Source organism: Hevea brasiliensis, chromosome 17 (assembly GCF_030052815.1).
Source record: "Hevea brasiliensis isolate MT/VB/25A 57/8 chromosome 17, ASM3005281v1, whole genome shotgun sequence".
In the NCBI taxonomy this organism is placed as follows: Eukaryota; Viridiplantae; Streptophyta; class Magnoliopsida; order Malpighiales; family Euphorbiaceae; genus Hevea; species Hevea brasiliensis.
The window spans coordinates 38,878,593-39,022,771 of NC_079509.1; the positions used below are offsets into that span (position 1 = coordinate 38,878,593).

The 144,179-nt window shown below is 37.3% G+C and overlaps 1 non-coding gene across 1 annotated transcript; it reads right to left on the bottom strand.

Annotated features, from left to right (window-relative positions):
- Window positions 1-103,659: 103,659 nt before the first annotated feature.
- Window positions 103,660-103,766, bottom strand: LOC131175644 (small nucleolar RNA R71). Its single transcript, XR_009145837.1, has one exon. It is a non-coding gene; the product is annotated as a small nucleolar RNA R71 (small nucleolar RNA).
- Between the last annotated feature and the right edge of the window lie 40,413 nt (window positions 103,767-144,179).

The following is a 144,179-nucleotide window of genomic DNA, read 5'->3' on the forward strand; positions in this document are numbered from 1 at the left end:
ATAAAGGATCCGAAAATGTAGTAGCTAACCATCTTTCCAGACTAAAATTGGAGTACACAGGGGACTTTGAAGATTTTCCAATTGATGATTCATTTCCTGATGAGCAATTACTTGCATTCTCCAAGGCTTCATGGTACGCTGACTTTGTTAATTTTCTTGTATGTAGGGTACTGCCTCCAAACATGACTTCTCAGCAAAGAAAGAAATTCCTACATGATGTGAGATATTACATATGGGAGGAACCTCTACTGTACAAGAGATGTAATGATGGGCTAATAAGAAGATGCATACCAGAGGAAGATACGGAAAGTATCATTCATCACTATATGGAGGACACTTTGGCACCTCAAAAACCGCAGTGAAGATTTTGCAAGCAGGGTTTTACTGGCCACATTTATTTAAGGATGTAAGATCCTTTATGCTAGCTTGTGATCAATGCCAAAGAACAGGTAACAATTCAAAAAGGAATGAAATGCCATTGTATGGTATACTTGAGATAGAATTGTTTGATGTATGGGGAATAGACTTCATGGGCCCATTTTCCTCTTCCCGTGGAAACAAGTATATTCTGGTTGGAGTTGATTATCTGTTAAAATGGGTAGAAGTAATTGCAACACCAACCAACGATGCTAGAGTGGTCACAAGGTTCTTTAGAAAGAACATCTTCACAAGATTTGGCACACCACGAGCAATAATCAGCAATGGAGGAAGTCGCTTCTGCAACCAATAATTTGAAACACTACTGAAAAAGTATGGAGTGACTCACAAGGTGGCCACACCTTATCATCCTCAAACCAGTGGTCAAGTAGAAATCTCAAACAGGGAACTAAAGCAGATTCTAGAGAAAATTGTAAACAGATCCGGGAAGGACTGGTGCATGAAGTTAGATGTACTATGAGCATACCGCACTGCATATAAAACCCCATTTGGCATAACTCTCCCTGTTGAACTTGAGCATAAAGCTTACTGGGCAATTCAGATCCTAAACTTTGACCTCAAAGCTACTGGTGAGAAAAGACTCCCACAACTAAATAAGTTGGAAGAAATCTGACAGGATGCATACGAAAACGCTAAAATTTTCAAGGATAAAACCAAAAGATGGCATGACAGGCTCATAGTAAGGAAAGAAATAAAAGAAGGAGATCTTGTCCTCTTATTCAACTCTAGATTGAAACTCTTTCCAAGGAAGTTAAAATCAAGATGGTCCAGACCTTTCAAGGTCACCCAAGTCTTCCCACATGGAGCAGTAGAAGTGTGGAGCGAAACCTCAGGTGCATTTAAGGTCAATGGGCAGAGGCTGAAGCCTTACTTTCACGGAGAACCCATAGAAATGGGAGTCAATTGCACCCTTGACCATCCTACCGACAGACCATAAACAAGCAAAGTCCAGCTAAAGACTATAAACAAGCGCTTTTTGTGAGGCAACCCAAAAAAATTTTTCTGAACTTTTCTTTTTTTCCCCTTTTTCATATTAATTTTTGTTTTGTACTCATTAGCATTTCTTTTTGTAGGATTTTTTGCAAAGGGGAGTAGAGAACAAGAGAGGAAAGGAATCACCAAGTCAAAACCACAAAAGGGAAAATTGGACAAAACTAGTGAAGCAGCTCTATTGCTAAATTTTACATCCATTTCATGTGTTGTGATGATAAAAATTTTTCATTTGATAAAAATTTGGAAAATTAGAAAATTACACGGGTCGTGTACTGGTTTTACATGCCCCATGTAACTTTCTGAAAGTCTGTAAATTTCTTGAATTTTTAACTCTGAGGGAGACAGAAAGTTACACGGGTCCATAGCCCAATTTACACAGATCATGTAATGTCTTTAGCAGAATAACTTAAAGCCAAGGAGTTACATGGGCCTCCTTGTATCTGACACGGCCAGTGTAACATATCCAGTAAAGCAACTCGGGAGACAGAAAGTTACATAGGTCCCAGAGCTCATTTAAACAGGCGATGTACTACGACAGAATTTGAACTTTTCAGGTAGAAATTTACACGGCCCTGGGACCTGTGTAGTGATACACGACTCGTGTATCATGTCGTAGACGCAACTCCTGGGGCACAAAACGCACGAAAGGAAGAGTCCTAACGGCTCTTTAAATGTATCCCTCGCATTAAAACCATTCATAAAGGCAAAACCCTTCATCTTCATCCCTCCTAGCCTATAAAAACCCCTAAAATCTCATATCCCTTCTCCAAACCCTACTCTTCTCCTTCCCAAAAACTCATTAATGGCTCCTGCAAAGCGATCTGCAAGAAGAATCAGCTCTTCCTCGAGGCAAAGAGGAGAATCCTCATCTTCTCCACCTCAGTCGCCACCCCAATGGCCAAGAATAAGGGTAGCCTCTCCTCAACCATCTCAACCAGCCCATCCTCCACCGTAACCCCAACCACAAGCTGCTCCACAACCCGAAATCTTCATTCCTTGGGGATTCCGTGATGATGCCCATAAGGCAATCTGCACCTGGCTTCACACCCGAAAAATAAGCTCCACCAAATACATGGATTTTCCGCTATTGGAGCAAATCGGGCTGCAGAATGAAATAAATGGGCTACTCTATCACACCCTACCCCTCAATAAGATGTAACATGATCCCGTACTTTGCTTACCGCTAACCCATTAAATATACTACAAGGGATTTTAAAACAATTTTCTTACTTTTTGAAGGTGGCGAGCACTTTTGGTAGGAATTAAAAACTTTTATTCAAAGATAAACCACATATCAAATTTTCAATCAACTTAAAGTTTCTGCAAATTTTATAAAAATTTTGACAGAGTGTCGTCTATAATTGGAAAAACCATTTCTTCAAAATCTGTGAAAACACTCCTAATAATTTCATTTCTCAACCCCAACCGCAAATATATCTTCAAATCAATACAATTCAACCAAATTTCAATTCAAAATTCACAACTCAAAAATTTTTCAAAATAATTCGATAAACTCATAAACATTGCATTAAATTAAATTTACATACACAAGTCTTAATTTACAAAAAAAAAAAATCAAAAATAATATTATTACAACTTTAATGTACAACTGCTCATCTACTACTTAGATACATATGAACAAAAGATTATTTACATCAAGTCAAATTTACGAAGGTATAAATAAATACACGTACAAAAAGTCAGTGTAGTCTTAACAATCAGCAGCTCACTATGCTGCTTTTTCCTTATTTCTATCTACGACAACAAAGAAAGCTATCGCTGAGTATAAAAATACTCAGTGGTGCACAATAAAATATAAAATGCAAAATATAAAATATTTATTATTAATTCATAGTTCAAATATTTCACACACATTTCAATTTTCAAATCACATTTATCACAAATCACAATTTAAATATTTCATAATTTTCAAAGCTTAATATAACACAAATTTGATCAAACAATTTAATAAACACAGTGTTGCCAATCAATAACACAACTTAGACCATGACACAAAATTTTCAAACATACCGTGTTGTACACCACGACAAGGCAAACTCACTCCACTAATCGAAATCAATGAGAGAGGTGACTAGCTAGCTAATGAGTACTCATCCAAACTCACCTCAGACTGGGAAGTCAAAGAGGGAGGAATATAGTCAAACTCACCTCATAAATAGAGGAGGAACATAGTAATATTGCCATGCCAAGTGTGAATCAAAAACAATTTAAATCAAGTTATTCAAACATTTCATACAATTCACAAATCATATTTCATTCCAAACTTTTCATTCACAAAGTAGGCAACACACTATTTTTCAAATAAGATTTTCAAAGCCATAATAATCAAAATTATTCACAATATTTATTTCAAGAATTGTCAAGTAGAAACAAAGAATTTTAAGTTTGTTGTGCACAAACCTGATGTGAGTCGCCTCTAGGCCTTGACTCAGTTTGCCCTATCCTTTTTCCAGGTCTTGTTCAGCTGAAACACGCAATTTATAGTGTTTCAGTATCTTATCTCACAATAAATCCAATAATTAATTGATATATACTTAATTCTAGCCCCAATATGCTTAAACTAACGGTCTTGGAAATTTTCATTCTGGGGTTACTATTCACGATACTATTCAAGTCAATTTGTTGACTTTCTTATGCTTAATAGGTATAGGGATTTCAATTTCACCTACATACCATATTTTGGTTACCAATTTTGTTGGTTTTAGTTGCTCCTTAGATTTTTAGGTTTCCTAAGCACAATTTCAAATTTTCCAGATTTGGTGTCCTGTTTTGTATTGTTCTATTGGTCATGTTGCTGTCAAAATTTGGCAATGTTTTCTTCATAAAAGTTGTTTCTTATTGTCTTAAATTTATTTTCCTTTTTGAGCCACTCCATTTGGAGTTTTGTAGCCCAAGTTGTGGCCATTTAAACATGGCTGGCCGGATTTGGTGTTACCCAGAATTCTGGGCATTTTCTGGATATTAGCAATTTTCTACAGGTGACTTTTTGGACAGGTTATGGTCAAAATTTGGGTTTGTTTTCTCCATGAAAGTTGTAGGGCTATGTCTCAGCTTTCTATTGGTGAAAAATTCAGGTCATTTGGACCTTCCTAGACCAAGTTATGGTCATTTACGTAACTACTGTTCAATTGGTCATTTTTGTACAGGGCAGTGTGCCCAATTGCGGATTTAGCCTAATTGTTCACTAAGTTATGATCATTTTCTAGGCATGATTCCTGAATAAAAAATGGTCCATTTTGTGTCTAGTTTCATTCACAATTGGCCTCATACCAATTGGGTTGGTAAAGTTTCAGTTTTGGTCCTTGAAAGGGACTTAGGTCAAGCTGTCTGTAAATTGACCCTAACCTATCTGAATTGGAACTTGTTTCCAACAATTCATACCCACGACAAATGGTCATAATTGACCATTTCTCAACTCAAATAAGGTCAACTACATCAATTGACCAATTCTCAACTTTTTCTCTAATTTTTCACAAGCTCCAAACCCTAGTTACATTCATTTCAACTCTAATGAAATTTAAAGTGTATATTCATGATCTATACACCTAATTCACTTCAAATAACAATTCAAACACCTCAAACTCATTCATTTCAAACCCTAACCCTAGCTGGCTGAAATTTCTATTTGGTCCCTCAACAATTGTTTTTGTTTGATTTCACACAATTTCTAAGTTAATTAAACTAGAACATAATCATTTAACTACAAATTTACAAGTTTAGATTACTAACCTTGTTGAGACAAAATTTCCTCTTCTCAACTCTTTGATTCCTTTCTTTTTTTTGCTCCTAAGTTGCTTAGCAAGGTCCAAAGACAAGATTTAATGGAGGAGTTTATGGATTTAGGTGCTTGGATGTAGGCTTTCTCAAGCTCAAAGTGGGCTTCAATGGAGTTTTTGAGAGAGAGAAGTGCGAGAGGTGGGGCGGCAACTAGGGAAGAAGACCAAAATGATTTTTCTTTTCTTTTTTTTAGGTATTTTATGTCTTTAAAAATGCTTTTGACTTGGTCAATTTAGGCAGGAAAATTAAAATGAGTTTTGACATCATGATGATGTCATCCAATAAGGTAAGCATGATGTAATAAACTTTTTCCTTTTTCTTTTTCTTTTGCATTTATTTTTTCATTAGTTCTTTAATTTAATTATCAATTCCAAAAAATTCGTTTCTTCGATTTTATTGGACAGATAGGTCAGGAGTCAGCTCTAGGGGTGAATTGACCAAATCACCCCTCGCCGGTTCAATCCAGTTTGCAAGTTATTCGGTATTTCTTCCGGATCCCTGACCTAATTATTTGACCTGCTTAACAACTCGTTTTCATGATTTTCTCTTTTCCACTATGTTCGCAATAGTCCTAAGGACCGCGGCATCACATTTTTCGATTTGAAATTGGAGTTTAGACTGACCTCGCAGTAATTTTCCGAAAAGGTCACCCATCGCTGTGACTCCCGGCTCATTTAACTTTTTATACTTTGCTTTTCTTCTTTATACTTAACTATTTAGCAATTACTAATTATTTGCGTTCAGAGCTTAACTAGGTGTCTTAGATGTGGTTCTAATTCTCTTACTTGTCCAAACCGACACCGATCAGTGGAACAGTAACATATACCGGGCTATGCAAATAGGGATGTTACATACTCGATAGCATCGGGTGGCCTACTGATAGGGAGTTTCCAGCATACCGGGACATCACATTGGAGTTTTTGGGCAGTTTTAAAGCCACCTTATGGCCTACTAATAGGGAGGATAGGGGCAGGATTGAATGTGTATAGATTATAGGAAATTGAACAGCGCTACCAGAAAAGACCATTTTCCTCTCCCTTTCATCGACCAAATGTAATACCCCTATATTCGGTAGTGCGTTCTATTGTTTCGGTGATCAGTGTTTGTCCAGACAGCTAGAATGCCTGGAACTACACTTCAGTGATAGTGAGAAGGCATAAAATGATGAAATAAATAAAAAGAAAAAACAAGAAAAATTAAAAAAAAGAGAAGAAATGAAAGTAAGTTAAACGAGCCAAACTCGTAGCGATGGGTGACCGCACTAGGAAGTTACGGCAAGGACCGTTGACTAGCCCTAGACTGCGGCGAACCCTGGAAAATATTTTTGAGACTTAAATAAACATCTATTGAGGTATAATTGACTTAGAAAATGTCAAAAAAAATTTAATTAATTAGTACAAAGAAAAGTGAAAAATCAAGAAACTAACGAAAATTGATGTTATCGAAAAATCGGGAATGCAACCCGAATAGGGGCATTTTGGTCATTTGACACCTAGAATTGCCTTTTGACCTTAATTTCCATTAAAAATGAGGATAACACATTTTGAAAATGTAACACCCCTATGTTCGGTAGTGCATTCTACTGTTCCGATAACAGTGTCTGTTCGGACAGCTAGGATGCTTGGAATTATATTTAAATATTAGTGTGGAGATATAAGATAGTGAAATACAATAGAGAAAAATACAAGAAAAAAAATAAAGAAAAAAAATAAAAAGAGAAAATGGAACTAAGCTAAACGGACAAAATCGTACCGATGGGTGACCGCAATGGGAAAGCTGTTGCCAATCCCAGGACCGCGGGAACCCTTGGAATTAAATTTCAGGACATAAGTAAATGTTTATTGAAACGTAATTGACACTAGAAATATCAAAGGAAAAATAATAAATTAGTACAAAGAAAAATGAAAAATCGAGAAATAGACCAAAATCGGTGTTACCGAAAAATCGGGAATATAACCCCAAGTGGGGCATTTTGGTCATTTGACACCTAGAGTTGACTTTTGACCTCAATGTCCATTAAAAATAAGTGGTATTACACTTTGAAAATGTCATGAAAAATAAAAATGTGGTACATTATTTAAATAGTGAAAGAAATGAGGCAAATGTGCAAATTATGGAATTTTAACTAATTCAATCATTAATTTATGGTTAGTGCTCCACTAAGTGGGATTAGTGGACATATAAAACCAAGTGGATAGCATGCAAATTCACATTCTTCCTCATTTTTTTCACTTTGCCGAATTGCTTTCTCAAGTTCTTCCATGGCCAAATGTTCTTCCAAGCTTCCTCCATGGCCATTCATGCATAAGCTCAAATCTACCATGATTCAAGCCATATTTCTTCAAACTCCCTTCATTAAAAGTGGTCTTCACACCATGGGCAGTATGTGGGCAGCAAAAAAGAGAGGAAATTCCAGGACTTTTGAAGCTCAAATTAAGGTTAGTGCTTAATCTTTCCATTTACCTTCACTAATCCTTGTGTTGAGCTTTGGGTAAGTTGAATTACTAAGAAAAATTGAGGAAATTATGAGTATTGGTGAACCTTAGTTTTGGCAGCCATGAAAATGCATGGTTAGTGACTTATTCTTATATGTATTTGATGGGAATTAAGGTTAATTAACTCAAATAGAAGTGGTAGTAGTTTAATGTCCAAGTATGTGCATGTTAGTTTAATGGGACCTTGATGCTTTGGCAAACGGCCATGTTTGGCAGCCTATAATATCATGAATTTGTGTGTGTGAATATGAAGTTTATTAATGAAATATGATGGTGTTGAATTATGGGTAGTTTGTATAATTGCCATGGAAGTGTATGTGTAAAATAAGTGTTGATGTACATTGAATTTGGGTGGATGTGAATGTTGGACTTTAATGGTGAATTGTGAGTATTGAGCACTTGAGTGTTTTGCCCAATATGCTTGCTGGAATTGTGTTTAGTATTTATAGAAGTGCTATGAATAAATGATGAATTCATGAGGAGGAGGAAAAATGTCAAATTGGAAGTGTAATTAAATTATCTTGTGCAAGTTGTGTATGTTGGCAGCACATAAATTAGGTCATAAGTGAAAAATTGTGAACCCAATTGGTATGAGGCCAATGGGGGGTGAAACTAGACACCAAATAGGCCAACTTTCATGTAGAAATGTTGCCAAAATTCTGCCTAGAAACTTACCTTAAAAATGACCAAATCCGGATTAGTGACTTGAAAGCCTGAAAATTGACTATTTGGGCAGCAGTTAGTGTTTTGACCATAACTTACTCAAAACAGGTCCAAATGACCTGATATTTTTACCATGAATAGTTTAGACATAGATCTACAATTATTATGAAGACACCAAAGCCCAGAAATGGCCAAAACCAAGCCAAATAGCTTGCACAAGTTTAGGTATCAAAACTGGCCGAAACAAAAGTGACCTAAAAATGACCTAAGCCTACCATTTTAGTGCATTCTGTCCAGCATTGGTAAATTGACCATATCTTGGTCTACACAACTCAGAATGACCTGAAAATTTTCCCCACATGCAATAAGACATAGACTTACAAGTTTGTAGTTTGGATCGAAACCTGAAAACCAAGGGAACTAGGTCGTCCGGCTAGGTCAAAATAGTACACCGAAATCTGGTAAATTGCAATAAAATGCAATACACTTGGAAATGAAATTGGTAACATATACCAACACTAAAGGGCTATAAAATGTGACATATTGGTAACATTGGAATTAACTCACTTAGAGTGCATCAAGGATCAACATTATAAGTTGACTAATGAAATGAATTGAAGGGAATAGTACGAAGAAAATTTAGATATTGGATTCTATAGTTGAAAACAAAATTATTGAGTACTAAAACACTTTAAATTGTGTGTTTCAGTTAAAAAGGATATTGAGAGGCATAAGGAACATTGAATCAAGGCCTAGGGGTGACTCAAATCAGGTTTGTGCACAAATAGTTTTTAACTGATTTTGTTTTGAATATTTCATATGATTGAATGACACATTTTTCTTATGTATTATGTTTAACAAGTATTGGATTTAATTCAATGATTATTGAAATTGTTATAGTATGTATGAATTTAGCTTTGTGAAATGGTATTTCCACAAGTATTAAGCATTGTTGTGGATTGAATAAATTATGTTTTGGAAAATTGTGATAGAACATGTTTTGAATTGTGATGGGCAATTTGCATGGAAAAATGCAAATTTATGATTTGAATTGTGATGAGCATAAAAATTATTGGATATTGGAATTGACTTTGAATCAAATTTTATTGTGATTTATGCTCACTAAAAGGATTATGATATTGTTTTATATCTCACTATAGATGCTTGACTAGGTTATTACCCGTCTCTCTCATTTGTTGAGAAGACAATGGAGTTAGTTGTATTTTGATTACCATGGTACGTGCACAGGCTTAGATTCTCCTCTTATTAGAGGTTAGATCTAAGTTTTATGTTATTTCCCTTTCGAAAGATTCATTATTGTGATGTGTACTGTGCACGATGATTCGACCTCCCTGACCATAGGGAGTTAGAATCTAATTCGACCTCCCCGACCATAGGGAGTTAGAATCACCCCGAAGATGGCCCTTTCAGATTAGTCTTGCATAGTTAGTGAGTTAAAGAATGGTTTTTGAGATAAAGAATGGTTTTTGAGATAAAGAATGGTTTTTGAGATAAAGAATGTCTTTTGAGATAAAGAATGGTTTTTGAGATAAAGAATGGTTTTTGAGATTGTCACACCCTACTCCTCTGTAAGATGTAACATGATCCCATATTACACCTAATGAATTATCGTACTTCGCCTACCGATAACCCATTAGATATACTACAAGGGATTTTAAAACAATTTTCGTGAAATTTAAATCCTCGATTAAAATCTGTTGTTATAAATTTTTTTTCAAAATTTCAGCAAAGTGCCAGCTGTGTTTTGAGAAAACAGTTCTTCAAACCTGAAAAGGAAAACACTCCCAATATGTTTTCTCAAATACAACTCCAATAACTTCATTTCAACTCACAATTCAAATCTCAATAATTAAATCAATTCATTTTCAAACCAATCTCATCATAAAGATTATTTCATTGATTACAAGACTCAACATTTACATCACAATAATTTACATTTAATTACATACCAAAATATTTTATAAGAGTTTTTATACAACTGCTCAAATAATTTACATACATATTATTACATGCATACATCAAAACCTGTGTACATGTGTATACCTGGAGCTGATCTGAATGTCTCTTCAAAGAAGCTTACTCAACTGCTCTATGCTCTTTTCATATGCGACAACATACAAAGCTATCGTTGAGTGGTGAACTCAGTGGTGCACAACTATAATTTAAAACATAGTACAATATACATTGATAAAATTTACAACAAATAATTTAGAAATCTGAATACTCATCAAATTCCAAAAATCAAAATATGTTCATTGCCAATAATATAAATCATTTGTATAAAATGACTTTGATCACGAAATTCAATTTATCAAATCACAATCAAACATTTAAGGTAATTCCAACAAAATCAATTATACATAAATCATAATTGAAATCACAATTCTTCACTATTCAAAAACCATTCTTTATCTCAAAAGCTATTCTTTATCTCAAAAACCATTCTTTATCTCAAAAGCCATTCTTTATCTCAAAAACCATTCTTTATCTCACTAACTATGCAAGACTAATCCGAAAGGGCCATCTTCGGGGTGATTCTAACTCCCTATGGTCGGGGAGGTTGAATCAGATTCTAACTTCCTATGATCGGGGAGGTCGAATCACCGTGCACAGTACACATCACAATAATGAATCTTCCGAAAGGGCCATAACATAAAAACTTAGATCTAACCTCTAATAAGAGGAGAATCTAAGCCTGTGCACGTACCATGGTAATCAAAACACAACTAACTCCATTGTCTTCTCAACAAATGAGAGAGACGGGTAATAACCTAGTCAAGCATCTATAGTGAGATATAAAATAATATCACAATCCTTTTGGTGAGCATAAATCACAATAAAATTCGATTTAAAGTCAATTCCAATAGCCAATAATTTTTATGCTCATCACAATTCAAATCATAAATTTGCATTTTTCCATGCTAATTGCCCATCACAATTCAAAACATGTTCTATCACAATTTTCCAAAACATAATTTATTCAATTCACAACAATGCTTAATACTTGTGAAAATACCATTTCACAAAGCTAAATTCATACATACTATAACAATTTCAATAATCATTGAATTAAATCCAATGCTTGTTAAACATAATACGTAAGAAAAATATGTTATTAAATCATATGAAATATTTAGAACAAAATCAGTTAAAAACTAGTTGTGCACAAACCTGATTTGAGTCGCTCCTAGGCCTTGACTCAATGTTTTTTATGCTTCTCAATATCCTTATCAACTGAAACACACAATTTAAAGTGTTTCAGTACTCAATGAATTTGTTTCCAACCATAAAATCCAATATCTAAATTTTCTTAGTACTATTTCCTTCAATTTATTTCATTAGTCAACTTATAATGTTGACCCTTGATGCACTCTAAGTGAGTCAATTCCAATGTTACCAATATATCACATTTTAGAGCCCTTTAGTATTGCTATATGTTACCAATTTCATTTTCAAGTGTATTGCATTTTATTGCAATTTACTGGATTTCGGTGTACTATTTTCACCTAGATGGATGACCTAGTTTCCTCGGTTTTCGGGTTTCGGTCCAAACTACAAACTTGTAGTTCTATGTCTTATTGCACACGGGGCAAAATTTCATGTCATTCTGAGTTATGTAGACCAAGATATGGTCAATTTACCAATGCTGGACAGAATGCACTAAAATGGCAACTTTAGGTCATTTTTAGGTCACTTTTGGTTCGACCAGTTTTGGTACCTGAACTTATGCAAGCTATTTGGCTTGGTTCTGGCCATTTTTGGGCTTTGGTGTCTTCATAAAAATTGTAGATATATGTCTAATCTATTCATGGTAAAAATTCCAGGTCATTTGGACCTGTTTTGAGTGAGTTATGGCCAAAGAACTAACTACTACCCAAATGGTCAATTTTCAGACTTTCAAGTCACTAATCCAGATTTGGTCATTTTTCAAGTTACCTTCTAGGCAGAATTTAGGTAAGCTTCCTTCATGAAAGTTGGCACATTTTGTGCCTAGTTTCACCTCCAATTGGTTTCATATCAATTGGAGTCACACACTTAAGGTTCTAAGCCAAAACACACACTGCCCTACTACACACTTCTTCATCACATACCCATTACACATTTTATACTTACCAAACTACTTCATTCATGCCAATTCTTGTCACACCTTATCCCTCTGTAAGGCATAACATGATCCCGTAGAATACCTAATGAACTATCGAACTTCACCTACCAATAACTCATTAAGTACCCTACAAGGGATTTTAAAACAATTTTCTTACTTTTGATAAGTGGTGAACATTTTCTAATAGGTATTAAAACATTTAATTAAAGTTGGAAACTAGTTAAAATTTTTGGCCCATTTTATTTTTTCGCAAATTTTATAAAAATTTTGGCAGAGTTCCGTCTGTATTTTGAGAAAACAGTTCTTCAAATACCTGTGAAAAAGCACTTCCAATAATTTTTCTCAACAACTTCCTCAAATTCACAATCATCTCAATCAATTTCAACACATTTATCAACTTCCAAAATTCAAATCCACCATTTCCAATATCCAACAATCATCAAATATCATTAATGAATTTTATTCAATTCAGAATAAAATACTACCATTCATATTTCATTAATGACAAAGTAATTTATATACATCATTGCAAAAATTTACATTAAAAGAAATTAAAACTAAATTTTATTACAAACTTTATACAAACTTTGTACAAGCTGCTTAAGACCAACTTTACATGTCCATACATTTACGTGCAATACATACATCAAAATAAATATTTACAGTCAGGGTATAAATTATACCCGATAGCTTCAAAGTAGGAAGCTCCTCTGTCCTCAGCAGCTCAATCTGCTGCTCTTCTAGTCTCTATATCTGCGACAGCAATAACAGCTATCGCTGAGTACTAGGACTCAGTGGTGCACAACATACTAAAATAATCTTTATACAGAATTAAATACAAAACATGAATTATGAGATTTTCAATTCAAACAAGTTCATTTCGCAGTATCAAAACACATTTTATAAAACCCACAGTTATATCATGCCATTCGAAAAAAATATAATCTCAATAGCCAGAGGCTAAGGAGAAGTCACATCACAAGGCTAGCTAGCTCAAATATATGGATATCCATTCAATTTCTTCTTCTACTGGCACACACCTCAACACTTAAGCCAGAGAAGGTATCAAAATTCGAAACTGATTACCCCCACTAGTCATGCTAGTGAGGTGTTCAAATATATGGTCATGACACTATGGTTTCAAAACTTATCTTAACAATTTACTAAATATTGCCATTTCAAATATACACAATAACTTTCAACAATTTAAATCAAAGCATCATAAACAATGTTGCGATTCACTATTTCAAATTATTCAAAACAATATGCAGAAGATAATTTACAAAAATTATACATTGTGCACAAACCTTAAACGAGTCGCCTCTTAGCCTTGACTCGATTCCTCGGGTTCTTTCCCGGTGTTCTTTTTAACTGAAACACACAGTTTTACAGTGTTTCAGTATCATAACTTAGCATAAATCCAAAAATAAATTAAATTTCACTTTTACCTAGCTCTAATGTGCTAAACTTGACGTTCTTTAAATTTTGTATTTCGGGGTTACTATTTACTACACTATTTAAGTCAAATTGTTGACTTTCTAAGGCTTAATAAGTATGGGAATTCCAACTTCACCCACATACCACATTTTGGCCACTAAATTTGTTGGTTTTGGTTGTTTACTCAAATTCTAAGTCTTTTAGGCAAATTTGCAAATTTTCAGTTTTGGTGTCTTAAGTTGCACTGTTCCATTGGTCATTTTACTGTTAGAATTTGGCAAAAATTTCTTCATAGAAAATGTTCCCTATTGTCTTAAGTTTATTATCCTTTTTGAATCACTCCAATTGGAGTTTTGTAGCTCAAGTTATAGCCATTTGAACCATGGTTGCCGGATTAGACTTAACCCAGATTTTCTGGGCAATTTTTGGTTCTGACAGTTTTAGGTCACCAAATTTGGGTGGCCCAATGACTTGGTTAATGGAATAATTTGGGTTTGTGTTCTTCATGAAAGTTTTAGGTCTACACCTCAACTATCCACTGGTAAAATTTTAGGTCATTTAGACCTGCCTAGCTCAAGTTATGGCCAAATGAACAAACACTGTTCATTTGGTTAGTTTGTACATAGCGGACTGAGAATTTCCGGATTTGGTCAATTTGTTCACTAGGTTTTGTTCACTTTTTGGGCATGCTTCCTAAATGAAAATTGTGTCATTTAGTGTCTATTTTCATTCCCAATTGGTCTCATACCAATTGGACTTGTAAATTTTCCGTTTTGGTCCCTCAAAGGGACCTTGGTCATGCTGCCTGCAGCATGACCACATTGAATCCGAATTTGCTTTTGGTTCAAACACTTCTAACACACTTCATTTGGTCACAAATGACCATTTCTCACTTCAAACTAGGTCAAAGACATCATTTAACAATTTCTCACATTTTTGTCTCTAAACCCTAAGTGTCCAAAACCCTAGTTCACAAATTATTTGCATTTAGCTAATTCAAAGCCTTTAACTATAATCACTCAACTACTTGAGGTTCATATTCCCATCCAAATCAATCAAACCATGCAAATCACAATCCCCACCATGCTGGCCGAAATTTAGGTTTGGTCTTCACAATTGTTTTTGTTTCATTTCTTTAACTTCTAAGTTACTTTAAGCTACAAACAGAACTAATAAATCTCAAATTTTCAAATTACGGTGCTTACCTCCACTTGGATTTGAATTCTCTAATTTCCTTCTTCTTTTCTTCTTTTTTTGGTGATCAATCTTCTTCTCAAGTGACTAAAACAAGTTTTTATGGGAGAATTTGGGGCATGGTAGGGTCAAATGGGTGTTTACAAGCTTGAACTCAAGCTTTCATGGAGGACAAGAATGGTGAGCTTAGGGAGAGATGGCTGTCGATTTCCTTGAGGTAGGAGAAGGTCATTTTCTTTTTTAATTTTTATGTCTTTTATGGTTACTTTATGTAATTGAATTAGTCAAATATGGTGGGAAATTAAAAATCCATTTTGACATCATTTTGATGTCAAAAAAGTGATGTATTAACTTTTTAACTTGTTTTTTCTTTCTTTTTTTTTTATTTATTTTTCCTTAGTTCCTTTGTAATACCCCTATTTGTATAGCCTGGTATATTTCACTATTCCGGTGATCGGTGTCGGTCCGGACAATTAAGGGGATTAGAACCATACTTAAGACAACTAGAGAAACCATAAACACTAATAATTAGTGATTTCCAATTGGTTAAGTATAAATAAGAAAAACAGAACATAAGAAGTTAAATGAGCCGAGAGTCACGGTGATGGGTGACCTCCTCGGGAACGACTGCGAAGTTATTTTAAACTCAAATTTTGAACCGTAAAAAGTGACGCTGCGGTCCTTAGGACCCTTATGAACACAGTGGAAAAGAGAAAATCACGAAAAAGAACTGTTAAGTCAGTCAAATAATTAGGTCAGGGAGCCGAAAGAAATATGGAATTATTTGCAAACCGGGATGAACCGGCGAGGGGCAATTTGGTCAATTGACCTCGAGAGCTGACTGCTGACCTAACTGTCAAATAAAATCGGAGAAAAGGAAATTTCAGAATCGAGAATTAAATTAAAGAACTAATAAAGAAAAAAAAAAGAGAGGAAAATGAAAAAGTCAAAAGTGATGACATCATGCATGATCTCATGCATGATGCCAAAAATAAATTAATTAGTTGAATTATTTAATTGGACTTTTTGTGGTCTTCCATAAGCCTAAATAAATAAAGAAAAGAAAAGAAGAAAAAAAACAAAAATCCTTTCTTCTTCCTTCCCAATTGCCGCCCCACTTCCTTCCCAAAAACCCTCCATGAAAGCTTTTTCTTTAAGCTTACTTTTAAGCTTAATTTGCTTCACCCAATCAACATAACTTCCCTAAAAACTTCATTAAAGCTTGTTATTACAACTTGAGAAGAAGAATTAGAAGAAGAAAGAAGAGTTAAAGATAGGGTTTGAAGGATTTAAGAAAGGTTAGTGTGCTAACTTACCATTTTACTTCTTTAAATGCATAATTAGTTGTGAAAGAGAGCTTAGAACTTGATTAAATGAAACAAATATGGGGGAAGGACCATCGCTGAAATTTTGATCTGGTTGAAGGGGGTATGAATTGCATGAATTTAATGAGTTTGAATGAGTGTAGAAACCTTAATTAGTTGAATGATTAGCATTAAAACCATTAATGTAGTTAAATACAATGAATTAGTGAGATTAGGGTTTGAATGTTAGGGTTTGTGAACCAAATTTTTGAGAAATGCATAAATGATATCTTTGACCAATTGTGGACTGAAAAATGGTGTTATTATGAACTTTGATCATTATTGAAATGTGATTGAGAAACATTTGAATTGTGTTTGGCAATGAATGATTTATTTATTGCATTTTAAATTTTTATTGTGCACCACTGAGTATTTTTATACTCAGCGATGGCTTATTTTGCTGTTGCAGATAAGAGCAAGAAAAAAGCAGTAGAGTGAGCTGCGATTAAATCGAGGATTACATTGATATTTTGTACGGGTTTTATTTTATGCCCTTTAGATAAATTTTGATGTAAATATGGAAATGTTGTATGTATCAATATAAAGTCGAGCAGTTGTAAATAAATTGTAACAATATTATTTTGGATTCTCTTCTGTAAATTTAATATTTGTTCATATGGATTTTCTGCTTTATGCTTTATGAATGGAAATATTAAATATTTTGAGATGAGAAACCTTGATTTGTATTGTGAAATTAGTTGAAGTGCCTTGAATTGAATTGATTTGAGAATTATTGGTGGTTGGGAGTTGTGAAACATTTTGGGAGTGTTTTTCTCAGGTAATTGAAGAACGGTTTCCTCCAAAAACAAACAGAACTCTGTCAAAATTTTTATAAAAATTGCGGCAAAAGTAAAATGGATAAAAATTTTTACTAGTATTTAAACTTGAATAAATGATTTTTAATTCTCATCAAAATGCTCACCACTTCCAAAATGTAAGAAAATCGTTTTAAAATCCCTTGTAGGGTACTTAATGAGTTATCGGTAGGTGAAGTTCGGTAGTTCATTAAGTATTCTATGGGATCATGTTATGCCTTACGGAGGGGTAAGGTGTGACATGTTTTAGTGGTATCAGAGCATGGTTTTTCAATAAATTTTGACTATGCGTATGAATATTTTATTGACAAGTACAACTGCTCAAGTGTCTTTAATTGATACATATGACATATTTACATCATGAATATGCACTAACGGAGGTCAACCTCCTTGTGTTTGATCACAGGAAGTAGAAAATTTGAGAAAACGGAATGGAAGGAGGAGATCATTCCGAAGAACAATCTGTTGAGGCTGAGGTTCAAGGAAGCCCCAAAGACCTGCATGTGAGTGGGTCACCACTCCAGCCTCGCCCAAAGACCACGCTTTCTGCTCAATTTGTACAGCAGATGGCTGCATTCCTTCAGCAAATGGCGGGTAATGTGCCACCCCAAGCTCAAATACCAAGATTTGCAAGACAACCACAAAATTTCACGGCAATATGAAAAGTGGATGAAATTTGGGGCCACCGAGTTTAAAGGCACTGTGGATCCACTGGAGGCAGAACAGTGGTTGGAAAGAATGGAACGAGTTTTCAGAAAGCTGCAATGTACGGAAGAGCTGAAGTTTGAGTATTCTGTTTCTTTGTTGCAAGGGGATGCATTTGAATGGTGTAAGACCATCCCCCACAGCCTGGTTGAGCCACCTGTGCTGACATGGACAGACTTTTTGAGGGAGTTCCGATGGAAATGGGTTCCCGATGCATATGTGGACATGAAGTTGCAAGAATTCTTGAGTTTGAAACAAGGGAACCGAACTGTAGCAGAATATGAGAGAGATTTCTCAAGGCTAAGCCACTATGCTGGAAGCTTAGTCTCCACCCCCAGAGATAGATGCAAGAGGTTTAAGTCCGGATTAAGGCCAAGTCTGAGATGCAAGTAGTGGGTTTCAGACATCAGAATTTTGCTGAATTGATCTCACAGGCCCTGGAATTGGAAAGGATAGAATCTGAAGGGGCAGTGAAGAAGGGTACACAAGAGAAGACTGAAAAGACTACGAGGCAAGCATCTGAAAGTGGTTCTGGGAAGAGGAAACAGTTTGGGGGATCCAGCTTCCATAGAGGCAGAGGCAGATTTTCTGACCAAAGACCACCCCGGTCTGGTCAGCAGACCCAGCAGACACCCCGAGGAGCTCTATCAGTACGACAGTGTGAGACTTGTGGAAAAAATCATGGCGGGGTTTGTTTTAAAGCTACTGGCGCATGTTTTAACTGTGGAGGGAGCGGACATTTCGCGAAGGATTGCACTAGTCCGCGCCGGTCTGGATCTTTCACTACATCTGAAGGATCAGCCCAAGTCTCTACACCCAGAGGGTCACAGTCAGCGGCTAGAGGTAGAGGCAGAGGTAGGGGTCCTGGTAACACTCCTAGAAGTCAAAGCACTGTTAACCAGCCAGCACCCAGTGGTGCACCAGTCAGAGTGTATACCATGCGTCAGAGGGAAGAAGCTGAAACATAAGACGTTGTGGCTGGTAATTTCTCCATCCTTGACCAAGATGTGCATGTGTTATTTGATCCTGGCTCCACACATTCGTATGTTAGTGCCAGTGTGATGTATTCTACTGCTATTCAGTGTGTACCAATAGACTATGATGTGCTAGTAACTAGTCCATTAGGCCAGGAGGTCAGGGTAAATAGGCTATATAGAGATTGTCCTTTGGTGATCCAAGGACACACTTTTCTGTCTGATTTAATTGAAATGCCCTTCAGAGATTATGACATTATCTTGGGTATGGAATGGTTAGCCAGGCATCACGCCATGATTGACTGTAGACTGAAGACAGTCACTTTTGGTCTTCCTCAGTATGGTGATGTAGTAATACATGGGGAGAGACAGTTATTGCCTTCAAACATCATTTTAGCTGCACTGGCTAGGAAAATGATTAGAAAAAGGGTGTGAGGCGTACTTGGCACATGTGATAGACACCCAAGTGGGGAGTCCAGCACTGAAGGACATTCCTACTGTATGTGACTTTCCGGATGTGTTTCCTGATGAATTGCCAGGATTACATCCAGAAAGAGAAGTGCAGTTTGAAATTGATGTTATGCCTGGTGTGGACCCAATCTCCATAACACCATACAGAATAGCACCTGCAGAACTAAAAGAATTGAAAGTACAATTGCAAGAGTTGCTTGATAAGGGCTTCATCCACCCTAGTGTGTCACCTTGGGGAGCGCCAGTATTGTTTGTTAAGAAGAAGGATGGCACTCTCTGGTTATGCATTGACTATCGGCAGTTGAATAAGGTGACAATAAAGAACAGATACCCATTGCCCCGTATTGATGATTTGTTTGATCAGTTGAGGGGTGTAGCTGTGTTCTCCAAAATTGACCTGAGATCAGGTTATTATCAGCTGAAAGTACAAGAGCAGAGTATTACTAAAACTGCCTTCAGAACCCGTTATGGCCATTATGAGTTCTTGGTCATGCCATTCGGGTTAACTAATGCTCCGGCTGCTTTCATGGATCTGATGAACACTATCTTCAGACCATACCTCGACCAGTTTGTTGTGGTATTTATTGATGATATATTGGTCTATTCGAGGAATGCAGAAGAGCATGATAGACATCTGCGGATTGTACTGCAGACTTTGAGGGAGAAACAGCTATACGCTAAATTGTCGAAATGTGAATTTTGGTTGAAGGAGATATCCTTTTTGGGGCACATAGTATCAGCAGAGGGTATTAAGGTAGATCCTAGCAAGATTAAAGCTGTCCTTAATTGGAAGCCACCCAGAAATGTCACGGAGATTCGCAGTTTTCTGGGTTTAGCTGGATACTACCGTAGATTTGTGAAGGGATTCTCCATGTTGGCATCTCCATTGACCAAGCTACTTAGAAAGGATGTGAAATTTCAGTGGACGGACAAATGCCAGCAAAGTTTTGATGAATTGAAAAGATGTTTGACAAAGGCTCCAGTCCTGACTTTACCCACACTGGGTAAAGAATATACAGTTTACAGCGATGCTTCTCACAACGGGTTAGGTTGTGTGTTGATGCAAGATCGAAATGTCATTGCCTATGCATCACGCCAGCTAAAACCGCATGAGAGGAATTATCCGACGCATGATTTGGAGCTTGCAGCCATTGTGTTTGCTCTTAAGATCTGGAGACATTATTTGTATGGGGAGAAGTGTTACATCTATACAGATTATAAGAGTTTGAAGTATTTGGGCACCCAGAAAGAGCTTAATTTGAGATAGAGGAGATGGTTAGAGTTGATAAAAGACTATGATTGCCTGATAGACTATCAGCCAGGGAAAGCTAATGTTGTGGCTGACGCCCTAAGTCGCAAGACTATGGCAAGTCTACACTTTACTCCTTTGTCCTTGGTACATGAGTTGAGATCATTACATGCCAGTTTAGAGATTAATGATGAGGGGCAGACAGCAGTTGCATGGCATGTACAGCCAGTGTTAATTGATCAGATCAGAATGATTGCTCAGAATGATGAAAAGTATCAGAAACTGTTGGAGGAAGTTTGACAGGGCAAGAAACCAGAGTTCTTAATCAGAGATGATGGTCTATTACTACACCAGGGCAGAATGTGTATTCCTAATGATGTTGATTTGAGGCAGATCATTTTGAAGGAAGCACATGAGTCTCCTTTTGCTATGCACCCTGGTGGTACAAAAATGTATAGAGGGCTAAAGGAGCATTACTGGTGGATGGGTTTAAAAAGAGACGTGGCAGAGTTTGTATCCAAATGCCTAACTTGTCAGCAAGTAAAGGCAGAGCATCAAGTACCAACTGGGTTGTTACATCCACTACCAGTGCCAGAATGGAAATGGGAAAGAATAACAATGGATTTTGTAATGGGACTTCCGCGGACACAGAAGAGTCATGATGCAGTATGGGTCATTGTCGACAGACTGACTAAGTCTGCTCATTTTCTGCCAGTCTGAATGGACTACAGTTTGGACAGATTGGCCAGGTTGTACATTGATGAGATTGTGAGACTTCATGGAGTGCCAGTATCCATTGTATCAGACAGAGATCCTAGGTTCACTTCTAGATTCTAGGGTAGTCTTCAGAGAGCCCTAGGAACTAGATTGAACTTCAGTACTGCATTCCACCCAATGACAGATGGCCAGTCTGAGAGGGTAATTTAGATCTTGGAGGACATGCTACGGGCTTGTGTGATTGAGTTTGAGGGTAGTTGGGATACACACTTGCCTTTGATTGAGTTTGCTTACAACAACAGCTACCAATCAAGCATTGGGATGCCTCCATATGAAGCTTTGTATGGCAGAAAATGTAGAACCCCGTTGTGTTGGGATGACGTGGGTGAAAGAAAAATGATTGGACCCGAAATTGTTCAACAAACTGAAGAGAAAATTAGGGTAATCAGAGGTCGACTTAAAGCTGCATCAGACCGTCAAAAGTCCTATGTTGATTTGAAAAGAAGGGATATTGAGTATGCAGTGGGTGAGAAAGTGTTCCTCAAGGTTTCTCCTTGGAAGAGGATTATGAGATTCCGCAGGAAGGGGAAACTAAGTCCTCGTTTTATCGGGCCATATGAGGTATTGGAAAGAGTGGGTCCTTTAGCTTATCGTTTGGCAATACCTCCAGAGTTAGAGAAGATACATAATGTCTTCCATGTGTCTATGTTGAGGAGGTATCGATCAGACCCATCTCATGTACTACCAGTAGAAGAAATTAAAGTGAATCCAGACCTCACATATGAAGAAGAACCCATAAAGATTCTGGCTTATGAGGTGAAGCAGCTACGGAACAAGCAGATACTATAGGTGAAAGTGCTGTGGAACCATCATTCGGGCCAAGAGGCTACTTGGGAACGAGAGGAGGACATGAGGAGACAACACCCACAGCTGTTCAGAGATTGATACCAGGTAAAATTTCGAGACGAAATTTATTTAAGGGGGGGATAATTGTAACACCCCTATTTGTATAGCCTGGTATATTTCACTGTTCCGGTGACCGGTGTCGGTCCGGACAATTAAGGGGATTAGAACCATACTTAAGACAACTAGAGAAACCATAAACACTAATAATTAGTGATTTCCAATTGGTTAAGTATAAATAAGAAAAACAGAACATAAGAAGTTAAACGAGCCGAGAGTCACGGCGATGGGTGACCTCCTCGGGAACGACTGCGAAGTCATTTTAAACTCAAATTTTGAACCGTAAAAAGTGACGCTGTGGTCCTTAGGACCCTTATGAACACAGTGGAAAAGAGAAAATCATGAAAAAGAACTGTTAAGTCAGTCAAATAATTAGGTCAGGGAGCCGGAAGAAATATGGAATTATTTGCAAACCGGGATGAACCGGCGAGGGGCAATTTGATCAATTGACCCCGGGAGCTGACTCCTGACCTAACTGTCAAATAAAATCGGAGAAAAGGGAATTTCAGAATCGAGAATTAAATTAAAGAACTAATAAAGAAAAAAAAAAGAGAGGAAAATGAAAAAGTCAAAAGTGATGACATCATGCATGATCTCATGCATGATGCCAAAAATAAATTAATTAGTTGAATTATTTAATTGGACTTTTTGTGGTCTTCCATAAGCCTAAATAAATAAAGAAAAGAAAAGAAAGAAAAAAAACAAAAATCCTTTCTTCTTCCTTCCCAATTGCCGCCCCACTTCCTTCCCAAAACCCCTCCATGAAAGCTTTTTCTTTAAGCTTACTTTTAAGCTTAATTTTCTTCACCCAATCAACATAACTTCCCTAAAAACTTCATTAAAGCTTGTTATTACAACTTGAGAAGAAGAATTACAAGAAGAAAGAAGAGTTAAAGATAGGGTTTGAAGGATTTAAGAAAGGTTAGTGTGCTAACCTACCATTTTACTTCTTTAAATGCATAATTAGTTGTGAAAGAGAGCTTAGAACTTGATTAAATGAAACAAATATGGGGGAAGGACCATTGCTGAAATTTTGATCTAGTTGAAGGGAGTATGAATTGCATGAATTTAATGAGTTTGAATGAGTGTAGAAACCTTAATTAGTTGAATGATTAGCATTAAAACCATTAATGTAGTTAAATACAATGAATTAGTGAGATTAGGGTTTGAATGTTAGGGTTTGTGAACCAAATTTTTGAGAAATGCATAAATGATATCTTTGACCAATTGTGGACTGAAAAATGGTGTTATTATGAACTTTGATCATTATTGAAATGTGATTGAGAAACATTTGAATTGTGTTTGGCAATGAATGATTTATTTATTGCATTTTAAATTTTTATTGTGCACCACTGAGTATTTTTATACTCAACGATGGCTTATTTTGCTATCGCAGATAAGAGCAAGGAAAAAGCAGCAGAGTGAGCTGCGATTAAATCGAGGGTTACATTGATCTTTTGTACGGGTATTATTTTATGCCCTTGTAGATAAATTTTGATATAAATATGGAAATGTTGTATGTATCAATATAAAGTCGAGCAATTATAAATAAATTGTAACAATATTATTTTGGATTCTCTTCTGTAAATTTAATATTTGTTCATATGGATTTTCTGCTTTATGCTTTGTGAATGGAAATATTAAATATTTTGAGATGAGAAACATTGATTTGTATTGTGAAATTAGTTGAAGTGCCTTGAATTGAATTGATTTGAGAATTATTGGTGGTTGGGAGTTGTGAAACATTTTGGGAGTGTTTTTCTCAGGTAATTGAAGAACGGTTCCCTCCAAAAACAAACAGAACTCTGTCAAAATTTTTATAAAAATTGCGGCAAAAGTAAAATGGACAAAAATTTTTACTAGTATTTAAACTTGAATAAATGATTTTTAATTCTCATCAAAATGCTCACCACTTCCAAAATGTAAGAAAATCGTTTTAAAATCCCTTGTAGGGTACTTAATGAGTTATCGGTAGGTGAAGTTCGGTATTTCATTAAGTATTCTACGGGATCATGTTATACCTTACGGAGGGGTAAGGTGTGACATCTTTAATTTAATTTTCGATTCTTAAATTTTCTTTTCTCCAATTTTATTTGACAGCTAGGTCAGGAGTCAGCTCTCAAGGTCAATTGACCAAATTGTCCCTCGCCGGTTCAACCCGGTTTGCAAATAATCCAATATTTCTTCCGGCTTCCTGACCTAATTATTTAACCTATTTAACAATTCTTTTTCGTGATTTTCTCTTTTCCACTGTGTTTGTAATGGTCTTATGGACCGCAGCATCACATTTTACGATTCGAAATTTGAGTTTAAATTGACTTCGCGGTCCTTCCCGAGAAGGTTACACATCGCTGTGACTCTTGGCTCGTTTAACTTCTTATGTTCTGTTTTTCTTATTTTGTCACACCTTATCCCTGGTAAGGCATGACATGTTCCCATAGCATACCTAATGAATTACCGAACTACACCTACCGATAACCCATTAGTTATGCTATAAGGGATTTTAAAACAAATCATAGCTTTTTGTCTTATCAATTCTGTTGCGGAAAATTGCATGAGAATAGTTAAAATTCCATGTAAACATTCATTGGAAATAGTAATAGAATAAATATTGCAAAAGTTACATTTTCATAAGTCTCAAAGTGAAATTCAAAATAGTTACAAACTCAAAATGTGATAGCAATGCAGTGCTTTTAAATACAAACTGCTCAATGTCTGTACATCCATACATATAGGTACAAAATACATCAAAAGGAAATTACAGAGGTATACCTACTATATATACCCACAATCAAAACCAAAATGTTGCTTCCAAGTCTCTCACTCAGTAGCCTTCTCCTTTCCCTTTCCTGCGACAGCATAAAGAAGCTATCGCTGAGTATATCACTCAGTGGTGCAAAACTAAAATTTCAAAACTTAAGGTAAAAACACAATTTGTCAAAGCATAACAAATCACATCCTTCTTAAGCATGAAAACATCACAATAGTTCTAAGTATATAAGAACCATTCATTGGAATAACATTTCAATTGAGAAATCACATTTCATAAATCACAATTCACAAAGCATTAGTGTTGCTAACATCAACACACAATTTAGGCCATGACACAAAATTTCACGATCAGTGCTGTGTTGTACACTACGACAAAGCAATCTCAACCTCACTAACCGTTATTAATGAGGGAAGGGCTAGCTAGCTAATGAGTACTCATATAGTCATACCCCACTAACCGTTATTAATGGGAGACATAATCAATATCAATTCCCAACCCCAAGTAGCCGTTACTACTGGGGAGTTCCGAAAGGGATTGTCATGCTAACTGTGGTTTCAAAACAGTTTCCAAAAATTTTTCCATTCAACAATCACATTTATAAACCAATAAACACATTTAAATTCATCATAATATCCAAATAAAGGTAGCAACACCTAAATTTCTTAAATGCAAGAGAAAAACCATATTTCAGTCAAAGTAAACTTGTTCAAAGCAAACTCATTCAATTTAACACATTCCAAGCAATTTACAAATTTAAAAACGAAGAAAATGTTAGTTGTGCACAAACCTTCAATAATTCTCCTTCCTTGTTACCTACTTCTCCTTGTCCATTCCAACTTCTTTTTCTACTGAAAATACACAAATAGAATACCTCAATACCAATCTCAATTGTTGCCAAGAACTCATTACATGCATGTCTAATGCATCCCAAGTTAGCTTTGAAAATTTTAGAATATTTTGGTTTTGGGACAGCTTGGTGCCCCAATCTTTGAACCCAATTTTTACCTAGTTTCGATCATAATTTGGTGAGATGTTCTTCATGAAAATTGTTCATTTAGGTCTTAACTTTATTTTTCTTTTTGAATCGCCTAATTCGGAGCTGTGTAGCTCAAGTTATGCCAAAAAACCATTACTGTTCACGTCACTGTTCATGCTGCAGATTTTGTTCTGGCAGATTTATCATTCCAACTTTGTTCAGCAATTTGACCAAGTTAAGTCCATAATTTGGTCTAATGTTCTTCATATGAAATGTTCTACTATGTCTTAGGTTTCCATCGGTTTAAGAATCACCTAAATCGGAGTTTTCTAGAGAGAGTTATAGCCTTGAAAAATTTACTGTTTATTTGGTCAATTTTAGGTGCCCAGATTCTGGCAGATTCGGTGACCCGACTTCTTTTCGCAATTTGATTGAGTTAAGTTCATAATTTGGCCTAACATTCTTTATATGAAATATTCTACTATGTCTTAGGTTTCCATCGGTTTAAGAATCGCCAAAATCGGAGTTTTCTAGAGAGAGTTATAGTCTTGCAAAGTTTACTGTTCATTTGGCAATTCTGCAGTTTTGCAGATTCAGTAACTCAACTTTGCTCAATAATTTGATTGGGTTAATGGCATAATTTGGATTTGTGTTCTTCATAAAAGTTTTAGGTCTATATCTCATCTAACTACTGGTAAAATTTCAGGTCATTTTGACCTGCCTAGCTCGAGTTATGACCAAAACACGATTACTGTTCATGTGTACTGTTCATACTGCAATTTTTCAGGTTTGGTCAGTTTGTTCACTAGGTTTTGGTCACTTTTTGGGCATGCTTCCTAAATGAAAATATTGTCATTTAGTGCCTATTTTCAGTCCCAATTGGTCCCATACCAATTGCACTTGTAAAATTTCATTTTTGGTCCCACAAATTTGACTTTTGGTCATGCTTCATACCCAATCCGAATTTGGCTTTGATTTAAACACTTCTCACACACTTAATTAAGTCACAAATGACCATTTCTTTCCTTAAACAATGTCAAAGACATCATTTAGCACTTCTTCATATTTTTTATCTCTAAACCCTAATGTTCAAAACCCTAATTTTTCTCCCATTTGGCCAAAACCCTAGTTTAGGTTCCATATATGTTTTCTTTCATTTTCTTATGAAATTTCATCATAAATTAACTTCCTTCAAAGCTTATACAACTAATCTAACATGAAAAGAAAATTACCTCTTATTGATTTCTTTCCAACTTTACTTTTCTTCCAATTCTTGTTCTCCTTGCTTTTAATCTCTCAATCAAAGATCTCTTTGATATTTTCTTTTAGTGGGCTATGGAATTTATGAAGGGAATTTAAGGGAATTAAAACTTGGGAGGGGAAATCAATGAGGGCAAGAAGTGGAAGAAGAAGAGAAAAAGAGAGAGAGAGAGAGAAAGAGAGAGGAGAGGGTGGTGGCCTCTTATGAAAAAAAAGAAATGAAGAAGACATTTGTCTTCTTATATATATATATATATATATATATATATATATATATATCCCCAAAATTAGCTTATTAAAATTATAAATTTTAATTGTGTCATAAGGATAATTAAACTTAAATTTTTATTCCCTTTTTTTTATTACATTTACACTTAATTTTTCCTTTTAATTAAATAATTAAATTTAACTATCAAAAGCCCATAAGTCTTTCATTTTAATTTTTTCATAATGGAAATAAAATTTTAAGTTTTCATTTCTTAAATTTTCCCTTACATATTTTTACTTGAATTTTTCTTCAATTTTTATCCCATAATTCAATTCATTAATTTCATTTAATTTAATTGACATTTTGGTAAAAAGTCAACTCTTGAAGTGAATTGACCAAAATGCCCCTCATCGGGTCATAATCCTTCTTTTTATAATACCCGATGAGTCCTTAGATTTTTTTTTTTCACTAGAATTTTTATTGTGTCTATCTCAATTAATTTCTATTTATTTTTGGTCCTCAAGGTGTTTTCGAATAGTATTAGTCATGGACCAAAAATGGTACTATTCATAACTCGGAGGTTCGGGGTGTTACAATTCTCCCCTCCTTAAAAATAAATTTCGTCCTCGAAATTTACCTAGTCTCAGTCTCTGAATAGCTGTGGGTGCTGTCTCCTCATGTCCTCCTCACGCTCCCATGTAGCCTCTTGGCCTAAATGATGGTTCCACAACACTTTGACTAGAGGTATATGTTTGTTCCTCAGCTGCTTCACCTCATGTGCCAAGATCTTTATGGGCTCTTCATCATATGTCAGGTCTGGATTCACCTCAATCTCCTCTATTGGCAAAATGTGAGAGGGGTCTGATCTGTACCTCCTTAACATGGAGACGTGGAAGACATTATGAATCTTTTCTAACTCCGGAGGCAATGCAAGTCTAAATGCCAATGGACCCACTCTTTCTAGAACCTCATACGGCCCAATGAAGCGAGGACTTAGTTTCCCCTTCTACCAAACCTCATGATCCTCTTCCATGGGGAAACTTTCAGGAACACCTTGTCACCCACACTATATCGAATATCTCTTCTCTTTAGGTCAATGTAGGACTTCTGTCTATCCGTTGCAACTTTGAGTCTGTCTCTAATGAGCTTAACCTTTTCTTCTGTCTGCTGCACTAATTCTGGACCAATCAACTTCCTTTCGTCCACTTCATCCCAACACAAGGGAGTTCTACACTTCGTGCCATAAAGTGCTTCATATGGAGGCATTCCGATGCTTGACTGATAACTGTTGTTGTAGGCAAATTCAATTAAAGGCAAGTGTGTGTCCCAACTCCCTTCAAACTCAATCACACAAGCCCGAAGCATATCCTCCAAAATCTGAATGATTATTTCAGACTGGCCATCTGTCTGTGGATGGAATGCTGTACTGAAGTTCAATCTAGTCCCTAGGGCTTTTTGGAGACTACCCCAGAATCTAGAAGTGAACCTAGGATCTCTATCAGACGCAATAGACATTGGCACTCCATGCAACCTCACCACTTCATCCATGTATAGTTTGGCCAATCTTTCCAGGTTACAATCCATTCTCACTGGCAAAAAGTGTGCAGACTTGGTCAATCTATCAATAATAACCCAAACTGCATCATGATTCTTTTGTGTACATGGAAGTCCTGTCACGAAATCCATAGTGATTCTTTCCCATTTCCACTCGAGAATTGGTAATGGCTGTAGCAACCCTGCAGGCACTTGGTGTTCTGCCTTTACTTGCTGATAAGTTAGGCATTTGGCAACATATTCTGCAATGTCTTTCTTCATTCCTCTCCACCAATAGTGCTCTTTCACACTTCTATACATTTTGGTTCCACCAGGGTGCATTGCAAAAGGTGAATCATGTGCTTCCTTTAAAATGGTCTGCCTCAGTTCAACATTCTCAGGAATGCACATTCTGCCCTTATATAACAACAAGCCCTCATCATTTACTGATAATTCTGTTTTCTTGCCATCCCGAGCCTCTTCCATCAACTTCACATACTTATCATCCTTCTGTGCAACTACTTTAATTTGTTTTGCCAGCATTGGCTTCACTTGCCAAGTAGCTACCATCTGCCCATCTTCATTAATCTCCAAGTTAGCATGCAATGCCCTTAATTCATGCACCATGGACAAAGAAGAAACCCTCAAACCAGCCATAGTCTTGCGACTTAAAGCATCAGCTACAACATTAGCTTTTCCAGGCTGATAGTCTATCAAACAATCATAATCTTTTATCAGCTCTAACCATCTCCTTTGCCTCAAATTTAACTCTTTTTGTGTGCCCAAGTACTTCAAACTTTTATGATCTGTGTATATATAACATCTCTCCCCATACAAGTAATGTCTCTAGATCTTCAAGGCAAAGACAATGGCTGCTAGCTCCAAGTCATGTGTAGGATAATTCCTCTCATGCGGTTTAAGCTGGCATGAAGCATAAGCAATGATGTTTCTATCTTGCATCAACACACAGCCTAATCCGTTATGAGAAGCATCACTGTATATGGTATACTCCTTACCTAAAGTGGGCAAGGTTAAAACTGGAGCTTCAGTTAAATGCCTCTTTAACTCATCAAAACTTTCCTGGCATCGATCACCCACCAAATTTTACATCCTTCCTAAGTAGCTTGGTCAGTGGAGATGCTAGTATGGAGAATCCCTTCACAAACCTTCGATAATACCCAGCTAAACCAAGGAAACTCTGAACTTCCGTGACATTTCTAGGTGACTTCCAATTAAGAATGGCTTCTACTTTGCTAGGATCCACTTGGATACCCTCTGCAGATACAATATGCCCCAAAAATGAAATCTCCTTTAGCCAAAACTCACATTTCTACAGTTTGGCATACAACTGCTTCTCCCTCAAAGTCTGCAATACTATCCTTAAGTGCTTGTCGTGTTCCTTTGTATTCTTTGAGTACACCAAAATATCATCAATGAACACCACAACAAACTGGTCCAAATATGGCCTGAAGATAGTGTTCATTAGGCCCATAAAAGCAGCTGGAGCATTAGTTAACCCGAATGGCATTACTAAGAACTCATAGTGGCCATACCGAGTCCTAAAGGCAGTTTTAGGAATACTTTGCTCCTGCACCCTCAACTGGTAGTAGCCCGATCTCAAGTCAATTTTGGAGAATACAGCTGCATCCTTCAACTGGTCAAACAAATCATCAATCCGTGGCAGAGGATATCTATTCTTTATGGTCACCTTATTCAACTGTCTGTAGTCTATGCATAGGCGGAGAGTACCATCCTTTTTCTTCACAAATAATACTGGTGCTCCCCAAGGTGACACGCTAGGGCGGATGAAACCCTTATCTAACAATTCCTGCAATTGTACCTTCAGCTCTTTCAACTCAGCAGGTGCCATCCTATAAGGAGTGATAGAGATTGGCTCCACACCAGGCATAGTCTCAATTTCAAACTGCACCTCTCTTTCCGGAGGCAATCCCGGTAATTCTTCCGAAAAGACATCCAGAAAATCCCATACTGTAGGAATATCTTTAAGATCTAAACTCCCCACCTGGGTGTCTATCACATGAGCTAGATAAGCTTCACATCCCTTTCTAATAATCTTTCTAGCAAGTGCAGCTGAAATGATGTTGGATGGCAATAACTGCCTCTCCCCGTGTATCACTACATCTGCATACTTGGGAAGACCAAAAGTGACTGTCTTCAGTCTACAATCGATCATGGCATGATGCCTGGCTAACCAATCCATGCCCAAGATGATATCATAATTTTGGAAGGGCATGTCAATTAAGTCTGACAGGAATGTATGTCCTTGGATCACCAAAGGACAATCCTTATACAATTTGTTCACCCTAACCTCTTATCCTAAAGGACTAGTCACTAGCACATCATAATCCAATTTCACACAAGGAATAGCAATAGAGCATGCAATACTGGCACTAGCATAAGAATGTGTAGAACCAGGGTCAAACAGCACATATACATCTCTATCAAAAATGGAGAAAGTACCAGCCACAACATCTGATGTCTCAGCTTCATCCCTCTGGCGCATGGTGTACACCCTTACTAGTGCACCACTCTGCTCTGGTTAGCTCACTGTGCCCTGGCTGCCAGAAGTATTACCTCTACCCCTGCCTCTGCCTCTATTAGTTGTCTATTGTCCTCTGGAAGCAGAACCTTGAACAGATCTCTCAGTGGTAGTAGGAGGCCCAGATCTGCGGGCACTAGTGCAATCTCTAGCAAAATGCCCACTTCCACCACAGTTGTAACAGGCTCCTATGGCCTTATAACATACTCCTCCATGAGTCCTGCCACAAGTTTCACAAGCACGAGTAGGAAAGGAACCCCTAGATGTCTGCTGTCCGGATCTAGGTGGCCTCTGCCCTGAGAATCTTCCCCTACTAGATCCTCTGTTACTTGGTCCCCCAAAGCTCTTCCTCTTACCCGAATTGTTACTTGGACTTTGACCTGTAGGCTTACTGCTCTTCTCTTTTTCAATGATTACCTTCTCAAATGCCCCTTCTAGTTCTATCCTTTCCAATTCAAGGGCTTGTGATATCAACCCAGAGAAGTTGTTATGTCGAAACACCAACCACTTGCAATCTCAAACTAGGCCTCAAATCGTTTGCATCTATCTCTACTGGTAGTGAGTAGGCTTCCAGCATAGTGGCTGAGGCGAGAAAAGTCTCTGTCATACTCGGCTACAGTCTTGTTCCCTTGCTTCAAACTGAGAAACTCCAGTAGCTTCATATCCACATAGGCATCAGGAACATACTTCTGTCTAAACTCCCTTAGAAAGTCATCCCATGTCAGCACTGGCGGCTCAGCCAAACTGTGGGGAATGGTCTTCCACCACTCATATGCATCTCCATGCAGCAAGGAAATTGAATATTCAAACTTCAACTCATGCATGCGGTGTAATTTCTTGAAGACCCTCTCCATCCGTTTCTAACCATTGCTCGACTTCCAATGGTTCCACTGCACTTTGAACTCTGTTGCCCCATACTTCATTAACTTGTCATATTGTGCAGTTGGGGATGGTGGTTGCATGGAGGTGCTTGCAGGAGCTTGGTGGTATATTGCCGACCATTTGCTGAAATAGTGCGACCATCTGCTTGGCGAGCAGAAAGCGCATGGGTGGGATGGGTGCGGTGATCCATTGGCATTACGAGGAGTGGGCTTCCCCTTGTACCTCAGCTGCTACTGATTGCTCTACTGTGTGATCACCCTCTTCCATATTGAATCACAAGGAATTCTACTCCCTGAGCAACCAACACAAGGAGATTTCCTTCAATTAGTCCATATTTATGATGTAATGCACTATATGTATCAAAAATGACAATTGAGCAGTTGTACTTATCAAAAATTTTCAAACATGCAATTTCAAAACTTGTATAAAAACCAAAGCTCTGATACCACTAAAACATGTCACACCTTATCCACAGTAAGGCATGACATGTTCATTAACATACCTAATGAATTACCGAACTACACCTACCGATAATCCATTAGTTATGCTATAAGGGATTTTAAAACAAATCATAGCTTTTTGTCTTATCAATTCTGTTGCGGAAAATTGCATGAGAATAGTTAAAATTCCATGTAAACATTCATTGGAAATAGTAATAGAATAAATATTGCAAAAGTTACATTTTCATAAGTCTCAAAGTGAAATACAAAATAGTTACAAACTCAAAATGTGATAGCAATGCAGTGCTTTTAAATACAAACTGCTCAATGTCCGTACATCCGTACATATAGGTACAAAATACATCAAAAGGAAATTACAGAGGTATACCTACTATATATACCCACAATCAAAACCAAAATGTTGCTTCCAAGTCTCTCACTCAGCAGCCTTCTCCTTTCCCTTTCCTGCGACAGCATAAAGAAACTATCGCTGAGTATATCACTCAGTGGTGCAAAACTAAAATTTCAAAACTTAAGGTAAAAACACAATTTGTCAAAGCATAACAAATCACATCCTTCTTAAGCATGAAAACATCACAATAGTTCTAAGTACATAAGAACCATTCATTGGAATAACATTTCAATTGAGAAATCACATTTCATAAATTACAATTCACAAAGCATTAGTGTTGCTAACATCAACACACAGTTTAGGCCATGACACAAAATTTCACGATCAGTGCCGTGTTGTACACCACGACAAAGCAATCTCAAGCTCACTAACCGTTATTAATGAGGGAAGGGCTAGCTAGCTAATGAGTACTCATATAGTCTTACCCTAGTAACTGTTATTAATGGGAGACATAATCAATATCAATTACCAACCCCAAGTAGCCGTTACTACTGGGGAGTTCCGAAAGGGATTGTCATGCTAACTGTGGTTTCAAAACAGTTTCCAAAAATTTTTCCATTCAACAATCACATTTATAAACCAATAAACACATTTAAATTCATCATAATATCCAAATAAAGGTAACAACACCTAAATTTCTTAAATGCAAGAGAAAAACCATATTTTAGTCAAAGTAAACTTGTTCAAAGCAAACTCATTCAATTTAACACATTCCAAGCAATTTACAAATTTAAAAATGAAGAAAATGTTAGTTGTGCACAAACCTTCAATAATTCTCCTTCCTTGTTACCTACTTCTCCTTGTCCATTCCAACTTCTTTTTCTACTGAAAATACACAAATAGAATACCTCAATACCAATCTCAATTGCTGCCAAGAACTCATTACATGCATGTCTAATGCATCCTAAGTTAGCTTTAAAAATTTTAGAATATTTTGGTTTTGGGACAGCTTGGTGCCCCAATCTTTGAACCCAATTTTTACCTAGTTTCGATCATAATTTGGTAAGATGTTCTTCATGAAAATTGTTCATTTAGGTCTTAACTTTATTTTCCTTTTTGAATCTCCTAATTCGGAGCTGTGTAGCTCAAGTTATGCCAAAAACACCATTACTGTTCACGTCACTGTTCATGCTGCAGATTTTGTTCTGGCAGATTTATCGATCTAACTTTGTTCAGCAATTTGACCAAGTTAAGTCCATAATTTGGTCTAATATTCTGCATATGAAATGTTCTACTATGTCTTAGGTTTCCATCGGTTTAAGAATCGCCTAAATCGGAGTTTTCTAGAGAGAGTTATAGCCTTGAAAAGTTTACTGTTTATTTGGTCAATTTTAGGTGCCCAGATTCTGGCAGATTCGGTGACCCGACTTCTTTTCGCAATTTGATTGAGTTAAGTTCATAATTTGGCCTAACATTCTTTATATGAAATATTCTACTATGTCTTAGGTTTCCATCGGTTTAAGAATCGCCTAAATCGGAGTTTTCTAGAGAGAGTTATAGCCTTGCAAAGTTTACAGTTCATTTGGCAATTCTGCAGTTTTGCAGATTCAGTAACTCAACTTTGCTCAATAATTTGATTGGGTTAATGGCATAATTTGGATTTGTGTTCTTCATAAAAGTTTTATGTCTATATCTCATCTAACTACTGGTAAAATTTCAGGTCATTTTGACCTGCCTAGCTCGAGTTATGACCCAAACACGATTACTGTTCATGTGTACTGTTCATACTGCAATTTTTTAGGTTTGGTCAGTTTGTTCACTAGGTTTTGGTCACTTTTTGGGCATGCTTCCTAAATGAAAATATTGTCATTTAGTGCCTATTTTCAGTCCCAATTGGTCCCATACCAATTGCACTTGTAAAATTTCATTTTTGGTCCCTCAAATTTGACTTTTGGTCATGCTTCATACCCAATCCGAATTTGGCTTTGATTTAAACACTTCTCACACACTTAATTAGGTCACAAATGACCATTTCTTTCCTTAAACAATGTCAAAGATATCATTTCGAACTTCTTCATATTTTTTGTCTCTAAACCCTAATGTTCAAAACCCTAATTTTTCTCCCATTTGGCCAAAACCCTAGTTTAGGTTCCATATATGTTTTCTTTCATTGTCTTATGAAATTTCATCATAAATTAACTTCCTTCCAAGCTTATACAACTAATCTAACATGAAAAGAAAATTACCTCTTATTGATTTCTTTCCAACTTCACTTTTCTTCCAATTCTTGTTCTCCTTGCTTTTAATCTCTCAATCAAAGATCTCTTTGATGTTTTCTTTTAGTGGGCTATGGAATTTATGAAGGGAATTTAAGGGAATTAAAACTTGGGAGGGGAAATCAATGAGGGGAAGAAGTGGAAAAAGAAGAGAAAAAGAGAGAGAGAGAGAAAGAGAGAGGAGAGGGTAGTGGCCTCTTATGAAAAAAAAGAAATGAAGAAGACTAAATGTCTTCTTATATATATATATCCCCAAAATTAGCTTATTAAAATTATAAATTTTAATTGTGTCATAAGGATAATTAAACTTAAATTTTTATTCCCTTTTTTTTTATTACATTTACACTTAATTTTTCCTTTTAATTAAATAATTAAATTTAACTATCAAAAGTCCATAAGTCTTTCATTTTAATTTTGTCATAATGGAAATAAAATTTTAAGTTTTCATTTCTTAAATTTTCCCTTACACATTTTTACTTGAATTTTTCTTCAATTTTTATCCCATAATTCAATTTATTAATTTCATTTAATTTAATTGACATTTTGGTCAAAAGTCAACTCTTGAGGTGAATTGACCAAAATGCCCCTCATCGGGTCATAATCCTTCTTTTTATAATACCCGATGAGTCCTTGGTTTTTTTTTCACTAGAATTTTTATTGTGTCTATCTCAATTAATTTCTATTTATTTTTGGTCCTCAAGGTGTCTTCGAATCACGGACCAAAAATGGTACTATTCATAACTCGGAGGTTCGGGGTGTTACATATTTATACTTAACTAATTGACAATTACTAATTATTTGTGTTCAGGGCTTATCTAGCTGTCTTAAGTATGGTTCTAATCCCCTCAGTTGTCTGGACCGACACTGGTCACCGGAATAGTGAAATATACCAGGCTATACAAATAGGAGTGTTACAATTCTCCCCCCCTTAAAATAAATTTCGTCTCGAAATTTTACCTAGTATTAATCTCTGAACAGCTATGGGTGCTATCTCCTCATGTCCTCCTCTCGTTCCCAAGTAGCCTCCTGGCCCGAATGATGGTTCCACAGCACTTTTACCAACGGTATCTACTTATTCCGTAGCTGCTTCACCTCATAAGCCAGAATCTCTATGGGTTCTTCTTCATATGTGAAGTCTGGATTCACTTCAATTTCTTCTACTGGTAGTACATGAGATGGGTCTGATCGATACCTCCTTAACATAGACACATGGAAGACATTATGTATCTTCTCCAACTCTAGAGGTAGTGCCAAACGATATGCCAAAGGACCCACTCTTTCCAGAACCTCATATGGCCCAATGAAACGAGGACTCAGTTTTCCCTTTCTGCTGAATCTCATAATTCTCTTCTAAGGGGAAACCTTGAGGAATACTTTCTCACCCACTGCATACTCAATAACCCTTCTCTTCAGATCAATGTAGGACTTCTGACGGTCTGATGCAATCTTAAGTCGATCTCTGATCACCCTGATCTTCTCCTCAGTTTGCTGAACAATTTTGGGTCCAATCATCTTTCTTTCACCCACGTCATGCCAACACAACGACGTTCTACATTTTCTGCCATACAAAGCTTCATATGGAGGCATCCCAATGTTTGATTGGTAGCTATTATTGTAAGCAAACTCAATCAAAGGCAAGTGTGTGTCCCAACTGCCCTCAAATTCAATCACACAAGCCCATAGCATGTCCTCCAAGATCTGAATTACCCTCTCGGACTGGCCATCTGTCTGTGGGTGGAATGTAGTACTGTAGTTCAATCTAGTTTCTAGGGCTCTCTGAAGACTACCCCAGAATCTAGAAGTGAACCTAGGATCTCTGTCTGATACGATGGATACTGGCACTCCATGTAGTCTCACAATCTCATCAATGTATAACTTGGCCAATCTTTCTAAATTGTAGTCCATCCAGAATGGCAGAAAATGAGCAGACTTGCTCAGTCTGTCAACAATGGCCCATACTGCATCATGACTCTTTTGTGTCTTCAGAAGTCCCATCACAAAATCCATCGTTATTCTCTCCCATTTTCATTCCAGTACTGGTAGTTGATGTAACAACCCAGCGAGTACTTGATGCTCTACCTTCACTTGCTGACAAGTTAGGTATTTGGAAACAAACTCTGCCACATCTCTTTTCATACCCATCCACCAGTAATGCTCCTTTAGCCCTCTATATATTTTTGTGCCACCAGGGTGCATGGCAAAAGGAGACTCATGTGCTTCCTTCAATATGATCTGCCTCAAATCAACATCATTAAGAACACATATTCTGCCCTGGTGTAGCAGTAGACCATCATCTCTGATTGAGAATTCTAGTTTCTTGCCCTGCCGGACTTCTTCTAATAATTTCTTATACTTCTGGTCATTCTGAGCAGCCATTCTGATATGATCAATCAATACTGGCTGTACATGCCATGCAACTGCTGTCTACCCCTCATCATTAATCTCTAAGCTGACATGTAATGATTTCAACTCATGTACCATAGACAAAGGAGTAACCCATAGACTTGCCATAGTCTTGCGACTTAAGGCGTCAGCCACAACACTAGCTTTCCCTGACTAATAGTCTATTAGACAATCATAGTCTTTTATCAACTCTAACCATCTCCTCTGTCTCAAATTCAACTCCTTCTGAGTGCCCAAATACTTCAAACTCTTATGATCTGTATAAATGTAACACTTTTCCCCATACAAATAGTGTCTCCAGATCTTAAGAGCAAACACTATAGCTGCAAGCTCTAAATCATGTGTCGGATAGTTTCTCTCATGCGGTTTCAGTTGGCATGATGCATAGGCAATGACATTTCGATCTTGCATCAATACACAGCCTAACCCATTGTGAGAAGCATCACTATAAACTGTATATTCTTTACCCAGAGTAGGTAAAGTCAGGACTGGAGCTTCAGTCAAACATTTCTTCAATTCATCAAAACTCTATTGGCTTTTATCCGTCCACTGAAATTTCACATCTTTTCTAAGCAGCTTGGTCAATAGAGATGCCAACATGGAGAATCCCTTCATAAATCGACGGTAGTATCCAGCTAAACCCAGAAAACTACGAATCTCTATGATATTTCTGGGTGGCCTCTAATTAAGGACAGCTTCAATCTTACTTGGATCTACCTTGATACCCTCTACTGATACTACATGCCCTAAGAAAGATATTTCCTTCAGCCAAAATTCACACTTCGACAATTTGGCATATAGCTGTTTCTCCCTCAAAGTCTGTAGTACAATCCACAGATGTCTATCATGCTCTTCTGCACTCCTCGAATAGACCAATATATCATCTATAAATACCACAACAAACTGGTCAAGGTATGGTCTGAAGATAGTGTTCATCATCCATAAAAGCAGCCGGAGCATTAGTTAACCTGAATGGCATAACCAAGAACTCATAATGGCCATAGCGGGTTCTGAAGGCAGTTTTAGAAATACTCTGCTCTTGTACTTTTAGTTGATAATAACCTGATCTCAGGTCAATTTTGGAGAACACAGCTGTGAAGGAACGGAAGCGTGAAAAACACAAGATTATACCATTGAATTCAAAAATTTTCACCTAGGGTCACATGCACCATGCAAGATTTATTTTTATCTATTTGATTTCAATGATAAACAACATATTAAAACTCTTTTAATATGTTTTTGGATCTGTATTTGCCATTTAAGATTTTAAAATTAATCAGATTAATTTTAGAACCCTAGATTAAATCAAGAACGATTACACTAACCTCTTGATGTGCTGCAGCGTGTCTGCGCCTTTGAGATTCGTCTTCAGGACACCAGATGTTGTCCCTCTAGCTTGTCCACACCAAGAACACCTATGGCAGCCCTTGAACAGCTTCTAAAGCCTTTTCTATTAATTAGAAATTCAAGTTCTGCCTTTTAAGAGATTAGAGATGCAAACAGGACACTAGAAACAATTTCTAGTGTTCTTAATTCAAGAGATTGATGGCTAATCTCTTTGAATTGATGAGAGATGAAGAGAAATAGCTGGAGAGGCTCAAAGTGGCGTGACATATGAGAGGAGAGGCTGCTGGTTATGTTTTCTTTTCATAACCACACTTAAATAGCTAGGTTAACACATTAAACCCTAGCCACATGTCACCTTTTGATTAGCTCTAGGTTTAAGTGACCCAATCACATTGTGCCAAGTGTCAAACCTATATTTAATCTTGATTTTAATCATCTTACATGATTAAAAATATTTGCAAGCTTATGTGTTATGCCATGTGTCACCATCTCATGGTGCCACGTGTCACTGTACAAAATGACCAAAATGCCCCTGTGTCTTAATTTTGAGTTCTTAACCCAAAATAATTATTTTCTTCTTCTAATTAATTTATATCAAATATAAATTAATTAATTAATCTCTATTAATTAATTTCTCATCAATTAAATTCATATTTAAACACTTTAAATATAAATTTAATTTATACTACACATCCAATAATCTAGATTTGGTTTCAAGTCATGCTAGGGACTTTGCAATTTTATTGCAAACCAAATCTATTTAATTAATCAATTAAACTCTTTAATTAATTAATTAAATCATATTTAAATAGGTGATAACTTGTGTATGTGTGTGACTTACTAGGCTCATCACTAATTGGCAATGAGACATGATATCAACTCTTAATATCATCGAACTCTTTCTTACCATAAATGATTTCTCTAAATCATTTTATGAACCTCATAGACCATGGTTAACACCTAGCATAGCATGCCATGGCCACCCAATTAGTAATAAGATTTACCTTAAATGAACCTATAATCATATGTTACCATGCACTAGAATCTCTCTGTTACAAAATCCCAACTCAAGCTGGAGTCATGGTTTATGTCAAACTCCATTTGCTATGAATATTATGTTCTCTTTTAATTCCAGTTCTTGATTAAAAGATTTTCTCATCGAAACTCTTTTACGAATAAATCTATCTGTCTGGCAGAACTTGAAACATCAAGAACAATTAAATGAACATAGGATTTTATCTCTATTTACTTAGAGGAACAGATTCCATCTTGATCAACACCTACCTCCATATATAACTAGCAGGAGCCAACACATGCCCATATACCCATACATAGTACAAGTATGAAAGCGATCAAACTCAAACTACCTATATACAAGATAACTGTGCTATCTCGTGTCTAAAGATTATATGCACTGATATGATTTATGACAAAACATTGACAAGAGTAAACTCCATGTGCTTGTCATAAGTGTCACTGGTTCGCCTACTTATCATTTATAAGTGCCTATCAAGTTTGTTATATGGCATGAGACTCACCATTCCATCTTATTTATATCTCATATAAATAACTTGGGAACAAACATGAATACAATCTTTACGGATAAGTCATGTCCTTATTATGAAGTATCCTCGATTGTGAACCTATTTATGATACTTTGTGCTAGAAATATTGTCACTCATATTCTTAACAACTTAAGAATAATATTTCTAACAAAATATCAATGGACCTTTTCTATTACACATAAATATATTATGTAAACGGAAAAGTGGAAATGCCTTTTATTATTAAAAATATGTACAAGATACATACTAAATGATATGCTCTAGGGCATACTACTAACAATCTCCCACTAGCACTAGAGCCATTCATTACAATATCTTAGACCCATCTTCTCAAGATGCGGTCTAATCGAACTTGTGACAAAAGCTTAGTGAATGGATCACTGGATTTTTCAGCTGATGTTATTTTCTGCATGGCTATATCGCCTTGCCCAACTATATCTCTGATAATGTAGTAGTGCCTTTCTATGTGTTTGGATTTTGGTGAGACCTTAGTTCCTTAGCCTGTATGACTGCTCCATTGTTGTCACAGTGTAATGGAACTGCTGACTCAATGGAAGGAACTACTGTAAGTTCTGTCACGAACTTCTTTATCCAAAGCGACTTCCTTTGCGACATCGATGCAATAATATACTCAGCCTCTGTAGTGGAATCTGCAGTCGTGCTCTGTTTGGAACTCTTCCAACTGACTGCACCTCCATTACAAATGAACACATATCCAGAGGTAGACTTTCTATCATCAATATCTGATTGGAAATCAGAATCAGTATAACCATCCAATTGCAAGTCTCCACCTCCATAAATCAAGAATAAATCCTTAGTTCTTCTCAAGTACTTAAGGATATTCTTGTGACTATCCAGATGTTCCAAACCGGATTGGATTGATACCGCTAGTCAAACTAACGAGATATGCGATATCCGGCCTAGTACACAACATTGCATACATTAAACTTCCAATAGCCGAAGCATATGGAATCCTGGCCATCTTATCTCTTTCTTCAGGTGTCTTTGGAGACATCTCTTTAGAAAGATGAATACCATGTCTCACTGGTAACAATCCTCTCTTGGAATCAAGCATGTTAAACCTCTTTAACACCTTTTCCAAGTATAGACTTTGGGATAAACCAATTATTCTTTTCGCTCTATCTCTATAGATGCGAATCCCAAGAATATAGGTTGCCTCCCCTAAGTCTTTCATGGAGAATGTATTTGACAACCATACCTTTATAGTCGTCAACATACGTATCATTACCCATCAACGAAGATGTCATCCGCATATAAGACAAGGAAAGTGATAGCATCACTAACCTTCTTATATACACATGGCTCATCCTCATTTTTGATAAAACCAAATGACTTAATGGCTTCATCAAAGCGGATGTTCCAACTCCTCGAAGCTTGTTTCAACACATAAATGGATCGCTTTAGCTTGCAAACCTTGGAACCATCTTGGGATTCAAAACCCCTAGGTCGTTCCATGAAAATGTTTTCTTCAATGTATCCATTGAGAAAAGCATTTTGACATCCATCGCCAAATCTCATAATCATAGTATGCATTATTGCTAATAAAATCCTAATTGATTTAAGCATGGCAACAAAGAGAAAGTCTCCTCATAGTCTATTCCTTGCCTTTGGCGAAACCCTTTCGCTACTAGCCTTGCCTTATAGGTCTCTACCTTTCCATCGTAACCAATTTTATTCTTGAAAACCCATTTGTTCCCTATAGGTACAATACCTTGTGTGGGTCAACAAGATCCCAAACTTGATTCTTATACATGGAATCAATCTCGGATTTCATAGCATCAATCCATTTTGAAGAGTCTATATCTGATATAGCTTCTTCATAGGTAAGTGGATCATCTCCATGATCTACTTCTTCATGAGTAGACAACTCTTGTTCTTCTTCATGAAGAAAACCATATCTCACAGTGGGTGAGATACCACAGTTGTTCGACGAGGAACAGTGTAGATGTTTCATCAACGGGTATAGGTTGACTAGATGGATCTATATCCATCGATGCATTGGTTGGTCAGAATTCTCCAATTCTAACTCTATTTGCCTTCCTTTGCCTCCTTCTTGAACAAACTGTTGTTCAAGAAATGTGGCATCTCTACTTATCACAACCTTTTGTGAAGTAGGCAAATAAAAATAATATCCAAAACTATCTTTTGGATATCCAACAAATCGACCTTTTTCTGATCTGGTCTCCAATTTATCAGTGTTCAACTTTTTGATATAAGCTGGACAACCCCAAATCTTAACATGCTTAAGACTTGGTTTTCTTCCATGCCATATCTCATAAGGTGTGGAAGAAACTGATTTTGATGGAATCCTATTCAGAATATACAAAGCTGATTCTAATGCAAATCCCCAACAGGAGATTGGCATATCAGTATAGCTCATCATACTACGTACCATATCCAATAGGGTACGATTTCTCCTTTCAGATACACCATTCAGTTGTGGCGTTCCTGGAGGAGTCAGCTGAGAAACAATGCCTTTCTCTCTCAATTATTCATCAAATTCGAGACTCAAATATTCACCTCCACGATCCGATCGAAGAGCTTTAATACTTTTTCTGTTTGATTTTCTACTTGATTTAAATTCCTTAAACTTTTCAAAGGATTCATGTTTGTATTTCATCAAATACAAATACCCAAACCTTGATTTATCATCAGTCAAGGTAATAAAATAATGAAAGCCCCCTCTAGCCATTTCTTTAAATGGACCACATACATCACTATGGATTAGCTCCAAAATATTTTTGACTCTTAGCCCTTGTCCAACAAAGGGTGATCTAGTCATTTTGCCCTGAAGGCAAGATTCACAAGTTGGAGTAGGCTCAGAGCCCAATGAGGATAGAATCCCCATTTTCTCCAATTTTGCAATCCTATCTTCTGCAACATGACCTAACCTTAAGTGCCAAGTATATTTTGAACTTGAGTTGGTTTTCACCATGGCATTGCTTTCATTTAGATTGCTACACTCTGGCCAGTGGAAACACTTTCTTACTGGCAATGGAAACACTTTCCTGTTGGCAGTGGAAACACTTTCCTTTGCCTCCATCAGCTTTAGTCTTCCTTTTCTGTTTAGCTATTTTCTTAGAAGGACCAGAAATCTGAGGTTTCTTTTTCTTATTGCCCTTCTTCTTGTTGGACTTTCCAGTAGAAAAAGATGCAACCAAAGCTACCTCTTTTCCTTTATTGCCTGGCATATTCTTTTGGGCAATAACCAGCATGTTGAGTAAACCAGCTAAGGTGCATTCCTGTTGAGTCATATGGAAATTTGTCACAAAATTCCCAAAAGACTCAGGAAGGGACTGAAAGATCAAATCCGTCTGTAGTTGGAAATCCATGTTGAAGTCAAGATGTTCCAACTGCTCAATCAGCCGAATCATCTTGTGGACATGATCCCCAACATTCTGTCCCTCAGACATCCTCATGCGGAACAGCTGCCTAGATATCTCATACCTAGCATTGCTACTGTGCTCACCATACAACTCTTGTAGGTGAAGGAGGATCTCACTTGCACTCTGCAAGTTTTCATGCTGCTTCTGTAACTCATTACTCGTGGAAGCAAACATGTAACACTTAGCTCTCATATCATGCTCCTTCCACTTGTCCAAAGTTTCATGTTCCTCTTGTGTGGCCTCTGGAGGTAAGGGACCAGGAACATTTGAATCTAGAACATATCCTATATGTTCAAGGTTCAAGACAAGTTTCAAATTTCTTAGCCAATCAGACAGATTAGGTCCTGTCAACCTATTGCGATCAAGTATGCTTGCAAGGATATTGGATGGTGGTGGTTGTTCTGTGCTCATTATTATCAGAAAATTAATTGCAGAAAATAACCAGATTAATTAGTAAATGTATCATGTAATTAACCAAAATGATTATGGTCTTTTAATCAAATTGGTCCTCCCACTAACTTAGCGAATCCTACACTTCCAAAGTAGAAAACGGAAATCCTAGTTGGATGGATTTCTAGTGGGTGATTGAATTCTTATAATTCTATTGATCATCCTCAGGTACATCCATTATTGGAATTACAATAAACTATAAGTTAGCAACTCCTTGCCCATCACATCTCATGTGAGGTTCAATCCTTTTGCTAGCCCCTAATGCTCAAAATCTCAGGTACATCCAATATTGACTTATCTTGCATTAGTTAAGTTGATCCCATTGAGCCAGTAATTATGCAAATAATTTTAATGTCCTCAGGTACATCCAATATTGGCCACCAAACCATTTACATATTTACAACATCTCATGCTTAACAATTATTCTTAAGAAGATCTCTTAAATTAATTGCATCTGATGCAACTATTTAAAATTTCTTAAAATAATTGCCCCAATGGAGGGCTTATGTTATAATTACTTTAATTATAGCATTTCCAACTTAATCATTTGTTTGGAAGATTTTATAGCCATCCTAATTACTATTAAGGTCTCACTTTGCACATTATCCATTTAGCATGCATATATCATATAATTGCATACATTCCCATACATCTCATGCATTCATGGATAAGCGGTAAATATGGTATGATCATGGACTTTCTAAAGGGATTCAATTCGAGCCACCAAGAATTGAATCAGGGCATTCCTAGGTGCATTTCATTCATTCATTTTACAAGAGTTGCTGAAGGAGTACATAATCAACACTTGATATTGAATTCCTCCCACTGGTCCCACCAATGCTCTTGACCTCCTTGAACTTCTTGCAATCCAATATTACATAGTAATCCTTGGCATACCAAGGCGAATTTACAAGAACTTAAATAAATGAAATTACAATCCAAAAATATTACAAACTTAATAATACATGCCCAAAATAAATAAAAATAAATTAATTAATTTACAATCCCAAAGAAACATAAAAGAAATAAATCCAATCACATTGGTCTTTTATAGTCCATGATCATCCATCATGCATATCACTATTTAACAATTAAATAAAACATACATACTTATATTAAATTGAATATCTCATATTCAACTTAAAAATCACGATTTGAATATGATTCAAATAAATTTAAAAATTCAGATTTGAATCTCATTCAAACAAATTTAAAAATTCAGATTTGAATCACATTCAAACAACTTCAAAAATTCAGATTTGAATCACATTCAAATATTTTTTAAAAAATCATATTTGAATCACATTCAAATATTTTTTAAAAAATCAGATCTGAATTTTATTGAATCAATTTTAAAAAATCAGATTTAAATATGATTCAAACAACTTTAAAAATTCAGATTTGAATCACATTCAAACAACTTTTAAAATTCAGATTTGAATCACATTCAAACAATTTTTAAAATTCTGATTTGAATCATAATTTAATTGTGTGATTAAAACAACTAATTAAACTCTTTAATTAGTCAAAGAATAGGCCTTAGATCATACAACAATTGCAGAATTAAAAGCCAAACCTTGAACCACCCATGGAACCATTGTTGCCGCCACCAATGGTGGCTTCACCATGTGTGCGCCACACCTCATGATCCAACCAGCAATGACTCTCTTGAGCTCATGATCAAACACACAATGAAATTATATAATCAACAATCTAAATGGCAAATATAGTGGCTCGATACCAATTGAAGGAACAGGCGTGAAAAACACAAGATTATACCATTGAATTCAAAAATTTTCACCTAGGGTCACATGCACCATGCAAGATTTATTTTTATCTATTTGATTTCAATGATAAACAACATATTAAAACTCTTTTAATATGTTTTTGGATCTGTATTTGCCATTTAAGATTTTAAAATTAATCAGATTAATTTTAGAAACCTAGATTAAATCAAGAACGATTACACTAACCTCTTGATGTGCTGCAGCGTGTCTGCGCCTTTGAGATTCGTCTTCAGGACACCAGATGTTGTCCCTCTAGCTTGTCCACACCAAGAACACCTATGGCAGCCCTTGAACAGCTTCTAAAGCCTTTTCTATTAATTAGAAATTCAAGTTCTGCCTTTTAAGAGATTAGAGATGCAAAGGACACTAGAAACAATTTCTAGTGTTCTTAATTCAAGAGATTGATGGCTAATCTCTTTGAATTGATGAGAGATGAAGAGAAATAGCTGGAGAGGCTCAAAGTGGCGTGACATATGAGAGGAGAGGCTGCTGGTTATGTTTTCTTTTCATAACCACACTTAAATAGCTAGGTTAACACATTAAACCCTAGCCACATGTCACCTTTTGATTAGCTCTAGGTTTAAGTGACCCAATCACATTGTGCCAAGTGTCAAACCTATATTTAATCTTGATTTTAATCATCTTACATGATTAAAAATATTTGGCAAGCTTATGTGTTATGCCATGTGTCACCATCTCATGGTGCCACGTGTCACACTGCAAAATGACCAAAATGCCCCTGTGTCTTAATTTTGAGTTCTTAACCCAAAATAATTATTTTCTTCTTCTAATTAATTTATATCAAATATAAATTAATTAATTAATCTCTATTAATTAATTTCTCATCAATTAAATTCATATTTAAACACTTTAAATATAAATTTAATTTATACTACACATCCAATAATCTAGATTTGGTTTCAAGTCATGCTAGGGACTTTGCAATTTTATTGCAAACCAAATCTATTTAATTAATCAATTAAACTCTTTAATTAATTAATTAAATCATATTTAAATAGGTGATAACTTGTGTATGTGTGTGACTTACTAGGCTCATCACTAATTGGCAATGAGACATGATATCAACTCTTAATATCATCAGAACTCTTTCTTACCATAAATGATTTCTCTAAATCATTTTATGAACCTCATAGACCATGGTTAACACCTAGCATAGCATGCCATGGCCACCCAATTAGTAATAAGATTTACCTTAAATGAACCTATAATCATATGTTACCATGCACTAGAATCTCTCTGTTACTAATTCACATCTCAATCTTGAGTAATTGTTTATGTCATACTACATTTGCTATGATTATTATTTTCTCTTTTATTTCAAGTTATTGATTAAAAGATTTTCTCATCGAAACTCTTTTACGAATAAATCTATCTGTCTGGCCAGAACTTGAAACATCAAGAACAATTAAATGAACATAGGATTTTATCTCTATTTACTTAGAGAACAGATTCCATCTTGATCAACACCTACCTCCATATATAACTAGCAGAGCCAACACATGCCCATATACCCATACATAGTACAAGTATGAAAGCAGATCAAACTCAAACTACCTATATACAAGATAACTGTGCTATCTCGTGTCTAAAGATTATATGCACTGATATGATTTATGACAAAACATTGACAAGAGTAAACTCCATGTGCTTGTCATAAGTGTCACTAGTTCACCTACTTATCATTTATAAGTGCCTATCAAGTTTGTTATATGGCATGAGACTCACCATTCCATCTTATTTATATCTCATATAAATAACTTGGGAACAAACATGAATACAATCTTTCTGGATAAGTCATGTCCTTATTATGAAGTATCCTCGATTGTGAACCTATTTATGATACTTTGTGCTAGAAATATTGTCACTCATATTCTTAACAACTTAAGAATAATATTTCTAACAAAATATCAATGGACCTTTTCTATTACACATAAATATATTATGTAAACGGAAAAGTGGAATGCCTTTTATTATTAAAAATATGTACAAGATACATACTAAATGATATGCTCTAGGGCATACTACTAACAAGCTGCACCCCTCAACTGATCAAACAAGTCATCAATGCGGGGCAAAGGATATCTATTCTTTATTGTCACTTTATTCAACTGCCGATAATCAATACACAAGCGGAGAGTGCCATCCTTCTTATTTACAAACAACACCGGCACTCCCCAAGGTGACACACTAGGGCAGATAAAGCCCTTGTCAAGCAATTCTTGCAACTGCACTTTCGACTCTTTCAATTCTGCAGGTGCCATTCTATATGGTGTTATAGAGATTGGGTCCACACCAGGCATAACATCAATCTCAAACTGCACCTCTCTTTCTGGAGGTAATCCTGGCAATTCATCAGAAAATACATCCGGAAAGTCACATATAGTAGGGATGTCCCTCAATGCTGGACTCCCCACTTGGACAAATCACATGTGCCAAGTATGCTTCACACCCCTTTCTGATCATCTTTCTGGCTAGTGCAGCCGAAATGATGTTTGATGGTAGTAAATGCCTTTCCCCATGTATTACCACATCACCATGCAGAGGGAGACCAAAAGTGACTGTCTTCAATCTACAGTCAATCATGGAGTGATGCTTGGCTAACCAATCCATGCCCAAGATAATATCATAATCTCTGAAGGGCATTTCAATCAAATCTGACAGAAAAACATGTCCTTGGATCACCAAATGACAGTCTCTATAAATTCTGTTGACCCGAACCTCTAGTCCTAATGGACTAGTTACTAGCACTTCAAAACCCATTTGGACACATGGAACAGCAAGTGAACTGACTATGCTAGCACTAACATATGAGTGGGTTGAACTCGGATCAAACAACACAAATACATCTTGATCAGAGATAGAGAATGTACCGGCTACCACATTAGAAGTCTCAGCCTCTTCCCGCTGTCTCATAGTGTAGACTCTGGCTGAAGCACTTCCTTGTGCTGACTGACCAATAGTGCCCTGACTGCCAGAAGCAGTTCCTCTACCTCTGCCTCTTCCTCTGCCAACTGATTGTGAACCTCTGGGAGCAAGACTCTGAATAGATCCTTCGGCAGTAGTAGGAGCTGGACCATATCTCGGAGCACTAGTGCAGTCTTTAGCTAAATGGCCCTTGCCTCCACAGTTAAAACAGGCTCCAATGGCCCAATAGCATTCCCCCCCATGAATCTTGCCACAAGTCTCACAGGGGCGGGCAGGATTTGAACCCCTGTTCGACTGCTGACCAGACCTAGGGGACCTCTGTCCGGAAAATCTGCCCCTTCCAAATCTTCCACCTTAACCCCTGCTGGGTCCACTAAATTTCTTTTTCTTTCTAGAGGTACCACCAGAACTTTGTTCAACTGATTTTTCCCCCTTATCTGTCTCTGATTTTTTAACTTTTTCTGATTTTTCTTTTGTTGGGGTCGCTTCTGATTCAATCCTTTCTAACTCGAGTGCTTGAGACATGAGTTCTGAAAAATTGCTGTGTCTGAATCCCACTACTTGCATTCTCAAACTGGGCTTCAAACCAGTCTCAAATCTCTTGCATCTTGCCTTGCTGGTAGAAAGGAGACTCCCAGCATAATGACTTAAGTGGGAGAACTCCCTCTCATACTCTGCTACTGATCGGTTTCCTTGTTTCAAACTTAGAACAATTTCTGATCAACATATGCATTTGGGATGTATTTTTGTTTGAATTCTCTGATGAAGTCATCCCAGGTCAGTACTGGTGGTTCAGCTAAGCTGTGGAGGATGGTCTTCCACCAATCATACACATCCCCTTGCAGTAGCGACACAGAGTATTCAAACTTCAGTTCATCTTGGCAGTGCAGCTTCTTAAACACTCTATCTATCCTTTCAAGCCATTGCTCTGCCTCTAAAGGGTCCACTGTACCCTTAAATTCTGTAGCCCCATACTTTAATAACTTATCATACTGTCTGGCTGGAGTCAGTGGTTGTGCCACAGGTGTCTAGGGTGGAGCTTGAGCAGGCATACCCCCAGCCATTTGTTGAAACATCGTAGCCATCTACTGTGCAAACTGTGTAGGAAACTGCAGCATTTGTGGGGCTGGTGCTACTGATCCAATGACATTTTGTAAAGCTGAGGCTTCCCCTTGTGCCTCAGCTTCAATAGATTGCTCGACTGAGTGATCCCCTTTGTAACACCCTCCCTGTACCAACTCCGTACATTATACTGTTCCGGTGACCGGTGTCGGTCCGGACAGTTAGAACGTCCGGAAAAATATTTAAACTAAAGTCGGGAATCATAATTAACTCAAATATTAATAAGAAAAATTTAGTAAAAAATTTTTAAATAAAATACAACCAAGTTAAACGAGCCGGTGCCCTAGCGATGGGTAACCAGAGGGAAGTTGCGGTTCTCGCAACGAGGAGCCCTAGACCAGGGGGAAAAATTATAAAATAATTTTTGGGACTCCAGAGAAGGGTTATTGAGGTTCCCATAGCATTAGAATGCCAAGAAAATACCTAGAAAAATTTTTCAATCGGTATAGACAATTTTGACCCGTTAAGCCAAACGGAGGGCATTTTGGTCATTTCGCCTTCAGAGGTGATTTTTGGCCGACTTGTCCAGTTGAGTAAATAATTAATATGACATAAAATATGAATAAACATTACTAGAAATTAAATTGAAAATGAGTAGTGGAGGAAAGAAAAGAAAATGAGGAAAAAGGGTTATTTATGACATCATGGTGATGTCATTAAGAAAATTTTAACCAATCACAATTAAGTGCCATTTGACTAACTATTAAAAGACATGAAAGAAGACCAAAATAAGAAAAAAATTACAACAGCCATCCTTCCCTAAAAAGCCAGCCGAAACCCTCTCCCCATCTCCCTCCATTAATTTGCAACAAAAGCTTCATTTTCCTCTTCATTTCACCCTAAAACCCTAGAGACCTTTCACTAAAATTTGTCCTAGCACCTTGCTAAACCTTTTGGCAGCCAAGAGGGAGAAAGAAAGTGAAGTTTGGGGCTTGGGAAATTCTGCCACTTAAAGGTTAGTGCAACTATAAACATAAAACTCTTAAATTTCATGATTTTGGACTTGAAATTTAGTAAGACTTGTAATTTAAATGAACAAAAACCTATGTGTATGAGCTCTTGAATTTCGGCTGCCCTAGAAAAGGAATATGTAGGAGTGTTTTTGATGAGCTTGAAGTGAAATAGAAACCATGTTTGAAGTTATAAACATATGAGTAATGCATTAGTAGCTAACCAAGGTAAATGGCATAAATCATGAAATTGAATTAGGGTTTAGGAAAGGTGAAAATGTGACTTGGCTTAGGAAATTGTTAGAGAACTTTTTAATGGTCAATTAGTGACTATTTTAGGTAAGTTGAGCACAATTTGGACTGAAAAATAGGATTGCAAAGAGAAGGAGTAAGCTGCCCTAGGACAGCAGCAATGGACTGAGATTTCAGTCCAATTACACAGCCATAACTTTGGCTGTGTTGGTCCAATTGGTGTTTGGCCAATTGGACATGAAACTAGGCTTATAATGGCACATTTTTGCTGAAGAAACCATGCCCAAAAGACCAAAGCAAGAGGACTAAAACTTGGCCCCAATCCGGACACCCTGCAACTGATTCTATAGAATTGACCAAATGAACAGTAACTGTTCATTTGGCCATAACTCACTGTAGATTTGGTCAATTGATCTGAAATTTTTACAGCAACAATTTAAGACATAGACAAACAACTTTCATGAAGGAACCTACCCCAAATTATGGCCATAACCTAACCCAAATGGCAGTGGAAGTCACTATTCATGTTACTGTAGATATGGTAATTTCTGCAGAATGGGAATCCGACCAGCTGTGGTTTTTGGACCATATCTGGAGCTACAAAACTCCAAATGGAGTGATTCAAAAAAGGAAATTCAACTAGACAACATAAGGAACAACTTTAATGTTTTACATTTCTTCAAATTTCCACAGAAACAGTGTCCAATGGAACAGTGAAGTTGACTCACAAAAACTGAAAATTCTGCTTGTGTTGGTTTAAACTTTGAAATGGTATAAATGCTTAATGCCAACAAGTTTGGAATGCCAAATGTGGTATGTTGGGAGTGCCAAAGTCAATGTACATATTTTTATTCTAAAATTCAACATTTTTGTTGACCAATAAGATGAATAGTGACACTAAAAATTTGAAATTCACAAATTGAAGAATTTAAAAGTTTCAAATGCCCTAGTATACCTAACAAGATTGGTTTGGATAGTTTGGCATGCCATTAGGGTTGATTAGCGATCGCACATGGCAATATGCCATTCAGTGATTTCATGGCTTGTAGCCATTCGACTTTGTATTGAGATTTGGCCTTGTGCACGATATTATTCTGACTTGTTAGTTGTTATTTGCCTGGGAGATGCATATGTGACCGATGGTGTGACGGCGAGGTACTAGGTACCCAGTGCGGTTACCGTTATCGATCCGATGCGTCTAGTGTAGGTTTACTTGGGGCAACCAAATGAATAAAAGTGAACAACGTTAATGAAATAATGGATATACCAATACCAAACAAAGAAAGCATACATATTCTATACACATTCATTTTCTTGCTATTTTCTTCTATTATATTATTACACCACTAAGCATTATTGCTTAGCGCGTTGCTTTTGCCACGCGTAGGTACTGGAGATTCCGATCGTGAGCCCAGTAGACCACCAGGTAGGTGAGTCCATCCTGCGATTACGCACGGTGTCCTTGTCACCTCAACCTGCGATTGCATTGGTAGGACATTAGGTGTCATTTTGACATTTTGTAACTTAACTTTGTTTTTCTCCTATGTAATTAAACTTGTGTAATGTATATTGATGTTTATGTAAATTATGAAAATTGTACTTGTGAATGGAAAAGTAAATGTTTACTTGTGATTTATATGTGATCATCACATGTGATGGATGATTGAGAACTGGAATTGAAATGTTGTTGAGATCTTAATATTGAGATTTTGCTGATAAATTGAAGTTGGGATTGTTTGGTAATTATTTGGAAGTGTTTTTCACAGGTTCCGAAGAACTGTTTTCTCCATTTTTAGTCGGTACTCTGCCGGATTTTCTTTAAACTTTACGGAACCTCAAATAAATTATGATTTCAATAAATGACTTAAATGAGTTATATTTTACAAGTTATATTCAAAATTATGATGAAAATTAATTAGGGTATATTAGAGTGTGCCGGTACACCGTGTGACATTACTTACTCGGGTATACTGTACATGGGTACGGGGTGTCACACCCTTCTTCCATTTCAGTCTGAAATTAGGGTATCTCCTGATTAAGTAACACATGGAAATTTCCCTCCGTTAGTTCATATTTATAATGTAATGCACTGTATGTAACAAATATGGACATTGAGCAGTTGTACTTAACAAGGAAAGACACAAATTCTCAAGTTAAAACATACTTCAAAAATTTACTCTGATACCACTAAAACATGTCACACCTTACCCCTCTGTAAGGCATAACATGATCCCGTAGAATACCTAATGAACTACCGAACTTCACCTACCAATAACTCATTAAGTACCCTACAAGGGATTTTAAAACAATTTTCTTACTTTTGATGAGTGGTGAGCATTTTCTAATAGGTATTAAAACATTTAATTCAAGTTGGAAACTAGTTAAAATTTTTAGCTCATTTTATTTTTCCGCAAATTTTATAAAAATTTTGGCAGAGTTCCGTTTGTATTTTGAGAAAACAGTTCTTCAAATACCTGTAAAAAAGCACTTCTAATAATTTTTCTCAACAACTTCTTCAAATTCACAATCATCTCAATTAATTTCAACACATTTATCAACTTCCAAAATTCAAATCCACCATTTCCAATATCCAACAATCATCAAATACCATTAATGAATTTCATTCAATTCAGAATAAAATACTACCATTCATATTTCATTAATGACAAAGTAATTTATATACATCATTGCAAAAATTTACATTAAAAGAAATTCAAACTAAATTTTATTACAAACTTTGTACAAGCTGCTCAAGACCAACTTTACATGTCCATACATTTACGTGAAATACATACATCAAAATAAATATTTACAGTCAGGGTATAAATTATACCTGATAGCTTCAAAGCAGGAAGCTCCTCTGTCCTCAGCAGCTCAATCTGCTGCTCCTCTAGTCTCTATATCTGCGACAGCAATAACAGCTATCGCTGAGTACTAGGACTCAGTGGTGCACAACATACTAAAATAATCTTTATGCAGAATTAAATACAAAACATGAATCATGACATTTTCAATTCAAACAAGTTCATTTCGCAGTATCAAAATACATTTCATAAAACCCATAGTTATATCATGCCATTCGAAACAAATATAATCTCAATAGCCAAAGGCTAAGGAGAAGTCACATCACAAGGCTAGCTAGCTCAAATATATTGATATCCATTCAATTTCTTCTACTGGCACACACCTCAACACTTCAGCCAGAGAATGAATCAAAATTCAAAACTGATTATCCCCACTAGTCATGCTAGTGAGGTGTTCAAATATATGGTCATGACACTGTGGTTTTAAAACTTATCTTAACAATTTACTAAACATTGCCATTTCAAATATACATAAAAACTTTCAACAATTTAAATCAAAGCATCATAAACAATGTCGCGATTCACTATTTCAAATTATTCAAAACAATATGCAGAAGATAATTTACAAAAATTATACGTTGTACACAAACCTTAAACGAGTCGCCTCTTGGCCTTGACTCGATTCCTCGGGTTCTTTCCCAGTATTCTTTTTAACTGAAACACACAGTTTCACAGTGTTTCAGTATCATAACTTAGCATAAATCCAAAAATAAATTAAATTTCACTTTTACCTAGCTCTAATGTGCTAAACTTGACGTTCTTTAAATTTTGTGTTTCGGAGTTATATTCACTACACTATTCAAGTCAAATTGTTGACTTTCTAAGGCTTAATAGGTATAGGAATTCCAACTTCACCCACATACCACATTTTGGTCAGTAAATTTGTTGGTTTTGGTTGTTTACTCAAATTCTAAGTCTTTTAGGCAAATTTGCAAATTTTCAGTTTTGGTGTCTTAAGTTGCACTGTTCCATTGGTCATTTTACTGTTAGAATTTGACAAAACATTCTTCATAGAAAATGTTCCCTATTGTCTTAAGTTCATTCTTCTTTTTGAATCACTCCAATTGGAGTTTTTTAGCTCAAGTTATAGCCATTTGAACCATGGCTGCCAGATTAGACTTAACCAAGATTTTCTGGGCAATTTTTGATTATGGCAGTTTTAGGTCACCAACTTTGGGTGGCCCAATGACTTGGTTAATGGCATAATTTGGGTTTGTGTTCTTCACAAAAGTTTTAGGTCTACACCTCAACTGTCCACTGGTAAAATTTCAGGTCATTTCGACCTACCTGCCTAGCTCAAGTTATAGCCTATTCATTTGGTCAGTTTGTACAGGGCAGACTGAGAATTTCCAGATTTGGTCAATTTGTTCACTCAGTTTTGGTCACTTTTTGGGCATGCTTCCTAAATGAAAATTGTGTCATTTAGTGTCTATTTTCATTCCCAATTGGTCTCATACCAATTGGACTTGTAAATTTTCCGTTTTTGTCCCTCAAAAAGACCTTGGTCATGCTGCCTGCAGCATGACCACATTGAATCCGAATTTGCTTTTGGTTCAAACACTTCTAACACACTTCATTTGGTCACAAATGACCATTTCTCACTTCGAACTAGGTCAAAGACATCATTTACCAATTTCTCACATTTTTGTCTCTAAACCCTAAGTGTCCAAAACCCTAGTTCACAAATTCTTTGCATTTAGCTAATTCAAAGCCTTTAACTATGATCACTCAACTACTTGAGGTTCATATTCCCATCCAAATCAATCAAACCATGCAAATCACACTCCCCACCATGCTGGCCGAAATTTAGGTTTGGTCCTCACAATTGTTTTTGTTTCATTTCTTTAACTTCTAAGTTACTTTAAGCTACAAACACAACTAATAAATCTCAAATTTTCAAATTAGGGTGCTTACCTCCACTTGGATTTGAATTCTCTAATTTCCTTCTTCTTTTCTTCTTTCATTGGTGATCAATCTTCTTCTCAAGTGACTAAAACAAGTTTTTATGGGAGAATTTGGGCAAGGTAGGGTCAAATGGGTGTTTACAAGCTTGAACTCAAGCTTTCATGGAGGACAAGAATGGTGAGCTTAGGGAGAGATGGCTGCCGATTTCCTTGAGGTAGGAGAAGGACATTTTCTTTTTTAATTTTTATGTCTTTTATGGTTGCTTTATGTAATTGAATTAGTCAAATATGGTGGGAAATTAAAAATCCATTTTGACATCATTTTGATGTCATAAAAGTGATGTATTAACTTTTTAACTTTTTTTCTTTCTTTTTTTTTTTTTCATTTATTTTTCCTTAGTTTTTTAATTTAATTTTCAATTCCGAAATTTTCTTTTCTCCGATTTTATTTGACAGTTAGGTTAGGAGTCAGCTCTCAGGGTCAATTGACCAAATTGCCCCTCGCCGGTTCAACCCGGTTTACAAATAATTCAATATTTCTTCCAGCTTCCTAACCTAATTATTTAACCTGCTTAACAATTTTTTTTTGTGATTTTCTCTTTTCCACTGTGTTTGTAATGGTCTTATGGACTGTTGCGTCACATTTTATGGTTCGAAATTTGAGTTTAAATTGACTTCACAGTCCTTCCCGAGAAGGTCACCCATCGCTGTGACTCTCGGCTCGTTTAACTTCTTATGTTCTGTTTTTCTTGTTTATGACAATTACTAATTATTTGTGTTCAGAGCTTATCTAGTTGTCTTAAGTATGGTTCTAATCCCCTTAGTTGTCCGGACCGACATCGATCACCGGAATAGTGAAATATACCAGGCTATACAAATAGAGGTGTTACAATTCTGGTTTGTACCTTAACATTAACACACTTTACTTCACATTTTTTGTCACTTTGCGAGCTTGTAACCACTCTCAATATGCACACTATAATACAGAATTTTCTAATGTCCCATTTACAATAATTAAAGTCCCATTTACAACAATTCAACCACATGAACATACCTCATTTCCATGTCCAAATTAAAACAATTATTTATATACACATGCTGCCATCAATGACAACATAATTCAACAATATTTCATGAACTCAAACACTTCAATCTTCTTCATGAGGCTGCCACAAGTTTACACATACCCATCAACCTCCATTTGCAATTTTCAAGCTTACAAATCAAACCTTACTCATGGAATTCAACTACAATACAATCAAACATTTAAATCATCATTCAAACCACTATTTACATGCAAGAAAAAACTGTTCATAGTGAAGTTCCATGGCTGCCAAAATGTACATTTCCACTAATTCATCAAACTTCAAAAATTCTTCCATAAATCAATTACCCACAACCTTGGTTACACTTTTAATGAAACAAGAATTGAAAACACTCACTTACCACTTTTGAAGTTCTTCAAAACCTCACCAAATCCTTCCTTTCTTGCTCCCAAAAGCTTCCTCAAGTTGAGTGTGCAAGCTTTAATGAAGAAAGTATGGTGAAATGAGGCTTAAATCATGGGTGCATGGTTGTGTTTCCAAGCTTGGCCATGGAGTTTCCATGGAGATTCATTTTCGGCTGGAGGTTGAAGATGAGCTCAATTCTGTTCACTAAAGCCTTATATAGGTCCCTTAAAATTAATTAGTGGAGCACTAACCTTAGTTTAGGATTAATTAATTTCCAAGTTTCACAATTTGCAATTTATGCCCCAAACTTCCACTCTTTGTATTATGTACCATATTTCTTATTTTTTTATGACATTTTCAAAATTTAATATCACTTATTTTTAGTGGAAATTGAGGTCAAAAGTCAACTCTAGGTGTCAATTGGCCAAAATGCCCCTATTCGGTATGTATTCCCGATTTTTTGGTAACACCGATTTTTGTCGGTTTCTTGATTTCTCGTTTTTCTTTGTACTAATTAATTAATTTTTCTTTGATATTTCTAATGACATTTATACTTCAATAGATGTTTATTTAAGTCTTAAAAATATTTTCCAGGGTTCCCCGCGGTCCAGGGCTAGTCAACGGTCCACGCCGCAACTTCCCAGTGCGGTTACCCATCGCTATGGTTTTCGGCTCGTTTAACTTGGTTACATTTTATTGCTATTATTTTTCCTTTATTTTTCTTGTATTTTCTTTTCTTGTATTTCATTATTTTATGTCTCCTCACTAATATTTAAGTGTAGTTCTAGGCATCCTAGCTGTCTAGACCACACTAGTCACCGGAACAGTAGAATGCACTACTGAACATAGGAGTGTTACAGAGATAAAGAATGGCTTTTGAGATAAAGAATGATTTTTGAGATAAAAAATGGTTTTCGAGATAAAGAATGGTTATTAAATAGTAAAGAATTTCGATTTCAAATGGAATTTATGTATAATTGATTTTATTGGAATTAATCTTTATTTCCAATAAATTGTTGGAATTACCTTAAATGGTTAGTTATAATTTGATAAATTGAATTTCGTGATCAAAGTCATTTTATACAAATGATTTATATTATTGGCGATGAATATTTTGAGTTTTGGAATTTGATGAGCATCCAGATTTCCAAATTAATTGCTGTAATTTTTGTTAAGGTATATTGTACTATGTTTTAAATTATAGTGGTGCACCACTGCGTTCACCACTCAGCGATAGCTTTGTATGCTGTCGCAGGTGAAAAGAGCATAGAGCAATTGAGTAAGCTTCTTTGAAGAGACATTCAGATCAGCTCCAGGTATACTCATGTACACAGGTTTTGATGTATGTATGTAATAATATGTATGTAATAATATGTATGTAAATTACTTGAGCAGTTGTATAAAAACTCTTGTAAAATATTTTGGTATGTAATTAAATGTAAATTATTGTGATATAAATATTGAGTCTTGAAATCAATGAAATGTTCTTTATGATGAGATTGGTTTGAAAATGAATTGATTTGATTATTGAGATTTGAAGTGTGAGTTGAAATGAAGTTATTGGAGTTGTATTTGAGAAAACATATTGCGAGTGTTTTCCTTTTCAGGTTTGAAGAACTGTTTTCTCAAAACACAACCGGCACTTTGCTGAAATTTTGAAAAAAAATTTTATAACACCAGATTTTAATCGATGATTTAAATTTCACGAAAATTGTTTTAAAATCCCTTGTAGTATATCTAATGGGTTATCGGTAGGCGAAGTACGGTAATTCATTAGGTGTATTACGGGATCATGTTACATCTTACGGGGGAGTAGGGTGTGACATGTTTAGTGGTATCAGAGCAATGGTTTGAAAGTAAATTTCGAACTGTTGTCACAAAGGGATTTCGCGGTCGCCTGGACGATCACTCACCGAAGTGGGAAAAGTGAGGAGTCGCCACTTTAGTTTTGAGGGAAACTAAAGAAAACCATTTGGGAAGATAAATTAAAAATGAAACCACTTCAAAATAGAGATTCTAGGTTCGGGGTCCGTAAACGGGTGGGGAAGGTGTTAGGCACCCCACCTCGTCCCTTAATAAGGGTAAGTAGATTTAATTTTGCGTTCTTTATAAATTAGTTAGGAGGGCTTGAATGGGAATGTTAATCCTTTTGGCTAAAGGAACATTTGATTTCTCACTGAATTTGGATCACCCAGATACACAAGTAAATGAGACCACCTTAGTGAATTGACGTTACGAATTTTTTAGTTCTGAGATTATTTTGCGTATGGGTTAAGATTTGGTGTGAGAATCGGATAAGAACTCTCCTCCGATCTCTTTTAAATTAAAATTTTGGGAGGGAGATCGGATAAGAACCCTCCTCCGATCTCCTCTAGACGTTTATTAAAATTTTTGAGTTGGGACCGGATAAGAACTCTCCTCCAATCTCTATTTAATGGTTATTTATTAAAACTTTGAGTGGAGACCGGATAAGATCCCTCCTCCGATCTCTATTTAATATTTATTAAAATTTTGAGTTGAGACCAGACAAGAATTCTCCTCCGATCTCTATTTAATGGTTATTTATTAAAACTCTGAATGGAGACCGGATAAGAACCCTCCTCCGATCTCTATTTAATAGTTATTAAAATTTTGAGTTGAGACCAGATAAGAACTCTCCTCCGATCTCTTTTAAATTAACAGGAGCCCGAAAGGGACTTTTCCGATCTCCCGGATTTTAATTTCAGCTACATGACATAAGAGCCTAAAGCTAAGGATTCTGGCATTCGAAGATGCTGGGGATAAGGCTTCTCGATACCTTTTAGCTAGATGGGGAAAACTAGACTTGATTTACCGACCTTCCATGTATTCATTTTACCAATATCTATTAATGACCGATCTATTCTGTTTTGTTTATTTTGGTTTTATTCCACTTTATGACCTCTTTGTCGTATTGCTGTTTACGTCAGCCTAATAGTTTGGCTATCTTCCTGACGCGTTATTCAGGTTCTTTCTTTTAAAAGGGATCCTTAAGTTGCAGTTACCTATGTCTTACCGGACCATTTACACGCTACTAGGAGCTAGAACAACTTGCATTCAGAAACGACGAAGATTAATAAAATAACGGACTAATCACTAAAGAGATAACTTGAGAGTAACATTCTTTTGGGTCCTTTTGCACAAAATGAACTTGGAGAAAATCACATACGTAAGAAGAACAAAGAAAGTGCGAAAAATTAATGTAAACACTTAGTAAAGCAGCAATATGAACTCTTACCTGTGAGGAGCCAAATCTATCAAATAGCTACTGGTGGCAACTAGAGATAAGACAAAGGGACTGATTAGCTGAGAGCCGATGTTCATCAGGAAGTGAAGGGAGCTTAGCTAAAATATAATCAGATTAAGATAAAAGCCGAGTGGAATGAAGTTTAGCTTAGACAGTGGGAATGAAAACAGAGATGATAAAGGGCTGAAAGTGAGGGTGTGACCAGATAATGAACAAACGGGAAATGTAGAGTTCCAGTGTTCAGAATCCTTTTCAAGAAACACTTCAGAAAACTAGTTTCAAAAGTTTTTCCAATCAACACTTCAAAGTAGCGGAATAACAAACTGAATGAAGTTTTCAGAGTTCTTCCGCTATAATAATATCTCTCCTTTTGTCCGTCCCCAATGAGCTTTTTTCATGCAGTATTTATAGGAATCGGGTGCTCCCATGAAGGGTCGTGGATTTATTTGGAGGGAGATGGAGGGTCAAGATTTGAAGGACATGATCGGATGTTCGGGAACTAAAGAGAATCAAAATGAATGGCCGAGATCTCTTCGTAATATTTGTCCTTTTCTTCTTTCGATCTAACGGTCCCAAATCTTCTTGTCCTACGATCCGAGGGCTAAGAGCGAAAGGCGCTGTATTGTCGTCTTCTCTCTTGATCCAAGGGTTTCGGGTTTGTCTACAAGTGAGATCAACGGTGGAGATTGGGGTGTACAGATCGTCATAACATACCCCGCACTGTCAAGATTGTGGGCGATTCTTAGGCGTGCGGTGGAGATCTCGTCGCCACACTTTAACTACCTCGCTCCGATTCTCACGACGGTTATTGGGATTTGTCTTATTCTTTTTGCCTTCCGATCCTCCTCTTCTCGATCTCTTTCACATGCTCTTTCCGATCTTTCATGCTGGTCTCCTATCTTCCGATCTATTATTCCGATCTTTCCTTCCTTAGGTCCGTGTGGTCAAAGCATTAATTGCCCTCGATTCTCGGCGTTGCCGTTTTCGCTCAAACAATAAATGCTCATTTTCCCTATATATACCCAATCGATGAGACATTTCCTTCATCTGATTTTCCTCTCTTCCTTCTTACTTTTTCCAGTTCTAGCTGCTCGTGAAGTTCGACTACAATCGTGGCTCTGATCTTTTTCCGATGGACTTCTTTACTCACCGACTGAGAATTTACGATCCCGGTGATCGAATGACCTTAACTGACGATGGTGAGAGAACTGGATTTGACCGATCTGTATTGCGGACCTCGGTTGTACCGATCTCGAGTCGCTCAACTGAGTTCATTCGGCTTCTCATCACATTGGGTGTTCCGACAGCGGCTTTCCTCCACATTGGGTGTTCCGACAGCGCCTCGGTTCTGGTCGGTGACACCCCTTTGGATCAGTCACAATGTGACATTCCGATCCCTAGAGATCGCCCAAATGATGTATTTTGTTTTCAATGTAATCCGATCTCTAGAGATCACAGAAATGATGTGATCCAATTTTAATGTAATCCGATTCCTAGAGATCGCCCAAATGATGTAATCCGATCTTTTGAAAATAAAGACTTTATTTTGTCGGTTATCATCTTATTATTTTTGCATTGATTATTTTCCGATCTCTAATGTGATTATCCGATCTGGTTCTTTACCTGAATGACACTTAACTGATCCTTTATTCAAAATATTTAACTTATTATGCCGATCTCCAATTAACCGATCTCAGAACATTCGGATATTTGAGAGAAGTGTCGTAATTGCCGAGTCCCACCAATCGATGCGTTGCCTAGAACCTCGCGAGCATTAAATGCTCGGACTAGTATAAATAGGGGTGGGAGGGTTAGCCAGTTGTTCTCTCATTCCATTTTTAATTCCCTGCTCACAACTTCGAAGTTCTCTTGTTTTCTCAAGTTCTTCCGACGATCGGACTAGTAAGGGCTTTGATCTTCTTTTTAGTTTAAGTTCTTTATTCCTTTTGAAAATGAGCGGTGCCAAAGGTCAGAGAGCGGCGAGCCCTCCTTCCATTCAGTTCTCATGGTCGTCCGATGACGAAGAGGTAGTCGGGCCAAGCACGCAACCTGAACCTCCTAAGACTTCCGCCTGTGCTCGGGGCGGGTCATACCATCAAGGCGTGCGCCTGTTTCAGGGAGGGAGACTCTCCCTATAGATGAGCTACCGTCGGTTCTCCGAGTATCCGATCTGCAATCGATTAGCCAAGAATACAACATTCGCCCGATTAAATGCACGAGCTAATCAAGTGCCACGGCGATCTTCGTGTCGATCACTCCTTTGAAGAGAATGACATGGTTATGGTGTACGAGGAACGCTTAAAGGCCGATCTTCTGGTTCCTCTAGAAGACTTCTATAAGGAGGTCCTAAAACTTCACCGAGCGCATTGCTCAAATTCACCCTAACTCATGGCGGATCTTGGTAGCCTTCCGAGGTCTATGCCGAGCTAAGGGAATCGGACCTACGGCTAAGGTTTTTGCCGAGCCGCATGCACTAACTCACAAAGGATGACGAACACTGGTTCTTTCAGGCGAAGCCTCATTGCGGGCTCTTTTCCAATCTGCCCTCATCCCTTAAGAATTGGAAGAACCGTTTCTTCATTCTGAGGAGCAAAGATCCGAGCTGCTTTGAGGACTTCCCCCGTAGCTGGTGGTACCAGGGGCCTTTGCTTCTGAAGCATATTACCCTGAACCAGGAGGAAAGCTTAATAGTGATGGATCTAAAGATTCTGGCCGCCACTCAAAAGTATTCTTGTTTGGATGCGGTGACTGCCGAGTTGCACCATTGGACCATTCAACTGCTCACCGGCCAAGACCGCGAACTTCCGCTCTCTGACCTCGGCATTGGTATTTTCTATATCTCAGCTCTCAGGACCTTAGCGATCTCACTGACCTTTTCTTTGTGCAGGTATGGCAGGTGGTGAGGGTTCTAGGAAGCGGAAGAAGGACAAAGAGATCTCCAGGAAAATAAAGGAGATGAAGCGTTCGGAAATGCTTCGAACACCTGGCCCTCCTAGATTGGAAGAGCAGCCTCCGGCCCTTCCAGTTGTTCCAAGCACAGAGAGGGGTCCTTCTCAATCTTCTGGGAGGACCTCTTCTCGTGGCGCTCAAAAGCTAATCGAGTCCCTGAAGAATAACCGGACTGTTCGGGAGAACCCCGGTTTTGCCCAAGTCTCGGGGTTTTCCATCTTTCTTCGGGAGGATCGGGACAGGCTATCCTCGAACAGCCTTGATGATATCTTGACTCAATCCATGAGCCTGAACGTGGAGTGCCTGGTGAATCAGACCATGGTTTGGGAAAAGGTTCAATACCAGGTAAGGAGATCGGGAAGAAAAATCGTGAAGTGGCTTCCTCCGATCCCAACTCTCATCCGCGCAAGAGTAGAGATCTCAAGTTGAGGGGCGGGCGAAGTTTTATGAGGACAGGGTGGTCGAACTGAATCTTGTTCTGGCTGAAAGGAATCGGGTTCTCGGAGAAGTCCAGGCGCTACAGGCCAACGAAGCTGCTCAGGTCGCCCAACTCATCGAAGAGCTTAAAGAGAAAGACGGGGAGCTTAAGGAGAAAGATGAAGAGATGGTGACGGGAATAGCCAGGGCCTATGTGAATGCTCACAAGGACCTCTTGGCCGAACTCCAGAGGCGTTACCCAGGGGAGGACTTCTCTTGGATGGCCGAGCTGGCTCCTGAGGGCGATGATGAGGACAGTGAGGAGGAAGCTGAGGGTGGGAGAGAGAGTGAGCAAAATGTAATTCAGGCTGGGGGTGACCCTCCAGCTGAATAGCTTGTACAAAAAATGAAATGAAATGGGCTCTCTTTTGTTCAATGAATGGATGTGATTGGAAAATCTCTGAATTGCCTTAGTATTTGATTGTATGAGCATAGCGAAACAAGAACTAAATGCAATTATTAATCTAAGTATAAGAGATCGGAAAGCACAATAAGCATGAGATCGGTGGGGAAGAAATGCTGAATGGGACTTGATTAAAATTGAAAATTTAACTAAAATTTAAGATTGGAATCCTTATTAAACCGAACCAAAACCTTAACTCTTAAACTTTCGAAAGGGAGATCGGCAATAAAACTGGTAGGAAAAGATCTAGTGCCAGTTCATTTATCAGGAATATACTTGACGGGTCCTGAGTTTCGACAATGGGTTTGAGAGATCGGTGAGCGATAGACTGGTAAAGCTTTGACTGATGCGAGAACTTAACAATTTGGTTTAATTCTTTGCGGGGAGAGATCGGAATTGTGACAGCCTATCAAAGAAGGATCGGAAATTGTGATTAGCTGTCCGAAGGAGGCTTAGTACCGGGGATCGGTTTCAAAGTTTTATTGATTTTGGGGATCGGCCAAAATATGGTGTCGACAGCTGCCCCTCTTTACATAATTTCTATTAAAGGAAAAAAAATTTCCGTGTAGGAATTATGTAAAGATTCAGACTCATATTTTGGACGATTAGGTGTACCTAAGTTAACGACCTAGAAATTGGCAACGGAAGTTAGAATACTTAGAAAATTAAAAACCAACTTGGATCAAGAAACCAGAGGTTGATAGCAGGAAAATTAAATTGCTGGAAAATAAAATTGCAAGAATTTAAAATCAACTTAGATCAAGGAACCAGAGGTTGATAACAGAAATGTAAATTGCATGAAATTAAAATCAACTTAGATCAAGGAATCAGAGGTTGATGGTGGAAAATTTAAATGCAGGAAATTAAAATCAACTTAGATCAAGGAACCAGAGGTTGATAGCAAGAAATGTAAATTGCAGGAAATTAAAATCAACTTAGATCAAGGAACCAGAGGTTGATAACAAGAAATTTAAATTGCAGGAAATTAAAATCAACTTAGATCAAGGAACCAGAGATTGATAACAGGAAATCTAAATTGCAGGAAATTAAAATCAACTTAGATCAAGGAACCAGAGGTTGATAGCAAGAAATGTAAATTGCATGAAATTAAAATCAACTTAGATCAAGGAACCAGAGGTTGATGGTGGAAATGTGAATTGCAAGAAATTAAAATCAACTTACAAAGCAAGTCTAACCCTGACACATGAAGTTCTTTCCCTGACAAAGTGTACTTAACAAGATACCGAAGGCCGATGATTAATGGAGGAGGAGTTGCAAGACTCGACCCATTATCCCATTCTTTCGGATGGCCCTTTTTTGTCCCCGATTTTCTTTCTATTTTACGGAAAGCGCCCTTGCGGGTTTTCACTTTCTGTTCGTCCATTTGACCAGAAGCGCCCTTTCGGGTTTTCACCCCTAGTTTTTTTTTTTTTTTTTTTTTTCGAAGGCCATTCCCTGCAAATCTCATAATAAAGTACGTGAGGTTATCAATTTTCGAATTCAAATCTTATGGCAAAAATTTTAACTAATCAATAACGCATTAAACAAAGAGAAAGGATAGAATTTGAAAAGTGAGTAGACAAGAAAACAAAAGCATAAGGAATAAAGTATAATTTTATTATGGCTTTAGGAAAAATAGGGATATACTTTCAAAGGAAGGGTACAAGGATAGATCTCACATATTCCTTATAGTTGGTTTTGAAGTCTTTTAACTGCCATTATTTCAAGTCCTCTGAAGCCTCATGCCGCGACAGTTTCCTCTCCATCCTCGGTTTCATATCCCCTTCCTTATTTCTCCATTTTGGTTCTTGGGGCGCCCTTTCGGGTTTTCACCCCAAGTTTTTTTTTTTTTTTTTTTTTTTTTTGGGACGCCCTTTCGGGTTTTCATCCTTCACCCATTTTATGCATAGTACCTCTTGACAGTGTCGGCATTCACAGGTCTTGGGAATTCATCACCGTCCATGTGGGTCAAGATCAAGGCTCCTCTAGAAAATGCCTTTTTAACCACATAGGGTCCCTCATAGGTTGGTGACCATTTGCCCCGGGGATCGTTTTGATTCGGCAGCACTTTCTTCAGTACTAGGTCCCCGGGTTGGAATTCAGTGGCGGACACCTTTATCAAATGCCCTAGCCATTCTCCTCTCGTATAATTGCCCATGACATGTCATTAATCTTTTCTCGTCCAGCAAGTTTAACTGATCCAACCTTGACTGGATCCATTCTGATTCACCAATTCCTGATTCCTTCAGGATCCTTAAGGAAGGAATTTCGACCTCAATAGGTAATACTGCTTCCATCCCGTAGACCAGTGAGTATGGAGTTGCCCCGGTTGAGGTCCTCACGGAAGTCCGGTATGCGTGAAGAGCGTAGGGGAGCATATCATGCCAATCCCTATATGTGACCGTCATTTTCCGAATTATCCTCTTGAGGTTTTTGTTTGCGGCTTCCACCGCTCCATTCATCTGGGGACAGTATGGGGAGGAGTTGAGATGTCGGATTCTGTATTGATCACACAGTTTCTGAACCTTCGGACCATTCAAGTTCTTGGCATTATCAGTGACAATTTCATTCGGGAGGCCATGCAGGCAGATGATGTTGCTTTTGAAGAATTTAAGAAACGTGTTTTGCGTGATGTGAGCATACGACGTTGCTTCGACTCATTTGGAGAAATAGTCGATGGCCACTAGGATAAACCTATGTCCATTGGATGCCTTGGGATTGATAGGACCAATCACATCGATGCCCCACATTGCGAAAGGCCAAGGTGAGACGAGGTTGAATAACTTATGAGGTGGCACATTTATTGGATTCGCATAAATCTGACACTTATGGCACTTTCGGAAATACTCGATGCAGTCTTTTTCCATTGTGGTCCAAAAATATCCCCGTCGCATGTTTTGCTTAGCCATCACGTGTCCATTGGCGTGAGTTGCACAATTTCCCTCATGAGTCTCAAAAAGGATTCTCTTTGCCTCTTTTGCATCTACACATCTCAATAATTCGCCGCTGGAGCTCCTCTTGTATAGGGTTTCTCCACTGGGGAAGTATCCCAACGCTAATCTCCGAATTATCTTCTTTTCATTTTTGCTTGCCCCTGAGGGGAATTCTCTGGTTCTGTAGTAGACCAGGATATCATGATACCAAGGCTTTCCATCGGGCTCCTCTTCAACCATGAAGCAGTAAACTGGCTCATCTCTTGCTTTAATCCTCAATGCTTGAGTCGTCTGCCCTTCTTCGATCTAAGCCATAACAGCTAGAGTAGCTAAGGCATCAGCAAATTGATTCTTGTCTCTGCTAAGATGGGTGAAAGAGATTTCTTCGAATTCCTTGATTAGCTCCAGTAGGTACTTCTGATATGGGATCAGCTTGAGGTCTTTGGTTTGCCATTCTCCCTTGACTTGATAAATTATCAGAGCCGAGTCTCCGTACACCTCCAGCTTTCTGATTTTCATCTCGATAGCAGCTTGTAGACCCATTACACAAGCTTCATATTCTGCGACATTATTAGTACAGTCAAATCTCAACTTGACAGCTATCGGGAAATGTTTTCCGTCCGGGGATACTAGTACAGCTCCGATTCCATTCCCGGATAAATTGACTGCTCCATCAAAATACATTTCCCATACATCGGCTGGCCCGTCTTCTTCGCAGTCTACCTCATTAATATGTTCATCAGGGAACTCGAAATCCAGAGCTTCATAATCCTGGATAGGGTTTTTCGCTAGGAGGTCAGCAATCACGCTACCTTTCACCGCTTTCCGGGTCATGTAGACTATATCATATTGGGAGAGTATAACCTGCCACTTGGCTATCCTTCCTGGCACGAAGGGGCTCTCGAATACATATCTGATAGGATCCATCCTGGAGATAAGCCATGTCTTGTGATTCAACATATAGTGCTTGAGGCGATTTGCTGTCCAGGCTAACGCGCAGCAAGTCTTTTCTAAGAAAGAGTACCTTGATTCACAATCATTGAACTTCTTGCTCAGGTAATAAATGGCCCTTTCTTTTCGGCCGGTATCATCATGTTGTCCCAAAACACATCCCATCGAGTTCTGCTGGACTGCCATGTACAAGATCAAAGGCACATGCACACAGTGGAACCACATCTTTGGTGGATTTGATGAATCTGCTTGATTTTCTCAAAAGCCTCTTGACAAACTGAATCCCATTGAGTAGAGTTGTTCTTCTGGAGTAATCTGAAAATAGGCTCAGCTTTGGCAGTGAGATTAGAAATAAACCTCGAAATGTAGTTCAGCTTTCCCAGAAAACTGCGCACCTCCCTTTCTGTTTTTGGGGACGGCATTTCTTGAATAGCTCGGACTTTGTCTGGATCTACTTCTATCCCTTTCTCGCTTACTATGAATCCCAACAACTTCCCCGATCTAGCTCCGAATATGCATTTAGCAGGGTTCAGCTTCAAGTGGTATTTCCTGAGCCTTTCGAATACCCTCCTCATCACCTGAACGTGGCTCTCTTCTCCCCTAGATTTGATGATCATATCATCCACGTATACCTCCACTTCTTTATGCATCATGTCGTGGAATAATGTGACCATTGCGCGCTGGTAAGTGGCCCCGGCATTTTTCAACCCGAAGGGCATGACCCGATAGCAGAATACTCCCCATTGAGTGATGAAAGCAGTTTTATCCTTGTCTTCTTCGTCCATTGGGATCTGATTGTATCCTGATGCCCCATCAATACACGAACACCTTCCCAATCCCGCAGCATTGTCAACTAACACATCAATGTGGGGGAGAGGGAAATCGTCTTTCAAGCTAGCTTTGTTAAGATCCCTGTAGTCAACGCACACCCTGACTCTCCCGTCCTTCTTCATTACCGGGACGACGTTAGCCACCCATTGGGAATATTTGACCACTTCTAAGAACCTGGCGTCATACTGTTTCTTGACTTCATCCCGAACTTTGAGCAGTGTGTCGGGATTCATTCTCCTTAGTTTCTGCTTCACCGGAATCGTTCCTGGAATTAAGGGAATTTTGTGTGCTACTATCTGAGGGTCCAAACCCACCATATCATCATAGCTCCAAGAAAATACATCGAGGAATTCTTTAAGCAGACTGATCATATCTCCCAATTCTTCACTCTCTACTACCTTAAGTTCCCTTTTTACTTCTTCCGTGCCCAAGTTTATTGTGTGCGTCTCGTCTCCATAAGGCACGAGGGAGGGCTCATCCTTTTCACCGTCTTCTTGTGTAAGTTCTTCCTCAGAATCACTTGAAGTAATGGCGGTTATGGGGATTTCAAAATTAACCAGAGGGATTTCTGAGTCTATTGGATTATTAGGTGTTAATTGATGAATGGTCCTGAATAAGTAGAGAATAGAACGTGTTATAAGGATGGAATTAAAAAGGAAAGAAAGAGAGTATTGGACTTAAAATGCATTATCAATTCATTAATATTAATGCCATAAGAAAAGGTCCATTTACAATATTACACTTGTCACCATGGACAAAATGATCAAGTGTTGATAACCAAAGGTACTTTACTCGAGATTGAGTACAGGGATATCCTCTGTTGTCCAGTTGTCCAATTCCTGCCCCTCAGCCATTGGCGATACTAGGGCCTCATACAAGGAGTCCAGTTGGATGACATCGATGGATGGATCATCGGGTGATTCTTCTGTATTTGCCGGATGTTGAATGACCGATTTGGTGAAGATCTCTGCGATTCTCGGGACTACTTTCATCTTTCCCATCTTCTGGTCAAACCTCTGATCCCGAAGCATTTTCCTCATCCAGAATCGCCCATCCACGAGGGCATCCTCCTCATATCCCAAACCACTACGGCCCACCTTCTGAATAGCCGGTATGGGTTACACGATTCCTTACAAGGCGGTGCCCAAGCCTTTCCCTTCTTGATACCCGTTCTTCGACATCACTTTGGCCACCATAGCCATAGCCCCCTCCTTCCCGGTATCTTGCAGTTCAAGGGCCTGGAAAGAACTCTCCAACGACTCCTCGGCCGCTTCCACATAGGGAAGTGATTGCGGCTTGGTGACCAGTATGGCTTCTTCGCCCCTTACAGTGATGATTTTGCCGTCCTTAATGTATTTGATCTTCTGGTGCAAAGTCGAAGGAACAGCATTCGCAGAATGGATCCATGGCCTCCCTAACAGCATAGTGTAAGCCGGCTCAATGTTCATCACTTGGAACGTGACGTTGAAAGTACATGCACCGACTTGGATTGGCAAGTCAATGTCTCCCAGCACCTCTCTCCTGGTACCGTCAAAGGCTCTTACCACCATAGCACTCTGACGTATATATGATTGGTCGACTGGCAGTCTGGCTAAGGTAGCGCTAGGCAGTACATTGAGGGCTGATCCGTTATCGATGAGGACCTTGGCCACTATACAACCCTTACACTTCACAGTTACATGTAGAGCTTTGTTGTGCCCTAAGCCTGCAGGGTCTACCTCCTCTTCAGAAAAGGCTACAAAGCTGGATGCCTGGATTTGTTCTACTATCTTCTCAAACTACCCCGGAGTAATGTCAGGGTTTACAAAGGCTTGATCCAGGATTCTTTGTAAGGCTTGTCGGTGGACTTCCGAGCTCAGGATCAGTGATAACAGTGAAATCCGGGCGGGTGTTTTTCTCAACTGCTCCACCACATCATACTCGCTTTGTTTCATTATTTGGAGCAGCAGTTCTTCATCTTCCTTGTGCTCAACAGGTTCTACTTCCCCTGCTTTCTCAACCTCCTCTTCCGTGTTTCTTGATGACTCTCCCATTTTTACTTTCCCTTTCCTCTTCTCTCTTTCTTCGTTCCCGTAACACCTCCCACTTCGAGTTATAAACTCGACTTCTTGCTCAGGTGGAGAGGGCTTTGTTGTGATAATGGGCTGAGAACTGGTCTGGGGAGTAATGTTGCTGGCAGGTCCAGCATAAGTCATCCTGAAGTGCTCATGAGGAGCGAAACATGGTTTTGGTGGTGCCGGAGGTGAGACAAGACCAGGAGCCGAGGTACTGCTTGACGCTCCCTGAGTGAAAACTTGGAAATTATAATTCCATGGAACAGCGTGAGTATTGGTGACGGGGAGCTGAGGCGGAGTTCGGATAACCGTTACTGGCGGTGAGGCTACCGGGGGTGAGAAGGTGATTCTGGGTTTGGAGGTAGAAGCATTCTGGCTGTATCCAGTGGTGTTCACTCCCTTTTCCGTCTTTAGCCTTGTCTGGCATCTCAGAACCTTGAGAGACAATAAGTTCCGGACTTCTTGCCTGAACCCCTCACAATTTCGCAGCTCATGGTCAGCTGCCCCTCCATGATAAGGACACCCCGTACTCTCTTCGAATCCCGCTACCTGAGGGCAAAGGTAGCCTTCGCTCATTGCTACAGCAAAAATCTCCTTAAAGTAAGGAACCAGCTTGTCCACTTCCAGTGTTGATCCTTCTTCCTCAGACTCTATCATATTTACACCACTGCCCGTATTATGGTTAGGCAGTGGGTTTGAGGTAACGTTGGGGAGGGAACCATTTCCCTCGATCTTCAACCACCCATTTCGGATTAAAGCGTGCACTCTCCCTCTGAGTGCCTCGCAGTTATCAGTCGAATGCCCTTGTGCCCCTCTATGGTACTCACAACGGGCAGTGGCATCATACCATCTGGGGTATGGTGGCTGGATTGGGTCTAAGGGGACTGGTACAATTTGGTTTATACCGATAAGGTATCGGTATATTTCACTGAGTGGAAGGGGAAGAGGTGGATCAGGGTTTCTTGGGGGTCTTGAATTATTTTGTGGTAGTCTTGGTTGAGCAGGAGGAGGTGGTCTTGGTTGGAAATTTGTAGGTGGGGCATATTGTGGGCGCAGTTGTGGATAATTTGGGAGGGGAGGTGGGATGTTTGCGATGGTTTGGCCATGAGGGGGAGGATATGGCCGGTAGTTATTTTGGGGGAATGGGGAATAATTGTTTTGGCGGGTGACAGAATGTACCTCACCCTCCTTTTTCTTGCCAAAGCTGGCAGTCTTCTTTACAGGGTTCTCTGCTGACTCCTGCAGTCGTCCCATTCTTAAGTTGGCCTCAATTCTCTCACCCGCCTGGATGATGTCAGAGAAGCTGTTGGAAGTGTTTCCAATCATCAAGTTGAAGTAGGGAGCCTTCAAAGTCTCGATGAACAAAAAGCATAGCTCATTGTCATCCAGGGGATATACTCACGCCTTGTCCCTCCATCTCTGGGCATACTGCTTGAAACCTTCCCGGTCTTTCTGTGCCATGTTCTGGAGGTCTCTCCTTGTGGGTGCCGCATCACAATTGAACTTGTATTGCTTCAAGAAGGTATCAGCTAAATCCTTCCAGGAGTGCAGCTTGCTCCTGTCCAATTGTATGCACCATCTTAGAGCCGCTCCGGAGAGGCTCTCGTGAAAGAAGTGAATGAGAAGTCTGTCATCTTCTGTTAGGGCGCATTTTGGCAATATAGGTTGCCAGTGGATGCGGATCTGAGTTCGGTGTACTTGTCAAAATCCGAACCTTGAATTTGGGTGGCACCACCACATCGCACCATCTTAGTGATGCCACATCCACAGAGCCATACATATTCGATCCTTCAATTGCTCTCAATCTTTCCTCTATAGCATAGTTTCTCATTTTCTTTTGACTTATTTTCTCCCCTCTGCGTGGAATACTCCCAGTTGGGAGATGAGGGGTGAAGTGAATGGGAGGGATCACATTTGAAGGGTATGGGTCGGTGTTTTGAGCAGTTTGGGTAATGAGAGCAAGGTAGGTCATTATTTGTAATGCTTAGGATTAGTGGTGATTGTCGGGTCCGGATGGGAGACGAAAGGTAAAAGAAGTTGAAGCTTGGTGAGGATCATTTCTTTGGAGGTGGTGGAGGAGGTAATGGCGAGCTAGGCTCTGTGTGGGTTTATTCAGGACATTTCCTCATTAGTCTCATAAGTTACGAGACTGATCTTTCAATTCGGAGACTTGCCTGTAGGTTACGTACTTGTTCTGATCTTCCATTATCTTCTTTGTCCGAGATCTTGTTAAGTACACTCGCTTGAGCAGTGTGCTTGGTCGGACTTGCTTTGTTTGAAGCAATATTGATTTCTGTGAGGGTAAAAAGAAAATTTTAAATGAACTTTGAATTTTGCAAAGAAACTAAAAGTCCAGTCGGATGAAGGATACGATGGCATTTGAGAGCCAAAGTTGAAATCAGTAAAGGACAATCGCGTCAACTTTATCATGGCATCGTCAGATAGTCATTTGTGAATGACGGGATTGAATGCGCATTTATGATACTGTCCATATAGCGCATTCAATTTTTCACATAACCCTAGCGAGGAGTTCCTACGGAATCATATTATTCATTCACAAATTTACTAAACAATGATCCAAAAATCATTTCATTAATCAATAATTTGTACACCATATTCTTTACATTGGCCTAGGCTCAGGAGGTTCTTTATAATGAGATGACATTTTACGAGATACTCATATAACCTTTCTTCTTGCTTGGCGGGATCGAATGCTTTCGGGGCATACTCGGATTGAGTAATAGTTCTTGTTTTCCACTGTGCTATTGTTCTCTCTAGTTGGTCAACATTCTCTTTCAGTCCTTGATAGAGAAGCGACATTTTCTTTCTCTTTCCTTTCTTTAGCACACTCTTTCAAGATATCGTTGATGAGTAGTGCTTGTTCTTTAATTCAAGCTTCTTCTTTTGTTTTCTTACTTATACTCTTCGATGAGTATTTCTTGGTATTTCATCTTTTCCTGAAGCTTACTATTCTGCACTTTTATTTCTTTGGCCTCAGCTTGAAGAGAGTCTTTTTCCTTTTCCCACTGCACCTCTTGCTTTTCGAACTCCATCCTTTCGGCTCTTGCCTCTTCCTTGAGTCTTCTCACCCTTCTCTTAAGTTTCTGCTGTTGGTCCTCCAATTGTTTCATTCGTTCTTGCAGCTGTGAGTTCTCGGTATTTGCCTTACATAGCGAGTCATCCCGTGATCATCGCCTTCTTCTAACAGCGCTTTGGCGAGGTCACCGTCCTTGAATTCTCTGATGAAGTGTTCTCGGTCCCTGTCAGCTCTCCATTTAAGATAATCACCCAAGGCATTCGGGCCTTTTGGCGATCTCTCCATCAGAGTAATGTTTTCCCAAGACTTGCGAGCCATTTTCAACCCTTCCTCTTCCTTGAGCTCATGGTAGAAGTGACCTTGGTGGTATTCTTTGATGTTGATCACGGACTGTGTTGAGCCAAACTGCCTCATTACCAATGCCAGAGTGTAACTTGTATACCCGGTTACTCCGATTAGGGATACCGACTGATTACCCCCTGTACTGATCAGAACGGGTTGGCCTGATGTCCACAGTTTCAATCCCGTCATTTTTCAGACTATTGAAACTCAAAATCCGTTCCCACCACTGCTGTTCATTTTTCAGACTGATTACTAACCGGGTCATTCTCTCGATGGGAGGCTGGTCAAGGTACCAAGTTAACCCCTTTGTCTCCACGGGACACATGTGACTGATAATCCAGAGGTATAACAGTTGAGAACAACACTTAAGGGACCCTTTGCCCTGTTGCCTGCAGTAGGTAAGGGTTAATAAAGCCTCCGCAAGGATCGCCGGTATTGGATTGATCTGCTGCCTTTCTACAGTCCAGAACACTTCCACCGCGTTGCAAGTTATGATTCCCAATGGTCCTGGGAACAAAATCAGACCGTAGATTCCCAAGGCGAGTGCTACCGAAGCTTGATCCCACCGTTTCTCTCGGAGGCATTGATCTAACCATTTCTGGAGATATGTCCAATACCAACCATGCGTGTTTCCTTTGGTGGTTTCTTTTGACTTCAATTCTTCTGGGGGAGTACCCAACATATGTGCCAGTCGTTTCCAGGTCTGCCTATGTTCGAGGTGTAGGTAGATCCGGTTCTGTAATGAGTAAGGAATCCCTAGCAATGCCTGATATTCTTCCATAGTGGGAACCGTATCAATGTCATTAAAAGAGAATACCCCGTACTTAGAATTCCAAACCGACAACATGGCTTTTAATGCCGGGATTTGGACCTTGACTTGCATTAAGGTTGCAATCCTTCCGTACTTCTCTTCAAATCGTACCTTGACCTGATCGGGAAGCGACCTCCATCCATTAGACAGACCCTCGAGGTTGTTCATTCTGACCTCTATTTTATCCAGATCTAGTGAAGGTATTGAGCTAGCGTGTGCCTCGGAAACATCATTTTGCGAGGGTACCGACCTATGAGCTGATTTGGACCAAAGTTTAGCATGCTGAGCCTCTTCTGCCTACTGACTCGAGGATGCCATGATAAAAATGATGCCTATCCTTTTACAGACTCTTGGTTTGGTAATGCCTACGGGAAGATTCGTTAGTAAGACAAATTGGGGTAATTTTGAATCATACTGTTGACAGGGTGACACGTACACATTTATCAAAGTAGGAAAATGTGTAGGTGTTCTAGTAGGATTCAAGATTACCCTAAAAAAAAAATGAACAAAAGGAAATTAAAGCAGAATAGGGTAAGAGTAAGTATGCCCCTTTTGTCCTATAGTAGGGAAACTCCTAATACCGGGTGAGCGCTACCTATCTAGATAGTTCTATCTTATAAGGTAGTTTACTACGGCTTTCAACTATTGTGATAGTTTAGCTCAGGATCTAATTTTCTAAAAGCCACAGGTTCCCAAATTGCCCCTACTGTAAACAGTAGAGCCCCATTCTACCCCCATGATATTATCGGGAAAATTCCACGGGTATCACGGTGAATAGAACGAGTTTCAATTTGAGCAGAAGCCTTCACGGATACTAACGGGGTAAAACCCACTGGTACCGCTACATGACCCCCTCCTACTTTCCTAAAAGGGTAAGAAAGCCCGGGTTAGGACCATAGTGTGTGAGGACATCGTGTGAGTGTTCAGTGTGTGAAGGGACACCTTTACCTCTTCCCAATTCAGGGGGATTTTATTTTTCCATTTTTCCCTTTTTCCCCTTTTTGAAATGAAGAGCACTGTGGGAAATAGAACAGGCAAAACAAAATAGTTAGCAGCAATAATAATTAATGTATAAAACATCGCCGAATGAGCCCACCTAACTATAATTTGATCTAACAAAATTAAATATACTTTTGGACTACTAGACCGGGGTTAAAATTACGTCTCCAGTGGAGTCGCCAAGCTGTCACAAAGGGATTTCGCGGTCGCCTGGACGATCACTCACCGAAGTGGGAAAAGTGAGGAGTCGCCACCTTAGTTTTGAGGGAAACTAAAGAAAACCATTTGGGAAGATAAATTAAAAATGAAACCACTTCAAAACAGAGATTCTAGGTTCAGGGTCCGTAAACGGGTGGGGAAGGTGTTAGGCACCCCACCTCGTCCCTTAATAAGGGTAAGTAGATTTAATTTTGCGTTCTTTATAAATTAGTTAGGAGGGCTTGAATGGGAATGTTAATCCTTTTGGCTAAAGGAACATTTGATTTCTCACTGAATTTGGATCACCCAGATACACAAGTAAATGAGACCACCTTAGTGAATTGACGTTAAGAATTTTTTAGTTCTGAGATTATTTTGCGTATGGGTTAAGATTTGGTGTGAGAATCGGATAAGAACTCTCCTCCGATCTCTTTTAAATTAAAATTTTGGGAGGGAGATCGGATAAGAACCCTCCTCCGATCTCCTCTAGACGTTTATCAAAATTTTTGAGTTGGGACCGGATAAGAACTCTCCTCCGATCTCTATTTAATGGTTATTTATTAAAACTTTGAGTGGAGACCGGATAAGAACCCTCCTCCGATCTCTATTTAATAGTTATTAAAATTTTGAGTTGAGACCAGATAAGAATTCTCCTCCGATCTCTATTTAATGGTTATTTATTAAAACTCTGAATGGAGACCGGATAAGAACCCTCCTCCGATATCTATTTAATAGTTATTAAAATTTTGAGTTGAGACCAGATAAGAACTCTCCTCCGATCTCTTTTAAATTAACAGGAGCCCGAAAGGGACTTTTCCGATCTCCCGGATTTTAATTTCTACATGACATAAGAGCCTAAAGCTAAGGATTACGGCATTCAAGATCTTTGGGGATAAGGCTTCTCGATACCTTTTGGCTAGATGGGGAAAACTAGACTTGATTTACCGACCTTCCATGTATTCATTTTACCAATATCTATTAATGACCGATCTATTCTGTTTTGTTTATTTTGGTTTTATTCCACTTTATGACCTCTTTGTCGAATTCTTTGTTTCGTCAGCCTAATAGTTTGGCTATCTTCCTGACGCGTTATTCAGGTTCTTTCTTTTAAAAGGGATCCTTAAGTTGCAGTTACCTACGTCTTACCGGACCATTTACACGCTACTAGGAGCTAGAACAACTTGCATTCAGAAACGACGAAGATTAATAAAATAACGGACTAATCACTAAAGAGATAACTTGAGAGTAACATTCTTTTGGGTCCTTTTGCACAAAATGAACTTGGAGAAAATCACATACGTAAGAAGAACAAAGAAAGTGTGAAAAATTAATGTAAACACTTAGTAAAGCAGCAATATGAACTCTTACCTGTGAGGAGCCAAATCTACTGAAATAGCTACGGGGTGGCAACTAGAGATAAGGCAGTGGGTGGTGCTTTGAGAGGCGATGTTAGTCGAGAAGTGAAGGGAGCTTAGCTAAAATATAATCGATTAAGATAAAAGCCGAGTGGAATGAAGTTTAGCTTAGACGGTGGGAATGAAAACAGAGATGATAAAAGTGAAAGTGAGGTGTGACGGATAATGAACAAACTGGAAATGTAGAGTTCCAGTGTTCAGAATCCTTTTCAAGAAACACTTCAGAAAACTAGTTTCAAAAGTTTTTCCAATCAACACTTCAAAGTAGCGGAATAACAAACTGAATGAAGTTTTCAGAGTTCTTCCGCTATAATAACAGCCTCTCCCTTTTTGTCCGTCCCCTGAACAGTTTTTTCATGCAGGTATTTATAGGAATCGGGTGCTCCCCATGAAGGGTCAGGATTTATTTGGAGGGAGATGGAGGGTCAAGATTTCGAAGGACATGATCGGATGTTCAGGAACTAAAGAGAATCAAAATGAATGGCTGAGATCTCTCTTCAGAATATTTGTCCTTTTCTTCTTTCGATCTAACGGTCCCAAATCTTCTTGTCCGGAACGATCTGAGGGCTAAGAGCGAAAGGCGCTGGTATTGTCGTCTTCTCTCTTGATCCAAGGGTTTCGGGTTTGTCCTTACAAGTGAGATCAACGGTGGAGATTGGGGTGTACAGGACTGTCATGACATACCCTGGCACCTGTCAGCATTGTGGGCGATTCTTAGGCGTGCGGTGGAGATCTCGCCACACTTTAACTACCTCGGCTCGATTCGGCGACGGTTATTGGGATTTGTCTTATTCTTTTTGCCTTCCGATCCCTCCTCTTTCTGATCTCTTTCACATGCTCTTTTCCGATCTTTCATGCTGGTCTCCTATCTTCCGATCTATTATTCCGATCTTTCCCTTCCTCAGGTCCGGTCTGGTCAAAGCATTAATTGCCCCTCGATTCTCGAAGCGTTCGCTTCGTTTTCTGCTCAGCAATAAATGCTCATTTTCCCCTATATATACCCCTGTCGACAGAGACATTTCCTTCATCTGATTTTCCTCTCTTCCTTCTTACTTTTCCTGTTCTAGCTGCTCCGGCGGAAGTTCCGACTACAACTGTGGCTTTGATCTTTTTCCGATGGACTTCTTTACTCACCGACTGAGAATTTATGATCCCGGTGATCGAATGACCTTAACTGACGATGGTGAGAGAACTGGATTTGACCGATCTGTATTGCGGACCTCGGTTGTACCGATCTCGAGTCGCTCAACTAAGTTCATTCGGCTTCTCATCACATTGGGTGTTCCGACAGCAGCTCGGTTCTGGTCGGTGACACCCCTTTGGATCAGTCACAATGTGACATTCCGATCCCTAGAGATCGCCCAAATGATGTATTTTGTTTTCAATGTAATCCGATCTCTAGAGATCACAGAAATGATGTGATCCAATTTTAATGTAATCCGATTCCTAGAGATCGCCCAAATGATGTAATCCGATCTTTTGAAAATAAAGACTTTATTTTGTCGGTTATCATCTTATTATTTTTGCATTGATTATTTTCCGATCTCTAATGTGGTTATCCGATCTGGTTCTTTACCTGAATGACACTTGACTGATCCTTTATTCAAAATATTTAACTTATTATGCCGATCTCCAATTAACCGATCTCAGAACATTCGGATATTTGAGAGAAGTGTCAGAACAGCTGTCGAGTCCCACCAATCGATGCGTTGCCTAGAACCTCGCGAGCATTAAATGCTCGGACTAGTATAAATAGGGGTGGGAGGGTTAGCCAGTTATTCTCTCATTCCATTTTTAATTCCCTGCTCACAACTTCGAAGTTCTCTCGTTTTCTCAAGTTCTTCCGACGCCGATCAGACTCCGGTAAGGGCTTTGATCTTCTTTTTTAGTTTAAGTTCTTTATTCCTTTTGAAAATGAGCGGTGCCGAAGGTCAGAGAGCGGCAAGCCCTCCTTCCATTCAGTTCTCATGGTCGTCCGATGACGAAGAGGTAGTCGGGCCAAGCACGCAACCTGAACCTCCTAAGACTTCCGTTCCAGGTCGGGAGCGGGTCATACCATCAAGGCGTGCACCTGTTTCAGGGAGGGAGACTCTCCCTATAGATGAGCTACCGTCGGTTCTCCGAGTATCCGATCTGCAATCGTTTAGCCAAGAATACAACATTCGGCTGATTAAATGCAGGCTAATCAAGTGCCACGGCGATCTTCGTGTCGATCACTCCTTTGAAGAGAATGACATGGTTATGGTGTACGAGGAACAGTTAAAGGCCGGTCTTCGGTTCCCTCTAGATGACTTCTATAAGGAGGTCCTAAAACTTCACCGAGCGTGCATTGCTCAAATTCACCCTAACTCATGGCGGATCTTGGTAGCCTTCCGAGGTCTATGCCGAGCTAAGGGAATCAGACCTACGGCTAAGGTTTTCGCCAGCCGCAGACTAACTCCCGAAAGGATGACGAACACGGTTCTTTCAGTGAAGCCTCATTGCGAGCTCTTTTCCGATCTGCCCTCATCCCTTAAGAATTGGAAGAACGCTTTCTTCATTCGAGGAGCAAAGATCCGAGCCGCATTGAGGACTTCCTCAGTGGTGGTGGTACCAGGGCCTTTGCTTCAAGCATATTACCACGAACCGGGAGGAAAGCTTAATAGTGATGGATCTCAAGAGTCGCCGCCACTCAAAAGTATTCTTGTTTGGATCACGGTGGCTGAGTTGCACCATTGGACCATTCAAGCGCTCCAGGCCAAGACCGCGAACTTCCGCTCTCGACCTCGGCATTGGTATTTTCTATATCTCGGCTCGGGACCTTAGCGATCTCACGACCTTTTCTTTGTGCGGTATGGCGGGTGGTGAGGTTCTAGGAAGCGGAAGAAGGACAAAGAGATCTCCGGAAAATAAAGGAGATGAAGCGTTGAAATGCTTGAACACAGCCATGAACACAGGGAAGTACAAGGGGACGCCTCAACCTTCGGATCTGCCCGGCTGAAGCTATCCGATCTCCTCCTAGATTGGAAGAGCGACCTCGGCCCTTCCAGTTGTTCCAAGCACGAGAGGGTCCTTCTCAATCTTACGGGAGGACCTCTTCTCGTGGCGCTCAAAAGCTAATCGAGTCCTGAAGAATACCGATGTTGGGAGAACCCGATTTTGCCCAAGTCTCGGGTTTTCCATCTTTCTTCGGGAGGATCGGGACAGCTATCCTCGAACAGCCTTGATGATATCTTGACTCAATCCATGAGCACGAACGTGGAGTGCACAGTGAATCGGACCATGGTTTGGGAAAAGGTTCGCACAGGTAAGGAGATCGGGAAGAAAAATCGTGAAGTGGCTTCCTCCGATCCCAACTCTCATCCGCTCAAGATTATATATCTCAAGTTGAGGCGGGCGAAGTTTTATGAGGACAGGTGGCGGCTGAATCTTGTTCTGGCTGAAAGGAATCGGGTTCTCGAAGAAGTCCAGGCGCTACAGGCCAACGAAGCTGCTCAGGTCGCCCAACTCATCGAAGAGCTTAAAGAGAAAGACGAGGAGCTTAAGGAGAAAGACGAAGAGATGGTGACGGGAATAGCCGGGGCCTATGTGAATGCTCACAAGGACCTCTTGGCCGAACTCCAGAAGCGTTACCCAGGGGAGGACTTCTCTTGGATGGCCGAGCTGGCTCTTGAGGGCGACGAGGACGGTGAGGAGGAAGCCAGGGTGGGAGAGAGTGAGCAAAATGTAAATCAGGCTGGGGGTGACCCTCCAGCTGAATAGCTTGTACAAAAAATGAAATGAAATGGGCTCTCTTTTGTTCAATGAATGGATGTGATTGGAAAATCTCTGAATTGCCTTAGTATTTGATTGTATGAGCATAGCGAAACAAGAACTAAATGCAATTATTAATCTAAGTATAAGAGATCGGAAAGCACAATAAGCATGAGATCGGTGGGGAAGAAATGCTGAATGGGACTTGATTAAAATTGAAAATTTAACTAAAACTTAAGATTGGAATCCTTATTAAACCGAACCAAAACCTTAACTCTTAAACTTTCGAAAGGGAGATCGGCAATAAAACTGGTAGGAAAAGATCTAGTGCCAGTTCATTTATCAGGAATATACTTGACGGGTCCTGAGTTTCGACAATGGGTTTGAGAGATCGGTGAGCGATAGATCGTAAAGCTTTGGTGATCACGAGAACTTAACAATTTGGTTTAATTCTTTGCGGGGAGAGATCGGAATTGTGACAGCCTATCAAAGAGGGATCGGAAATTGTGATTAGCTGTCCGAAGGAGGCTTAGTACCGGGGATCGGTTTCAAAGTTTTATTGATTTTGGGGATCGGCCAAAATATGATGTCGACAACTGTGAATTTGAATCTTTTTGTCGGTAAATACAACTGCTCAAATGTTTGATACATATAGTACATTTACATCATAAATATGAACTAATGGAGAGGAATCTCCTTGTGTTGGTTGTACAAGAATAGAAAAGCCTGTGAAAAGATATTGAAGAGAAGAATGAGATAATAGAACAATCTGTGATGGCAGAAGTACAAGTTGAGGCCCTAGCTCCACAAAGTGTCGAAGGCCTGACTGTACCAGTTTTACCTGTACAAATTACTACACAAATGGACACTTTCTTTCAATAAATGGCTGATACTCTGTCATCTCAAGCTCAAGCACAAACCTAACCCCCACAAGGGCAGTGTGAAATAGAAAAGAGGAGAAACCTATGGGTCAAAGCTCGAACAATAATTTGGGGAAGAGAAAAGAATTTGAGGAACCTCAAGCTCAGGGACATGACAGAGGCAGATCATCAGGGCAGAGAACACCAAGATCTAGTCGTCGAACAACCAAAAGTTCCTATTCTGCCCGTTTTTGCCATGTTTGTGGTAGGCTACATGGAGGTATTTGTCGTAAGGCCTCTGGAGCCTGCTATAATTGTGGAAAGCTTGGACACTTTATTAGAAATTATACTAGAATACCTCGATCTACTCTCGAAAGTTCACAGACAGTCAGTAGAGGTCGAGATAGAAATAGAGTTGGTGCTCCTCACAACCATAAAATAGTGAATCAACCCGAACATAGTAGCGCATCAGTTAGAGCGTCCACTATGCGCCAAGGAGAAAGAATAGAAACTTCGGATGTAGCTGCTGGTAAGTTCTTAATAAAAAAAAAATTATTGTTTGATCCCAGCACTACTTAGTTGTATGTTAGTGTTAGAACTATATGTTTTGTTGTTATTCCTTTACAGGGGAATAAATTTTGATGCATTAGTGATTAGTCCTTTAAGATAAGGATTGTGATAATAAGTAAAATTAGTTTTGGAAGAGTTTATCGGCGAAAAGTATTTTCTAATACACCATAAATTATAAAGCTAATTGGCAAGCCTACTTAATGTAAGGCAAGAGGACGTAAAAGTAAATTACAGTAATAAAATTGCTCTAGATGAGGGCAAAGATGTTACTGTTAGCTTGTAAATTGTAGTAATAGTAAACTGCCATGCTTGGCAACTTGTAAACTCATAATTTTATGTATAAATTGATGAAAATTATTGATGAATTATGATGGTGATGAATTGGGGGCAGTATGTGTGTAATTTCCATGGAAGTGTATGTGAAATTTAGGTGAGTATGTATATTGAAATTGGGTTGACTTACATATAGAATTTTAATGGAGTATTGTGTACCTTGAACTATTGAGTCTTCTACCCAATTTACCTTGTTGAAATTGTGTTGATAATATATAGAAATGCCATGAATGAATATTGAAGTATTGGGAGGAGGAGAATTGCCAAATTGGGAGTGTAAATTCTTTTATACAGGTTGTGATTGTTAGCAATGTATAAATTAGGTTATAAGTACAAAATTTTGACTCCAATTGGTATGAGGCCAATTGGAAGTAAAACTAGACATAAAATAGGCCAACTTTTATGTAGAAGTGTTGCCCAAATTCTGCCTAGAAAATGACCTAAAAAGTGACCAAATCTGGATTACCTAAAATGTGAACCCTGAATTTGACCATATGAACAGTAATTAGTCTTTTGGCCATAACTCACTCAAAATAGGTCCAAATGACCTAAAATTTATATGGTTGGAAAGATTAGACATAGGGCTACAACTTTGGTGAAGACCACCAAGCCCAGAAATGCCAATTACCAAGTCAAAATGATCACCAAAGTTGGCTTACAAAAAATAGCCGAATTGACTTTGACCTAAAAATGACCTAAACTTTGCAATATAAGTGCAACTTGACCAGCAATAGTAAAATGACCATAACTTGGTCTAGAAAACTCCAAATGACATGAAACCAGTCCCAAAATTTCAATAAGACATAGATCTACAATATTGGTAATTTGACCAAAACCCAAAAATTAAGGGAACTAGGTCAATCAACTTGATTAATTTGACACACTAAATATAAAATTAGCACATTTGACCATCAAATCCAGAAAATTCAAATAAGCATATCTCCCACCAGAAGTGTCCAATTTAAATGAGCCATACCAATGTGGAAAGCTAAGAAAGAGACCTAAAACATTGTTTTAGATAACTTCCTCAAATTATAAATGTATAAGGTCAGAATTTAAGGTTAAATCCATTGACCTAATTGAGGATCATGCCAATATAGGACCTTTGAGTCCAAGTTAACAATTTGTCTATAAAGAATTTTATAATATTTAAAAAATGGTAAGCAAAATTTCTGGTTGTCCCTAAGACATAGGGAAACAATACTTATGAAGAATGCTAGACCTCAATATGATTACAAACAGTCCAAATAAATTAGTAAAATCAGAACCGAAAATGTCTAAAAAGGAAACTAAAATTTAGATTTGACCTAGTTATGGTTAATTGACCATAACTTGAGCTATACAACTCCAAATGGAGTGATTCAAAAAGGAAATTAAAGAAGACACAATGAGAAACAATTTAATGAAGAGAAATCTATTAAATTTACACTGCAGCCTGGTTCAATTAACAGTAAACATTAGTCATGAAATCTGGAAAATGGCAATAAAATGTAATAAGCTTTAAAATGAAATTGGTAACATATACCAACACTTAGAGACTATAAAATGTGACAAATTGATAACATTAAAATTGACTCACTTAGAATACATCAAAGGTCAACATTATAGGTTGACTAATAAAATGAATTGAAGGAAATAGTACTAAGAAAATTTAGATATTGGATTTTATTATTAGAAACAATTTAACTGAGTACTGAAACACTTTAAATTGTGTGTTTCAGTTGAAAATGATATTGAAAAGCATAAGGAACATTGAGTCAAGGCCTAGAGGAGACTCAAACCAGGTCTGTGCATAATACTTTTTATATTCACTACTTTTACTAAAAAATTTATTTGGAGAAATGAGTTGTGAATTTATGACTTGGAAAAATTTGTTTGAGAAAAGTTTATTGCCTATTTTAGAAATAGAAATTTGAAAATGAGGTTTGTTTAATTATTGCCTAAATTACAATTGAACATTATAGTTTCAAATTGTGTTTGTGCATAATAACTTTAAATTATCATTTTCCCATTGAAAACTTGATTAGTATGCATTGTGTTAATTATGAGTTTCGATAACTACTGTGTTGCCACTTTGTGAATGGAAAATTAACTTTGGAAATTGATTGTGTTTTGCATGAAATAGTTGAATAACTTATTTTAAATTGATTTTGGATTCACACTTGGCATGATAATATTACTATGTTCCTCCTCCACTTGTGGAGTTGAGTTTGATATTTGATCACTTTCCTCCCTCTCTGGCTTGCCAGTTTGAGGTGAGTTTGGATGAGTACTCATTACCTAGCTAGCCACCTTCCTCATTGATTTCAATTAGTGGGGTGAGTTTTTCTTGTTGTGGTGTACAACACGGCATGTTCGAAAAATTTGTGTCATGACCTAAGTTGTGTTATTAATTGGCAACACTGTGTTATTCAATTGTTTGATTAAATTTGTGTTATATGAGCTTTGAAAATTATGATAGGAAATTGTGAATTATTTGAATTGTAAATTGTCAATAAAAGTTTTATATACCGCATTTTAAATTATTATTGTGCACCACTGAGTAAATTTTACTCAGCGATAGCTTTTTCATTGCTGTCACAGGTAGACAGACAGATAAAGCAGCAGAGTAGGCTGCTTGTGACTTCGCTTTGGGATTTTTCCTGATATATTGAGTATACCACTTCCTAGTAAATATTATTGTAATGTATATGAACTATATGTATGTATTGTACTTGGTCTTGAGCAGTTGTAAAATAAAGTTTTAAATTATTTTGGCCTACCAAAATGTTGTATTACAATTCTCTTATTTCAGCTTTTGAAATACTCATTTATTTTGCACTTTATCTTTGGGATTGCTGAAAATGATATTGAACTGAGTTTGAACTATGTTGAGGACATTGATTTGTGTTTAGCCATATTGGAGTTTGGAATTGAACAAATATATTGGAAGTGCTTTTTACAGGTTTTTGAAGAACTGTTTTGCTCTAAATACAGACGGCACTTTGTCGAAATTTTCATAGAAATTATTGATATTTCAGATCTAATGTGTGATTTAACTTCGATTAAAAAGTTTTAACACCTATCAAAAGTGCTCACTACTTTAAAAAGAATAAGAAATTATTTAAAATCCCTTGTAGTGTATTTAATGGATAACCGGTAAGCGAAGTACGGTAATTCATTAGGTGTACTACGAGATCATGTTACATCTTACGAAGACGTTGGGTGTGACATGTTTAGTGGTATCAGAGCAAGTTTTTAAAATTCTGTTTTGACCTGTAATTTGAATATTTTTCCTTCATAGTACAACTGCTCAATGTCATGATTTGATACATACAGTACATTTACATCATAAATATGAACTAATGGAGAGAAATCTCCTTGTGGTGGTTGTACAGGAAATAGAAAATCCTGTGAAAAGATATGGAAGAGAAGAATGAGACAATAGAAAAGTCTGTGACGGCGGAAGCACAAAGTGAGGCTCCAGCTCCGCAGAGTGTCAAAGGACCGACTGGACCAGTTTCACCGGTACAAATTACTGCACAAATGGCCCAACAAATGGCCACTTTCTTTCAATAAATGGCTGATAATTTGTCAGCCGAAGTCCAAGTACCAACCCAACCCCTAGAAGGGCAGCGTGAAATAAAGAAGAGGGAGAGACCTATGATTCAGAGCTCAAATAGTAAATTGGGAAAAAAGAAGAACACTAGAGAGCCTAATGGTTATGGATCTGATAGAAACGGATCTTCAGGTCAGAGGCCACCAAGGTCTAGTCATCGAACAACAAGAAGTTCATATCCTCCTCGCATCTGTAACTCTTGTGGCAAACTACATGGGGGTATTTATCGTAAAGCTACTGGAGCCTGCTACAATTGTGGTGAACATGGACATTTAGCTAGAGATTGTACTAGAGCACCTCGATATGCTCTCCGAAGTTCACAGACAGTCAGTAGATATCAAGATAAAAATAGAGTTGATACTTCTCATAACCAAAACATAGTGAATCAACCCGAATATAGTAGTGCACTAGTCAGAGCATCCATTATGCACCAAGGAGAAATAGCAGAAGCTTCGGATGTAGCTACTGGTAAGTTCTTAAAAACAATTAGTAATTCTTTGATCCCAGCACTACTTATTTGTATGTTAGTGTTAGAATTATATGTTCTGTTGCTATTCCTTTACAGGGGAATAAATTTTGATGCATTAGTGACTAGTCCTTTAGGATAAAAACTACGATAACAAGTATGATTGATATTAATTTTGAAAGAATTTTCAGTTAAATGTATTTTCTAACACACCATAAATTATAAAACTAATTGGCAAGCCTACTTAATGTAAGGCAAGAGGACCTAAAAGTAAGTAGCAGTAATAGACTTACTCTAGACGAGAGTAAAGATGTTACAGTTAGTAATTATTAATGGATACTGTAATCAGAATAAGTTTAGGATATAAGTGGACTCAAGAAGGATAAGATATAGGAAAATTTGATCTATTGGAATGTATCGTAGTACCTATGCAATGTTCTTGATGTTTGCACTGTAAACTGCAGATTACAATGCTGACTTGAGATTATTGTGTAGTGCTATGTACTACTCGATAGTACACCAAGATGAGAATAGTTGCTAATGACATTTGTTTTGGTATATTTATGCCAGGACAGATTTTTATGGTTAGAAATGAGTTTGGAAATCCTACTTAGGGATTTAAAACTCAAAAGTTAGAATATCGAAAGGTTATAGTTCAGTACAAAAGGAAGTAAGTTATAGAATATTGGTAGATAAACGAGTCGTGGAAGTGAAAATTTGAATAGTTGATTTAAATGAAATAAGTAATGTTACGAATATGAGTAAGATTATTGACTAGAATGGTTAGAGGACCAATGATTAGATAAATAATTCTAACATGACCACAATGGTCATTCGATAAGGAAACATGAATTGAAATATTAGACAGAATGATAGTAAGAGAACATTAGTGTTAACAAATAAATTAAATGTTGCATTAGATTGTTAAAAGTCTTAAACAAACTTAAAGGAAAGAAGATTATATGATTGTATAGAAAAGAGAAAAACTAAGTTCTCACTCCATAGAACCACACAAGGTCCTAGAAAGAGTGGATTTGTTAGCACACAAAATTGCTTACCTCTAAAAAGGTGAATGAATTTAAATTCAATGTATGATGGGGAAACTCATAAAGATCATAGTACATGAGGTGAAGCAGCTGAGAAATAAATGTATACATTTGGTTAAGGTGTTATGGACCATCATTCAGGCTAGGAAGTTACTTAGGAACGAGAGGAGGATATGAGGAGGCAGCACCCATAGTTGTTCAGAGACTAAAATCAGGTAAAATTTCGAGATGAAATTTATTTTAAGGGGGGAAGAACTGTAACACCCCTATATTCGGTAGTGCGCTCTACTGTTCTAGTGACCAGTGTCTGTCCGGACAGCTAGAATGCCTGAAACTACACTTTAGTGATAGTGAGAAGGCATAAAATGATGAAATAAATAAATAAAAAATACAAGAAAAATTAAAAAAAAAAAAGAGATGAAATGAAAGTAAGCTAAACGAGCCAAACCCGTAGCGATGGGTGACCACACTGGGAAGTTATGGAAAGGACCGTTGACTAGCCCTGGACTGTGGGGAACCCCGAGAAATATTTTTGAGACTAAAATAAATATCTATTGAGGTATAATTGACTTAAAAAATGTCAAAGAAAAATTAATTAATTAGTACAAAGAAAAGTGAAAAATCAAGAAATCGACGAAAATTGGTTTTATCGAAAAATCGGGAATGCAACCCAAATAGAGACATTTTGGTCATTTGACACCTATAATTGCCTTTTCACCTCAAAGTCCATTAAAAATAAGTGATAACACGCTTTGAAAATGTCATAAAAATTAAAATTTATGGTACATAATATAAATGATGGAAGTTGAGGCATAAAAATGTAAATTGAGGAAATTAGAATAAACAAATATTAAAATTCATGAAAATGCTCCACTAAGGTAGATTTAGGACCACTATATAAACTAAATGGGACAGCATAAGTCATCTTCAACCTCCAGAAATTGCACCAGCTGAAGCTCTCCCAAGAAAGCTCCCATGGCCGAAGTGAACACACCTCCATTCAACCCTCTTCAAGCCATTTTTTTCACTTGATTCCTTCATTAATTTTGCTCCCCACACTACAAGGAAGAGATTGATGGTATTTTGAAGAAGAATAGTTGAGGTTTGATCAAGCTCCATAAAAGGTTAGTGTTAGTTTCTTAAATTTTCTTAAGTAAAAGTTGTGCTAAGGTTGAAACAAGTCAAATGGTTAAGAAATTTTGAGGAAATGCTTGAGTTTTGGTTCACCATGAATTTGGCAGCCATGGTGATGAAAGAGGTTTGATTTATTCTCACATTAAATTAGTGGGAATTGATGTTGAATGAAGTGATTAGAAAGATTAACGAGTTAATTGTATGTGTATATTAATGTTAGTGTTAAATTTAGGGGTTTGAAAGGGGAATTAATTACCTTAGTAAACTGCCATGGTTGGCAGCTTGTAAACTCATGATTTTATGTGTAAATTGATGAAAATTATTGATGAATTATGATGGTGATGAATTGGGGGCAGTATGTGTGTAATTGCCATGGAAGTTTATGTGAAATTTAGGTGAGTATGTATATTGAATTTGGGTTGAATTACATATATAATTTTAATGAAGCATTGTGTACCTTGAACTGTTGAGTATTCTGCCCAATTTACCTTGTTGAAATTGTGTTGACAATATATAAAAATGCCATGAATGAATATTGAAGTATTGGGAGGAGGAGGATTGCCAAATTGAGAGTGTAAATTCTTTTATGCAAGTTATGATTGTTGGCAGTGTATAAATTAGGTTATAAGTGCAAAATTTTGACTCCAATTGGTATAAGGCCAATTGGAAGTGAAACTAGACATAAAATAGGCCAACTTTTATGTATAAGTGTTGCCCAAATTCTGCCTAGAAAATGACCTAAAAAGTAACCAAATCCGGATTGCCTAAAATGTGAACCCAGAATTTGACCATATGAACAGTAATTAGTCTTTTGGCCATAACTCACTCAAAATAGGTCCAAATGACCTAAAATTTATATGGTTGGAAAGCTTAGACATAGGACTACAACTTTGGTGAAGACCACCAAGCCCAGAAATGCCAATTACCAAGTCAAAATGATCACCAAAGTTGACTTACAAAAAATGGCCGAATTGACTTTGACCTAAAAATGACCTAAACTTTGTAATATAAGTGCAACTTGACCAGCAATGATAAAATGACCATAACTTGGCCTAGAAAACTCCAAATGACATGAAACCCATCCTAAAATTTCAATAAGACATAGATCTACAATATTGATAATTTGACCAAAACCCAAAAATTAAGGGAACTAGGTCAATTAACTTGATTAAATTGGCACACTAAATCTGAAATTAGCACATTTGACCATAAAATCCAGAAAATTCAAATAAGCATATCTCCCACCAAAAGTGTCCAATTTAAATGAGCCATACCAATCTAGAAAGCTAATAAAGAGACCTAAAATATTGTTTTAGATAACTTCCTCAAATTATAAATGTATAAGGTCAGAATTTAAGGTCAAAGCCATTGACCTAATTCAGGATCATGCCAATATAGGACCTTTGAGTCCAAGTTAACAATTTATCTATAAAGAATTCTATAAGATTTGAAAAATGGTAAGCAAAATTTATGGTTGTCCCTAAGACATAGGGCAACAATACGTATGAAGAATGCTAAACCTCAATGTGATTACAAACAGTCCAAATAAATTAGTAAATTCAGAACCGAAAATGTCTAAAAAGGAAACTAAAATTTAGATTTGACCTAGTTATGGTTAATTGACCATAACTTGAGCTATACAACTCCAAATGGAGTGATTCAAAAAGGAAATTAAAGAAGACACAATGAGAAACAAGTTAATGAAGAGAAATCTATTAAATTTACACTGTAGCCTGGTCCAATAAATAGTAAACGTTGGCCATAAAATCTAGAAAATGGCAATAAAAAGCTTTAAAATGAAATTGGTAACATATACCAACACTTAGAGACTATAAAATGTGACAAATTGGGAATATTAAAATTGACTCACTTAGAGTGCATCAAAGGTCAACATTATAGGTTGACTAATGAAATGAATTGAAGGGAATAGTACTAAGAAAATTTAGATATTGGATTTTATTGTTAGAAACAATTTAACTGAGTACTGAAACACTTTAAATTGTGTGTTTCAGTTGAAAAGGATATTGAAAAGCATAAGGAACGTTGAGTCAAGGCCTAGAGGCAACTCAAACTAGGTCTGTGCATAATACTTTTTATATTCACTGCTTTTACTAGAAATTTTATTTGGAGAAATGAGTTGTGAATTTATGACTTGAGAAAATTTGTTTGAGAAAAGTTTATTGCCTATTTTAGAAATGGAGATTTAAAAATGAGGTTTGTTTGATTGTTGCCTGAATTACAATTGAACATTATAGTTTTAAATTGTATTTGTGCACAATAACTTTAAATTATCGTTTTCCTATTGAAAACTTGATTAGTATGCATTGTGTTAATTATGGGTTTCGATAACTACTGTGTTGCCACTTTGTGAATGGAAAATTGACTTTGGAAATTGATTGTGTTTTGCATGAAATATTTGAATAAATTTTTTTAAATTGATTTTGGATTCACACTTGGCATGGCAATATTAATATGTTCCTCCTCCACTTGTGAGGTTGAGTTTGATATTTGATCACTTTCCTCCCTCTCTGGCTTACCAGTCTGAGGTGAGTTTAGATGAGTACTCATTAGCTAGCTAGCCACCTCCCTCATTGATTTCGATTAGTGGGTGAGTTTGTCTTGTCGTGGTGTACAACACGGCATGTTTAGAAAATTTGTGTCATGACCTAAGTTGTGTTATTGATTGGCAACACTGTGTTATTCAATTGTTCGATCAAATTTGTGTTATATGAGCTTTAAAAATTGTGACAGGAAATTGTGAATTATTTGAATTATAAATTATCAATAAAAGTTTTATATACCGCATTTTAAATTGTTATTGTGCACCATTGAGTAAATTTTACTCAGCGATAGCTTTTTCATTGCTGTCACAAGTAGACAGACAGATAAAGCAGCAGAGTAGGCTGCTTGTGACTTCACTTTGAGATTTTGCCGAATATATTGAGTATACCACTTCCTAGTAAATATTATTGTAATGTATGTGAACTGTACGTATATATTGTACTTAGTCTTGAGCAGTTGTAAAATAAAGTTATAAATTATTTTGGCCTGTCAAAATGTTGTATTACAATTCTCTTATTTCAGCTTTTGAAATACGCATTTATTTTGCACTTTATCTTTAGAATTGCTGAAAATGATATTGAACTAAGTTTGAACTGTGTTGAGGACATTGATTTGTGTTTAGCCATATTGGAGTTTGGAATTGAACAAATATATTGGAAGTGCTTTTTATAGGTTTTTGAAGAACTGTTTTGCTCTAAATACAGACGGCACTCGGCCGAAATTTTTATAGAAATTATTGATACTTCAGACCTAATGTGTGATTTAACTTCGATTAAAAAGTTTTAACACCTATCAAAAGTGCTCACTACTTTAAAAAGAGTAACAAATTGTTTAAAATCCCTTGTAGTGTATTTAATGGGTTATCGGTAGGTGAAGTACGGTAATTCATTAGGTCTACTACGGGATCATGTTACATCTTACGGAGGCGTAGGGTATGACACCAAATGTTAGAAAGGTTAGCAAAGCACTCTTATTTCTGTTCTCTATATGGGTATTCGGGATTCTTCCAAATTCCCATTCACCCAGAAGACCAAGAAAAAACCACATTCACTTGCTCTTATGGAACATTTGCATATAGGAGAATGCTTTTGGTCTTTGTAATGCCCCTGCTACCTTTCAAAGATGCATGATGGCTATTTTTTCTGATTATATTGAAAATATCATGGAAGTTTTTATGGATGATTTTTCTGTCTGATACACTTGAATTGTATAGATGTTTTTAAGCACGTTTGTATACTATCTTATAGCATTTAGACAAGTATTTTCATGCATAGTAATTGATTTCATTAGTTTTTGTAATTTCTATTGTCAAGCCCTTAATTCCATGTTTTCTGCATCATTTCAGGTGTTTAGGTGAAGCCCCTCAGTATAAGAGTGCAAAAGGAAGCTTAGAGAGGTCAAGAAACTGAGTATTGCTACTGACACAAAGTACACGGGTCGTGTAAGCCAAGCCCCAGAATCATGTAACCTTCTGCCAGAAGAAAGCCAGATAGCCAATGGAGAAACAAAAGTACACAGGTCGTGTAATTAGACCTGTGTAAGTCTCTACCGAGCACAAGCTTCAAGAACTTTATGGGAACAAAAGTACACGGACTGTGTAACCAGGCCCGTGTAACTCTCTATGCCAATGCAAGACTCTGCAGTTCCACTCTAGCAAGTTACACAGCCTTGGGCTGTGTACTATGCTGCAGCCAGTTTTATAACTCGAATTCCCGCTCTTGTTTTCTGATTCAAATGAGACTTCTAAAGCCTTTTGGACTTAAAATGACCTAACCCTAAAGCAACCATTATAAATAGAATAGAAAACATCAGAAAAAGGGGGCTCTTTTTATCTTTTGACAGCACTTTTGAGGAGTTTTGAAGGAGAGAAATCCACACTCTGCACTCTCTCCAGACCCGCCGATTTCTTAAATTTTCATTTTTGTTTATATTGACTTACTAAATTTTCTTTGACATTTCCAATGTCATTTACACCTCAATAGACCTTTAATTAGGTCCCAAAAATATTTCTCAGGGTTTCCCGTGGTTCAGGGCTAGTCAACGTTCCTTGCCGTAACTTCCCGGTGCGGTCACCCATCGCTCTGGGTTTGGCTCATTTAACTTAGTCACGTTTTATCTCTTTTATTTTTCCTTATTTTTTCTCATCATATATTTTATTATTTTATGTTTCCTCACTGTCAATTAAGTGTAATTCCAGACATTCTGACTTTCCGGGGCAGACATTAGTTATCGGAATGGTGGAACATATAGACTACGTAAAGTGAGGATGTTACAACTCTTCCCCTCTAAAAAGGAATTTCGTCCTTGAAATTCATCGGATTCAAACAACAGAGAATATCATTATCTCATAATTTTATTCACTCTCCCATCATTGTTTCCTTTGCCTCTAGTATTTCTATTCATGAAATTCTCTTATTCATTAGTTTCTTGTTTCCCCATACTAGAATCTTTACTGGTCCTTTCAGTCTCTTTTTCTCAATTCCAATTCTATTAAATTACCCTTTGTCTCATACAAAGCTTATATCTTGCTTTCATCATGCTTATTTAATAATTATTACTACACTCAAACTCCATTAATCGAAAGTATCTATTCTTGCTTTCAGAGGAAGCAGCAATACAACTTCTAAATATATTCTCAAACACCTAAATCATTCCTTTCTGACAAAAAGGGTATACTCTGTATTGAGGTCTAGATATCTTCGTCCTCAAGGTGTTCTTTCTAATTTACAGCCATACTGAATTCTCTAAGCTTATAGCAATTTTTGTGGTAATGGTAGTCCACATTAGTATAACCGAGTCATTGACTCTAGCTACTTCACAATTATGATATTTCGATATGCTAGTTTTGAAGTTATAAATTTCTACTAGAATTTCCACATTTATTTGCTATAATAGTACTTTATTCGGGCGTACTGTATCAATTCACAGATTACATACAAATATTCTTATTTTATTGTACCACGAAGAAGCACGTAGCTCTACAAAATAATCCCATGTCGGTACTGTAATCTGCAAATTACAATACAAACATCGAGAACATTACATAGTCACTACGTTATAACCTCATGAACTAGGTTTTCTACTTTTTTTTTCTAATGCCCTCTGCGACTCTGAATCCATATCTTAACTTTGAATAATCAAAAGTAAACAGATCTGCATTTGTGTCACCTCGACTCTTATGAATGCAATGCATGTATGCACACTATCTTTCTACTTATCTTTGCCTAGGAACGCCTAAACCGTGCTATGATACCACTAAATGTAACACCCCTCACTCGTCTACAGCGTAGCCGAGCAAGGCGTGCCGCACGGTGTGCTGGAGCACCTGATCTTATCTTATTTCGTTTCAGTTCTTGATTTATTTATTCAAAAATGGTTTAGGCACTAACGTTGTTTATTAAAGTCTGACTAATGTTGTAAATACCATATGATTTCAATAATCATAATCACAGTCTCATTCATAATCAAACCCAGCTCTTATTTTGAAATTCTCAATTTCATCAATGTACATAATTTGCAACTAATTACATAAGTTCACAGTCTACATATTATACAGTTTAATTAAATCACAGACTTATTCAATACAAATTCTTAATTTGAATTACAACGTAAGAAATAATTAAAATATACAAAATACATTGTATGTTTAATGTGAGCCCTATCTACATGCATTGCTGAGGAGATAACAACCTTGAACTCTGACACTTTTGCAGATTTGGACTCCAAAAATCTCAGTCAACAGTCTACTAGTTTTACCTTCAGTACCTGCGCGAGGAAATAATTCCATCGCGCTAAGCATTTCTGCTTAGTGGTGCAATAATATAATAATGAAATAATATATACAAATAAAGAAAGAAATGAATCATAATTTGGATACTCAGGAATCAATTTAATTTGGTATGATATTTCTAGTATCAACTATCTTATATACTAGTTTGTTCCTCTTTGGAAGTGCTTAGTTTATAACCTTTCAGTAAATATACTCAGTATACAAATTATTCTAACTATATTGTATTTTAAGTCTCTATAGTTCTGCAAATTGTATTTTTGTTATGTTTCTATTGCTAATCTCTTTTACTCATTTCATTCAATACTTAACTTAATTGTACTGAAATTTCATTATACTTAACTGTCTAAATTGAATAATATTTTAATTGACTGCCCGTGTAGCCTGTACACCGACCAGAATGGATAAACGGATATACTAACATTGGGTACCTAGTACCTCGGGCCATCACACCATCAGTCACAAAGTATCTCCTAGTGTGCAAATAGTGGATAAACTAGCACTGGGTACTTAGTATCACGGGCCGTCACACCATCGATCACAAAGTATCTCCCGGTGTGCAAATAGTGTGGCTGAGAAGCCATATAATCAGTCAGTAAGGCAATAAGCCGGGTATCATAACATAATCCGTATAGCTATAGGCTATTAAAATCATAGTGTAGCATAATGAACCATAAAACATAGTGTGGCGTGAAGCCATTTACAATACAACTGTCAGAACCCTATTGGCATGCCAACCTATCCAAACTAGTCAACTAGGCAAACTAGGGCATATTATAAGGTTACATATTTAATTCTTTATTCTTAGGGTTTATACGTCTTTATGCCTTTCACTAGTCAACGAACATGTTGACCTTTTTATACATCATGGATAGGTTGATTCTAGTATCAACATGTCACAATTATTCAGTAGATAATCATATAGATCACATTTCATATCAATTGTTCTGAAGTACCATTGTGCTCAAAGCATTTTTCCTGTCTCTGATAATAAGGACTAATGTCTCATTCATACATTCATGTGACTTATTAAGTCATTATGTTTCTTATTCACATTACTAGTCAAACATAAACATTGACTTTTTCACACTGAACAGATATGTTGGTTCTAGTTGCACTAGGATTCCTCATTTTGAGTTTATACTCGTTGGTATTGATTTCCAAACTTAATTCAAGGCTAATTATATGTGATTCTAAATTTTCAGATTTCATGGCCAATGGTTACTATTTCATTGGGTCAGGCTATAGGTTGAAATTAGAAAAATTCTCTTCATCAAATTGTTTCTTATTGTGTCTTCTTTAATTCCCTTTTTGAATTACTCCATTTTGAGTTGTATAACTCAAGTTATGATCATTTAACCATAACTAGGTCAAATATAAATTTTGACTTCCTTATTAGGCATTTTCAGTTCTGATTTTACTAATTTATTTGGACTATTTGTAATAACATTAAGGTCTAGTATTCTTCATAAGTATTGTTTCCCTATGTCTTAGGGTCAATCAGAAATTTTACTTGTGATTTATCAAGTTTTATGGAATTATTTATAGTCAAATTGTTGACTTGGACTCAAAGGTCCTATATTGGCATGGTCCTTAATTAGGTCAATGGCTTTAACCTTAAATTCTGGCCTTATACATTTATAATTTGAGGAAGTTGCCTATAACAAAGCTTTGGGTCTCTTTCTTAGCTTTCCAGATTGGTATGGCTCATTACATTTGGAGACTTCTTGTGGGAGATATGCCTATTTGAAATTTTCTGGACTTAATAGTCAATTGTACCAATTCCAGATTTAGTGTGTGAATTTAATCAACTTAATTGGACTAGTTCCCTTGATTTCTGGGTTATGGTCAAATTTTCAATATTGTAGGTTTATGTCTTATTGAACTTTTGGCACTGATCTTAGGTCATTTGGAGTTTCCTAGATCAAGTTATGGTCATTTTACTAATGCTGGACAGATTGATTAAGTTAGCAAATTTTAGGTCATTGTTTTGGTCAATTCTAATTCTGGCAGATTTGGTACCCTAACTTGGGTAAGCAAATTGACTTGGTTCTGGTCATTTCTAGGCTTTGGTGTCTTCATAATAGTTATAGCTCTATGTCTAATCTTTCTATTGATATAAATTTAAGGTCATTTGGACCTGTTTTGAGTGAGTTATGGTCAAATGAGTGACTACTGTTCATATGGTCAAATTATGAGTTGCAATGGTTCTGGACAGTTTTGATAGCTCAACTTGTGCAAACAATTTGACTTAGTAAATGGCATTTCTGGGTTCTATGATCTTCACCAAAGTTGTAGCCCTATGTCTAAGATTTCCATCGATATAAATTTCAGGTCATTTGGAGTTGTGTAGACTAAGATATGGTCATTTTACAATGGCTGGTCAAGTTACACTTATATTGCACAATTAGGTCATTTTCAAGTCAAAGTCAATTCGGCTAGTTTTTGTAACTCAATTTGGGCAATCAATTTGACTTTCTTAATGGCATTTCTAGGTTTGGTGGTCTCCACCAAAGTTGTAGCCCTATGTCTAAGCTTTCCAATGATATAAATTGCAGGTCATTTGGACTTGTTTTGAGTGAGTTATGGCCAATTGAATGGCTACTGTTCATATGGTCAAATTCTAGATTTGCCAAGTTACCTATTCCGGATTAGGTCACTTTTTGAGTCACTTTCTGGAGTGATTTTTGGTAAGGCTTCTACATGAAAGTTAGTTCATTATATGTCTAAGTTTTACCTCCAATTGGCCTCATACCAATTGGGGCCACACAATTAGGGCTATAGCCCCACAGGCATACTGTCCTCAAAAAATTCTTCAAATACACAAACCATACACAATCAATTCCCTAATCCTTTAATTCCCATACCTAAATTCTAGATTCATCACATTAATTAATCATTCATCACATCTCATTATGGTCATTTTGGACAGTTTATACAAGTCCTCACTACACAATATACATCCCTACTTTACAAAGTCAAAATTAATATAATGTACACATTCCATCAAACTCTAGTACAATTATTTCCATCAATCAATACATAGCCTATATTTACTTATTCACCAACATCACAAATTACCATTCAAATTCATGGAATTAATAATATCCAATGTTCTTAAGGCTGCCAATTTTGAACAATTACATAAAGTCTTCAATACTTTGATTAATACTAATTCAAATTGTCCTAATTTATACCTATTACAATCAATCAATTTCTAGTACTTATAAACATCTTAATCATCATCATAATTTCTCACTTACATTCATGAATTAACCAATTCTCATGGAAATCAAGGCTGCCCAAAAGTTCAACAATTACACAAACCTTACCAAATTCAAGTAATTACACCCAAAGTCTCCAAATCAAAAATCAAACCCTTATTCACGTTAATCAACCTCAAAATTTTACATATCATTAAAACCTAATACATGTAACTATTTAATTAACCTCACTAATCATCAATTTCATGAACGAATCACACACTTTCCCAAAGCTTCCATGGCTGCCAAATTTATGCTCCATCAAATACTCATCCAATTCTTCTAATTTCTTAGTCATTCAACTCACCTCAACCTTAAATCAAAGATTAATTAAAGAAGGAAGGAAAATTAGCACTAACCTTCTTTTGGAGCTTACTAAACCTTGATATTTTCTCTCCTTTTTGCTGCCTATGTGTTACCTATGATGTGTAGACCAAGTTTAATGAAGACACTTGCAAGAAATCATGGCTTGATCATGTACCATTGGAGCTCTTGCATGGACGACAATGGCGGACTTTAGGGAGAAAATGGAATTCGGCATTTGATGAAGATTTGAGGAAGAAGATGATGAATGGATGGTTTTTCTCTTTAAGTGCTTTATATAGTGCCTCTTAGTGCTCCACTAAGCAACATTAAATGTTAAAATAAGCTAAGGTCTTCATAATTGCACTAATGCCCTCATTTCTCATTATTTACTTTATATGTCAAATTTCTTACTTTCATGGCATTTTCAAAATTTAATACTACTTATTTTTAATGTACATTTAGGTCAAAAGTCCACTCTAGGTGTCAAATGACCAAAATGCCCCTCTTCGGGTTGCATTTCAAATTTTTCGGTGCTACTGATTAACTTTTTAACCTACCGATTTCTTAAATTTTTGTTTTTGTTTATATTGACTTACTAAATTTTCTTTGACATTTCCAATGTCAATAACACCTTAGTAGACCTTTAATTAGGTCCCGAACATATTTCTCGGGGTTCCTCGCGGTCCAGGGCTAGCCAACGATCCTTGTCGTAACTTCCAGATGCGGTCACCCATCGCTATGGGTTTAGCTCGTTTAACTTAGTCACATTTTATTTCTTTGATTTTTTCTTAATTTTTCTCATCACATATTTCATTATTTTATGCTTCCTCACTGTCAATTAAGTGTAATTCTAGACATTCTGACTTTCCAGGGCAGACATTAGCCGTCAAAATAGTGGAACATACGGACTACGTAAAGTGAGGATGTTACAACATGAATATAGACAAAGCCCTCTGCGATCTCGGAGCCAGTGTGACCCTTGATGCACTTGATTGTATAGATGTTTTTAAGCACAATTGTATACTATCTCATAGCAATTAGGTGAGTAATCTCATATATAGTAGTTGATTTCATTAGTTTTTGTAATTTCTATTATCAAGCCCTTAATTTCATATTTTCTGCATCATTTCAGGTGTTTGGGTGAAGCCCCAGAGTATAGAAGTGCAAAAGGGAAGCTTGGAGTAGTCAAAAGGCTCAAAATTTCTGCTGATACAAAGTACACAGGCCGTGTAAGCCAAGTCACAGACCTGTGTAACCTTCTACCAGATAAAAGCCAGAGAGCCAATGGAGAAACAAAAGTACACAGGTCGTGTAATTGGACCCGTGTAATCTACAGGGACCCGTGTAAGTCTCTGCTGAGCACAAGCTTAAAGAACTTTCTGAGAACAAAACTACATGGCCCGTGTAGCCAGCGCAGACCCGTATAAGTCTCTGTGCCATTGCAAAACTCTGCAATTCCACTCCAGTAAGTTACACGGGCCGTGTACCTTGTAGCAGCCAGTTTTCAAACCTGAATTCCAGCTCTTGTTTATAGATTCAAATCAGACTCCTAAGGCTTTTGGGACTCAAAATGACCTAACCCTAGAACAGTTATTTTAAATAGAAAGAGAAAACATCCAAGAGAGGGATCCTTTGACAGCACTTTTAGGAGTTTTAGAAAGACTCACATTCTGCACTCTCTCCAGCCGTCTTGAGGAAAAGAATATCAGTATTAAGGGGAGTCTTCCAGCCGATGTCCCACAAGATCAAAGCTACAAACTCTCTTCGGTTCCTTCATTCCATCTCCTTAAACAGATTTTTTTTATCATTTTATTTCTTCTATATGATTTCCTTTTACTGTCTTTACCTTTTTATCATGATGTTTGCTGAACTCATGAGTGAGTAGTTTTTATATTCTAGAATTGGGAGAGTAATACTTGTAATCATTGTTATAGATAAACATTAAGTTTTATTTATTGGATTTGAGATTTGTTCCTTGATTTAATTTCTTGTGATCTTAATGCATGCTATGTGTTGGTACCCACTTAATATTGATTGTAGATATTAATTAAAGGATTGAAAGGTGAATATTAATATTAGAAAATCAAGAACTTGAACCTAGGAATTCTGACTTAGACATAGGCTGATACCTCTGTGGAACTTTAAAATTAGTCAAAGACCTTAAGGGACTTTAATTAATTTGATCGCCACGAAAGTCGGGTTTAAGTTAATTAGAATACACCCTAGGTACCTTGAGAGAGGTCTTAGGATACCTTAGGACTGATTTCCATCAAGGTAAACGATTCTTAAAACCAGTAAATAAATAAGATAACATCCGTAGCAAGATTCAGGTGTGAAATCTTAATTCCAGAATTGTTCCAAAATAGATTACTTTATTTTAAGTTTATCATTTTAGTGTTTAAAATAGACAACTTCCATTCCTTTATTGTTCGATAGCCTAAACAGTCAAAATTACTATGTAGATTGGTACTTACTAATCAAATTTCTCGTGGGAACGATACTTTACTGATCACTTTATTACTTATTAGCAATCCGTGCACTTGCGATGGTTGTAAAACCAGCAAACAAGTTTTTGGCGCCGTTGTCTGGGATTTTTGGCTTTAGTAATATCGACCGATATGCAATTTAGCTGATTTAGGCAACTATATTTATTTTCTAATTTTGCTTGATTTGTTTTATTTCTTTTCTTTTCTCTCAGGTGCCCAATCTGGTATATGACCAGAATAAGGCTAGAAGAAGAAATTTTAGACTATGATTCGGAGATAGATAGAACTCTGAGAGCCATAAGGAGGGAAAGGAAACATCAAGAGCACGACCAAGAAGATCTTAAAATTCCAACCATGGCTGATAATAATGACAGACCAAGACTCTTGAGAGACTACAAAGCTCCATTTGTCCAAGGATTTTAGCCCAGTGTCACTAAACCCACAGTGGAAGCCAACAACTTTGAATTAAAACCAGCATGGCTTCAAATGATTCAACAAACCCAGTTTGTGGGTTCACCAACAGAAGATCCACATTATCATCTCCAGTGTTTTCTTGCCCTTTATGACACATTTAAGATGAATGGGGTGTCTGATCAAACCATAAGACTCAGAGCATTTCCATTCCCCCTTCGAGACAGAGCAAGGAAGTGGTTACTTTCTCAACCAGTTAGAACGTTCACCACTTGGGAAAACCTCTCACAAGCTTTTCTAGCAAGGTATTTTCCACCTACAAAGACTGCAAAACTGAGACTTGAGCTCAACACCTTTAGACAAAAGGAAGGTAAATCACTTTATGATGCATGGGAAAGGTATAAAGACCTGCAGAGGGAATGTCCACACCATGGCATAGAGGATTGGCTACTAGTGCAAAATTTCTACAATGGGTTACTACCCTTTACAAGGAGCGCAGTTGATTCAACTGCAAAAGGTGACTTAATGGAGAAAACAGTGACACAATCACTTGAACTTCTAGAGAGGGTTGTATACCATAATTATGAGTGGTCAAATGAAAGAGAAAATGCAAAGAGAATAGCAGGAGTCATGGAAGTGGACGCCCTAAGCATGATACATGCTCAATTTGATCAGCTCACAAGGAGGCTTGATAAAATGCAAGCCAATGGAATAGGGATGAATAGTCAACATAAGGACAACTATGGAGAAGGATATTCAGAATATAATAGCTTTAATGAACCCTCTACAGAACAGATGAACTATGTGAATAATGGAGAAAACTTCAACCAGAGACAGCCCAACAATCTATATTCAAACACTTATAACCCTGGATGGAGGAACCACCCAAATTTCTCATGTTCCAATCAACAGAATCAGCCAATAAATAAGCAACAGGGGTACAAACCGCCAGCACCCCCCTAGATTTCAGAATAGAGGCCAAAACTTTGCATAGCCACCACCGCCTCCTCAACCTCAGCAACCTGAACCAAAGATGACCATGGAATCCATGATGGAAGGGTTCCTAGCAGCTCAACAACAATAGAATGAATTGATTAAATAGTTGACTTCCAGAATGGACCAACTTGCTACCCATAACAAGATGCTAGAGAATCAAATTGCTCAGCAAGCAAGTTCTTCAAGTAAGGCTGCTGGTAAACTGCCTAGTCAATCGGAGATGAACCCAAGGGAGCATTGTAAGGCAGTTACATTAAGGAGTGGGAGAACTCTAGTACAATCAGAGAAAGAACCAACAGATGAGACCTTAGAAAAATCTGAAAGCCAAGCAGAGAAAAAGGAGGGAGAAGCCAAGAAAGATCAGGAAGAGGAAGCAGGGAAGAAAAAGAAGTTACCAGAGCCATACCAGCCTCCCCTACCTTTTCCTCAGAGATTTCAAAAAGCCAAATTGGACAAGCAGTTTGGAAAGTTTTTAGAAGTTTTACAGAAACTTTATATCAACATCCCCTTCACTAAAGCACTCTCTCAGATACCATCCTATGCCAAATTTCTTAAGGAAATTCTGTCAAAGAAAAGAAAGTTGGAAGACTATGGGACATTAGCTCTAACAGAGGAATGCAGTGCCATACTGCAAAATAAACTGCCTCCAAAGTTGAAAGATCCAAGAAGCTTGTCCATACCCTGCCTCATTAGCAACAAGAAAATAGACAAGGCCCTTTGCGATCTTGGGGCAAGCGTGAGTTTAATGCCTCTATCAATATGCAAAAAGCTGGAGATCAGAGAACTAAAGCCCACGACAATTTCATTCCAATTGGCTGATCGATCTGTTAAATATCCAGAGGGTATACTTGAGAACATCCCTATCAAAGTGGGCAAATTCTTCATTCCAGTAGACTTTGTTGTCCTTGAAATGGAAGATGATGTTCAGATCCCTATCATCTTGGGGAGACCATTCTTGGAAACTGCCGGAGCCATCATAGACGTAAAAATGGACGACTAACCCTTATAGGAGAAGAAGAAGTGGAATTCAACTTGTTCGACACAATGAAACACAAATTCAAACCTGATGAATGCTTCAAGGTTGACATAATTGACAAACAAGTTGAGGAGGAATTTCATAAGACATATCCTAAAGATCCTCTTGAAGCATGTATTGTGCACAGCCACATAGTGAATGATGAAAACATAGAAATAGCAACCTGTGTACAACAGTTAGCAGCTCATCCACCCCTACCACCCCTAGCTAAAGCCTCCGAGATGGAGGAATTAAAGGAGGAATAGCCCAAGATCAAGCTCCAGGAAAATGCCAAACAAGTAGAGCTTAAACCTCTCCCGTCGTCGCTAAGGTACGCATTTCTGGACTCAAACTCTAAATATCCTATTATAATTAATGCTAGCCTGTCTAAGTTAGAAAAGGAAAAATTGTTAAGAGAACTTAGGATCCATAACAAGGCCATAGGGTATAAAATAGAAGACCTAAAAGGAATCAACCCCTCGATTTGTATGCATAGGATACCCATGGAAGAAAATAGTAAACCCACTATCGAGCACCAAAGAAGACTTAACCCAAACATGAAAGAAGTAGTCAAGAAAGAAATTTTAAAACTATTAGATGCCATATACCCAATTTCTGATAGTAAATGGGTTAGTCTAGTACATGTAGTTCCTAAGAAGGGTGGGACAACTATAATCCAAAATGCAAACAATGAATTAATCCCTACTAGGGTAGTCATTGGTTGGCGAATGTGCATAGATTATAGGAAATTGAACAGCGCTACCAGAAAAGACCATTTTTCTCTCCCTTTCATCGACCAAATGTTAGAAAGGTTAACAAAGCACTCTTATTTCTGTTATCTAAATGGGTATTCAGGATTCTTCCAAATTCCCATTCACCTAGAAGACCAAGAAAAGACCACATTCACTTGCCCTTATGGAACATTTGCATATAGGAGAATGCCTTTTGGTCTTTGTAATGCCCCTGCTACCTTTCAAAGATGCATGATGGCTATTTTTTCTGATTATATTAAAAATATCATAGAAGTTTTTATGGATGATTTTTCTGTCTGATACACTTGAATTGTATAGATGCTTTTAAGCACATTTGTATACTATCTCATAGCATTTAGGCAAGTATTTTCATATATAGTAGTTGATTTCATTAGTTTTTGTAATTTCTATTGTCAAGCCCTTAATTCCATGTTTTCTGCATCATTTCAGGTGTTTGGGTGAAGCCCCACAGTATAGGAGTGAAAAAGGAAGCTTGGAGAGGTCAAGAGACTGAGTATTGCTGTTGACACAAAGTACATGGGTCGTGTAAGCCAAGCCCCAGACCCATATAACCTTCTGCCAGAAGAAAGCCAGATAGCTAATGGAGAAACAAAAGTACACGGGTCGTGTAATTAAACTCGTGTAATCTACAAGGACCCGTGTAAGTCTCTACCAGGCATAAGCTTGAAGAACCTTATGGGAACAAAAGTACACGGCCCGTGTAACCAGGCCTGTGTAGTTGGCGCAGACCCGTGTAACTCTTTGTGCCAATGCAAGACTCCGTAGTTCCACTCCAGTAAGTTACACGGCCCTGGGCCATGTAGTGACACACGGGCCGTGTACTATGCGGCAGCTAGTTTTATAACTCGAATTCCCGCTCTTGTTTTCTATTCAAATGAAACTCCTAAAGCCTTTTGGACTCAAAATGACCTAACCCTAGAGCAACCATTATAAATAGAAGAGAAAACATCAGAAAAAGAGGGCTCTCTTTTATCTTTTGATAGCACTTTTGAGGAGCTTTAAAGGAGAGAAATCCACACTTTGCACTCTCTCCAGCCGTCTCGAGGAGAGAAACATCAGTACCAAAAGGAGTTTTCCAGCTGAAGCTCCACAAGATCAAAGCTACAAACTCTCTTCGGTTCCTTTATTTCATCTCCCTAGATAGATTTTTATTGTTTTATTTCTTCTACATGATTTTCTTTTTACTATTTTTACCTTTTATCATGATGTTTGCTGAACTCACCATGAGTGAGTAGTTTTCTTATTCTGGATTTGGGAGAGTAATGCTTGTAATTATTATTATGGATGAACACTAAGTTTAATTTATTAGATTTGAGATTCGTTCCTTGATTTAATTTCTTGTAATCTTAATACATGCTATGTGCTGGTACCCACTTAGCCATGATTGTAGATGTTAATTGAAGGACTGAAAGGTGAAGATTAATATTAGAAAATCAAGATCTTGAACCTAGGAATTCTAACCTAGACATAGGTTGATCCTTTGTCGAACTTCAAAATTGGTCAAAGATCTTAAAGGATTTTAATCAATTTGATCACCACAAAAGTTGGGTTTGAGTTAATTAGAATACAACCCCACAAGGCACGGATCGCTAATAAGTAATAAAGTTATGAGTAGAGTATCATTCCCACGAGGAATTTGATTAGTAAGTACCAATCTACATAGTAATTTTGACAGTCTAGGCTATCAAATACTTAGGGAATGAAGTTTGTTAACCTTAAACACTAGAATGGTAAACTTAAAACGAAATGATTTATTTGAAACAATTCTGGAATTAAGATTTCACACTTGAATCTTACTAGGGATGTTATCTCATTTATTTACTGAATTGAGGATCATCTTCCTTGATGGAAATTAGTCCTAAGTTATCCTAAATCCTCTCTCAAGGCACCTAGGGTGTATTCTAATTAACTCAAACCCAACTTTCGTGGTGATCAAATTAATTAAAATCTTTTAAGATCTTTGACCAATTTTAAAGTTCGACAAAGGTATCAGCCTATGTCTAGGTCAGAATTCCTAGGTTCAAGATCTTGATTTTCTAATATTAATCTTCACCTTTCAATCCTTCAATTAACATCTACAATTATGGCTAAGTGGGTACCAGCACATAGCATGCATTAAGATCATAAGAAATTAAATCAAGGAACGAATCTCAAATCCAATAAATAAAACTTAGTGTTCATCCATAATAATAATTACACGCATTACTCTCCTAAATTCAGAATAAGAAAACTATTCACTCATGGTGAGTTTAGTAAACATCATGATAAAAGGTAAAAACAGTAAAAAGAAAATCATGTAGAAGAAATAAAACAATAAAAATCTGTCTAGGGAGATGAAATGAAGGAATCGAAGAGAGTTTGTAGCTTTGATCTTGTGGAGCTTCAGCTGGAAAACTCCTTTTGGTACTGATGTTTCTCTCTTCTAGACGGCTAAGAAGTTAATCAGTAGCACCGAAAAATTTGAAATGCAACCCGAAGAGGGGCATTTTGGTTATTTGACACCAAGAGTGGACTTTTGACCTAAATGTCCATTAAAAATAAGTATTATTAACTTTTGAAAATGCCATGAAAATAAGAAATTTGACATATAAAGTAAATAATGAGAAATGAGGGCATTAGTGCAATTATGAAGACCTTAACTTATTTTAATGTTTAATGTCACTTAGTGGAGCACTAAGTTGGACTATATAAAGCACTTAAAGACAAAAACCAGCCATTCATCATCTTCTCCCTCAAATCTTCATCAAATGTCGAATTCCATTTTCTCCCTAAAGTCTACCATTGCCGTCCATGCAAGAGCTCCAATGGTACACGATCAAGCCATGATTTCTTATAAGTATCTTCATTAAACTTGGTTTGCACATCATAGGCAACACATAAGCAGCAAAATGGAGAGAAAATATCAAGGTTTAGCAAGCTCCAAAATAAGGTTATTGCTAATTTTCCTTCCTTCTTTAATTAATCTTTGATTTAAGGTTGAGGTGAGTTGAATGACCAAGAAATTAAAAGAATTGGATAAGTATTTGATGGAGCATGACTTTGGCAGCCATGGAAGCTTTGGGAAAGTGTATGATTTGTTCATGAAATTGATGATTAGTGAGGTTAATTAAATAGTTACATGTATTAGGTTTTAATGATATGTGAAATTTTGAGGTTGATTAACGTGAATAAGGGTTTGATTTTTGATTTGGAGACTTTGGGTGTAATTACTTGAATTTGGCAAGGTTTGTGTAATTGTTGAACTTTTAGGCAGCCTTGATTTCCATGAGAATTGGTTAATTCTTGAATGTAAGTGAGAAATTATGATGATGATTAAGATGTTTATAAGTACTAGAAATTGATTGATTGTGTTAGGTATAAATTAGGACAATTTGAATTAGTATTGATCAAAGTATTGAAGACTTTATGTAATTGTTCAAAATTGGCAGCCTTGAGGACATGGGATATTGTTATTTCCATGAATTTGAATGGTAATTTATGATGTTGGTCAATAAGTAAATATAGGCTACGTATTGATTGATGGAAATAATTGTACTAGAGTTTGATGGAATGTGTACATTATGTTAATTTTGACTTTGTGAAGTAGGAATGTATATTGTGTAGTGAGGACTTGTATAAACTGCCCAAAATGACCATAATGAGATGTGATGAATGATTAATTAATGTGATGAATCCATAATTTAGGTATGGGAATTAAAGGATTAGGGAATTGAATGTGTATGGTTTGTGTATTTGAAGAATTTTTTGAGGACAGTATGCTTGTGGAGCTATAACCCTAATTGTGTGGCCCCAATTGATATGAGGCCAATTGGAGGTAAAAATTAGACATATAATGAACTAACTTTCATGTAGAAGCCTTACCATAAATCACTCCAGAAAGTGACTCAAAAAGTGACCTAATCCGGAATAGGTAACTTGGCAAATCCAGAATTTGACCGTATGAACAGTAGCCATTCAATTGGCCATAACTCACTCAAAACAGGTCCAAATGACCTGCAATTTATATCATTGGAAAGCTTAGACATAGGCTACAACTTTGGTAGAGACCACCAAGCCCAGAAATGCCATTAAGCAAATCAAATTGATTGCCCAAGTTGGGTTACAAAAACTGGCCGAATTGACTTTGACTTAAAAATGACCTAATTGTACAATATAAGTGCAACTTGACCAGCCATAGTAAAATGACCATATCTTGGTCTACACAACTCCAAATGACCTGAAATTTATACCGATGGAAATCTTAGACATAGGGCTACAACTTTGGTGAAGATCATAGAACACCGAAATGCCATTTACTAAGTCAAATTGTTTGCATAAGTTGAGCTATCAAAACTGTCCAGAACCATTGCAACCCAGAATTTGACCATATGAATAGTAGTCACTCATTTGATCATAACTCACTCAAAATAGGTCCAAATGACCTTAAATTTATATCAATAGAAAGATTAGACATAGAGCTATAACTCTTATGAAGACACCAAAGCCCAGAAATGACCAGAACCAAGTCAATTTGCTTGCCCAAGTTAGGGTACCAAATCTGCCAGAAATGGAATTGACCAAAACAATGACCTAAAATTTGCTAACTTAATCAATCTGTCCAGCATTGGTAAAATAGCCATAACTTGGTCTAGGAAACTCTAAATGACCTAAAATCAGTGCTAAAAGTTCAATAAGACATAAACCTACAATATTGAAATTTTGACCAGAACCCAGAAATTAAGGAAACTATTCCAATTAAGTTGATTAAATTGACACACTAAATCTGGAATTGGTACAATTGACTATTAAGTCCAGAAAATTTCAAATAGGCATATCTCCCACAAGAAGTCTCCAAATGTAATGAGCCATACCAATCTAGAAAGCTAAGAAAGAGACCCAAAGCTTTGTTATAGGCAACTTCCTCAAATTATAAATGTATAAGGCCAGAATTTAAGGTTAAATCCATTGACCTAATTGAGGACCATGCCAATATAGGACCTTTGAGTCCAAGTCAACAATTTGACTATAAATAATTCCATAAAACTTGATAAATCACAAGTAAAATTTATGATTGACCCTAAGACACAGGGCAACAATACTTATGAAGAATACTAGACCTCAATGTTATTACAAATAGTCCAAATAAATTAGTAAAGTCAGAACCAAAAATGCCTAATAAGTCGAAATTTAGATTTGACCTAGTTATGGTTAAATGACCATAACTGGAGTTATACAACTCAAAATGGAGTAATTCAAAAAGGGAATTAAAGAAGACACAATAAGAAACAATTTGATGAAGAGAATTTTGCTAATTTCACCTTATAGCCTGACCCAATGAAATAGTAACCATTGGCCATGAAATCTGAAAATTTGGAATCACATATAATTAGCCTTGAATTAAGTTTGGAAATCAATACCAATGAGTATAAACTCAAAATGAGGAATCCTAGTGCAACTAGAACCAACATATCTGTTTAGTGTGGAAAAGTCAATGTTTATGTTTGACTAGTAATGTGAATAAGAAACATAATGACTTAATAAATCACATGAATGTATGAATGGGACATTACTCCTGTCACACCTTATCCCTGGTAAGGCAAGACATGATCCCGTAGTATACCTAATGAATTACCGAACTCCACCTACCGATAACCCATTAGTTATGCTATAAAGGATTTTAAAACAAATCATAGCTTTTTATCTTATCAATTCTTTTACAGAAAGCTACATGAGAATAGTTAAAATTCCATGTAAACATTCATTGGAAATAATGATAGAATAAATATTGCAAAAGTTACATTTTCATAAGTCTCAAAGTGAAATGCAAAATAGTTACAAACTCAAAATGTGATAGCAATGCCATGCTTTTAATACAAACTGCTCAATGTCCGTACATCCATCCATATAGATACAAAATAAATCAAAAGGAAATTACAGGGGTATACCTACGATATATACCCACAATCAATACCAAATGCTGCTTCCAAGTCTCTCACTCAGCAGCCTTCTCCCTACCCTTACCTGTGACAGCATAAAGAAGCTATCGCTGAGTATATCATTCAGTGGTGCACAACTAATAACTTTAAAACTTAAGGTAAAACACAATTTGTCAAAGCATAATAAATCACATTTTTCTTAAGCATGAAAACTTCACAATAGTTCAAAGCCCATAAGAGCCATTTATTGGAATAACATTTCAAATGAGAAATCACACTTCATAAATCACAATTCACAAAGCATTAGTGTTGCCAACATCAACACACAGTTTAGGCCATGACACAAAATTTCACGATCAGTGCCGTGTTGTACACCACGACAAAGCAATCTCAACCTCACTAACCGTTATTAATGCGGGAAGGGCTAGCTAGCTAATGAGTACTCATGTAGTCTTACCCCACTAACCGTTATTAATGGGAGACATAATCAATATCAATTATCAACCCCAAGTAGCCGTTACTACTGGAGAGTTCCGAAAAGGACTGTCATGCTAACTGTGGTTTCAAAACAGTTTCCAAAAATTTCCCACTCAACAATCACATTTATAAACCAATAAACACATTTAAATTCATCATAATATCCATATAAAGGTGGCAACACCTAAATTCCTTAAATGTAAGAGAAAAACTATATTTTAGTCAAAGTAAACTTGTTCAAAGCAAACTCATTCAATTTAACACATTCCAACCAATTTATAAGTTTAAAAATGAAAAAAATGTTAGTTGTGCACAAACCTTCAATGCTCTCCTTTTCTCTTTACTCACTATTCCTTGTCCGTCCCAACCTCTTTCTCTACTGAAAATACACAATATAATGTCTCAATACGCATCTCAATTGCTGCCAAGAACTCATTACATGAATGTCTAATGCATCCCAAATTAGCTTTGCAAATTTTTGAAAATTTTGGTTTTGGACAACTTGGTGCCCCAATCTTTGAATCCAATTTTTACCTAGTTTCGATCATAATTTGGTGAGGTGTTCTTCATGAAAATTGTTCATCTAGGTCTTAACTTTATTTTTCTTTTTGAATCGCCTAATTAGAAGCTGTGTAGCTCAAGTTATGCCCAAAACACGATTACTGTTCACGTCACTGTTCATGCTGCAGATTTAGTTCTGGCAGATTTATCGATCCAACTTCGTTCAGCAATTTGATCAAGTTAAGTCCATAATTTGGTCTAATGTTCTTCATACGAAATGTTCTATTATGTCTTAGGTTTCCATCGGTTCAAGAATTGCCTAAATTGGAGTTTTCTAGAGAGAGTTATGGCCATGCAAAGTTTACTGTTCATATGATAAATCTGCAATTCTACAGATTCAGTGATTCAACTTTGCTCACAATTTGATTAGGTTAAGTCCATAATTTGGCCTCAAGTTCTTCATATGAAATGTTCTACTATGTCTTAGATTTTCGTCGGTTCAAGAATCGCCTAAATTGGAGTTTTCTAGAGAGAGTTATGGCCATGTAAATTTTAATGTTCATATGGTCAAATTCTGTAGGTTCCAGATTTCTGTCTCCAAGTTCAAGGCTCATTTTGGATAGCTTAAGGTCATTTTCGAGGCAGGGTATCTTCATGAAAATTCTAGCCCTATGTCTTAAGTTTCGTTTCCATATGGTTTCACACCAATTGGAGTTGTGTAGCTCAAGTTATGGACTTCCAAACACACTGAATTCAGTGTGCAAAATTCTGCCCTAAGTTAAAATTTTCATTTCTTCAATTATTTCCACTAACCAACCTCAATTCACATTTAATTCACCCAAAATGACTATAATTTAGCATTGACACATCAATGGCACTTCCTAACACAAAACCTACAATTTTCAAACATCAAAGTTTGTAATTTCCCTAATCCTATCATTTCATTACCTCCATTCATCAACCCAATGTCAATTCAAACTAAATAAACCTCAAATGACCATAATTTAATACTACACACACCAATTTCGGTCTCTGGCACCAAAACCCAATTTTCCCATGAATCCTAATCTTCCATAATTTAATTTATGCAATCCCATGAAATCTTACTACTCCCAATCATGCATACTACTTCAACTAAGCTTGATTTCATCATCATTTTCATTGAAATATATCAAACCCTAATTTTCCTCTAATTTGGCCAAAACCCTAGTTTAGGTTCCATGCATGTTTCCTTTCATTTTCTTATGAAATTTCATCATAATCTAACTTAATTTAAGGTTTGTATAACAAAATGAGCATTAAAGAACTTACCTCTTGATGACTTCCTTCCAACTCCCCAAATCTTCAATTTTCTTCTAATCTCTTATTTCCCCTTGCTTTTAATCTCTAAATCAAATATTAATTTGATGCTCTCTACCAATTAGACGCAAAACCCGTAGAGGAAAAGCAAGGAATTGAGTTTTGAGAATGGGTGTTAATAGAGAAAGAACGAAGAAGAAGAAAGAAAGAAAGAGAGAAGGAAAGAGAGTGGGTGGTAACTAAATGGGAAAGAAAGAGAGGGTTTTTTCTTCTTTTATACTTATTTATTCATTTTTAATTCATTTAATGAGTTGTCCAAAGCCCATTGGTCCTTTAAATTTTAATTAGGTCAAAAATGAAATTTAAATTCTATATTTTTGCCTCTTTTATTTTCCTTTCACTTTATACTTGAATTCTTTTCCTTAAAAAAATTATTCCATAATTCAATTCATTAATTTCACTTAAATTAATTAACATTTTGGTCAAAAGTCAACTCTTGAGGTGAATTGACCAAAATGCCCCTCATCGGGTCATATTCCCTCTTTTTTAATATACCCGGTGAGTCCTTATATTTTTGGGTCATTTGAATTTTTATTGTGTCTATCTCCATTAATTTTCTATTTATTTTTAGTCCTCAAGGTGTCTTTGAATAGTACTAGTCACATGCCAAAAATGGTACTATTCACAACTCGGAGGTTCGGGGTGTTACAATTCTCCCCTCCTTAAAAATAAATTTCGTCCTCAAAATTTACCTAGTCTCAGTCTCTGAATAGTTGTGGGTGTTATCTCCTCATGTCCTCTTCACGCTCCCATGTAGCCTCCTAGCCTGAATGATGGTTCCACAACACTTTGACTAGAGGTATCTATTTGTTCCTCAACTGTTTTACCTCATATGCCAAGATCTTTATGGGCTCTTCATCATATGTCAAGTCTGGATTCACCTCAATCTCCTCTACTGGCAAAATGTGAGAGGGGTCTGATCTGTACCTCCTCAACATGCAGACATGGAAGACATTGTGAATCTTTTCCAACTTCGGAGGCAGTGCAAGTCTATATGCCAATGGACCCACTCTTTCCAGAACCTCATACGGCCCAATGAAGCAAGGACTTAGTTTTCCCTTTCTACCAAACCTCATATCCTCTTCCATGGGAAACCTTTCAAGAACACCTTGTCACCCACACTGTACCGAATATCTCTTCTCTTTAGGTCAATGTAGGACTTCTGTCTATCCATTGCAACTTTGAATCTGTCTCTAATGAGTTTAACCTTTTCTTCTGTCTGCTGCACTAATTCTGGACCAATCAACTTCCTCTCGCCCATTTCATCCCAACACAAGGGAGTTCTACACTTCCTGCCATAAAGTGCTTCGTATGGAGGCATTCCGATGCTTGACTGATAACTGTTGTTGTAGGCAAATTCAATTAAAGGCAAGTGTGTAGCCCAACTCCCTTCAAACACAATCACACAAGCCCGAAGCATATCCTCCAAAATCTGAATGATCCTTTCAGACTGGCCGTCTGTCTGTGGATGGAATGCTGTACTAAAGTTCAATCTAGTCCCTAGGGCTTTTTAGAGACTACCCCAGAATCCAGAAGTGAACCTAGGATCTCTATCAGACACAATAGACATTGGCACTCCATGCAACCTCACCACTTCGTCAATGTACAGTTTGGCCAATCTTTCCAGGCTGTAATCCATTCTCACTGGCAAAAAGTGTGCAGACTTGGTCAATCTATCAATAATAACCCAAACTGCATCATGATTCTTTTGTGTACGTGGAAGTCCTGTCACGAAATCCATAGTGATTCTTTCCCATTTCCACTCGAGAATTAGCAATGGCTGTAGCAACCCTGCAGGCACTTGGTGTTCTGCCCTTACTTACTGACAAGTTAGGCATTTAGTAACATATTCTGCAATGTCTTTCTTCATTCCTCTCCACCAATAGTGTTCTTTCACACTTCTGTACACTTTGGTTCCACCAGGGTGCATTGCAAAAGGTGAATCATGTGTTTCCTTTAAAATGGTCTGCCTCAGTTCAACATTCTTAGGAATGCACATTCTGCCCTTATATAACAACAAGCTCTCATCATTTACTGATAATTCTGGTTTCTTGCCATCCCAAGCCTCTTCCATTAACTTCACATACTTATCATCCTTTTGTGCAACTGTTTTAATTTGTTCTGCCAGCATTAGCTTCACTTGCCAAGTAGCTACCATCTGCCCATCTTCATTAATCTCCAAATTAGCATGCAATGCCCTTAACTCATGCACCATGGACAATGGAGAAACCCTCAAACCAGCCATAGTCTTGCGACTTAAAGCATCAGTTACAACATTAGCTTTTCCAGGCTGATAGTCTATCAAACAATCATAATCTTTTATCAGGTCTAACCATCTCCTTTGCCTCAAATTTAACTCCTTTTGTGTGCCCAAGTACTTCAAACTTTTATGATCTGTGTATATATAACATCTCTCCCCATACAAGTAATGTCTCCAGATCTTTAAGGTAAAGACAATGGCTGCCAGCTCCAAGTCATGCGTGGGATAATTCCTCTCATGCGGTTTAAGCTAGCGTGAAGCATAGGCAATAATGTTTCTATCTTGCATCAACACACGGCCCAATCCGTTATGAGAAGCATCACTATATATGGTATACTCCTTACCCAAAGTGGGCAAGGTTAAGACTGGAGGTTCAGTTAAACGCCTCTTTAACTCATCAAAACTTTCCTGGCACCATTCAATCCACTGAAATTTTACATCCTTCCTAAGTAGCTTGGTCAGTGGAGATGCTAGCATGGAGAATCCCTTCACAAACCTTCGGTAATACCATACCAAACCAAGGAAACTCCAAACTTCTGTGACATTTTTGGGTGGCTTCTAATTAAGAATGGCTTCAACTTTGCTAGGATCCACCTGGATACCTTCTGCAGATACAATATGCCCCAAAAATGAAATCTCCTTTAGCCAAAACTCACATGTTGACAGTTTGGCATACAACTGCTTCTCCCTCAAAGTCTGCAATACTATCCTCAAGTGCTTATCATGTTCCTCTGCATTCTTTGAGTACACCAAAATATCATCAATGAACACCACAACAAACTGGTCCAAATATGGCCTGAAGATAGTGTTCATCAAGCCCATAAAAGCAGCTGGAGCATTAGTCAACCCAAATGACATTACCAAGAACTCATAGTGGCCATACCGAGTCCTAAAGGCAGTTTTAGGAATACTTTGCTCCTACACCCTCAACTGGTAGTAGCCCAATCTCAAGTCAATTTTGGAGAATACAGTTGCATCCTTCAACTGATCAAATAAATCATCGATCCGTGGCAGAGGATATCTATTCTTTATGGTCACCTTATTCAACTGTCTGTAGTCTATGCATAGGCGGAGAGTACCATCCTTTTTCTTCACAAATAATACTGGTGCTCCCCAAGGTGACACGCTAGGGTGGATGAAACCCTTATCTAACAATTCCTGTAATTGCACCTTCAACTCTTTCAACTCAGCAGGTGCCATCCTATAAGGAGGGATGGAGATTGGCTCCACACCAGGCATAGTCTCAATTTCAAACTGCACCTCTCTTTCCGGAGGCAATCCCAGCAATTCTTCTGGAAAGACATCCGAAGAATCCCATACCGTAGGAATATTTTTAAGATCTGGACTCCCCACCTGGGTGTCTATCACATGAGCTAGATAAGCTTCACATCCCTTTCTAATCATCTTTCTAGTAAGTGCAACTGAAATGATGTTGGATGGCAATAACTGCCTCTCCCCATATATCACTATGTCTGCATACTCGGGAAGACCAAAAGTGACTGTCTTCAGTCTACAGTCGATCATGGCGTGATGCCTGGCTAACCAATCTATGCCCAAGATGATATCATAATCTCAGAAGGGCATGTCAATTAAGTCTGACAGGAATGTATCTCCTTGGTTCACCAAACGACAATCCTTATATAATTTGTTCACCCTAACCTCTTGTCCTAAAGGACTAGTCACTAGCACATCATAATCCACTTTCACACAAGGAATAGCAATAGAGCATGCAATACTGGCACTAGCATAAGAATGTGTAGAACTAAGGTAAAACAGCACATATAAATCTCTATCAAAAATGGATAAAGTACTAGCCACAACATCTGATGTCTCAGCTTCATCCCTCTGGTGCATGGTGTACACCCTGACTGGTGCACCACTCTGCTCTGGTTGGCTTACTATGCCTTGGCTGCCAGAAGTGTTACCTCTACCCCTGTCTCTACCTCTACTAGTTCTCTGTTGTCCTCTGGAAGCAGAATCTTGAACAGATCCCTCAGTGGTAGTAGGCGGCCCAGATCTGCGGGCACTAGTGCAATCGCTAGCAAAATGCCCACTTCCACCACAGTTGTAACAGGCTCCTATGGCCTTATAACATACTTCTCCATGAGTCCTGCCATAAGTCTCACAAGCACAGGTAGGAAAGGAACCCCTAGATGTCTGCTATCTGGATCTAGGTGGCCTCTGCCCTGAGAATCTTCCCCTACTAGATCCTCTGTTACTTGGTCCCCCAAAGCTCTTCCTCTTACCCGAATTGTTACTTGGACTCTGACTTGTAGGCTTACTGCTCTTCTCTTTTTCAATGGTTACCCTCTCAGATGCCCCTTCCTGTTCTATCCTTTCCAATTCAAGGGCCTGTGATATCAACCCAGAGAAGTTGTCATGTCGAAATCCAACCACTTGCAATCTCAAACTAGGCCTCAAACCGGCCTTAAACCGTTTGCATGTCTCTCTACTGGTAGTGAGTAGGCTTCCAGCATAGTGGCTGAGGCGAGAAAAGTCTATCTCATACTCGGCTACAGTCTTGTTCCCTTGCTTCAAACTGAGAAACTCCTGTAGCTTCATATCCACATAGGTATCAGGAACATACTTCTGTCTAAACTCTCTTAGAAAGTCATCCCATGTCAGCACTGGCGGCTCAGCCAAACTGTGGTGAATGGTCTTCCACCACTCATATGCATCTCCATGCAGCAGGGAAATTGAATATTCAAACTTCAACTCATCTGTGCAGTGCAATTTCTTGAAGACCCTATCCATCCGTTCTAACCATTGCTCAGCTTCCAATGGGTCCACTGTACCCTTGAACTCTGTTGCCCCATACTTTATTAACTTGTCATATTGTCTAGCTGGGGATGGTGGTTGCACTGGAGGTGCTTGCATAGGAGCTTGGACTGGTATATTGCCAGCCATTTGCTAAAATAATGCAGCCATCTGCTGAGCGAACTGAGCAGAAAACTGCATGAGTGGGACGAGTGCAGCTGACCCACTGGCATTCTGAGGAGCTGGGGCCTCCCCCTATACCTCAGCTGCTACTGATTGCTCTACTGTGTGATCCCTCTCTTCCATATTGAATCACAAAGAATTCTACTCCCTGGACAACCAACACAAGGAGATTTCTCTCTATTAATCCATATTTATGATGTAATATACTATATGTATTAATTAATGACAGTTGAGCAGCTGTACTTATCAAAATTTTTCAAACATTCAATTTCAAAACTTGTATAAAAACCAAAGCTCTGATACCACTAAAACATGTCACACCTTATCCTTAGTAAGGCATGACATGATCCCGTAGCATACCTAATGAATTACCGAACTCCACCTACCGATAACCCATTAGTTATGCTACAAAGGATTTTAAAAGAAATCATAGCTTTTTATCTTATCAATTCTTTTGCGGAAAACTGCATGAGAATAGTTAAAATTCCATGTAAACATTCATTGGAAATAATGATAGAATAAATATTGTAAAAGTTACATTTTCATAAGTCTCAAAGTGAAATGCAAAATAGTTACAAACTCAAAATGTGATAGCAATGCCGTGCTTTTAAATACAAACTGCTCAATGTCCGTACATCCATACATATAGGTACAAAATAAATCAAAAGGAAATTACAGGGGTATACCTATGATATATACCCACAATCAATACCAAATGCTGCTTTCAAGTCTCTCACTCAGCATCCTTCTCCTTACCCTTACCTGCGACAGCGTAAAGAAGCTATCGCTGAGTATATCACTCAGTGGTGCACAACTAATAACTTTAAAACTTAAGGTAAAACACAATTTTTCAAAGCATAATAAATCACATTTTTCTTAAGCATGAAAACTTCACAATAGTTCTAAGTCCATAAGAGCCATTTATTAGAATAACATTTCAAATGAGAAATCACACTTCATAAATCACAATTCACAAAGCATTAGTGTTGCCAACATCAACACACAGTTTAGGCCATGACACAAAATTTCACGATCAGTGCCGTGTTGTACACCACGATAAAGCAATCTCAACCTCACTAACCGTTATTAATGAGGGAAGGGCTAGCTAGCTAATGAGTACTCATGTAGTCTTACCCCACTAATCGTTATTTATGGGAGACATAATCAATATCAATTATCAACCCCAAGTAGCCATTACTACTGGGGAGTTCTGAAAGGGACTGTCATGCTAACTATGGTTTCAAAATAGTTTCCAAAAATTTCCCACTCAACAATCACATTTATAAACCAATAAACACATTTAAATTCATCATAATATCCATATAAAGGTGGCAACACTCAAATTTCTTAAATGCAATAGAAAAACCATATTTCAGTCAAAGTAAACTTGTTCAAAGCAAACTCATTCAATTTAACACATTCCGAGCAATTTATAAGTTTAAAAACGAAGAAAATGTTCGTTGTGCATAAACCTTCAATGCTCTCCTTTCTCTTTACTCACTATTCCTTGTCCGTCCCAACCTCTTTCTCTACTAAAAATACACAATAGAATGTCTCAATAAGCATCTCAATTGCTGCCAAAAACTCATTACATGAATGTCTAATGCATCCCAAATTAGCTTTGCAAATTTTTGAAAATTTTGGTTTTGGACAACTTGGTGCCCCAATCTTTGAATCCAATTTTTACCTAGTTTTGATCATAATTTGGTGAGGTGTTCTTCATGAAAATTGCTCATCTAGGTCTTAACTTTATTTTCCTTTTTGAATCGCCTAATTCAGAGCTATGTAGCTCAAGTTATGCCCAAAACACGAATACTATTCACGTCACTATTCATGCTACAAATTTATTTCTGGCAGATTTATCGATCCAACTTCGTTTAGCAATTTGATCAAGTTAAGTCCATAATTTGGTCTAATGTTCTTCATACGAAATGTTCTACTATGTCTTAGGTTTCCATCGGTTCAATAATCGCCTAAATTGGAGTTTTCTAGAGAGAGTTATGGCTATGCAAAATTTACTGTTCATATGGTAAATTTGTAATTCTGTAGATTCAATGATTCAACTTTGCTCAGCAATTTGATTGGGTTAAGTCCATAATTTGGCCTTAAGTTCTTCATATGAAATGTTCTACTATGTCTTAGGTTTCTATCGGTTTAAGAATTTCCTAAATCAAAGTTTTCTAGAGAGAGTTATGGCCATGCAAATTTTACTGTTCATATAGTCAAATTCTGCAGGTTCTAGATTTCTGTCTCCAAGTTCAAGGCTCATTTTGAATAGCTTAAGGTCATTTTCAGGGCAGGGTATCTTCACAAAATTCTAGCCCTATGTCTTAAGTTTCGTTTCCATTTGGTTTCACACTAATTGGAGTTGTGTAGCTCAAGTTATGGGCTTCCAAACACACTGAATTTAGTGTGCAAAATTCTACCCTAAGTTAAATTTTTCATTTCTTCAATTACTTCCACTAACCAATGTCAATTCACATTTAATTCACCCAAAATGACTATAATTTAGCATTGACTCATCAATGGCACTTCTTAACACAAAACCTATAATTTTCAAACACCAAAGTTTGCAATTTCCCTAATCCTACCATTTCATTACCTCCATTCATCAACCCAATGTCAATTCAAACTAAATAAACCTCAAATGACCATAATTTAATACTACACACACCAATTTCACTCTCTAGCACCAAAACCCAATTTTCCCATGAACCCTAATCTTTCATAATTTAATTTATGCAATCCCATGAAATCTTACTACTCCCAATCATGCATACTACTTCAACTAAGCTTGATTTCATCATCATTTTCATTGAAATATATCAAACCCTAATTTTTCTCTAATTTGGCCAAAACCCTAGTTTAGGTTCCATGCATGTTTCCTTTCATTTTCTTATGAAATTTCATCATAATCTAACTTAATTTAAGGTTTGTATAACAAAATGAGCATTAAAGAACTTACCTCTTAATGACTTCCTTCCAACTCCCCAAATCTTCAATTTTCTTCTAATCTCTTGTTTCCCCTTGCTTTTAATCTCTAAATCAAATATTAATTTGATGCTCTCTACCAATTAGATGCAAAACCCATAGAGGAAAAGCAAGGAACTGAGTTTTGAGAATGGGTGTCAATAGAGAAAGAAGGAAGAAGAAGAAAGAAAGAAAGAGAGAAGGAAAGAGAGTGGGTGGTAACTAAATGGGAAATAAAGGGAGGGTTTTGTCTTCTTTTATACTTATTTATTTATTTTTAATTCATTTAATGAGTTTTCCAAAGCCCATTGGTCCCTTAAATTTTAATTAGGTCAAAAATGAAATTTAAATTCTAGATTTTACCTCTTTTATTTTCTTTTCACTTTATACTTGAATTCTTTTCCTAAAAAAAATTATTCCATAATTCAATTCATTAATTTCACTTAAATTAATTAACATTTTGGTCAAAAGTCAACTCTTGAGGTGAATTGACCAAAATGCCCCTCATTGGGTCATAATCCCTCTTTTTCAATATACCCGGTGAGTCCTTATATTTTTGGGTCATTTGAATTTTTATTGTGTCTATCTCCATTAATTTTCTATTTATTTTTGGTCCTCAAGGTGTCTTTGAATAGTACTAGTCATATGCCAAAAATAGTACTATTCACAACTCGGAGGTTCGGTTTTTACAAGTCCTTATTATCAGAGACAGGAAAAATGCTTTGAGCACAATGGTACTTCAGAACAATTGATATGAAATGTGATTTGTCTGATTATCTACTAAATAATTGTGACATTTTGATACTAAAATCAACCTATCCATGATGTATAAAAAGGTCAATATGTTCATTGACTAGTGAAAGGCATAAAGACGTATAAACCCTAAAAATAAAGAATTAAATATGTAATCTTGTAATATGCCCTAATTTGCCTAGTTGACTAGTTTGGATAGGTTGGCATGCTAATAGGGTTCTGACAACTGTATTATAAATGGCTTCATGCCACACTATGTTTTATGGCTCATTATGCCACTCTATGATTTTAATAGCCTATGGCTATATGGATTATGTTATGATACTCGGCTTATTGCCTTACTAACTAATTATATGGCTTCTTAGCCACACTTTTTGCACACCGGGAGATACTTTGTGACCGATGGTGTGACGGCCCGTGGTACTAGGTACCCAGTGCTAGTTTGTCCACTATTTGCACACCGGGAGATACTTTGTGACCGATAGTGTGATGGCTCGAGGTACTAGGTACCCAGTGCTAGTATATCCGTTTATCTAGTCTGGTCGGTGTGCAGGCTACACGGGCAGTCAATTAAAACATTATTCAATTCAGATAGTTAAGTATAATGAAATTTCAGTACAATTAAGTTAAGTATTGAATGAAATGAGTAAAAGAGATTAGCAGTAGAAACATAATAAAAATAAAATTTGCAGAACCGTAGAAACTTAAAATACAATATAGTTAGAATAATTTGTATACGGAATATATTTACTGAAAGGTTATAAACTAAGTACTTCCAAAGAGGAACAAACTAGTATATAAGATAGTTTATACTAGAAATATCATACCAAATTAAATTAATTCTTGAGTGTCCAAATTATGATTTATTTCTTTCTTTATTTGTATATATTATTTCATTGTTATATTATTGCACCACTAAGCAGAAATGCTTAGCGCGATGGTATTGTTTCCTTGGGCAGGTACTGAAGGTAAAACTAGTAGACAGTTGACTGAGATTTTTGGAGTCCAAATCTGCAAAAGTGTCAGAGTTCAAGGTTGTTACCTCCTCAGCAATGCATGTAGATAAGGCTCACATTAAACATACAATGTATTTTGTATATTTTAATTATTTCTTATGTTGTAATTCAAATTAAGAATTTGTATTAAATAAGTCTGTGGTTTAATTAAACTGTATAACATATAGACTGTGAACTTATGTAATTAGTTGCAAATTATATACATTGATGAATTGAGAATTTCAAAATAAGAGCTGAGTGTGATTATGAATGTGACTATGATTATGATTATTGAAATCATATGGTATTTACCACATTAGTCAGACTTTAATAAACAACATTAGTGTCTAAACCATTTTTGAATAAATAAATCAAGAACTGAAATGAAATAAGATAAGATCAGGTGCTCTAGCACACCGTTTGGCATGCCTTGCTCGGCCACACTGTAGACGGGTGAGGGTTGTTACACATGTTACCAATTAGGCACGGTATAGAGAAGCTTCCAGGATCTTTCAACTTTGGAGGCAGCTTATTTTGCAAGATGGCACTACATTCCTCTGTTAGAGCAACTGTCTCATAGTCTTTCGACATTTTTTTCTTGGAAAGAATTTCCTTTAGAAATTTTGTATAGGATGGCATTTGGGATAATGCTTCTGTAAAAGGAATGATGTAGAGTTTCTGTAAAACTTCTAAAAATTTTCCAAACTGCTTGTCTAATTTAGCTTTCTGAAATCTTTGAGGAAAAGGTAGAGGGAGTTGGTAGGGTTCTGGAAATTTCTTTCTCTTCCTTTTCTCCTTTTCCTCGACTTCTTCAGCTTGCTTCTCTTCCTCATCTTCTTGGGTTTCAGAATTCCAGAAGTTTCTTCCCTCTATTTTTTCTTTTCTTTTGGTTTTTATTCTTGTAATATTCTCCCACTCCTCAATGTAACTGCTTTGCAGTGCTCTTTAGGGTTCATCTCCGGTTGACTAGGTAATTTCCCAATCTATTTGCTTGAAGGACTGGCTTGCTGGGCAATTTGATTTTTAAGCATTTTATTATGGGTAGCTAGTTGGTCCACTCTAGAAGTTAGTTTTTTTATCATCTCATTGTGCTGTTGTTGTGCTCTTAAAAAGCTCTCCATCATGGATTCCATAGTCAACTTTGATTATAGCTGTTGAGATTGAGGAGGTGGTGGTGGTTGCTGCATTAAATTCTGTGCTCTATTTTGAAAACCTAGTGGTGGTGGCCTGTACCCTTGCTATTTGTTTATGGGCTGATTTTGCAAATTCTATGAGTTTAACCATGAGAAATTTGGGTGGTTCCTCCATCCAGGATTATAAGTATCAGAATAGGGGTTATTAGCCTGCCTCTGGTTGAAGTTCCCTCCATTGTTCACATAGTTCAGCTGCTCAATGGAAGGCTCACTGTAAAGACTGTATTCTGAAGTTGCGTGTCCTCCTCTACAGCTGTCGCAGTATTGATTACTTGCTCCTATTACATTGGCCTGCATTCTATCAAGTCTTTTTGTGAGCTAGTCAAACTGAGTGTTAATCTTGCTGAGGGCATCTAATTCTAGGACCCTTGTTGTTCTTCTTATATCTCCCATCTCATTTGACCACTCAAAATTATGATATGCAACCCTTTCTGGCAGTTCTAAAGCTTCAGTCACTGTTTTCTCTATTAAGTCTCCTCCTGCTGCTAAATCAGCTGAACTCCTTGTGGATGGTAACAAACCATTATAGAAATTTTGGACAAGGAGCTAGTCTTCTATGCCATGGTGCGGACATTCTCTTTGCAGGTCTTTGTATCTCTCCCATGCATCATAGAGTGACTCTCCTTCCTTTTGTCTGAATGTGTTCAGTTCTAGCATTAATTTTATAGTTTTTGCAGGTCGAAAGTACCTGGCTAGGAAGGCTTGTGAAAGACCTTTCCATGTAGTGAATGTCCTAACTAGTTGTGAGAATAACCTCCTCATCTTATCTCTTAGTGAGAATGGGAATACTCGGAGTCGAATAGCTTGATCATAAACCCCATTCATTTTAAAAGTATCACACAGAGTGAGAAAACATTATAGGTGATAATGTGGATCTTTCATAGGTGAGCCTCCAAAGTGGGTTTGCTGGATCATTTAGAGCTATGCTGGTTTGAGTTCAAAATTGTTAGCCTCAATTGTGGGCCTGGTAATGCTTGATTGGAATCCTTAGATATTAGGGGCTCCATAGTCCCTCGGGGATCTTGGTTTGTTGTTATTATTATTGGCCATAACCGGAACTTCAGGTTCAATTTCTGGCTCTTGGTTTCTCCTTTCTCTCCTGATGGTTCTTATAGTTTTGTCTATTTCAAGATCCAATTCTAGCAATTCTTCTTCCAATTTAGTTATCCTGATCATAAACTAAATTTTGCACCTGAAAAATATTAAGATAGAAATAGGTAAATTTAAAATAATAAAAGAAATAAATATTTAAATCAGCTAAATTGCCTATCATTTAATATTACTGAATTGCCCAGTAATAGAGCCAAAAACTTGTTTGCTAGTTTTATAACCACTGTAAGTGAACGGATTGCTAACAAGTAATAAAGTGATAAGTAGAGTATCATTCTCATGAGGAATTATAGGCGTAAGTACCAAACTACACAGTAATTTTGACTGTCTAAACTTTCGAAGGTTATAAGGGAGTAAATTTTAATCTAAAGCTGAATATCTATTGAAAACCTAGGAAAATAAATCTAAGAACTTAAAGAGAATTCTAATTGGATGAACAATTCTGGAATTTTAGATTTCACACCTTAACCCTGTTATGGTTTTAACCTTGCTTTATCAATGGATTGAGTGTTATTACGTTGATGGAAATTATTCCTAAAATATCCTAGATCCTCTCTCAAGGTATCTAAGGTGTATTTCAATTAGGCCTAAACCCTACTTTCATGGTGATTAGTCCTTGTCAAAATCCTTTAAGATCTATGATTAATTATGGAACTCCACAAAGGTCATCAGCCTATCTCTAGGTCAGATTTCCTAGGTTCAAACTCTTGATATTTCAATATTAATTATCACCTTTTGATTCTTCAATTAATATCTCAGATCATCACTAAGTGGGTACCAACACATAGCATGCATTAAGAATACAAGAGATTGAATCAAAGAACAAAACTCAATTCCATTAAATAAAACTCAATATATATCCATAACAAAAGTCAAGAATGCTACTTTCCAAATTTCATAATTAAAGGAATTACTGACTCATGGTGAGTTTAACAAACATAATATGATGAAATAAAAGAACATAAAACCAGTCAGATTACACAGCCCGTGTATTGTGTAGATTCCTTTTACCACTTCAAATCTTGAAAACAGAGAGTTACACAGGGCATTGATGGTTACACGGATCCAATTACACGGCTCGTGTACTGAGGTTTTTTTGGGACTCCTTTAATTAGTGCTAGGCAGAAGGTTCCATGGGTCTTTGGCTGTGATTACACAACTCGTGTACGATGTATCAGCAGCTTGCCCTACTTCTAAGTCCTCTCAAGCTTCCTTCTTTACTCTGATGCCTTGGATTTCCTTTAGAACACCTAAGAAAGTGCAGAAAACATAGATTTTAATAAAGATTAATGGAATTAATAAAAGCTAATGAAACTAACAAATATGTATGTGATTATCTATCTAAATGCCATGAAATATTAGACAATTGTGCTTAAAAATATCTATATAATACAAGTGTATTAAAGAACGAAGCCTTAGAGAAGGAAGCCGGCGCCTATGTGCAGGCACATGGCAATCTCCTAGCTGAGCTCATCAAGCGCTATCCTAAAGAGGACTTTACTTGGCTCGAGAAGCTTGCTCCAGGTGTTGAGGCTGAGAGAGAGAGCGAACCAGAGGGAGAGGACATAAACAATGTAACTGATGAGCAGGTTGGGGAGGACCCGGCCGTGGAATGATGTAATCAAATGTTTAATGAAATAAAAAAAAATTTTAAGATCGGTCTTTCTCATTTTCTTATCGAGATCGGATAATCACATGATCAGCATTAAATTACAAGTTAAATTATATGCAATGACATTTAGAGATCAGACGAACAGCATAGAAATCTAAAATAAAACATAATATCGAATTTTAATCGAGAATAAAATTGAAATTTAAGTATATGAAATTGAACTTTATTGAGATCGGACAGTCTGAGGGCCAGACTAGAACAAAATAAAACAATTATTGAGATTGGGTTATTTTCCAGGAAATCAAACCTGGATTAAAATTGAAACAAGAATGAGCTTGGAGATCAGATAATCAGCACTCAAACTTCCCGAGAAAATAAAACTCGAAGCATATAGGATTGAGCTTTATTGAGTTCGAGCCATCCCAAGATAGGACTACAACAGAATTGCAACCTTTCATGAGATCGGATGATTTTGGGATCGGACCCCGATTCAAAAACTAACTACATGTAATTGATGAACATTGAAACTAACGAATGAAAATTAATTAAGCCAGTATTATTGATGAAACTTAAAACTAGTATTATTGAGTTCGGGCAATCTCAAGATGGAACTACAACAAAATTGCAACCTTTATCGAGATCGGATAATGTTGGGATCGGATTCCGATTCAGAAACTACACGAAATTGATGAACTAACAGATGAAAATTAATTAGACTAGAATTATCATTTCTGCCAAATGATGAATTTATTGACCGGCCAAAATATGGTGTCTACAATCTAAATATTAGCCCATTAAAAGTTTTATTGCTATATCTTAGAATAAAACTAACTTTGATGAGGCCATCTAATTAAATTGTCAATTTAAATATTTTTTATGAACAAAAATTAAAAATACAAAATCAATAACATTAGCTATTTTTTAGATATTGGCCATATTATTTTTATTACTAAGATATGGACCAAAATTAGGTGAGTAATTCTTTAGATTCAAACTGTGCTTATATGGATTTTTTTTTTATTAAAAGGTTGTAATTTTATTAGCCCAATTAAATAAATTACTCTAGCTTTTAACTATATTTTAATACAGGTATAATATGGGCCCATTAATTAAATGAGCCCATATGGGGCGAATTTTTAATTTAGAAAGTTGGATATTATTACTAATCTCGGTGGAAAGTTTAAAATATTAAAAATAATATTCAATTATTGATTTTGTTAATTTGATGTATTAGATATTTTAATGTTTTTCAATAAGATATATGGACTCATATGTTCTAATTTTAATGGGCCAGTTGTTATAATTTTCACAACTCATTATGGGCCATTTAAATTATTAGATAATTAGCTTAATTAAAATTAAATATTTAAAATCTAAGCTTTAAATTTTTATTTTTTAATACTAAATTTTTAAAAAATTTAATTAGACTAATAAAAAATTTCATATTAACCAAATACTAGAATAATCGAGGAGCCCATTCGCATTAAAATATCAGCTTAATATGTTAAATTAATTTTTAGCCTAAAATTTTAATTTTTAAATTACAAGGATAAGCTTAGCGAGATGATGATTTTACATAGCCTCAACAATATCTAGAATAAAAAAATTGGTTCATATCACCTAAAGCATATTTTGTTTAATTGGGTAGTTGTTATACTCAATAATAATGGATATGTTTTGATAACGACTTGGCCAGTTAAAATTAAAAATCATTTTAAATAGTTTTAATTGATATAAATTAATATTTAGAATTTAAATTACTAGAATATTAGTCCATTATTGGAAGAGTTCCAAACAGAGTACAAGTGCTTATTACACTATAGAGGTTGAGTATATTGCTGCAAAAGAAGCTGCTTGGATAAAGAAGTTTGTGATAGAACTTGCAGTAGTTCCTTCCATTGAGTTAGTAGTTCCACTCTACTGTGACAACAATGGAGCGGTCATACAGGCTAAGGAACCCCAGTTTCACCAGAAATCCAAATACATAGAAAGGCGCTACCACATTATCAGAGAAATAATTGGGCGAAGCAATGTAGCCATGCAGAAAATAGCATCAGCTAAAAATCCAGCTGATCCATTCACGAAGCCTATGTCACAAGCTTAGTTAGACCAACATCTTGAGAAGATAGGTCTAAGATATTGTAATGAATGGCTCTAGTGCTAGTGGGAGATTGTTAGTAGTATGCCCTAGAGCATATCATTTAGTATGTATCTTGTACATATTTGATTAATAAAAGGCAATTTTACTTTTCCGTTTACATAATGTATTTATGTGTAATAGAAAAGGTCCATTGATATTTTGTTAGAAATTCTATTTTTAAGTTATTAAGAATATGAGTGACAGTATTTCTAGCACAAAGTATCATAAATTGGTTCACAATCGAGGATACTTCACAATAAGGACATGATTTATTCAGAAAGATTGTAACCATGTTTGTTCTCAAGGTATTTATGTGATATATAAATAAGATGGAATGGTGAGTCTCATGCCATATAACAAACATGATAGGCACTTATACATGATAAGTAGGCCGAACCAGTGACGCATATGACAAGTGTTAGTAGTATGCTCTAGAGCATATCATTTAGTATGTATCTTGTACATGAGCATATCATTTACTATGTATCTTGTGCATGTTTTATTAATAAAAGGCATTTTCACTTTTTCGTTTATATAATATATTTATATGTAATAGAAAAGGTCTATTGATATTTTGTTAGAAATTATATTCTTAAGTTGTTAAGAATATGAATGACAGTATTTCTAGCACAAAGTATCATAAATAGGTTCACAATCGAGGATACTTCGCAATAAGGACATGACTTATCCAGAAAGATTGTAATCATGTTTGTTCCCAAGTTATTTATATGAGATGTAAATAAGATGGAATGGTGAGTCTCATGCCATATAATAAACATGATAGGCACTTATACATGATAAGTAGGCCAAACCAGTGACATTTATGACAAGCACATGGAGTTTACTCTTGTCAATACATTGTCATAAATCATATCAGTGCATATAATCTTTAGACCTGAGATAGCACAGTTATCTTGTATATAGGTGGTTTGAGTTTGATACTGCTTTCAGACTTGTACTGTGTATAGGTATATGGGCATGTGTTGGCTCCTACTAGTTATATATGGAGGTAGGTGTTGATCAGCTGACACAATATGCCCTAAGAAAGAGATTTCCTTCAGCCAAAATTCACATTTCGATAATTTGGCGTATAGCTGTTTCTCCCTTAAGGTCTATAGTACAATCCGCAGATGTCTATCATGCTCCTCTGCATTCCTCAAATATATCAAAATATCATCAATAAACACAACTACAAATTGGTTGAGGTATGGTCTGAAGATAGTGTTCATCAAATCTATAAAAGCAGCTGGAGCATTAGTTAACCCGAATGGCATTACCAGAAACTCATAATGACCATATCGAGTTTTGAAAGCAGTTTTTGGAATGCTCTGCTCTTACATCTTCAACTGATAATAACTAGATCTCAAATTAATTTTGAGAACACAGCTACACCCTTCAACTGATCAAACAGGTCATCAATGTAAGGCAACAGATATCTGTTCTTTATTGTCACCTTATTTAACTGCCGGTAGTCAATACATAAGCGGAGAGTGCCATCTTTCTTCTTAACAAACAACACTGGCACTCCCCAAGGTGACACACTAGGGCGAATAAAGCCCTTGTCAAGTAACTCTTGCAACTGCACCTTCAACTCTTTCAATTCTGCTGGTGACATTCTGTATGGTGTTATGGAGGTTGGATCCACACCAGGCATAACATCAATCTCAAACTGCACTTCTCTTTCCTGAGGTAATCCTGGCAACTCATCAGGAAACACATCTAGAAAGTCACATACTGTAGGGATGTCCCTCAATGCTGGACTCCCCACTTGGGTGTCTACCACATGTGCCAAGTATGCTTTACACCCCCTTCCTGATCATTTTTCTGGCTAGTGCAGCCGAAATGATGTTTGATGGCAATAGCTGCCTCTCCCCATGTATTACTACATCACTATACAGAGGGAGACCAAAAGTGACCATCTTCAGTCTATAGTCAATCATGGCGTAATGCCTGGCTAAATAATCCATGCCCAAGATTATATCATAATCTCTTAAGGGCATTTGAATCAGATCAGATAAAAAAGTATGTCCTTGGATCACCAAAGGACAATCCCTATACATTCTATTAACCCTGACCTCTTGTCTTAGCGAACCTGTTACTAGCACCTCAAAATCCATTTTCGTACACGGAACAGCAATGCAATCAATGATGCTAGCACTCACGTAAGAGTGGGTAGAACCCATATCAAATAACACAAAGATATCTTGATTAAAAGTAGAGAAGGTACCAGCAACTATGTCTGAAGTCTTAGCCTCTTCTCATTGTCTTATTGTATACACTCTAGCTAGAGCTTGCTCAGGCTGATTTACTGTGCTCTGACTTCCTGGGGTACTACCTCTACCCCTGCCTCTGCCTCTATTAGCTAGCTATGAACCCCTCGATGTAGAAGCTTGGGTTGATCCTTCTAATTTGGCAAATGATCCAGAACGGTGTGGATTGGTACAATCCTTTACAAAATGTTTTATCCCTCCATAATTAAAACATGCGCCTGTGGCTTTGAAGCATACCCCACCATGTGTTCTGCCACAAGTCGGTGGACTGATAATGCCCCTTTAGGTGTCTGCTGGGTCTGCTGACTAGATTTGGGTGGTCTCTAGCCAAAAAATCTGCCTCTGCCAGATTTACGGGAGCTTGATCCCCCAAACTGTTTCATCTTCCTTGAACCACTTTCGGTAGCTTGGCCAGTAGCCTTTTTAGCCTTTTCAGTAGCTTCCAGGACCTGTGAGATCAACTTAGAGAAATTCTGATATCGAAAGCCCACAACTTGCATTCTCAGATTAGGCCTTAACCCGGCCTCAAACCGCTTACACCGATCTCTGGGGGTGGAAACTAGGCTTCCAGCATAGTGGCTCAATCAAGAGAAATCTCTCTCATACTCTACTATGGTTCTATTCCCTTGTTTCAAACTCAGGAATTCTTGTAACTTCATATCCACATAAGCATCAGGGACCCACTGGCCGAAACTCCTCGTAAAATCGACTGTAAGAACTGGAGGCTCTACCAGGCTATGGGGGATGGTCTTCCACCATTCATAGGCATCCCCTTGCAAAAGTGATACAGAATACTCAAACTTCAGCTCTTCTGCACACTGTAGCTTCCTGAACACCTGTTCCATCCTTTCTAACCATTGTTCTACTTCTAGTGGATCCACTGTTCCCTTGAATTTTATAGCCCCAAACTTCATCAATTTCTCATACTGTCTTTCTGAGGGCTATGGTTATGCTACTGGTGCTTGAGTTTGGGCTGGTGTTACCAAATTCCCAGCCATTTGCTAAAATAACGCAGCCATCTGCTGTGCAAACTGAGCAAAAAACTGCGGTACTTGAGGAGCTGTAGTGGCTAACTCACTCACATTCTGAAGTGCTGGGGCTTCTTCTTGTGCCTCAGCCTCAACAGACTGGTCAACGGAATGATCTCCTTCTTCCATTTCGATTCCAATAAGTTTCTACTCCTTGATAACAAACACAAGGAGATTGACCTCTGTTAGTGCATATTCATGATGTAAATATGTCATATGTATAAGACACTTGAACAGTTATACTTATCAAAAGAAATAATCAAATTCACAATCAAAACTTAATTAAAAACCGTGCTCTAATACCACTAAAACATGCCACACCTTACCCCTCTGTAAGGCATAACATGATCCCGTAGTATACTTAATGAATTACCGTACTTCGCCTACCGATAACCCATTAAATACACTACAAGGGATTTTAAAACAATTCTATTTCTTTTTGAAGGTGGTGAGTACCTTTCATAGGAAATAAAAACTTTTATTTGAAGTTTAAATGTTAGGTAGAATTTTTGAAAATTTCTATTTTTCCATAATTTTGTAAAAATTTCGACAAAGTGCCGTCTGTATTTTGAGAAAACAGTTCTTCAAACACCTGTAAAAAGGCACTTTCAATAATTGTTTTCACAACTCCCAACCTCTAAATATAACTCAGTTCAACACAATTCAAGTCAAAGTCCACAATTTAAATCAAATTTGTCATCTCAAAATATTTCATAAATTCATCCACATTGCATTTTATATTTAATTTACATATACAGGTCTTAATTTACAGAAAGAAAATCTAAAATAATATTATTACAATTTATTGTACAACTACTCAACTTTACATTAGTACATATGACACTATAATATTTACATCAAAATAACTACAAGGTATAAGTAAATACCAGTACAAAAAGGTCAATGCAGTCCTCTGTCTCAATAGCAGCTCACTCTACTGCTTTCTCCTTACTCTTATCTGCGACAGCAAAATAAGCTATCGCTGCGTAAAATTTACTCAGTGGTGCACAATAAAAATTTAAAATGCTGAATATAAAACATTCACAATTAAATTATAAGTCAAACAAATCACAATCCCATTTCACAATTTTTAAATCAAATTTATAATACAATTTTGTCAAATAATATAATAAACACAGTGTTGCCAATCCATACACATCTTAGGTCATAACACAAAATTTTAGATCAATGCCGCGTTGTACACCACGATAAAGCAATTTACAACCTCACTAATCGAAATCAATGAGGGAGGTGGCTAGCTAGCTAATAAGTACTCATTCGATCTACGATATCAACTGGTAAGTCAGAAAGGGAGGAAAATAATCAATCTCAACCCCATAAATGGAGGAGAAATAATATGGTATTGTCATGCTAAGTGCGAATCCAAAATCAATTCAAAACAATTTATTCAAATATTTCATGAAAAACCAATCAATTTCCAAATTCACATTTTTATTCACAAAGTGGCAACACAATTCATAATTAACATAGAGATTTCATAAAGCATACTAAATCAAAATTTCAATAAGAAATACTTAAATAGGTTTATTGTGCACAAACCTGATTTGAGTCGCCTCTAGGCCTTGACTCAATGTTCCTTACGCTTTTCAATATCCTTTTCAACTAAAACACACAATTTAAAGTGTTTCAGTACTCAGTTAAATTGTTTCTAATAATAAAATCCAATAACTAAATTTACTTGGTACTATTCACTTCAATTCATTTCATTAGTCAACCTATAATGTTGACCTTTAATACATACTAGGTGAATTAATTTTAATATTACCAATGTGTCACATTTTATAGTCCTCAAGTGTTGATATATGTTATCAATTTCATTTTAAAGCTTATTGCATTTTATTGCAAATTTTCAGATTTGATGCAATGACATTTCGATCTTGCATCAGTACACAGCCTAACCCATTGTGAGAAGCGTCACTATAAACTGTGTATTCTTTACCCGGTGTAGGTAAAATAAGGAGTGGAGCTTCAGTCAAACACCTATTCAACTCATTAAAACTCTATTGGCATTTATCTGTCCATTGAAATTTCACATCTTTCCGAAGCAGCTTGGTCAATGGAAAAGCCAACATAGAGAACCCTTTCACAAATCGGCGGTAGTATCCAGCTAAACCCAGAAAACTGTGAATTTCTGTGATATTCTTGGGTGACTTCCAATTAAGGATAGCTTCTACCTTACTGGAATCTACCTTGATCCCTTCAGCTGACACAATATGCCCCAAGAAAGAGATTTCCTTCAACCAAAATTCACATTTCGACAATTTGGCATATAGCTGTTTCTCCCTTAAGGTCTGTAGTACAATCCACAAATGTCTATCATGCTCCTTTGCATTCCTCGGATATATCAAAATATCATCAATAAACACAACCACAAATTTGTCGAGGTATAGTCTGAAGATAGTGTTCATCAGATCCATAAAAGCAGCTAGAGCATTAGTTAACTCGAATGGCATTACCAGAAACTCATAATGACCATATAGAGTTCTGAAAGTTGTTTTTGGAATGCTCTACTCTTGCACCTTCAACTAATAATAACCAGATCTCAAATCAATTTTGGAGAACACAGCTGCACCCTTCAACTGATCAAACAGGTCATCAATGCAGGGCAATGGATATCTGTTCTTTATTGTCACCTTATTCAACTGCCGGTAATCAATACATAAGCGGAGAGTGCCATCTTTCTTCTTAACAAACAACACTGGCGCTCCCCAAGGTGACACACTAGGGCGAATAAAGCCCTTGTCAAGTAACTCTTGCAACTGCACCTTCAACTCTTTCAATTCTGCTGGTGCCATTCTGTATGGTGTTATGGAGGTTGGATCCACACTAAGCATAACATCAATCTCAAACTGCACTTCTCTTTCCTAAGGTAATCCTAGTAACTCATCAGGAAACACATCTGGAAAGTCACATACTGTAGGGATGTCCCTCAATGCTAGACTCCCCACTTGGGTGTCTATCACATGTGCCAAGTATGCTTCACACCCCTTCCAAATCATTTTTCTGGCTAGTGCAGCCGAAATGATGTTTGATGGCAATAGCTGCCTCTCCCCATGTATTACCATATCACTATACTGAGGGAGACCAAAAGTGACCATCTTCAGTCTGCAGTCAATCATGGTGTGATGCCTGGCTAACCGATCCATGCCCAAGATGATATCATAATCTCTTAAGGGCACTTCAATCAGATCAGACAGAAAAGTATGTCTTTGGATCACCAAAGGATAATCCCTATCCATTCTATTGACCCTGACCTCTTGTCCTAGCGGACTTGTTATTAGCACCTCAAAATCCATTTTCGTACAAGGAACAGCAATGCAATCAATGATACTAGCACTCAAATAGGAGTGGATAGAACCCGGATCAAATAACACAAAGACATCTTGATTAAAAGTAGAGAAGGTACCAGCAACTATGTCTGAAGTCTCAGCCTCTTCTCATTATCTCATTGTATACACTCTAGCTGGAGCTTGCTCAGGCTGATTTATTGTGCTCTAACTTCCTGGGGTACTACCTCTACCCTGCCTCTGCCTCTATTAGTTGGCTATGAACCCCTCAGTGTAGACGCTTGGGTTGACCCCTCTAATGTGGCAGATGGTCCAAAATAGCGTGGATTGGTAAAATCCTTTTCAAAATGTCTGGTCCCTCCACAATAAAAACATGCGCTTATGGCTTTGAAGCATACCCCACTATGTGTTCTGCCACAGGTTTCGCATTTGCAGACCGATAATGCCCCTCTAGGTGTCTGCTGGGTCTGTTGGGTCTGCTGGGTCTGCTGACCATATGTAGGTGGTCTCTGGCCAGAAAATCTGCCTCTGCCAGATTTACGGGAGCTGGATCCCCCAAACTGTTTCCTCTTCCCTGAACCACTTTCAGTAGCTTTGCCAGTAGTCTTTTCAGCCTTCTCTTTCTCTTGAGTACCCTTCTTAACTGCCCCTTCTGATTCTATCCTTTCTAGTTCCAGGGCCTATGAGATCAACTCAGAGAAATTTTAATGTTGGAAGCCCACAACTTGTATTCTCATATTAGGCCTTAACCCGGCCTCAAACTGCTTACACCGATCTCTGGGGGTGGAAACTAGGCTTCCAACATAGTGGCTCAATCAAGAGAAATCTCTCTCATACTCTGCTATGGTTCTATTCCCTTGTTTCAAACTCAGGAATTCTTGTAACTTCATATCCACATAAGCATCAGGGACCCACTTCTGTCGAAACTCCCTCAGAAAATCTAGCCAGGTAAGAATTAGAGGTTCCACCAGGCTGTGGGGAATGGTCTTCCTATTAGTAGTATGCCCTAGAGCATATTATTTAGTATGTATCTTGTACTTGTTTTATTAATAAAAGGCATTTTCACTTTTCCGTTTACATAATATATTTATGTGTAATAGAAAAGGTCCATTGATATTTTGTTAGAAATTCTATTATTAAGTTGTTAAGAATATGAGTGACAGTATTTCTAGCACAAAGTATCATAAATAGGTTCACAATCAAGGATACTTCACAATAAAGACATGACTTATCCAGAAAGATTATAATCATGTTTGTTCCCAAGTTATTTATATGAGATGTAAATAAGATGGAATGGTGACTCTCATGCCATATAACAAACATGGTAGGCACTTATAAATGATAAGTGGGCCAAACTAGTGACACTTATGACAAGCACATGGAGTTTACTCTTGTCAATGTATTATCATAAATCATATTAGTGCATATAATCTTTAGACCTGAGATAGCACAGTTATCTTGTCTATAAGTGGTTTGAGCTTGATACTGCTTTCATATTTGTACTGTGTATGGGTATATGGGCATGTGTTGGCTCCTACTAGTTATATATGGAGGTAGGTATTGATCAAGATAGAATCTATTCCTCTAAGTAAATAGGGATAAAATCCTATGTTCATTTAATTGTTCTTGATATTTCAAGTTCCTGGCCAGGATAGATAGATTTAATCAGAAAAGAGTTTCTGATGAAAAAATCTTTTTAATCAAGAACTGTAATTAAAAGAGAATATAATATTCATAGCAAATGGGGTTCGACATAAACCATGACTCCAGCTCGAATTGGGATTTTATAACAGAGAGATTCTAGTGCATGGTAACATATGATTATAGGTTCATTTAAGGTAAACCTTATTACTAATTGGGTGGCTATGGCATGCTATGCTAGGTGTTAACCATGGTCTATGAATTTAGAGAAATCATTTATGGTAAGAAAGAGTTCTAATGATATTAAGAGTTGATATCATGTTTCATTGCCAATTAGTGATGATGAGCCTAGTAAGTCACACAAATACACAAGTAATCACCAAATTAAATATGATTTAATTAATCAATTAAAGAGTTTAATTGATTAATTAAATAGGTTTGGTTTGCAATTAGATTGCAAAGTCCCTAGCATTACTTGAAACCAAATCTAGGTTATTAGATGTATAGTATAAGTTAAATTTATATTTAAAGTGTTTAAATATGAATTTTATTAATGAGAAATTAATTAATAGAGATTAATTAATTAATTAATATTTGATATAAATTGATTAGAAGAAGAGAAATAATTATTTTGGATTGAGAACTCAAAATTAAGACACAGGGGTATTTTGGTCATTTCACAGGGTGACATGTGGCACCATGAGATGGTGACACATGGCACTACACATAAGCTTGCCAAATGCCTCTTAATCATGTAAGATGATCAAAGTCAAGATTAAATATAGGTTTGACACTTGGCACAATGTGATTGGGTCAATTAGACCTAGAACCAATCAGAGAGTGACATGTGGCAAGGGTTTTAAGTGGCGACCTAGCTATATAATGTGTTGTTTTGAAAGAAAGTTATAACAAGGCTGTTGTTCTCTTTGGTGTCGCCACCCAAGAAGCCTCTCCCTTTTGTTCTTCTTCATCTCTCATCTATTCCAAGAGATTAGCAAACAATCTCTTGAATTAAAAATACTAGAAATTGTTTCTAGTGTCCTGTTTACATCTGTAATATCTCAAAAGGCAAAACTTTATTTTCTAATTCATAGAAAAAGCTTTAGAAGCTGTTCAAGAGCTGCCATAGGTGATCTTGGTATGGACAAGCTAGAGGGACAATATCTGGTGTCCTAGACGCATCCCAAAGGTGTCAAATACACTGCAGTGCATCAAGAGGTTAGTGCACTTATTCTTGATCTAATCTAGGTTTCTAATAATTTATCTGATTAATTCTAAAATCTTAAATGGCAAATGTAGATCCAAAAATATATTAAAAGAGTTTTAATATACTGTTTATCATTGAAATCAAATAGATAAAAATGAATCTTGCATGATGCATGTGACCCTAGATGAAAAATTTTGAATTTCAATGATCTAAACTTGTGATTTTCATGCTTTCGCTCCTTCACTTCCACCATTCATAGGCATCCCCTTGCAAAAGCGATACAGAATGCTCAAACTTCAGCTTTTTTACACACTGTAGCTTCCTGAACACCCACTCCATCCTTTCTATCCACTATTCTGCTTCCAGTGGATCCACTGTTCCCTTGAATTCTGTAGGCCCAAACTTCATCAATTTCTCATACTGTCTTGCTGAGGGCTATGGTTGTGCTACTGGTGCTTGAGTTTGGGTTGGTGTTGGCAAATTCCTAGCCATTTGCTAAAATAACACAGCCATCTGCTGTGCAAACTGAGCAGGAAACTATGGTACTTGAGGAGCTGGAGTTGCTGACCCAATCACATTCTGAAGTGCTGGGGCTTCCGCTTGTGCCTCAGCCTCAATAGACTGTTCAACAGAATGATCTCCTTCTTCCATTCCGATTCCAATAAGTTTCTACTCCCTAATAACAAACACAAGGAGATTGACCTCTGTAAATTATGCTCCTGGAAGGATTTGGTTGACGCTTTCCTCAAGCAATCTAAATTCAATTGTGATGTCGCCCCTACACAGAGAGACCTCCAAAACTTGGTGCAAAAATAAAGGGAGAGCTTTAAGGAGTATGCCCTGAGATGGAGAGAAAAGGCATCTGAGGTTTATCCTCCTGTGACAGACAATGAAATTTGCTCTTTATTCATTGAGACCCTGAAGGATCCGTATTTCAACTTGATGATTGGAAACACTTTCAATAGCTTTTTTGATATCATCTAGATGGGGGAAAGGCTTGAAGAAAATCTCAGGTTGGGGAGGCTACAGGAAGTGGCAGGGGAAAGCTCTTCAAAAAAGACTATTAACTTTGGAAAAAAGAGAGAAGAGGATGTACACTACATTTCCAAGCAGACTCACTCGTCACACCAAAATAATTTTCGTCCATACCCTCCAGTCCAAAGCCCAGTGGTGGCAAATGTTCCTCCCCCATTCCCAAATTATCCTCATCCTTGCCCATAATATCCTCCCCAAGCTGCTTACAACCCTAGACCACCTGCCCAACTTGCTCCATTGAGACCACCTGCTCCTCAACTTGGCCCAAGACCATCAAGGAATCTTGACCTGCCATTACCTCTCCCACTCAGTGAAATCTACCATTACTTGTTGGGTATCAATCAGATAGTTCCCATCCCACTAGACCCCGTCCGGATGCCATATCCTAGGTGGTATGATGCCAGGGCCAGATACGAATATCATGGTGGGGCTGTGGGACATTCAACTGATAACTATGGAGTGCTTCGGGGAAGGGTGCAGTCTCTGATCAGGAATGGGTGGTTAAGAATTGAAGGAAATGGTTCTGTTCCCAACGTGACTTCAAACCTACTGCCCAATCACGACTCATGGAAGGAGAATGGCGTAAACATGGCAGAACCCGTCGATGAGAATGATGTCCCTACCACAGTGGGCTAGTTGACCATGGGCTAGAAAACTATAGTAAATTCAAGGAAGAAATTATGAAAATGCTATTACTCAGAATCTTAAGGTGTCGACGAAAGTCAAAAATAGAAGAAGAAGTAAATACAGCCGGATTTGGTGAAAACACCTCAAGTTCTGCCTCAAGAATGATTTTTTCTATACCTACCACACTAACACTACCAGTACCACCCCTGACAGTCATACGAACCCCACCACAACTGCCAGTTACCAATACTCATGTGTACCTTGGAATTATAATTTCCAAGTTTTTACACAAAGTGCATCTAGCAACACTTCTACTCTTACCCTTAACCATACCTACACTCAACCCATCACCACCCCTAAACCATGTTTCACCCCCCATGCTCACTTCAAAATGACCTATATGGGCCCCTCCAATGATACTACTCTCCAATTCACACCGAAACCTGTCTTAATAAATGACTCACCCTTACTTGATCAAGAAGTAGAATTTATCACTAGAAGTGGGAGGTATTATGGCACTGACAAAAAGAAAAATAAAAGGAAACTAGAGGCAGAAGAGTCGCTCGTAAATGTAGAAAAGGGGGGGGGGAAGTGGTAGAGAAAGGAGAGTCTAGTGAAAAGAAAGAGGAAGATGAACTGTTGTTGCAAATCATAAAGCAGAGTGAATATGATGTGATCGAACAATTAAAGAAGACACCTACTCGAATCTCCTTGCTGTCATTAATATTGAGCTTGAAAGTGCATCGCTATGCCTTACAGAGGGTTCTGGACCAGGCCTTTGTAACCCCCGATATCACACCGGAGCAATTTGAGAAGATAGTTAGACAAATTTAGGCATCCAATTTCGTCACTTTCTCAGAAGATGAAATAGACCCAGCTGGCTTTAAGCATACTAAAGCTTTGCATGTGACGGTTAAGTGTAAAGGATGTATAGTCTCTAAAGTCTTGATTGATAATGGCTTGGCGCTCAATGTCTTACCTAATACAACCCGGACAAGACTCCCAGTAGACCCATTTGGGGTACGCTGAAGTGCCATGATTGTGAGGGCATTTGATGGCATGAAGAGAGATGTACAAGGAGACATTGACTTGCCACTACAAATTGGGGCATGTACTTTTGATCTTACATTCCAGGTAATGGATATTGAACTAGTATACACTATGTTGTTAGAAAGACCCTGGATCCATTCAGCAAATACGGTGCCCTCAACTCTGCACCAGAGGATCAAATATGTCATGAATGACAAAATCATCACACTGAGAGGAGAAGAAGCTATGCTAGTCACTAAGCCCCAGTTAGTTCCTTATGTGGAAGCAACTGAATGATCCTTAGAGAGTTCATTCCAAGCATTGGAATTGCAAGAAACTGCCCTGGGAGATGGGGGAGCTACGGCCATGGTTGCAAAAGTGATGTTGAAAAATGGCTATGAAGAGGGCAAGGGATTAGGTGCTACCCTGCAAGGAATTATCGAACCCGTGTCAGCTACTCGAAGAAATGGTTGCTCCGGATTGGGATATGATGAAGATGCCCTGACTGACGGAAGGTTCTGGATGAGGAACATGCTTAGGGATTGGAGATTTGACAAATCACTCAGAATGAGGAAAAACGTTTTGAAAATCACAGATGTTTTTACCAAGCCAATCATTGAAAAAATAAAAGAAGAGGATGGAAAATCTCCCTTAGAGCTATCTATCAATGTCCTACACCTAGATCCCATGTTTGAAGTTCTAATCTCACCGACCGCTGAGGGGCAAGAGCTTGACAATTGGGAAGCCGAGGATATCCCCATGCTTTATTTTGAGTAAAGTATATTTTGTTACTAACACTTGATTACTTCGTCCATGTTGTCAAGTGTGATTCTGTAAATGGACATTTTCTTATGATTAAACGATTAACAAATTAATAGCGCATTTTCCCAAGCTCTGTGTCCAATATTTTCTTTTAAAAGTTCATTGTTAAAATCTAATCTTTAATATACTCCATTTTCATTTCTTCAGGACCATTGACCAACCCAGCCATAATAATCCAATCAACTCTGAAATTCCTTGTGTTAACTTTGACAGTCCCATAATCACTATTGACACAAGTGATTCTAAAGAAGAGTCTGTGGAAGAGCAGGGGGAAGCAAATGAACCCACTTTGGTACCTTGTAGAGATGAAATGAGTACTTTAAATTTGGGACTCAAAATAGTGAATAACGAAGAATTAGAAGACATGATTCAATTACTAAAGGAATTCATCAACGTATTCGCTTGGGGTTACGATGATATGCCGAGATTGGATCCCCAAATAGTCACACGTAAAATTCCCTTAATTCCTAGGACAGTCCTAGTTAAACAAAAATTGAGGAGAATGAACCTTAACACACTGCTTAAGGTCAAGGATGAAGTTAAAAAGCAATACGATGTCGGATTCCTAGAAGTGGTAAAATATCCTGAATGGGTACCTAATGTCGTCCCCATAATAAAAAAGGATGGTAGGGTAAGAGTATGTGTTGACTACAGGGACCTTGATAAGGCAAGTTTGAAAGATGATTTCCCTCTCCCACATATAGATGTGCTAGTGGACAATGCTGCAGGATTGGGGAGATGTTCATGTATAGATGGAGCCTCAGGGTATAATCAGATTTTGATAGACAAAGACAACAAAGAAAAGACTGCCTTTATCACCCAGTGGGGGGTCTTTTGCTATTGGGTGATACCCTTTGGGCTAAAGAACATAGGG